At 34.8% G+C, this 144,179-nt stretch overlaps 1 protein-coding gene and 1 long non-coding RNA gene across 3 annotated transcripts; both read right to left on the bottom strand.

Moving 5' to 3' along the window:
- Window positions 1-23,430: 23,430 nt before the first annotated feature.
- LOC126549453 (uncharacterized) lies at window positions 23,431-42,488 on the bottom strand. The gene is made up of 3 exons (XR_007603553.1): window positions 42,250-42,488; window positions 40,531-40,739; window positions 23,431-23,534 (listed from the first exon to the last, which is right to left on the bottom strand). It is a non-coding gene; the product is annotated as an uncharacterized LOC126549453 (long non-coding RNA).
- A 438-nt stretch (window positions 42,489-42,926) lies between these two features.
- On the bottom strand, window positions 42,927-104,870 carry LOC114127073 (protein tiptop-like). Of its 2 annotated transcripts, XM_050198608.1 has the most exons (4): window positions 104,265-104,870; window positions 73,978-74,066; window positions 50,728-50,929; window positions 42,927-48,064 (listed from the first exon to the last, which is right to left on the bottom strand). In XM_050198608.1, exon 4 carries the CDS (start codon window positions 48,040-48,042, stop codon window positions 44,983-44,985), a length of 3,060 nt encoding a protein of 1,019 aa, XP_050054565.1. In that variant the 5' UTR covers window positions 48,043-48,064; window positions 50,728-50,929; window positions 73,978-74,066; window positions 104,265-104,870; the 3' UTR covers window positions 42,927-44,982. The 2 variants fall into 2 exon arrangements, with proteins under 2 accessions (XP_050054565.1, XP_027846994.2); XM_027991193.2 differs by lacking the exon at window positions 73,978-74,066.
- Window positions 104,871-144,179: the final 39,309 nt, after the last annotated feature.

Here is a 144,179-nt window from a genome sequence, read left to right as displayed (position 1 = left end):
GTTTCTAAAATGAAAATTGAAATTCTGAAAACAAATAAATATATAATATTATAAATAAAAATATACAAGTGTCTATATTATTATGGAGAAATGAAAGCGGCGCTGCAAGTCTGCAACTATATAACGATATGTAGTTAATGCGAATACACACGCGCATATAGTGTAATAAATAAATATATATATGTATATGAATGTATAATAGATGAGCGAACAGTGTTTAATTTGTCGGAAGAATAATTGTTTGACAGTGTTTATATCACTCTAAGCTTTTAAACTGGATTAATCAGTTTAACGTATAAAATGTTTCTATTCCGTACGCTATACGTAGCTAACACATACACAGAACAATACTATATACAATATAGGTGTAGGTATGTATATGTAAATCGGCAACATTCAAAGTATTCTGCGTCGCATTGTCAGTACGTGTACAATGTCACTGAGGCGCATACGATGCACATTTGTACATAATTTAGACCGCGCGCGGTCATAGTAGAATAAAATAATAATATAATCGAATAATAATATTATTAGCTATATAGTCGCCAGTTGCGGGCTGTATAATATGTATCAATATAATATGACTAACAAAAACGAAATACTTCACGAATAATGTATAATACATAGATATACTCGTCTAAGTGTGCGGTGTGACTTATGGTCGAAACGATGTTTAAGCACACACACAGGGGCCGGTATATATTGTGCTATTATTTTATGGTCTAAAAAATATACAACTCACTAAACCGGTATTTGCAATAGGATCTATACGCTAAATTCTGCCGATATTTCGTCCAAATGTAAAAAATTGATTTTCGATTTTTTTTTTTTTTTATTTGTTGATTTTTTAAGGACGTTTACAACTCTCGTTTTGACGTCGTGCGTACTATATTAATAAGTGTTGACAAAACAACCTATAATAAAACATGAACTCAAAAACACACATTCACGTGACACTACAATCTTGTGTGTGTATGTATGTGTTTGTGTCATTACTCATTTGTTACGAGGCCAACGGTATTTGCATATTTTATTAATAATTTATTAATTGCACATTACTATATTATTTCCCGACTACTACCAACGTACAGCTCGTACATTTACATTCGAGTCGTCACACGTCTTTATCGACGTCGTGGGTTTTGTTTAGTTTTAAATTTTATTCTTAACATTATTATTAAATAAACATCGGTTTAGAAAATCACTAGAACATTATATTATTATTTACATTTTATTTTAAATTTTAAAATCGTAAAACCATTATTGTTCTTAATTTTTTTTTATCAGTTATACGATAAAACTTTATAACGTTTTTTTTTTTCATTATCTGAAATGTCCTCAAACATTGGCTGACTAGTTTGATAAATATTTCAATATTATTAAAATTAATTTTAGACTATACCGGTATTAAATATATTATGTCATTGAAATAGTATAAATTAAAAAAACATTTAAGAGGAAGAACTTAACGTACAAAACCTTAAGCATATGCAAGATGATCAAACGTTTTTTTTAACGTAGAATAAGTTATATAACAACAATCATTAGATATACTATCCTAGTAAATCCTAGTACGTATTATCTAAAAGGAAAAATGTCTAAGCAATATTGAAGAATTTTTCTACCAACCGATCTAAAATGGCGGAAGGAATAATTTCATTAATACTATTGAGGATAAGTAGTAACTAGGGCTGGGATTGTAATGTCATATTTTTTTTTTGTTTTTTTGAAACGTTGATCCGTAAGTATAAAATGTGTTTTACAAGATACTGATTATTTAAAGAATTGTTTTTTGCATTTTTTGATGATTTTAGTGCGTTTTCTTAGTTTAAAAGCATTTTTCACAATTTGTTCTTAAAATGAACGAAAATTGTTGCGATTAACAAGATACTTTTGGCAAATGAATAATAAATTGTACAGCACGATAAGTTACCGTTTATAACAATTTTATCGTAGCTAGGCCTCAATAAGTATTACTGAATTAATAACCAATTAATAATAAATTAATATGTCCAGAACTAAACAAGTAACAAATACCATAATAACAATACTATAAAAATAAAGTATAAAATATAAATTTTTTTTCAAATTTTTAAGCTATAATAAATATAATTTAAATGCATTTTTTTAGATTTTTTAGGACGTTCAAATCCCAACCCTAGTGGTAACGTAAACTATAAGAATTATTCCTGAGTGTGGAGTGAGGAGGTTTGGGATCATTTTTGTTACGCAACGTAAACAACATATCCAAAGGACAATTATACAACACCCATAACATGACAACAACAAAGCACGTTAAAATCGTCGACTCCTCTCAAAAGTTTTCCGTCATTCTTACTATACGTGATATAGTTGCTATGATGTAGCTAGTGTAAATACCTACACGCTGCTGCAGTGACTAAAGAAAATAATGTGATACACATGTCAACTTTCATCATCCATCATATTGTTACACATTATATACACATCCACACATCAATATATATCGTAAATTGTATATATATACATCAAACATACGTATCACGATTGTGACATATGATGTTGTACAGATCTCAAAAGTTAACAAAAATAATGTACTGGCCACCGTTTTCTCTTATACAAATATTTTATATACTCCAGTAGCATGTATTTTACAAAACTAATTACTTGCACTTTTTGGTAGAAAATAAGAAAAACCTGTATAAAACCCGAGAATGTGTACGCACGTCGAATTTTTAATTTTTTTATTTTAAAGACGGACTCACACAGGGATTTGAAATATTTGAAATATTGAAACGTATATTTTTTTGTTTAAGTAAGCTCTATAGGGTTCCCATCAAGTTAATAGTTATGCTAGTTAATAGTAGTTAATATTATTATATATTATTTTATATTTAGTCAAAACTATTATAATGATTGTGTTAAAAATCTGTGTTGTTCACATTTATTGGAGTTTAAGAAATGATTAATCCGCTAGCATTATTACGAGTAACGTTGTGCAGAATCAGTTAATATAAATTATAAAATAATATCGAGAGTTCGTTGTAATATTAAATTTTAAGAAAACCGTCATTTTGATAATATTAAGTTTGGATTCGACAAACAATGAAAATATATTATAATAACTCTTGGAATTAAACATATACATATTTAATTTTTAAAATAAATTCTTGTCAGTACTGATTAAAGATAATGCGTCTAAAAAATATGGTCTCATTTAAAATATATTTTAAGAAGGAAAATAATGAGTTCCGGACATTTATTTCATGATAAAAATAGAGCAACATATCATCACAAACCTTGAAAAGAATAATAAAAAAACACCAATATTAATTTTTGCTACATATTACGTGTAGGTAATTACTAATTGCACTTGTCAACGTTCGTCTATTCGTTCCTCTACAGTGTACACATGCATATTTATGAGTATGTAAATTATTACAATTTCAAAATTCTCATAATTAGCCTAAAAATAAAACATCATGAGAAAACATACGAGAAATTCTAAATAATGTTCTTAATTTTGAATTTGGTCAACAATAATACGTATGAAGGTTAATTCAAAATAATATTGAAGCACACCATAGAAAAATGTAACAGTTTAAAATATAAACTTTCAAAGTCGGACGTTTCTAAGACATAGACAATTAATACATGTGTGGCGTCATCTTGATAAATCTGTATGCTACTTTATTTTATAAATTGTATTAACATACACAAGTAGTACACACTACACACTTACGAAATCGTACCACTATAATAATAAGTATCGCAGAGGACGTTGATTCGGTCATTTTTTTTTCCTTCTCGGGATCGCACAATAAATCTCATAAATCTCGATCAGTGTGGCAGGCGGTGTACAGTGTGCGTATAATAGCTCTGGGTTGCGGATAATCCGCAAGAGCCAGCCGGTGGACAAAACCACCGTATATTATTATTTATTAGAAAAAAAAAAATTAAAAAATTGTTCAAAACACATAAAATACGAAGAACCGTCGAGCTTCAAGTATTCATCGTCGTCGTCGTCGTTGTACGTATATAATATATATTACTTAATAAATTATGACGTTTGGACGCGATTCACTGGTCCTCGTACAGACGTTAAATAAAAATCAACGGACGCTTCGTCGCGCGCGCGCACTTTCAAGGATACCGCACCGTACTCCTCGCGCCTTAACAGAATATATAAATATACGATATTATAATAATGCCCATAAAACTTCTTTACCGCGTCGTAGGTAGGCACTCGTCTATATATCATTAAATTTGGCAGTAGATAAGTATTTTAATTTTACGATTTTTGACTGAATTTCGGAACGATGAATCATTTGCACGAACTCGTGCGCGTGCGTACCTATACATTGCATTATAATATACGTGGTTCATAGTGGATGACCATATTATTATAATAATAAGCTACGTAGATATAGTTATATTAACACACACATACACGTACACCCATATTGCAGTAGGTAAGTGTGTTTAATTAATGACTTATAGCTCTGTGGCCCGCTATAATGTTATATGTTTATGTAAAATAGAACTACTTTAAATTGTAAATTATGGTCTAAAACGTAAAATATAAGATAATATTGTGTTGTTTATCTTTGGTACACCGTACACGAATATGTACTCTTGGCGCATCCATCTGCCTGTGGTCCAATTTCTCTTGAATAAAAAATCTGATTTCGAAATCTTTTGATTTTTGTTTTAAAATTCATCCTACGTAGTTCCAATAAAATAATAACTTACTGATACTTTTGGTTTTCAAACACCAATTCCTCGCAACGTTTTTATATCGTTTGTGTACAACGTAATGTACGAAACTGTCTAGCAATATCATGATGTTTAGTCGTCGTTGTTTGTTGTCGTGAAAACTGAGACGATGCCTTGAGACGCGTGTTAAACGGCGTTAATGGTACATATTGTGTATTGTTGCACCATCGAAATCTGAAAATGATAATAATATTTTGTCAACGGATACGGTACGATGAACTTGACGTTTTTCGAAAATGACAGTGTTTTCGTTTATACGCGCTAGACAGTGCGCAATCCACTTAGTGTCAGTGGCGGCAGCAGTGGTCGTTTAACGAAGAAAGGAAGAGAGAAATTTGCTCGTCGAGTATGTGTCGTCGTCGTCATCCGGTCGTGTAAAGGTTTGTATCTGTGTGCGCGCGTAAGTGTGTAGTGTGTCCGTCACTGAATGAACACGTTATAACTTATATTATTACACAAGACGTGGCACGGGACTTGACACCGCCACCACCGCCGCCACCGCCGCCACCGCCGTTGACAATGTGCGCGGTAGATGAAACAGATAGGCAAAACAATGAGACAGGTCACTTCAAACCGAGCGCGTTCGGACCGAAAGTATTCGCACACGCACACTACTTAATACACACGAGCGCGCGTGCGCACATTCCACGGGACACTTTTGTCTCTAAGAGTGCGGTCGCGACGTGAACGTAAAACGGAGAGACAAAGGTTGTGTGCTTGCGCATATAAAGTGTAAAAGAGATGGACGCTACGGAGAGGGACAGTGTGACTGCGACAGATTTGGCCTTAACGTCAAGACCCTCTCGATCGCCTCAACCGTGGTGGGTGACCTTTTAGCAGCGGCAGACACTCGAAAGGCTCGAGAGTAGGTACACCGTATTATATATGTATGCGCACGCCCCTTATACCTGCACTACGTATACCTATTTATTATGTGTGTGTGTTTATATATATGATATGGGTATTTGCGTGTATAATATAATCCCAAGATGGGACGAGGTCACAAGAGTCGCCTCACCCTTTCATGCGACAGCGGCGGCGGCGGCGCTCGTACTACACAAATATTTGTACTAACTAGCTATATGTGTGTACGGTCACGGTACAATTATTCGTCTGCAGATAAATAGTTCAAGAGACAGAGAGAAAGAGAGATAGACGAGAGGAAGAGAGAAGCGAAAACAACACTGCAAAATCGGATTGAAGTAGATTTTTATTGCCTAACAAAAACTATATATACTCAAACGCGTGTACAGGTTATATACACCGTTAAAGACTATTTTTATTACCCACGTATATGGCTAGCGAAATTGCGTAGCCACCCATACGTTACGGCCAACGACAACGAACCGGACTTACAGTTGATTTCCTGACGACGGTGTTTAAGCTTTACCAAAATCAGATCGCTTCCCGCTCCGTACACCCCCAACAGACAGCTTTTGACCGGTAATGTAATGAGTTTTATATATTGTACACAGTTTTACTACGTACACCTACTTGTTTACATTTAAAAAGTATTTATTTGTTGTTTATATTCACTAAATTATTATGTGTAAGCCAATACACAGATAAATAGAATATATTAATAGGTTTATTTTTATTTTCTCCATAAACGCATAACTTAAATAATAATAATGATTCATAAAGCGAGACTATTTCATACCAATAGTTTAACAGGTAAGTAATTTTACCAAGAATTGATAAGGACGAAAACAAACTCCAATTTTACGTTTTCAGAATTAACAATAATTAATAATAAACCGAAATCAACTATGATAGTTAGTATAATAATTTCTAATATTCATAATGTATTTACTTTACAGGTATATAGTGTTATATTCATAAAAAAACAATAATTATATCCCTTAAAAATTGTGTAGTATAATATTATGAAACTTATTTTTAAAACAACTGTCTATCTTAAATGTATTTAATAATAGTAGTAGATATGAAAAAAGTGATGAATATTATACGGTTTAAACCTTCAAACATTGTTATTTAGCAATTCACTACATATATTATATCATATATAATAATTAATTTGTAATAATTTGTTTTCGAACCTTAAAACAACCTTATAGGTGGTTTAGTATTTGTAATCCATCAAAAAGTATTTTTAAAGATTTTTTTTAAATAATTATCACTCGTTCTCACTGCAATATTGTACTCGTATTACGGAATCTCTTTTTGTGAAATATAACATCAACAGTTCAGTAAGTTATGCATACTTTTACACCACACCATATAATATACCCCTTCAATAAATCGCACATTCACATAATTAACAAGTCTATACTATCATATGGGAGTGACATTTTTCGTTTAACATTAATTTAATGCTATTTTGTTTTTTAGATATCTATATTTATAAGATTAACTATATACGTTAATCAGAATAGACAAAAATAATTTGACAAAATCAAATTACTCACGTCCCGTAAAACGAAGCTAATGTGTTTTTTCAGTATCTGAAATGTTATTATAGCTTGAGTACGTATTCGTTGCTGAACTCGACCCTTCACCAAAACGTAAGGGTTGCGTCAGAAGGGTGTAAGTCCCTAACTGTGTAATATTAAGCTTATTGTAGTCACTGTTTTGATTTAATGGATTTTTACTAGGATATATTATATATTTTATTATGTTTATAAGTAATTACTAATTATTATGAACGGCCAATTTATTCAAGTTTAATCTCGTTATTTATGATTATTAATATTATTTATTATTCTGATCCTATAAAACACGTATGAATATAAACATGTTACAAATGAAAGACAAACAAATGTCTTATGAACAAATATAATATAGTGTAATAATTAAGAAATTTATTATCATAATAACTTAAATGTAACTATTAACTTATAAAGTTTTAACTATTGCAAAATAATTTTAAAAATATTGGCATTGATGATTGTGTAAAGAAGATTTGTTTGTATATTTTATTATATTTTTTTCATATAAAGTGATTTAGCTATTAAATTTTTTCCACAGTAAAAATCAAAAAAAACTTAATACCATTATAAATTGTAGTCTGAAAATAACTCAAAGAAAAAATTATAAGTAGTAATATACTTATATACTTTCACGTTAGACTGGACAATTAATAATTATATACTTTTTTCAACTACTACTATGTGTTTAAAAAATGTTTGCATAGTGTAATAATAAAGTAAACAAACTTGATTATGTATTAATTTTCACAGTTTATATCTTGTTAACATTTATAACATTCTATATGAAAATATTAAACATGCCTATCATTGAAAACTACAAAAATACACATCAGTCAATTCGATATTAACCGTCAACACGAGAGAACTAATAGGTTTACAATTATTATTAACAAAGATCTGCATACAATAGGTAATGTACTATATTTTAAATTCATTAATAATTATTTTTGATACAAATTGTATAAAAACAAAACGTATCTGTGTCATTTTTATTTAAAAAAAAATCTCCTGCACAAGTGTTCAAACACTTTAAACGAAATTTATCCATAAGAAATAGAAGTCCCTGGATAACTAATATCGTAATAGAGTTCCAACAATTTCGTTACATGTTTGGCGAAAACGCTGAAACGTTGAATACTTATATGTGCAGAGTTATTAATAATATAATATTCTGTTTGATTTATATTTTTCGGTTTTAAATATTTTTAAATAATAATTAGTATATCTTATAAATATAAATACGGTTTATTGGTCATTGAAAACAATGTATTTTATTTATAAAAATGCCATTGCATATTATTTAATTTTACTCTTTTAAGTAATTAAATGTATTTATTAATTCGTTCATTAATATTTTATAGCATGTAATTAGTTCTTAATTTAAAAATGAAGGTCAAAGTGTTAAGTTGTCCATGTTAAATATAAATTTAATACGTACATATAAGTTTTTTTTACATTTATAAAAAATAACTTTTGTATAAAATACATTGTTTATTCGCAAACATTCAAATCTCAATCCTATTTGATTTTTTCGGCTCATACTCTATTGTTATTTCATCTCATACATAATATACTGGCTGAACAAGAAAACTCGTGCTCCCGAAGATTAAAATATGCACTTCCGAAAAAAATTAAGCTTTTTTTCAATTATATTTTGAAGCTAAATACAAAAATGTTGTAATGTACCCAATGTATATTAAATATTATAAATAGATGTACCTATTATATGTTCAGCTATAATAGTTAATAACATAATATGAAATAATTCTAAACTTATTTAATATTGTATAGAACATGTTACCTGATACTATTACTAATTTGAGGTACAATAATCATAATAATATTAAAATATAATTGACTAAATAACTTTGAACACAAGGTAACAACGTTTAATCGTTATGCATAATTTAAGATTTGTATGTTTTATATTTTATGTTTATTATTTTTAATGAGTTAAGTAATAAAATCAGGAACCTATTAATTTCATTTTAACCAATATTTAACATGTATAATATATGTTAAAAACGTACATGCATGATACAAGTTTAAAATAAATAAATGAAATAAATAAATGTAGATGATAACACTTTATATTTTTATAATTGCTTCAAAAAATTGATCATTCCATCACACATTTGGTTATATTACGACCAGGTAACCATGGTAATGGTATAATTTTAACATGATTCTGACTGTTGCATATATAATATTATTGTCATAATAATTACATTATTGAAATAAACCATCGTATACGAAATTGAAATAAATGTATAATGCTTAGTGAAATACGGAAACTGGTATCATGAATGTACACGATAAACTATATTATTTAGCCTGATATGGTGAATTAGATATAGTAGACGTTCACTCTGACGGCCGTATTTGAAGTAGCACATCGTTTAAAATCAAAGTTTGGCGCCGTAGACGTATAAAGATATGGGCTACGAGACGAAATTCTAGAGACAACGTTGTTAGAAAAATATAGTATACAACTTGATGCGTCTATATTCAATGATAGTTAAAGAGAGATAACTTCAACAACAAAGATAACAACATTTTTAGAAAATATAGCGAAAGATGTTAAGTCCACATATTGATGCAATTTCTATTTCGCGTTTCTACGTTCTGCAGCGCAGAATCAAATATTTTTTACCTTTATAAATTTTATCGTGATATATAATGCATGTATGCATCAATACCGTACTAACGACTAGGTAGATGCATCGTTTGAAATTTTCAATTTTTATGCAGAGACTACGAGCTATAATAATGAGTATATCTGCAAGTATCTGATTAAAATATAGGTACTAAATAAAATCGTATCAACTATGTTTTCAGGAACTATCTAGGCACGGTATCTGGTGTGAAGGACGGGTTTCCTATTTTAAATTTGTGTTTAACATAATATATTATATCATACACTGTGTTAATTAATCGGAAAGTTAGTACTCGAGTTCAGGATGTATTGCCATTTACCAGAATTTTATTATCGTGATATGCAAGCCACATATATTAAATTAAAAAAAAAAAAAAAAAACTTCACTAAAGTATTCATATTACATCATAGCCATTGACTCTCCAATTAAATTAGATAATCTATATGATATGAAGGAGGTATACTCTTACAATATTTAATAGTTATGTTATAGGTTAATTTACAGGTTTTGTTTGGGAACCGTTTTATTTTTGATACGAGCTAATGTTCAAAGACGCGACGATTAATATTAATATTCTTATGTTTTATACCGTGTATTTTTTTTTCTCTAAAGTATACGACAAAACCCGTGACCGCGTCAGTATACGTCCATCAACGAGTCCGACAATCATACATATAAGAACGACCATGTATTTGATTCGTATATTCTGCTTCACGCCACCGCGCTGCACTGATACACGCCGTGATTATTAATATATTATGCGATGCGGCTATTGCCGATTTATGATTCTCATTAGTTTGCGTCAAAATGATTAAAATATCGTGTTTTGGCACACGATAACCGTCGACATCAATCTCAACACGGTAGAAGGTACACAGCACGTAGGTTTATGAACAGCAAGCCGTAAAAGCGATGCGAGTAAATCGGAAAAAAAAACACCCAAAATTCGAACAGTGTACGTCTCACATAATCATGACGTAGGTATCACACGCACTCGTGTTATATAGGTATAACGTTATATAAGAGTGTGCAGGCGGCGGTGAAAAGAATACGACGCCGGCCGCCCGAACAATAATCCGGTCGGTATTTTTAATACGTTTTTGTATACTGTACGATTTACACAGTACACACGCGTTATGTGTGTGTATAATAAACGTACGAAAAAAAAAACCGATCGTAAAACTTCCGTTTGTCACGTGAAAAGACGACCGGGCCTCGTCGCTCTCCGGTAAATTATTAGACTCCCGTGTCGGCCCGTGTGACAAAAAAAAATTTACATTAGAAAATCGTTAGGTTCGGTATTTCGTCCTTCTTTCTTACACAGTCCTTCTCTCTCTCTCCTACACACACACACACACACACTCCCCCCTAATTCTCTATCCCACTCACTCTATGGTCTTTGATTTTTGACGTTATTATAATATGGTCACCGTCCGTTTAATGAACTTTTCAGTGTGTGAGTGTGTGCGTGTGTATAAAATAGACGGCCGGTCGAGCACAAATACATATACACAAACATATATATTATATACACATACCGTACGCGCAGTCTTTTTATCTGTCCGTAATTTATTGTGTATTTTATCTGTCTCCTTTTCTGTTTTTCTGTTTTTTTTTTTTTATTTTATATTTATTTTTTGCCCCCCCGGCCGATGATTTAATGACGTGGCTGACAAGGTCCGTCTCCCGCAGCCATCACAAACACACGCACGCGCACTCACACGCACTCGTTTTACCTATATATAAATGCATACATACATATATATTCAGCTTTGACCGCGCACATATTATAGTATTGTAACTCTACATGTGCGCGCGTGTAATATCCGCGTCCATCACCGATAACTCATAATTTTTATTTCCTTTTTTTTCATTATTATTATTATTATTATTATTATTATTATCGCCAGCCGGTCCGGAGTAGGTATCTATGTATGTATATACATGATATATAATATAATAATAATGTGATATATCGTATACGACTCGAATACGTCTCGAATAAGGAAAATAAAACCGTTTGCGTTAATAATCGTAAAATATTATCATTACACACACACACACACACACACGCACACACACACGAGCTCACATGTAGAGATACCTGTATAATAATAACATATATATACTCGCGCCCATCAAAATAATATTATAATAAACGTTATCCTACACACAGATGGACGTGGTCATCGTCCGTATATCAATGACTCGTCGGACTCGTACTGCACATACGCGATTACGATTCCGCCGAACGACTGTTCGATGCATATTATTACGTATAATACTATAATATTATATAGTTATCCCACGGCGACGCTGTTCTTATTCCTATCCGAGTTCACGATCCGGCCCGGCTCCAGTCATCGTGTCCGATACGTACTCCGAAACTATACGTCATCGTCTACCCGGAGCGCCCGCGTTAATGTGTGGTAGACGTATAGTTAGTTTAGCGAGTGGGTGGATGGCGCGTGTATAATAATAAAATAATATACGTTAATGCCTAATAATTCGACCTACTCACGACTGCGGAATAGACGACGACGATAAATTCACTATCAATACACGAATCTGGTCGATCGTTCTGTAATAGTCGACGACGACAACAACGACTCCGTAGGTTAGTCCAATTACTGCAGTCCGTCCAGCCGCGAGTAGACTATATTATTATTCTACGTTATGATAACAGGTCTAGAGATTCGACACGTTATAGCAAACGAGGCGTATGAGAACGGTAAAAAATAGATGATAATAATAATAATAATCGTACAGATAAACTCTAGAAAGCCTGTACGGTACAATCTAAAACAATTAAAACAATTAATGTATAAATCAAAGACATACTTCACTTTTTGCCGTTCAGACAAAATTACATCAAAAGAGTGAGAATCGGGCACACCAGCCTCACCCATCGTATTATGTGCGTATTCAAATGCGAAGAACGACCCTGTTTCTAGAGTCAATGTGACAAACCCCTCACGATGAGATTCATGGTCCTACATTCTTAGAAATACGTCACTAGGAGAAACATTTTAAAACGACCCTCCAAATGAAAGTAAAATCATTCGAAGAACAATACACCCAAATAATTCAAGACTCTTTCAAAGTCATATATGTATTGATACCAAAATAAGATAATTATATGTGTTGAGTAAATAACTAAAAAAATGTATAAGTACTTGTATCATACCCGGTTAGGTCATCTATTTGTTTATTTGTATTTAAAATCATTATAATATATGCGGTGTGATTAATCAAAAAAAAAAAATAATAATAATAATAATTAATTAAACTTGTTTATACATACAGTTATGCGCGTATAATGTATTTATAATAATATGTATATAACGTTAAGGTTTCAACTTTACGTATTATTTTTCAAATTATCTGGAAAAAGCTAAATCATTACAATGGATGGATACCTATATAAGTAAATGGGCAAGTTAAAAATCATTTTAAGAAATAATTTTTTAATTCAGCTTTGACTACACTATACTTAGTTAATACGGTCTTGTCAACGGTCCACCGTGTGACGACATAGCAATAATCGTTTTAACGATAAATTAACGTGTGCGCACGATGCAACTAGAATTATTATTAATATTGTGTAACATAATTGTTACGATATACGCGCGAATCGTCGTATATTTACGATAATATTTATTATTATTACACCGTCGTTATAATATCCGCCCCGACCGACGTAAACATAATGTTATAATATAGGTACCGTAACCGCGTTCGGGTTCGTTTGACGTTCGTATAATCGTGCGCTTGCCGACGTCATAATAACAACAATATTAATAACAATAATATCATAATCACCGTCGACATTGCGAGTTTTAACGCTAAACCGCGGTTTGAGTCGTTCGATCGAAATTCGAATTTTTGAATTATCAAAACAATGAATGCGACAAGTCCTTCGCCCGTTCACGTATCATCGTGTCCGCATACGTCATACCACACGAGAGACTACGAGAACGACGGGTTTTGTCGTCCGACTTAATATAATAATAATATTAGAACGTTTGTAATACACGAGCGGACCGTCGCGGGCAGACACGTAGTCGTTGTCTTCTTTTTAAAAATTATCGTTTTTAATTTGAAACTTCGTTACGTTATTATAATAATATACAAAACGAAATGGACATCGGTGCCGAAAAACCGATGGGCACGACGGCAATAAATATTATGGGGTATTGTAAATTTATAAACGTTTTAATGGTACGATTATTCAAGCCGGAGAATGTGAACGGTCCGGTAAAAAAAAAAAAATCAAAACCGATCTACGCCGCTGCCGTCGTCGTGTGATGATGTTATAATATAGTACGTATACTACAATATATTAATAATACAAAAGATAAGTAAAAAATGTGTTTTCATTCCTCCGGTCGATTGACCTACATGTATAATGTCAAACGACAACAACAATATTATTCACTCCGAGTGTGTCACTCGTCGTCATTTGTCTCCGCTACGTCGACGACAACATCCAAGTTTTAATTATTTCACAGCGGCCAAATTAAATAAAGTTATTTAATACAGTACAATATGACGTGATGCGCGAATGGTTACGAAAAACACGATCGCTCGAAATAGCTAGTATGTTTATATTATTATTATTCGGACCGTTCTCATACGTTTTAAGAAAATATTATCTAATAATATTTATTGGGTACCAGAAATGTATTGACGAGTGTTTCTAAAAAATAAAAGATAAGTTGATGGACGGTGAGTAGTTATGAGTCATTATAATAGCAGTAATGATTTTTTTCACTTTTTTTCAGCACTATGATGATAATCTCCTACCTACTATTGATTATTATGCGTGTCCTACAGCTTTATTGCGATTGTTGTAGATGAACTAAAATTTTTTATTTTTAACGTTTTCGCTACACAACCACTCGACTTCCGAAGTTCTCAGACGAGTATTAACATAATATAAAGTATATAGAATGAATAGTATCGGTGTAAAATATATAATATTACTATGCATTGTCGCTTTCGAGATCGAACCAATCGAATTTGTTTAATCGTTTGAGAAATATACGATAATAAATAAAACGTAATTCTGAAAAATAATAATTATGACCGTTGATTGATCGAAAAATTAAAGATACTTGAACATCGTGTAAACCAATAAACTATAACTCTTAAATGTTCATGAAAATCATAACCATATAACACTGAACAAATATTTCTGTACAGGAGGATCGTTATATGCCGTGAGTAAATGTTTCAATTAAAAACGAAACATTTCAATAATATGCATTTGACGAAATTGAAATTTTTTGTCAAATATCTAAAAATTAATGTTATTATTGATGTTAAAATATATATGACATTCCACCACGGAAAAACTAGTCGGTGAAGTATTAATCATATTCAGTAATTATTAAAAAATACAATCACTGTCTGTATAGTGCATTTTGTTTAGCTTTAACAATTATTTTAAATTATACAAATATTTAGATGTATTATAAGCTTTGATCATAGACATTTTTTACCCATCGTCGAACGAGCTTTACTTTCCGTGCTCATATATATCACGTGAATATAATATATATAACTCGGTTACGTATACGCGTATTTTATATTATATTTATATACGCCTATGTGCCTATGTGTAAACTACGAACGTCAGATTTCAAGCACTTGAAATATTTCCGCTTCGGGTTGGTCGATCTTATTATTCATACGCGTACTACCTATGTATAATATAGTGATTATTATGATATTATTTCATGATATCAAATTATTCGTCTGTGCTGGGAAATACGACAGATTATTCGCTCAAACCGAATATATACGCTCCGGGCGAGATCATCTAGTTAATATTATAATATATATATATATATAAACTATATCACGTATATAAATAAATAAATATATGTATATTATATACGCGTTTGTCAGCAATAGCCCACGATTGTAATCTCCGAGCTCGAGTTTAAACTTCCTATATACGTTTTTCAGTTATAAAACACGAGAGACATTGAAATTTAGTACTCATTAATTTTTTTTCCCTATCGGATTTTTTCCTCCGTTTCGTTCGTATATATACCTACTACTGCAGTACATTTATATATTGTATATATTTTATGTGTCTAAACTTTTACTTTAATTAAGGACATGACTCGTAAAGCAGATGCAGAAGAGATGTTAATCAGTGGCCGTGTCAGACGCGAGCAAGTTTTAAATCACTCAACGTCCACTCATTAAACCAGTTCTTGATAAAAAAAAAAAAAAATAATAATAATAATAATAGTAAATAAATAAAGACTGGAAACGACGGCACACGGTTGATGCAGCGGGTGAAATAAAACGAACGGCTTGCTGGTAGGGAGGGGGAAATGCGTATATTTCGGCAAGACTTTGGTAGAAACCGAGAAAGACAGACGTAGAATGAAGGTGAGAGGGAGTAAGAGAGAGACGAAAAATGCTGCGTGTATATTATATATATATATTATTTGGAAAACAAAACACTTAATTTAATAAACGAAAACGCATTACTGCCCGTAAAACCCGTCATTACACAGTAAATTATGTTTTAATCTTGTAAGTGACGTACACACAACGCAAAACGTTTATACGCGCGCGCGCTCGCGCACTCGCGTATTCTGTATATACATACAGCGCGTAAACGAAGTGCACGCAGCGGCTATAATGAATAAGTTTGCGCTTTGTATTCCGGAAATTGTGTGTGTTTGCCGTCCGGAAAACGGAATGAGTTTGTTTTTCGCCGCGCACACTTAATTTTATTTTATTTTTACTATTATTTTTCCCCATCCCCCTGCCAGCCCTCGTGGCATTTATCCCCACCCCTCACTCGAGCCTCGACTGTTGGTTTTTTTCTTTCCCCCCACCGTTATAGGTCTCGTAAGAATTAGGCGCGCATCAGCCGGCAGCAGTTTTTGACAGGTCGCAAAAACAACGTCAACAACGTCGTCGTCGTCGTCGTCGTCTTCGTCTCCTCGACCGCTCCTTCGGCGTAACAAACATATTATATTCTTCATCCCTTTCGCAGTCCTCGCACACTTTATACAACCGTCCGCTCCTCAACCTTATCCCTCCTCCATCCCAAGAACAGAAAAAGGAATTAAACGTTTTTCCTTTGACGTGAACACAATCCGTTTGTGCTCTCTTTTGTGTGAATAATGCGCGCCGCCTACCCTCGTATGATGTGTACTATGACTTATCCGGCGAAACCGTGACAAAAAAGACGCGACTTTTTAGTTTTCAATTCTCAGTATACTTTTCTCTGTTTTCGATCACCCAAACTGTTCGTACTCTGGAACCCTGAAAAAATAAGTACGATAGTCTTCGAAGTAAATTAAAGTAATATTTCCAGTTTAATGATTATTTTGGTAAATTCGATATAACTACGCAAATTTTTTAGATGTACAACTTGCAGGTTACGACCAATTAGCCTATGGATTAAGTATCCATAGTCAAGATATATCACCTGATTTGATCTAACTCACTATGAAACGTTATCGTCATGTACGAGTAAAATAGAAATTTGAAACTGAAAATGTTGCTTAATATTATTACAATAACGTGAATTATGTATATTTTAAACAAATATAATAATAAAAAAAAAAAAAATCGTTGAAATAAAAATAAAATAATTATTATTATTGTATTACAAATATTTAAGTTTAAAGAGGAGTCTTTTTCGTGTACAAATGTAGTCATAATTACAATATTATAAAATTCATAACATTTACTTACGTATAAATGTTACTTTTAATGGTGCTTTAAAATATATATGTATAGGTATCGTAATAATGGTGTACCATTGTATCTATGATGCAATCATTGATTACACAAACGAATTACATCTACTTAATAAAAATTATGATTATTGTAACAAGATTAAAAAAAAAAAAAACTTTTCAATTTTTATGCTATACTAAGAGCAAATATAATGCATGATTACATTACAATATAGATTACTATAATATTATTACAGTGCACGATTATCAGTATTTAATGCAAAGCTGAACGCGTGTTACTAAAACAAAGAAAAATATATTGTAGGTAATATTTAAAATAATATGAAACAGACATTGTGCGATTTATAATTGGTTAAATATGATTTCAGTAGCTGAGACATTTTTTAAAATATATTATAATCTCCTTTACCAACACTACCACAATATTATTTTGATTAGTTTTCGGGAAAAGCAGCGTAACGAATCGGATAATCGCAATCGTAACAATAATAATCATACATATAGTTGGGCGTGATTTATGTTTTTCGCGTTTCCGTCATGTGTTTGTTATTATCGTCGTACACGGGTGCGTTTAATTTGCCAATGCGCGCGCGGACACGTCATGACGCGCCGAACGAAATAATAATATTATTACTATATTATTTCCGGTAAATCATTCGCCGAATAGCTTCTGAACATTATCCTATAACTTCACGTTTAATATTCAAATTTTATAACGTTCGTTACTGACAAAGTTTCGACCCCATATCGGTCCCGCTTATTCACACGCGTACGTAATTCATAATACCTACTGCTATAATAATTTAATAATAATATATTATATTGTGCACACGGCAGGCGTGTAAAATTTTGAAGAACCACGACTGGGTCGAACGTATCGACGAACCGTGTATAATGTTGGATGTTTTAAAAACAATCAATTTAACAAAAAAAAAATTATATAGATACGTGTAATACCGACAAAAAAAATAGTTTTATACTTATTTCAGATTTTGAATGGTGTATTGATATAGTATAACATGTACATAAAATATGTTATGTGTAATTATCGTCCGTTTATACTGTAATGGAAACAAAATGTGGACCTATTAATTTCAATAACAGATGATATTTTTGACGATTTCCGGTGAATTGACAAAACATCACAATATGATATTTAAATGCAATAAAATCAAATTCAACTGAATAATTAACGAATTCAAACGAATAGAACCTTGTGTTTGACATGTTGTGTGCCACGTGGGATCTACTGCAGTTTACACAGAAAATCTAGGGATGGGCATAAACAGAGCGTATGTAGAAGACATGTAACGTTTAAATGTGATTTCAGTTAAACATTGTTCGAAACGTTCCAAATACACGCCATACCATGTTGTGATGTCAGCGTACAGATATAGGTATTCAATAATATCGTCGATATCGGAAAAACTGGACGGTTATCGACGGTAGTTTTGAAAAATATAAATATATCAACTGTGGATATTCATGGGAAAAACATGTAATTATTGTAATACATATTTTAAAATATTATTTTATAGTTTACCTACCTACGACCTACCTACATAATTTTACATAACTGTACATATTTTGAGACATAATATACAGTAACTTCGAAGGCTTAACGAAAATGAAATAATATCTTTGCTGAAAGTTTTAAACCGAGAAGTGTAACTGATGATCATAATATCATTAAGTACTGTGAAGCATAATACATATTTATAAATACGTTATGTAGGTACTGTAGTTTTTGATTCATTTCATATTACAGAATGAATACTTTTTTACTAATATCAATGTTTAATTATAAACTTGAATGGACATCGCCAAAATAAACAACACGCAAAAAATATTCCAATCAACCCCTTTTTTCCCGCACTTATAACTAATAATGATTCATCGTTTGTCTTAAATAACAGTCTTCACTTATATCTCCATAAATCTACGGTCAATGAAACGATCAAGAAATACCATTTAAAGTTAGTCGTCGAAATTATCATACTTATCATAATTTAATATCAGTTATTATAACCCCATGAACTAAATTTACTATTTATCTCCATTCCTGTAAACTCACGATAATATAAATATTAATTATATAATTTTAATTAAAATAAACCCAAATAACCTATACTAAACTCACCCATCAGTGGATGGTTTTTTCCATGTCTACAAGTTGCTGTGTATAAACTGCTATTCCCTTATACCTTATTGTAATATTATACACAAGATTTGTTATGTGTATAATTATTTAAATGAAAAATAAAAAAAAATATTTATATACTTATATTTACTATCTATGCGTGAGATGTTTTTCTGTGTGCATAATATTTAAATTTGTTCATTAATTTTTTTTTTAAATAGTATTCATAATGAAAAATATACGAATTCAATTATAACTATATTATATTTCCTGTGTTTATTATTCTTAAACATTCAACGTACCTCTTCCGTAAGAACGGTAATCTAATTGTGATAACTTATACTTTTTAACTTCAATGTTCATCCGATGCTTAATTCAACTTGTTCGCGATGATGTTAAAGTGATGTTTTCCATAGGCATAAAAATAAAAGCCAAATTGAATTTAAATTTATCATGAATTCATTCAATATTTTTATAATATATACTATATATAATATATACTATGTAGTATTTATTTTATATTATATATTCTCAGGAATTTTTTACCTTATTTAAACATTTTAAACTTAAGTAAAGTGGCGTAAATTTTATATATAGGTAGTATGAACACTTGACATTTCAATTGCATGATTTTCTATACGTACATTACATAACATTTTTAATATCATGCCTTAAAGCTTAAAAAAATATAGTTACTGTACATACATATTTATATTTATTTACATTCCTAAATTTAAAATCGCAACCATAATGTATTTTATTTAAATACTGAAGAATAGAATAAATGAAGACTTTTGTGCATCGATATGCACGCGTTTATTTATAATAAATTTTTCTAATAATATGTTTTTATTATTTTATGTTGATATTAAATTTTAAAGAACAAAATCGCGTCAAAATTATTATACTTGTCGTCTTTTGTGCTCATATAAATTACATATGGCCAATATATGTAAATTGTAAGTATATTTATGTACAGTATCTATATGTATTGAATAAATTTAAAAAATTAATATTAAAATGTTATTTTATTCCATCTATCAGTTTGCACTAGACATTTGATATAAGTATTGATTCTAATCCAGCAAAAAACTTCACTTGTACATTGTATACTTCTAAATGGATCATTAAAAATAACTACTGTAAGATAGTTAATAGTTATATAATGTATAAACTTCCATATTTTATCATAAAAGATTTACAATAAGTGTTTTGCAGTGAGTTCATTTTGTTTTTAAATTATCATCGTTAATAATGTTTTACTTGTTTACTATTATATATTTGAAATGCATTCACGAACGAAAACGTGCACACACGTTTATTACAACTTATTATATAATGCATATATATAGGTACCTATACGTTCGGGAGATGCAATAAGTTAAATATCGTACAGTGCGTATTATATGAATTGTACCCGGGAAAATAAAGAAATAACACAACAACTCGCATACATACGATACAAAAGGCCCCAGCATATGTATATAAGTGTACGAAAATAAAATACGCGCGAGCGAAAGAACTTTAAGCTCCCCATAAAAAAGAACGTTTTTCGCCGCGCTTTTTTTCTAGGAATAATTTTAAAATATAGAAAGGATAATAAAAACCAACAACAATGACCCACGTAGATATTGTTGTTCACACACAAACATACACGTACACACATACACCCTCACATTGAGCATAATATATTTTATAATATATTTGCGCAGCTCACCGTGCACTGCACGGTTTCCACGGTCCTGTGTATACAGAGTGAATTTGTGCATTCCGATAGGGTAGACTTGAGTATAAGACATATTGCTAGACTTCACCCCACCGCCAACGATCAATAATTTACAAAATTACAAATTATGACTTGTATTTTATAACGATGATCTGGCGTTAAATCTGAATAAAAATCGTAATACATAATACGCGCGATGATCGGTAATCGTTTTTGGTTCTGAGGCATGTATAATAACACATAGACGGCAAGAGTGGAAGACGAACTTATGAAAAAAAATAATGGACTTTATTAAGCTTGGTAAACGTTGGTGTGAACCAAATTATTAAATTGAAAAATACATATTATATATATTTGTTTATTACTACCTATTCAATTTCATTGTTTACATCAAGAATAAGGATAAATATAATTGAATTTTTAAGTTTAACAACAGTTGTGAATTTATATAGATTTCTATGATTTTGACTTAACGTACCTATTGTAGTTTTTATTAATTAAAAAGTTCATTACAATATTCATATGAAAAAAACTATTTAAAAAAAATTCTAAACGACTATATTAAGTGAGAAAAATGAAAACTTAATTTACCATTCTCTCCTACTATACATATAAATATATCTATACGTATTGTTGGCAAACAATTTTATTTTTTTACAAGAAATTTAAGAGCTTTGTCATAAGTGAAATATTATATCTCGACAACCCGATGTTACTGCGTGCAGTTCCCTTATAATAAAAAGCTTTTCAAGGATATAAAATTCCGGACTCCAACCGTGGTAATAATAATAAAGTACATAATATTATACCGTTGACAGTCGAAATCTACGAAATGGTTGACATTAATGAAAATGATATACCGTCCAAATCTAAGCACGACACTGAAATTCGGGGCGAATCGGATGCAATCGCGAATATATTTTGAATGATTCGGTATAAGCATACTCGCCCCTATTGTTTTTCAATTAATAATGAAATTATTCATATTATTCTGATTTATAGAATTTTTAATTATATTTTCGAAGACTGTATTATAAGACTCTTTCATTGTTTATGCCATTCGATGAAAACAAATTTTTTTTTTTTTTGTTTTAATACAGCAAAATCTTACAGACATTTTTAAAGTTTCTGTGTGGAAATCTTCAAGCAGAATATTATAATTTTTTTTTTTAATTTTAATATAAATACATCGAAATATAGAGATATTAGTTTCAAATAATCAAGACGTTGATTATAATCAGACTTTTTTTGTAACCGTGAAGATGAAGCATATTATCTTCCAAGACTATAATATATTATGTTTTCTAACAGAGTCTTTTCACCAACTGCCGTCTGCCGGTTCACTGTTATACTGTATAAAGCGGTTTACCAAACACCAGAACACCGACCAGCAAAGATGTTTAGTAAGAACTTACCCGTAATAATGCCTTTTATTTCACTTATCAAATTATGTTATATTATATTTCATAAAACATGTAATATAATAAATCTATTGAATACTCTGTATATAATCTTTCACAGTCGTCTGTTCGTTTTTTTTTTTTTTTTTTTTAGTGCCAGTCTAGATAATCCCCACACAGTTGTCTCAAAATAATAATTCATCGTCAAGATACATGTATATAATCAACTTATCGAAAATTAAAATAAAATAAATTACCTAATATACCTATGTATAGTATAGTATAATATAATTATGTATTTGTGTAGAATATATCTATTGATCATAGATCATAGATGTATAATTGATTTTTATAGCTGAATGTAAAGTCTTATATCGTACAATATTTTTTTCTACAGTACCTTACACTATATTATATAATATACATATTATTACACATTATTCATTCTTAAAATATAATAGTTTATAAATATTTTTAATTATTTATTAATAAATATAATAAAAACCTATAATATAGTAAATATAAATAAAAAAAGTAAATATAAATATATTTGTAACCACATTACCAAATTTAAAAAAATATTAGAAGCAAGTAAAATACTGGTATTTTCGTCAATCGATGAATTTCTAGTTCGTCAAAATTAAAGCTTGCGCATACGATTCGTTATAATCTAAAAATAAATCAGTATAAATTGTTAGAAAGAATAATTTTGAAATAAAATTATTTACGTTTTATATACATTATACTATGATAATAAAATGCATTTACATTCAGATCATTAGCATTAATATTGTTTAACTTGTTCAAAAAATGTATTATATTAAATATTATTAAATGTCCTGAACATTATTAATATCTATTGTAATTATACAATAATGTAATAGCAAATATTACTTATTTTGTATAGAAACATAATTGATTCAAAACCACTGTTATGTTCATACGTATAATATATATTTGCCATAAGTATGTCAAGTTAATAAAAATAAAAAATGATAAATATTATGTTCATTGGTCACTTTTACTTATAGGTATGCCATAATATAAATATTAAAATAGTAAGTTATTATAGCAATTTGAATATAGTAGTGAGGTATGGGGATTGAGTGTAGACGTAACTTCACTGGAAAGCGGTTTATTTGTATTATTCAAATACAACACGATACATATTTTATTACATTTATATTTATAACTTTTATAAATTATTTATTAAAGCACTTTATAATACAATTTGTGTATTATTATCAATTACTTATCGGTATGTTAATTTTATTAATAACAATAAATTTCAAGCTCATAAAAAGGTGCCTAAAAGTCGTTTGGAGTTGATGTTTTTTTGTTTTTATTTTAAATTTTATAACAGATTTTTTTTTGTAGGTTTAAACTTTTGTAAATTTTGTTTTTATAAAAAAAGATTAGATTCGCAAAAAAAATTATTAAACAATACTTGGAACAATATAATTCGTAATACAAGAACCGTTAAATTCAGGCGTCATTGTAGGTAACGCGTAAAAGATGTAGTATAGAGCACAAAAACTACCTTCCGATATCAAGCAATTCTAAAAGTTAGAAACAATCAAGACTTGAGTATGTATACACAATAAGAATATTATTCACAGTTGAGAAAGCACTACCATGTTACACGGCGTAATTTTCCGGGTAAAAATCAGCATTAAATTTTGAAAAAGCAGACAAGTAGATGATCATTGTGGTGTATAGATTTCAAGTTTACCTTACCAAACCAGGTATGTGATTGTAACTAAGTAAATACTATATAGCACGTGTGAGGTTAATACCAGGGATATATTTGTAACCTGGTATGTGGTTTTAACCAGATAAATGATTTATATGTACCAGGTATCAGGTTAGGATACCAGAAAAATGTTTATAACCTGGTATGTGGTTTTAACCTGGTCAATAATTTATACCACGTATGAGGTTAATACCAGGTATATATTTGTAACCTGGTATGTGGTTAAAACCAGGTATGTGATTGTAACTAGGTAAATACTATATACCACGTGTGAGGTTAATACCAGGAATATGTTTGTAACCTGGTATGTGGTTTTAACCGAGTAAATGGTTTATAGAACGTATGAGGTTAATACCAGGTATATGTTTGAAACCTGGTATGTGGTTTTAACCACGTAAATGATTTATACCAAATATGAGGTTAATACCAGGAAAATGTTTATAACCTGGTATGCGGTTTTAACCACGTAAATGATTTATACCAAATATGAGGTTAATACCAGGAATATGTTTTAACCTGGTATGTGGTTTTAACCGGGTAAATGGTTTATACCACGTATGAGGTTAATACCAGGTATATATCTGTAACCTGGCATGTGGTTGAAGCCTGGTATATGGCTTAAACCAGAAAAATGCTTTATATGTAACAGGTATCAGGTTAGGATACCAGGAAAATGTTTATAACCTGGTATGTGGTTTTAACCTGGTCAATAATTTATACCACGTATGAGGTTAATACCAGGAATATGTTTATAACCTGGTATGCGGTTTTAACCACGTAAATGATTTATACCAAATATGAGGTTAATACCAGGAATATGTTTATAACCTGGTATGTGGTTTTAACCGGGTAAATGGTTTATACCACGTATGAGGTTAATACCAGGTATATATCTGTAACCTGGCATGTGGTTGAAGCCTGGTATATGGCTTAAACCAGAAAAATGCTTTATATGTAACAGGTATCAGGTTAGGATACCAGGAAAATGTTTATAACCTGGTATGTGGTTTTAACCTGGTCAATAATTTATACCACGTATGAGGTTAATACCAGGAATATGTTTATAACCTGGTATGCGGTTTTAACCACGTAAATGATTTATACCAAATATGAGGTTAATACCAGGAATATGTTTATAACCTGGTATGTGGTTTTAACCGGGTAAATGGTTTATACCACGTATGAGGTTAATACCAGGTATATATTTGTAACCTGGTATGAGGTTGTAACTAGGTAGATACTATATACCACGGGTGAGGTTAATACCTGGAATATGTTTGTAACCTGGTATGTGGTTTTAACCAGGTAAATGGTTTATACCACGTATGAGGTTAATACCTGCAGGTATATATTTGTAACCTGGTATATGGTTTTAACCACGTAAATGATTTATACCAAATATGAGGTTAAAACCAGGGAAATGTTTATAATCTGGTATGTGGTTTTAACCGGGTCAATGATTTATACCTAGTATGAGGTTAATACCAGGTATATGTTTGTAAACTGGTATGTGGTTGAAGCCTTGTATGTAGTTTTATCCAGGTAAAGGTGGGTTTTCACTGCACCGTTTCCGTGTACGTGCACGTCTATCAACACGCACGTACATACATATACGTCCTGTATGAAAAATACTTTGGTAAGCCGTACACTTTACGTGCATAAAAATACTTTTTTGTAATTGGTTGGAACGTATAAACTTTCTAGTATACCAAAAGCTTACCATGTATACCAACCAATCACAGAAAAGAATTTTCTATGCACGTATACGTACACGTATGTAATAGAAACCCGCCTTTAGTAATTATTATATACTTACTATATTTATATACTAATAATATATCCAATGGTGCAACCAGGAGAGGGTTATGGGGTACACCGCTCTTAATTTCCCCAAGGCCACAGTACTCCCTCATGTCAGTAACACCTGACGAATTGTATTGTAATAATATAACCCCACCGAGTTTTTTTTTCTATTTGCACCACGAATTATATCTATAATATCGAAAAATATGTATAATTAATTTTCATGGTGGTTAAAAATATTGGCTACGTTCGTTGTATGAATTCATTTTATAAGCCACCTCTATGTTTACTGATTACTGATTAGTGATTAGTAAGCGATGCATTCGTATACAAATTTAAACTATGTCTACCATTAATAACCATCGGTTTTATTTGCGTTTTTTAATAATTGAAAATTGAAGCAGCTGATGTCGAGTAAGAAGATATCAAATATGGTGCGGATAAACTGCAATCTCAGCAATGCCCTGTCAACTGCTGAATATAACAAAAATAGGTAGATCATAAATTTAATTAACTAATTTTGTATTATCTCAATTAAAATTGAATATTTTTAAATAAATTATTAACTATCGTCTACTACCGCATAATATTCAAATTAAAAAAAAAAAATGTTTCATAAAAACTGATAAAAATAAAAGTTTTTACATAATTATAGTTATGCTCGTAGATACATCCGTCAGCTTTTTTTGCAATTATCTTTTTTATACTCGCCACCACAGGCGTTTATATTTAATATCGACAGTAGAAAACCAGCTCTTCGGCGTCTACCTCACTCACTCTCACTGTTTCCCGGTCGTTCAGTGGAGGGCAGAACGGGGGCGAGCGTCCCATAAAGAGCAGCCGGCGGTGACGTCATTTACGTAACTTTTGCAAAAGTGGGCACCGGGTGACGGCGGTAAAACTGTTCACGCGAGTATACGGTTTACGCGATCCTGACGTCTTATTGTTGTTCGCTCTCCGTCGAATGCTACCAATCGACTGTCCCACCACATACCTCAACCACCCCTAATATACAAACCTCTACAAACTCCCTCTCTATCACCGCCAAAGGAATGTCGACGTTATTAGCAACCAACGCGTGTTATATTTCTGTACATAACCACCCTTTTGCAGCCCCTGCCCTAGCCTTTAGTGTTCTCTCGATACACGAGGAGTATCATTATATTATAACACTATGTAGCGGAGCCCGACGGAGGATATTGTCGAGTGGGTTCCAGTTTTAAACTATGATATCATGTGCCACGTGTTCGTGGACAAATGACGCAATAATAAGTTTGAATTGGTCGTATGCACACGATATCACTGCAACAATTTTACAATACGTATATGGGACGCACACCGCGAACTATTAACGTCACAATGGAAAATAAAATGCATTCTGATGTCATAAGCATAACGATTATATACATATCATCGAATCCAATGTATATTATGTATATTTTAGAACGGGATGATAAGTCCGATTGCCTCCCTTCCGGAACTAAATGTCCGATAATATTATAATAATATCATAGTAACAAGACGATAGCCAAGAAAAGTATAATTTATTTGTTCATCATATTTAGGAAAATTAAATAAATCAACCAGTTTAAAAACTATAAAAATATGCGTTTCTATTCTGGTTAAAATATTTTTCAACTATCTCTGACCAAGTTTTAGTGCGAAAGATCTAATAGTATATCCATCTTACCCTAGCAAAAATACTAGAAATACGCTTTCAGTGTACAATACAACTATACAGTATAATATCGACTTATCAAACATACTTTTCGTGCGCAAAAGCTGAAATAGACTCTATTACGGTATTATTCTATGGAGCTCAGCCGAAAAAGCCAACATCAAACAATTCATGATTTTTCGATTGATTCATATACACGTGTCATAAATCACTTGGAGATGAGACAAATTAACTACTTCAGAATAGACTTAAAATTTAAACCATAAATTTATTGCAAACTTCAAATAAATACCCAATTAGCATCCAAACCACTTCCGGAGAATTTTAATATAAATGTCTTAAATGCATCTAGTGCTTCGCGTAAGACACATAGATCAAGAATGAAACCCCATGTAAATTTGATTCCTACAAATCTTCCTATAATAGGAATATAATATAGTATAATACTATAATTTACTTATTGTACACAGGTTAAGTTTATAATTATTATTGTAAGATGTTTTATTTTTATTTTCTCTTCTCAATCTATACATTTTTATATTTTCACAGAGGTTTTGATGTTCAAAATTCCAACGTAAAAAACAATGTCTTAAAATATAAACATATTAATACTAAAAGCGTTGGTATTTCCAACAAATTGTATAGATTATTAATTTTCATTTTGAAAATCATAATAATAACCATATAGGTGTAATCCGGTTAATCGCGTCAAAAAAGATTTGACAGCTCTACGAATTATAAAATAAAAAAACTGTTGACCAGCAGCAACGACTGCACACGTAGACGTGTGCGAATAGGAAATTCAGACATGCCTATGAGACCGTTGCAAATTTAAGAATCGCGTACCGAAACGTATAAATATATATATAGTATAATAAAGTTTTCCACAGCTACAGCAGCAATTGTCTCGGATATCGTACGACGTATCTTCGTAGCGAATTTCGAAGACTTTTCGGGGGACGGGGCGGGTTCCGATGCCACCGCAGTGAGAAAATCAAATAAATTAACCACAGTCGGACCGATGCGAATGAGACACGTTTTACGGAGTATAGATAGACAAATATATGTATATATCGATGGCACACACACACACTAACCCTATGTATATATATATGTAAAAGGGAGGGCGGAAATTTTGGCACGTCCGGTATAAACTCAACCCCCTCCTCAAAGCCCAAATATATATACGATTCGCATAATCCGCATCCTATCGACGGCAGCGATCGTCTTATACAAAGACCGAAGTATACCCATGGTGGGGGCGAAACGACGGCAATGACAACGCATATGTGTGTACGTGTGCGTGTAAGTACAAGCAGAAGATTTGTCGAAGAAGAAACAGCGAACGACGACGATGAACTTATATTATATATACGTCGAGTGAGTAGGACGGCCGAGAAAGTGGTTTTTAGTATACATACATGGTATATATATTTTTTCCGGCGGTTTTCCAATGTCGGTCTGTCTTCTTCTCCTCGTTTAAACATAGATATATTATACGGTTGGACGCCCACCGACGGACTATAGGAGAATGTGACACTATATATATATATAAGTACATATAAGCCGCCAGATCTGCAGTATAGAGGAGGGACGTCGGGAATTTGGCTGATATGCGATTTGGCGTGGACTTTGGCTGGTTGCTTTGATTCGAGCGCGGTAACAATTCGGTCTCGAAGAAAACGGTCTTGCCGGTGTCCGAGAGGCAGGGAGGTGCGGAACGGGTTTTCTCTATATACATTATACGTATACGCACTCTTCCTTTATTGCTGCTGCAAAGACGGCGGCGGTACAAAACCCTATCTGGTCGTCCGTCGTTAAACCTCCTTAACGACGTCCATCGAGATTCTAAATCGTCAGAGTATACAGTTTTAGTCGTGTTTGCGGACATACGTGTGCGTGTGATCAAAAACGATTGTATTTCGTACACGTTGCACGACCACCCGAAGAGGGTGGGACAGAGATTGGGCGAGGAGCAGAGTTATTGGCGACGGCCCATAGGAGGTAAAAACGCTCAGACGTACCCGACAAACGTAATTCTTTCGCGGCCAGCCGCCATCGCCTGATACGAATATAAATAATCACCTACGAGTACACATCCCGAGCTTAGAAACGAAAATTACTACCACGTTGTAGTACGCGGAAATCCGTAATCGCGTATTTGAATAAGCTATTGAGAATTTTTACAAATTGAATAATTTAATTATAATACTAAATACTTTAAGTCTAAAGTTTGGATTCATAGTTCTTCTTTGATTTAAGTAAGAATTAAACAACAAAATAAATTTCAAAAGTCAAATTTAATATGTAGCAGGGTATGTTGAAATGTATATAACTAGTTTAGCAATAAAAAGATTAAATTTAACCGAATCGAGTCGATTATGATTATTTTATATACATTATATATACATAAGTAGATAATATTTTATTGTGTGAAAACATTATACATTTGATCGAACTAGAAATGTACTTACGTAATGCATGCTTGTTCGTTACATTAATTTTTTCTAAAAATTGAAATCCATTATTTTTTCTTAACCCTTTTTAATACCTACATATTTTATACACGCGCAATCCGTTCAACGTCGTTTAGTGAATTATATATCAAACAATAGTAGACATATTATGCGATGTGGAATAATTAGTTATGTAAAGTGACGACTGTGTATGCCGACCAGTGCACAAACCGTTTGTAACTATATTATCACAGAATATGGTGTTTTCAAACACACAATACCGTGTTAAGCCGTGTTTAAGAAGCCTCATCCTGTAATATTTGAGAGGCGTTGTTTACGACGCGTTAGCGCACAGTAGATTGTATATGGTCCGGTCGTAGGGTGCACGCTGAAAACCACACTATATAATAATATACTCATAATAATACGTTCCAAACGAGACCAAACCTTCCGCGCCCCAAAATAATTCCCTTATCGACGGCAAATCGATGGGAAAAAAAAAATTACGCTCAGTTTTTACGACCGAAAATTAATAGCTTTAATTTCGTATACGATTTTTATTATTCGTCCGATCGTATATAGTGTTATCCGTATACTTCGACGTCGGTGGCGGCGGCCGAGCGATTAGATTATACCGTAGAACCGGGCGTGTACCTGTCCGTCGTAATATACGAAATATAATATTGTAATTAGCGATAGCCTATAATGTATTTACTATAACAGTTCGAATTTAATAAACAAACTCGCACTGCACGTGGACGACAGCGACGGACGTATTTGGGTAGAGTCGTATTTTTCCTTTCAAATGTATTGATGATGTACGTGTAAAAAATAATACGTAACGATTCAATTACGGTTCTATTTTACCGCTGCAGCCAGACACACTTTTTAATCTTTCAATAATATCTTCCTTCTTTATTTTTTTCAACTTAATAATAAATAAAACAATTTTATGAGAATTCTCCAAAACACGTTTCATTAAAACCTGATCACTTTAATCGGTCAATCATTTTTGTCAGAAAACATATAAACCGTGTATTCGTTTTCTACGTCAATCCGACAGACTTACTGTCACATTATTTATAATATAAAGGTATATTATATAGACCTTATACCGCCGACTGGTATATTTATTAACATTGCGATTGTGCAGTGAAATCGAAAAAAAAATATGAATCCAATGTCCTCGTGCAGCGTAAAAAGAATACAATTTTTTTTTATTACTCTCTTAAACCATAAGTATACATTATTTTAATTTTTCGTATTTTACATGCGCAGAAAAAAACATGCCAGAAATATGTAAAACAAATTTATTTGTAATAAACAATTTTTTTTAATTTTTGATAATACCTAAATGTAAAAAAATATACCCAAATTAAATCCAATAAACGTGTGTTTTTTCGAAGAGTAAAATAACCTGTTTATTGAATCACCTGTTTCACTTACCAACACAATAAGCGAAAGATGAATGTTTATGAGTATTTAAGTCTAATGTTAAAAATTGTGTTTTACAAAATTATTGTTCGCAGCTGCAGGCAATGTTTATTTTATACTGCACGTCCGTATAAAGTTCATACCTATGTATGTTATATTCTGATCACGATAATAAATCAATATAATAATTTTATAAGTCATATTATAACGCTTAGGTACCATACAGAAAAAAACAACTGAAAATAAATTTATCTGATATTATTTTACTCAAAATTTAGATTCATTTAATAGGTTTATTTTCTTGCATTCTAATTTGACAACCAGTTACAAGTCTCCAACGCAGCTGATGCAGATTACAACAGACATTTTTAGCGTGCTAGTCTCAAATGCAATTATATTACAGCACTGGTCTAAAGATCATTTAGCTGAGAGTCTTTTTATCAATGTAGATATTTTGTATAGTGTTTGAATCGAGAATAGACTAGAAAGGGAATACAAAAGTGTAGAAAAAACGTGCACATGAATATTTAAATTTCTTATTTATTAAGATATCGTATAACTAGAAGATGTATACATTTGTTTATTTATATTTATTTTTTAAAGAAAAAAAAAGAATTGTGTTCTATCGGCGTCTCCCCTCAATTCAAGCAGTGTAAAAGTATAGATTAAAAATATAATATTCAGTAAACTCTAAAAAAAAATCAAAGATTCTAAGTTTTAGAAGCTCAAACTTGGTCTACGATCTTTTGGATCTCCATTATAACAAAAAAAAAAAATAACTCTACAGCTAGGAATAATATAATATTTATCTACAATATGTCAATTATTGCCTTCAAATATTAATTTATATCATCAAGTATTCATCTGACACTAGTCTATAACCAATAAATTATATAAGTACGAGAAGGATGTTTGGATTTTAATAATAATTATATACAAATTATTTCCTACGTGGTTTTATAGTGATACGATGAATATATTAAAAATGCACATATTGTATGCTTCGTACACCTACGACCGTACTTTTGTACGGGACGACTGTGATGAGATAACGTATAGTTTGAAGGTTAATAATATCAGTAGACACCTATTTACACCATACAGGACTCTGGAGTCTGCATCCTTATAAGGTTAGGACAGCCTACCCGTAACAAATAAAAATTATAGATTATAGATATCATGTCTGTATATTGAATATCAAATATAATTCAGAGTTCTCCCCTCTTAATACCAGACATACAATTACCCATGTCTCGTCTAGAGAAATTTTCTTTCCTCCAATTATATAATACTAAAAAAAAATTAAATTAAATTATTGTGTTTATTAATTTTCATTATAATTTATAATTTAATCAATGAAGTGAAAAAAAACACTAACACAATACTAGCTTAGAGATAATCAAATTAATAATAATATAGTATAATGGTATACACTTATATTATTATTTCTATAAAGTACTTATAAAGGTAAATCTACAAGAAAATAACAATCAACGTATACGTTTTTAAGTATATTATTAATTATTAAAAGTCAAACTATTAATGAGAGTTGTCTGCATACGAAAATATATAAAACAACCTTATATGTAAATAAAATTAATATGATAGTAAAAATTTTGTCGGCATTCATCGTGAATACATTGAAATCAATGAAAAGAAAAGTTCAACCGAAGGTCGATAAAAAAATAACCATCATTCACTTCCATCTTCTTTACGACCGTCTATAGTAAAGTTTTTCCTCACAAGTCTATAGAAAAACAACGGAAGAAAATTAAAAGAGGCTTCTTCGAAACGCCTACCAACTATAAGTGCCTACCTTTGAACTATTCAAAAGTGTTTTGCAAGCTCTTCTCCACCAGATAAATTGTTTTAAAAGAAAAATATATAAAAAATGCCTTGCTAAGAACCTAGAAACTGATTCTGGGAACGAAGACAAACATTTTTAGGCATTCTTCTCTTGAGTCATATATATAACAATAATATTATGGGTATAGAAAAAATAAAACGCTACAACCGCAGAAATCGATGGATATCGATGGTGCAAAAATGATACGGTCGTAGCGAAATTTCAAAAAATAAATTCTAAGTACGACTGAAAGAAAATATTTCACGTACGATTTCCGTGTTACTTTATAATGTTCATTGTAAGATAACGGTACGGTGTTATTACATCGAAAAATAATAGCGACGACTGCAAGCGATCACATAACACGGAAATTTCATCGAAAAATGTCTGTTTATTTTTTTAAAATATTATAAAATTTATAAACATATACATATTAACATATATTAGTATTTAATATGCACACGTTCGTTACGCGCGCGCTGATTAAAATGTATCGTTCGATGATAAAATACGTATAAATACCTACATCGAGAACAGAAGCGCTTTTCGCATCATGGCGGATATCGTAGTCATATCTATCTCGAACACCGTGAAACTTAAACGCATAAATTAGGCGTAGGTGCTGTGCTCACATATTAGAATATACATACGTGTATATACATATATAATATGTATCGATGATAACCCGCCGTTAAGTTTTCTTCGATAGCTTTCCTTTTCGCACTTACCGCGGTGTCCCTTATCTATAATAATATTATGTGCGTACGCAATAAGAACTTCGTCTATGAAAAATTAAGTTTCGATCGCGCACGAGGTCTGAAACCGAAACTTTTCCATCCACTTATGAAACTAATATATGTATACACTGTATACTATACAGTACCTATATGTTAGTGTATACGCTTATGAGTGTGTATCATGGGTGTGTGAGTTTGTACTGTTACTGCTCAAGAATAGCGACACTGTCGTCGTTGCATATAAATTAACAATTGAAGAACGATCGATATTATAATAATAGCGATGATAATAGTTGCAAAACCGATATTTCATTGAGATTAGGAGTAACGCTGATGCATTTCAAAAATATTAAAAAAATTTCAAATTTTTATTTCTACACAATTTGCAGGTTACATCACAAAAGAACGTTCACTGATTTACTGTTAATAAATAAAAAAGTATTTGAACATTTTTAAACAATAGACATGTTATTGTAATTGTTGTATAGACGTACTAAGTATTGTGCTCAAAATTGTTTTTAACATAATGAGTTTAAAAAAAAAATTCGCTTTATATTGTACATTTGGGAATAATACTTCGACGTACCTATACTAAAATTAATTATAAATATTTACTGTTTGAAATTAGCTGAAATTTTGTTTTACACAAAATATATAAAGCCTGATTAAATACGATAATAATTAACTGAAGTTTAATGGTCAACAATAATATACGTATACGTTATAAGCTGTACAAATTGTCATTACATTCATAACTGCTATAACAAAAATCATTTAAAATTGTTGTTGTATCGAGTAATGTAGTCGAGAATAACGAACCACATATAAAGTTCAAATTACAAACCCAGGGATTCGGATTTTATTATACCTACACATTTTTTTTAAGAAAAACATTTAACTAATGATGCTTCAGAAATATTGTGTAAATAAAAAAACGGTTTCTAATGATTGTAGTAACGTTGAAATACGATTTTTTTTGTATTGGTACCTAGTAAAATATAATTGTAGATGTACGCAGTAATCGGATAAAAACAATATAGTCTATCTAATTTAATTGTGATGTATACAAAAATAAAATTCTGATCACGGACTACACGGTGTACCTGTGGACTTCAAAAGTTCAACTTGATTGGATTCGCGATCGATTTTAGTTATGTTATTTTTTATTTTACGATGTGTATATTTCTTTTTTTTTCAAAAAAAAAAAAAAGTTGATTGGTGTGAAAATGTAAAACTGGAAACATTTTAACCTAATTAATTTAGTATCATCGTTATCATGGTCATCATTATTATTATTACTAGCTGAACCTGCATGATGTTGCCAGTTACAAATTAAATTTCAGTAAATTTAACATTTTCTTTAACTTCATTAAGTGTAAACTACACAGTTACTTGGGTGATTTTGATCAATTCTAAAATGATATTAAATTAAAATTACTATTTAATTTTCTGTAATTCTGTAACTAATGGAAACAATAAAAAAAATGAAAAATGATAGTGTTTTGTAAGTCAACTATATATTAACCATTTAAACATTGAAATGTTAAACTAAGTAATAAAAAGTAACCTAATACTAGGATCTCCCAGAATCTATTGACGAAAATATTGTGAAAATCAATAGAGAAAACTAAGAATTTGCATAAAACTCATTTAAGCCTACGATTTTATACAATCGATATTTATTAGAAATGATTCTGAACAGTGTTAACCATGAGCTATTAAACAATGCCAGTATAGATTTACCATATTTTAAAATGTTATCTACACAATATATTTTTAACACAGTTTTTTAAATAGTTTTGATTAAACACAAAATTGAAAATACAGATCAAAAATTAAATTAAAAATTATAATAACTATTTCAAATTTTTGAAACGGATGGCCACCCTATAAAAAAAACATAATCGGTTTTTGCAGGCTAACTAATGTCAGTGTAGACCTCTCTTTACAATGCAAAATTTTAAAAATTGGTATCGAAATGCACATTCTTAGTTATAGGATTACTTAGATGTACCATATTTCAGAACTTTGAGTGCGATAGACTTAGTTGTGGATCGTTAAACACACACACACACACACACACACGGAAATTTTATTTTATTAATAAATTATTGTATGATCACTATTAACCCACTGGTTAAAGACGACTAATTTAGACTTATCAACTATAATCACGGTTATTTGACCGCTTATAAACCATTTTATGGATAGCGGAGATCGCCTCGACCGCAATATAAATTCAGTGACCACGATCCGTGGTATTACATGTATTACATCGGTATAATATATAATACTAGAGAGTAGGTAACCACTATGATTTCCGTCGTCTGTTCGGCTTACCACGTTCAGGTTAACAAATACATACACGTCGCGTGACGTGACATAAAATACATAACTCGATAACGAGTGGTTGTATCTGTAAGACGTGGGATTAACCATGATGCCGATGTCAGTTAAGTATGACTTACGCAATATTTAGTGACAAAAGTCGCCAATGATGCATCGACAGTATGGCGAGCGCCGCCAGTATGTAATATTACAATATATTATTTATAAAAAAAAATAATACAATTCGGAACGGCATACAAAACACTCGTGATTTTGACACTAGATGTCGTCAATTCGGTACCTACCGTTGTCTGTTTTCACGACCCTTCCTAGTATATTATTATGACATACATCACATATTGCAGCGACAATGCATCACTGTATAATTTACAATTTTTAAGAAGGTACCTTGATACCAATTTTAAAGGCATGTTTTTAGATAAACTTGCATTTTGTTTTAAGATTGTTTAAGTCAATAAGTAAATTTATTCAGTTTTCTGATACAAACATGTTTTTTTTCAAACAGCAATTGTCCTTGTCACTATAAATTGTTTTGCAAATTATTTGATTTTGGTGAATTTTAAAAATCTTTATTGATATTATATTTTTTGAAATAATCGTTTTTTTTTATCTTATTGGTAGGTATGACTATCATTGCAATAAAATGATAATTTTTTCCAACACTTTCAGATGCAGTATCTTAGAACATTTTGAAAAAAATTAAAAATTAGCATGGCACTTACTAATTTGCATTTGTTTGGAAATAAAGGTTGATATAATAGTCTCTAAGGAAACTTTATCAAAATAACCCTAGCTCTTCATATTAAAAAGTTAAAAAAAATGTATAATATAATAATATACAAATATATTAGAAGTAATTAAAATATCCATTACTTGTTTTTATTTGTTAATAAAATATTCAAGATTTTTAAAAATCTGTATTTATATAATTATAAATGAATTATTTTTATTAAAGTATAATAAGAATTTGCAGTAGAATACATTTTCCATGAAACTATTATATAGGTGGTATGGGACCACTTTTCCCCTTCCCAAGGGTCTGTGCGAATAAAATATTTAGTTTGTGGCAATTCATGTCTCACAGGCAAAAAGTTCATTCCACCAATGATTGCAGCCAAACGCCGATGGTTAAAATTTATAAATAGGTATACACTACTGACGACTCGAGATAATTATTGGTTCATTTTTATTTTCATTTAAAACTGAATATACACCGAGATGATTAAACATAAAAAAGAATTTTAATTTTAACTTACCATTACTTTTGAAATTAAATGTAAAAAAACCAAGTTGTAACAATGGTAAATTAAACAATAATTATTAAGTTAATTAGAAACTAAACGCATAGTTGAAGTATAATCTTAAACAAATTTTATTTTCTACAAATGCATCGATCGGTTATTACACTGAAACACGTCATTTTATCTCTCCGTTCGTAAGACGTTCAGTGTGCATACACATACGTACGGGCAAGGTAGGTACATTTTATGTTTGTAGAAAAAATTGAAAAAAAAATTTGTGACGAAACAAACGCGTATACGATCATTGATTATAAATACGATAAAATAATATAAGATTTATAATCAATGATATGACGTATAATATATGTACGGTGTACAGTGTACACGTCATAATTACACGACGTGCCCGGAGGATTGTGCCCACCACCACGCAAGAGCCGTAAATATTTTTTATCCGTTGACTATGTGTACAATAAATATTATACACTTTTTATGTAATAATAATAATGTGTACGTATCGATGCTATAAACGTATAATATAATAGCGGGTTAGGTCAGGTAAACCTAGCTATATATATATTATATATACGTACATTTACCATCTCTAAATGCTCGCCTCGTATCGCGGAATTCGCCGCATTAGTCGGCGGCGGATTGCGATTTTTTTTTTCTTCTTCTTTTCGGAATCGTTTAATAATATCATTACGCGAAAAACGACGAGCGCTGTTCCCTTATACGAACACTCGCACTACACGACAATATAATACAATACGATATGCAGTCAGTCGACGCGTTATTATTATCACTATTATTATGTGTATATATACGCGCACGACCATCAGTCACCGTCAATTTAATGGATTTATACACCATTATTATTATTATTACATTTTATTTTTTTTTTTTCAATACTCTCGTTTCGCTCGCACATATTTTGTACGGCCGTCGCCGCCACAGTGTCGGTTTTTAATGATCGCAATAAACACACGCCGTCCGGTACTTTGATGATGGCCACAACACGCACCGTACGCGTCGTCATTGTGTCGTACCGGATCGGGATCAAAGACGAGCGATAATCAATAACGACAATGCGAGTATTATATTATACACGAGTGGACGAAAAGACGTATCGTTATTGTGTCATTCGTATCCGGAAATCGTTGTAAAAATAGAGTGTCTACACGATATATAGACGTTTTGCAGTCGTGTCGTCGTAATGTGGGGCAGAGAGGACGACATTTAATAAGAGGTATTTTATACCGGCTAATATATTATATTATTATCATCGTGCCGAGCCGGCGTGACGGAAAAAATATCGTCCAACCGACCGAAAATCATTAGTCGTTAATTAGTCAATTTTCCGTTATTCGTACTTACTACTATAACAAAATCTCTATTGAACGATATAAGGCGAAATTTGTTGAGCGAAACGATGTCTTATACTACGAGATAACCGGTAGTATAAGCTTTCAAGCGCACGAGCGCTAGTGTTCTTCAAAACATTTAACGAGTTGTTTAATTTTTAATTACGGAACAAGTGACGTTTATTAATAGAACTACCAAAAATTAAGGACCAAGCACCGATTTTATTGGTAAATATTTGTCACTTCTAATATATTATTAAAAATTATTCTCAGTAAAACATTCCATTTGGAGTTTTTAAAACGGTAATATAGTTACCTAGTAATAATAATAACATAAAAAACAGTTTGTAATCGAGTGTTCGAGTGCTCAAGCTATTATAGTGTAACAAAATATAATAACCTAACTCATAATGCCAAAGTTAAGAACGTAATGTGAACATTTTGATTTTGCTCTCCCGGAAAGCAGTAAAACTGTCACTAGCCTCTTTAGACTTTACCAGTCAAACGTTATTTTACGTGTACATAACGAGTTGAACTATAAATTATTACTTAAATATTGTGTCATACATTACGATCTGCAGCGGATAACATGCTATAACGACGTGCGTGTTAGTACTTGGACATGTTTATTTTAGTTTACTTTTGACTAAGATTACATCAATTGTATATAGTATATACATTTAACTTGGTAAAAAAAATAATAGTAATATCAAACATACTAATAAAAGAACCTATACCTATGAAAAAGTGGTATGAGCCCATTTAACTTTTGTTTGGTTTTATTTTTGACATTGAGTAATTATTTACTTGTTCACAAAATAATACAATATTTTGTATATTATAATATAGAATAATGTATAGTAGTGTATAATACGTATAAATTAGTATAATATTAATCCGACGAAACAATATTACAACAGAGTACAGACGGTGATAAAATGTGCATTCGATATCTATAGGCATAATGCGTATAGAATTTTAAAAAAAAAATGAATAAATAAATACCTTTTCCACCCTTTTCATAATATTGATATGCAGACAGAGCATTGTACGTTGTTCGAGTACATCGTTTGCCGAGTAGAATTCGTTTGGTCACTGAACAGTCCATAATGATTTAATATCTAATTTAATGTGGTCCGCGGGTAATGGAATTCGCACTACGCCAACTACTTTAAATTAGCAAATCCTAGTGGGATTTCCGGTATATGAATAAACTGTCAAGGAATAAAAAATTATACTACCACTAAACTAATATTTATATAGGTACTAGAAAACTATAATAATAATAACAACATGAGCGCGTGTGAAAACAACTTTTCGCTAAAATAATCCGATTCATAGGAACATGGAAACACCAAATTGTAGAAGTACTAACAAAAAGGAAAAAATTGGAAACCGTCGACCCGGAACGAAACGTCGAAATTGACGTATAAAACTTCGAACTCAATTATTCACAACAGAAATAACCACTACTCACATTAAACATAATATATCAAAACGTTATCGTAAAAAAAAAATTCGAATTCCCTAGTGAAATAATGACAAACAAACAAAGTCGTATTTCGATGATTTTTCGGTAGGACATGCAATTTTAGTAACAACAAAATTATCGAATCAAAATAGATATTTTTTAAGTTATCATAGTTTACCATCACAAAAGGAAAAACATTATAAATTCTTAACTACAATATATTTTTACATGGATATATCATAAAAGTATGTATAGTGTGTACCTCTATATGATTAGTATGTTGTAGTCCCGTCGATATTTTGTGTATTGGATATTTTAAATGAAAGTGTGTTCTTATGTATTTGATTAAAATAATAATAATAATAATATTTAAACAATTTAAAACAAATATAGAACATGTATTTGGTTATATAGAATAATGGAAAAAACTAAGTATTTTTATATGAATTCACTCAATAAAAATTCATTATTCTGCAAAATAGAATACATTTAATTTTGATGTACGAGTTATTAAATATTTTTACATGAAGGTAGAACAAACAAATCAATATCAACTTTAGAGAAAAACTAAGAAAACAAATGAGATTAAATTTAAGATTTAAATTTTAAATGTAACAATATTACTTTTATACATTTTTCAATTTATATTTTACAACAATAATTTAAAAAAAAACTGTGTAAAAAACATGTTCTTGTTGGTATATTATCATTTATCAAGCTAACTATTTACTAATTCATACTTGTAAATTATGTTTGACAATTTATTTTTAGAACCACTATTATAATAAAGACCTGATATCTTATATTAAAAAAAATACTTTTCTTTTTATCCTTTTAGTTTTTTCTTCTTTTTAATTTGAAGAACATACGTAAGGTTAGGTTATATAATAAATGGAACTATTGAGTTATTTTAACGGTTAAATATAGTGAAGACAATCCTTAGAAATTGTGACACGTATGTAACATGGACAATAAGGCAAAAAACAAATTCGTGGTTTTAGAGTGTTTTTTTTTAAACGTAACGGGTGACAACTCACACGTCCCCTTATCCGATTTCTTAAGTATCGATCGATGACTACCAAAAACTGTTTACAAGTTGTAGATCTCGTTTGCCGGGCGATTTCTATGCGAAGGAGCGTGTTTTTTTAACAAGATATATATATATATGTATATAAGAATAGTTCTAAATGAATTGACGAAAACTCTTGGCCTCTAGTTGGTGGTGAATATAATCCCTATACGAATATACTTACAAACGTCCACTCACTCGGGCTGAGAAAAACTAGTTGCGCGTTCACGTCCCATAGCTAACGAAATTCTTATTTTATTATCATCCGCTTGTTGCTGGTATTTTGCGTGTAGTCGTTACGGGCAACGCCAGTGATTATTACAACAGTCTGTAGATATAACGGTGCTGACTTTGTTATATGCGTCTCAATACTCTCAATCGACTACTACCACTTGACTCTATTTTTTTTTAAGACTATTTTCAAAATTATAATTGAAATAAGTTTTTGGTCCAAAATCAAAATATTTTATTAATAAACAATAATTATTTTGAAAGTACAATATATTTCAAGTTTTTCTAGGCGAATTTGAGTTTTATTTTATTTACATTTTTATAAAATTAATTTAAACAATTTTTATTCGTGGGGGTAACCACTATTTTTACTGCTGTTTGTATAATATATACCTTGTATCAAGTAGATTATTACAATATAATATAATGTAAACATTTCTTGTTATACCTTTTGAACGCAATACTCACCAGCAGTAACGATAAAACGACAATTCGGGGCAGTCAGATTTTGTCGTCATCACTGCATTATATGCTTTATAATATAATATAACAATATTTGAAAGGACATATATTGATGTCACCAGAGAAATGGAAAATTTGAAAAGGATATAAAAAGGCAAATCACTCACGTCAAATTGAAATGTCTTTTATTATTTGTTAAAAATTAAAACAAATATTGCCTACTTCTTTATATAAATAAATAAATAAGTACAATTTATATTACAATCGTATTTGATGTCTAATACTATATATTTAAATTATGTACAAAAGGTTTTTCATAGTCTGATAAAAACTTAAAATAAAAACAAAATAATAATAATAATAATAATAATAATAATTTATCGTAATAGTAACCTTGTAAACAAAATAGTAAATTCTACAATATAATAATAATATGATAGAATTAAAACACGAACTTAAAACATGGCAAAATTAGTATTTTTTCCGATTTAATATTGTTTTATAATCGTATACATGTATATATTATTTATATAGGACAAATTGTTATCGATAATAATTTACTTAACATGATTAATAATATTATTCATATGGAAAATTTAAAATATTTTTATCATTAAAAAAAGCATCATCCACTATTAATATAATGAATACCTACTGCAGATTATGTAATAATAACATAATTGCATTTTAATACGATGGATAACGCAACTAAAAGAACGAATTTAATGGAAATAAAAATGTATAAAACGGCAAGACCTACGGAAATTTGTCGTAAACTATTCGCACGGCTCCCAATCAGTTGTGATATCTGAAGTTATATAATATTATTTTGTAGCTGTCATTAACAACTGATAATACTATTAAATTAATATCATTGTGTTCCCCTAAACAAGTTGTTATGATAATTAAAAAATTAAGTACCTACGACATAAATACTTTACACGAAAAAAAAACATTCCCCTTAAATTAAATAATAACCAACAAAACTAATAAAATTATTTAAATGGTAACTATTTTGCTTACTGGCTGATTAATAATTAGGTAATAACTATAATAAAAAAAAAAAAGTTCTTCAGGGAACTGATGAAAAAAATATTAAAATTTGAGAGTGCAAAACCGATCAAGGGTACCGTTATTTAGAATTACTATTTTTTATAATATGTCTGTAGCCAAACATAAACAAAACGAGTCGGATTAGGAACGCGTCGTAATATTTTCGAAGAACAATATTTTTAGTATACATATATGTTTTTTTTTTTTGTGGGGTTTTTAATGTTATATAATATAAATATTGTTTAGTTCAAAGTGGAATGGTTTCCGCGAGACTGGACGTCTAACCGGAAAATGAATATCCTTAACCTATCGTCGATTAAAATAATTAACTCTACACTTAAGCATTAATCGTGATACATAGTTGACGTGACAGCCTTTTAAAATGTTTTATCCTTAAAGTTACATCCATTTTAACACAGGACACATATAGCGTATGAGCAGAAACGTATCGTAAACGTAATCGTTTTACAAATATCGTACTAAATAATTTAACATTTTTTTTTTATATAATATAATATTTAATAAAATGTCGCTAACCTAACGACGCGGATAATAATAATATTATCGAATAATCACGTATAGATATAAAGGACATACGCGTATCGTGTTTTAATAATATGTAATATATACTTATAATATATCAATATATATTACATATTATTTTCCGCGAATCAGTTTCTCTTAAAAATTGTTTAACAAAATAAAAATTAAAAAACAATTAATTGTTTCGTTAAAGTTCTAACACGTATACATTTGTATTTTAGTTAATGGGTTTGACGCCACGATTCGCATACATCATACATGGAAGATTAAGTACATAATATTTAAAAATATGATTTTTTTTTCATCATTACGCTAGGCGTCTATAATTTGTATTAATAGTAGTAGTAGTAACAATAGTAAGTCGTAATAAAAGTTTTAGACGTATAATGAAATAGTATATTATGTACGACGTGTGCATACATAAACGTTCGGAATCTATGTCATATGTACAAGGAGGGGTTGTCGCACATGAACGATTTAAAACCAACGGACAAACATCGGTTATATATTATAGTGAAATCAACAATATGTGTATAATACAAAATATTATAATATAGGTACTACGATGATAACGTTATCATCGTAAACACCGTGCTTGTAATATAACAGACGCGCGTTGTCGCGTTGACTAGACGTATTTGCTGGACAGTTGTTTGGCCAACTCTGTATACTTAAGGAATTTCGAATGCGGACTCTCGTCGTAACCGCCACCATTTTTGGATTCTGGACTTTTTACGCTGGCACCGGCAGAAGTGGACGGCGACCCGTTGTTGTTGTTGTTGTTGTTGTTGTTGCTACTGCTGTTGTTGTTATTATGATTTGGAGATGATTTGTGTTGCGAAGATGACGAGGGTGAAGGCGAAGGCGAATGGGCCGTGGACGACGAAGAAGATTGTTGGTGGCATGATGCTGCGGCAGCAGCCGACGACGACGAGGCTGGTTTCAACATGATAGGTTCGGGCGTGATGCCTTCCTTGACGAAATGCACTTTGGAAAGGTGGTGCCGGTACGCTCCCTTAGATATGAACGGCGTATCGCAAAAAGCACACTTCATTATTGAGTCGGCCGTGACGACAGCGTCATTACACGCCCAGCTGAACGCCAAGATCGCTCCAGGAGCAGTGCCACCCGTGATGGATGTAGGCGGCGACATAGACTGCGCGGGTCCGCCATTAGTGGCGGATGCATTAGACGACGAACGGCTGCTGGGCCGGTGGTGGTGATGGTGATTGTGCGGATGGTGGTGGTTCTCCGTTTTATCACAGAGCTTCTGGAGAGCAGCCAGGGGGTGGCTGCTAGCGCCTCCGCCGCTCTTTCCACCACCACCATCGCCGTTGGCGGAAGACGACAATCCTCCGCTTCCGCTGTTGGCCGCCGAAGTCAAACTCTCAAACATCGAAGAAAGGGCACCCAGGCTACTGGACGTGACAGGCGTCTTCTTGCCATTGTCCGAGGATTTGTCACTGCCAGTTGGACTCAGCGGGCTCTTGACATTGGTGGGCGTCGGACCTCTGCTCGATCCATTTGTCTCATCCACCACAGATCCCTCAGCCGACTCTCGGCTCCTAGCCCGCCTCTCTGCTGGGCTCTTGGCTACCACGTCGTCTTCGTCTACATACTCCTTCTTTACTTCAAATTCTCCTGCAATGCTACCTTCTTCCGGTCCGCCGGACGGCTCGGTCTTGACTTCTACGCCACCGGAGATCTCTTGGCCACCATGACCTCCTTTACCGGACGAGGATGACGAAGACTTGGGTGAACTATGTCGTTCAGGAGTTGATTTGGGTGTCACTGAACGCATGCGCTGATAGTCAGACGTTTCATACTTACGGTCTGGAGTGGTCGAATCGCTTCGCATGGCCGCTAACTCGGGCGACATGGAGCTTGATTCGCTGCCGCTCCGCTCGTGCCGGCCTAGTGACTGATAGCTTCGTAACAAACTCATTGCTTGCACGTCCATTATGGGTTTAGTGGCATCCACGCTTTCGTCAATGCCCAAACGCTTAAGAATGCTCTCGCCGATTGAAGCGCCTGTAGCCGACGTACCGTAACGGAGCCGCGAGTCAAAACTCTTTTCGATCAGCTTTTCGATGGCATTGAGCACGGACGGCGACGATGAACCGGTGGTAGCTGCAGCCACTGTCGGTTTATTCATCGATAGGTCTGCCGCCGCTTGAGATCTGTCTTGCTCTTTTTTGGGTCTCTTCTCCCGACTAGGTTCCGTCACTGCTGCTGACATCGAATTCTGTGACATTAATGCGGTCTTCAGCAGGTTTTTCTGATCGGCAGTCATCGTAACACACACCCGCAAGTGTTCCATAAAGCTGGCCACATCCACTTTTTCACCACACTTTTCACAAATTATCCTACCCAAACGGTGGTTGGTGTCGTTGACCGCCTTGAACCCAGCACCGGCCGTCGGATATCCTCCGTCGCCGTTCTTCACGTCATGCTGAGCTCGTTCCAGCTCCAATAGTTTACGCACTGGCAACGATTTCTTCCGCTTTTCCCGTGTCTGCCGGCGCCTGTTACTACCTTCAGTAATCGACCGCATCATGTGTTCTTTATAATGTGCATTCTTCACCATGTGCACGCTCAGCTCTTTGAGCGAGTTAAACGCTTGATCGCACACCTTACACGTGAGCACAGCGCTCACATGATTTGCAGACGTGTTTACCGAACTAGCCGGTGAACTGGTGGACGCAGCGCTCACGTTACTACCACCACTCGACGACTTGTTCTCATCTGCCGACTTCCACGATATGATCTGCTCCTGCGAAATAATGTTGGTGTAGTGTTGTGTCTGCTGCATATGCGTAGTCATCTCTTGCAGTGACCTGAAGCTCTGGCCGCACCACATGCACTTGAGTATCTGTCGAGTCTGTTCTGCGCCTTTTCCTAGCCAGACGTCTTGACCGCGAACCAACTTTCTGGGCAACGGCATTGTCTCCTTGATCAACATGTTGAGATCGTTTTTGTGACTAGAAGACGTAGAAACAGGTGGTGGTGGTGGCGGTGGGGGCGGTTGGAGACTTTGAGCGGCAGCTGTTCCGTGTTTGGTCTCGGCCATGTGCGTTGACATAGCCTGCAGTGTGGGGAAACTCATCTTGCACCAGACGCACTTGAGCACGTCTTTAGTCTGGTCGGCTCCTTTGTTCAGCCAGTGTGACTGCCATGCACTATGACGTCCTGAGCTAGGTGCCAAAACCGATCTTGGTTCGTCTTGAAGCTTACTCAGTTCGCACATCTTTTCCAACGCCTTAGTTGCGTCACTCGCCGGTGACGGGAACGATCCGTAAGTCAGTTTGCCGTGCTTACCGTTCCACATGTGCACCGGGTCGTTCGGTGGCGTCATAATCTCGCCTCTGGATATGGGTCTAATCACCGGCGTAGTGTATTGTGCCCAAGGCCTACTCATCCGGTTGTATGCGTCGGTGGACGGTGACACTGGCGAAGGGTCGAGTTTCATTTTTTTGCTTCTTATAGTCAGATCAATCGGCGAGTCGTCGTTGCTGTTACTAAGGTTCATTGCTGCAGGCTGAGAAGAAGCCGGTGGGCTGGCTGGCCTTTTCGTACTGAAATCTAGCACGTCCAAAGTTGGAGGTGAACGTCCCGGAGACACGGTTGCTAACAACGGTACTTCGTAGGGCGGGAGACTCGATTCACTCCTTGGCGAATCTCTACTCATTTTTGATGGACTGTTTGTTTCTCTGTGAACATAAAAAATGAACACATTCACGTTTAAAAAAATTACTCATCGTTGTATACAAATCCAAAATGTAAAAATATAAAATGCATTTAATGAAAAAAATAATTCGAGGTCGACATTAAATTAAATTTGACGTGAATAATATTAAAGTGTAAAACGCGCTTGATATTGTGAGACATTGGATCATTTTACAATACTCAAAAAAAATTATGAAAACCTGAAATAACGTGCATGAGACTAATGACCGGGTTGACATTTAATGTCGTCTGAAATCGAGACGCACTATAAAAATTGACATGAATAGATTGACCAAGTCCTTGATTTAATGAAGGCGTTTATCAAAATTACTTGATATTTTTTTCTCCTCTCCATTAATTACGACGTGTTTTTTATTATTACCATCTGCCAACTACACATTTCAGTCAACCGACTGCATTATTATTATTTATTTATTATTATTATTATTTTTTTTTTGTCGGTTTAATTAATGGAAACAATTAGCATAACCCGACATTGAGTTGGCGACAAGATTTCAATCCGAATGATTAGCACGCGGCCATTTTGGCTCGGTGCCTGGTGAGTTCAGAACATACTATATACACACACATATACTTACGCTCTCTCACACGCGCGTATATATTATTCAGAATTTGATATAAGGGCCCTTTTTTCTGATGTAGATCGGGTCGTTGAGGCGGTGTGTAAAGCCGGGTATAGAGAGAGAGAAAGAGAGAGTGAGAAGGAAAGAGAGAAATAGATTTGCACGCCCGGAACTCGATCCTCCGTCGGCAATAATTTCCGGCTAACAAGACAGATTAATGAACAATATTTCATATTGGCAAGACTTTTCTCGCAAAAACAAACTCAGTCGAGTGCCGCATTAAAACCAATTTATGGAGTTTGCAGTGTCGTCTCCGGCGCAACCGGAATAATTGTAATATAATGCCATCACGAATTCAAGTTGACAAGGTGTATCTTTCGGCCGCGCCGGCGGGAGAGTGGAACGACGACGTTATCATGGTGCCCCGGTGGCGGCGGTATATATAGTCGACGTGAGCAGCAACGGGCGATATATTTTAAAAATTATCGAATCCAAAGTACAAAGTTGACGTTCCCAGCGGGGAGGTCATAACAGTTTTTTCCCGCTCTCGTCACCACCGCCCCTATATTATACAGCACCGCTCTACACACTGTCGGTTTCCACTCCGTGCCCGGAACTTCCTTTCGCGGAGCGTAGGCGAAAAAAAAGAAATTATCCGCCGCTGCAGGAGAGGCGGCACCCGAGCCATTATCGTAAATCAGTCGAAGAGTCCCGCCATCTCTCCACCACGAACCAAGACTAAATGAAAATTCAAATGAACGGGCAAAACCAACACACCCTGAGCACATTACGAGGCGCTCAATGACGATGACACTGTTCACCGTTTGCCGTCGTCGACATTCGGAACGTTTTTTTTTTTTTTAATGGCACGAGGGGGGCCGCCGATGGCGTTTGTTATATATATATACACATTTTGAAGAGTTTTTCGGACGAATTATTATTATTATATATATTGTCGCCCTAGGTCGAAATTGCATTCCCGAATTTCACGTTTTTTTTTTTTTTACCTAATTTTGATTTCTTTTCTTTTAAATAATTTCTGAACACACAGTGACAGCATAATATAATATTATTTTATGTGTGCGACGTGGTGGACTGAGAATTATATTAATTTTATGCGATTATATTTTTTATACAAAACCGTTAAGCAATCGAAAACACATCAGAATATTAAAAATATTGATATTTTAATATGATATATTTAGGAATAAATAGTATGATGAAGAAAATAATATGCGCATTAATTGACATTCAAACACAATATTCAAAGACGTTGAAGTACCATAGACACGTTCACATATTCATCAAACCAGATTTATGGCCGAGGCGTTTTTGTTTAATCGACGAGACGTGTGTGACATTGCGTAAAATCGGCCATTTTACCAGAATAAATTTAATGGCATTCCTACCGAGAGTATAATGTCAAGGCCCAATTAAACGAACCGTATCGATGGTAATAATTATTATTATCACAGTCTTTATATTATATTATATTTATAGAACACAGCGATATTATTCGTGCGTGATTAAATTATACGTTTTAATTAAGATTGTGTTATAACTTATAAACGACGACCGGGATCAGAAAACGATCGTCAGTATTATAATTATAATAATAATAACAATAATAATTCACGACTATTCGAAAATTAATAATCTGTTGGTCGTTTTATAAATTATATAGACCTCGTCGACGCCGAACGACTGTAAATAATATTGTAATACTATTTTAATAATATTTTTATAACACAATCATTAATTATTACGAATCGGATAACGTGGAACGCTTACACGATTCAAGAGACATAAATACTAAATACAAAAATTAATGCCGACTGATCGAAACGCGTTTTCGTGTCTATTTAATAGGGGGAGGGGGATTCGTACCTATATAGTATATAACGTCTCAATTTAAATATACAATATTAATATAATATATACATATATACGTATACCTATATATATATATATTATACACATATCGTGCTAAAACGATAAATCGTAAATGTATAATATTACTATGTTATTGGGTAAGTTATATGATGGTAAGGATAGGTACTGACCTAAGAGGCAAACGCTCGTTAGCCGCTGCGACGTCTTGTTCGACGTCCGTGCTCGACGGTATCGGAGACCTCGGCGGTGAGCCGGATGATCCGCCGGACACGCCTTCCTCTTCTTCTTCCTCTTCGTCCTCGTCGTCTTCCGGACAGCCACCGTCGTCTTCTTGGTAGCCCGCTGGTGGCTCTTCGCCTTCACCACCTTCCCCTAGAAAAATCAAAACAAATGTAGTGTTAAAGGTTCGACGGTAATAAATAATATATAGAGAACTAGAGAGGGGGTAAAGATTAAGTGAGAAAAAAGTCGACATGGTAAATGGTAATAAACTTATATAGATCTATAAGAATGTGTAATTACAGGGATTGAGTCAGTCGGCAGCGGTCTCGTTATACATTATAATTGTAAGTGTGTATTTATTTTGTATATATGTGTGTTAGTTACTACTGTGTGCGAGTACGATGCACGCAATAGGATCGTTCATCCTATCGGCCCGCACGCTTCGAGATGAGAGTCTAATTTGAAATAATGGGCTGCTGTCGAACCGACGTTTAGATTAACTGTACGCGCTGGCGACGTCGTCGTCAAACACCCGCCTGACGACGGGTCGTTTGTACTTATTTGTACGGCGTTGGCTGTCAATGATTTTTTTTTTTTTTTTTTAGAAAAAACGATACGCGCCGATTTCATTCCGCGTGTAGTGCAGACTGTACTTGAGAGTTGCGATCGTTTTCCTCCCTTAACGAGCTGACTGCCGCCGCGGCATCGCTAATATATATATTTATATTATTATTATATTATACACCGTCCTGTGAATCGACCGTAACAGAGCGTTGTCGCGAAATGAACGCAGAACAAAACAGACATGCAAGCAGTGCAAAAACTAAAAATTTACCAAAATAAAAAAAAAACTCGACCAAGAAAAGAGTTTATTATCTCTGCAGACGTTCGTCTTTTTGATCAACGCATTTTATTCTTAGACGTTCCCGGAAAAAAGAATAAAGCGAGAGGGAGATAGAGCAAATAATAATAATAATATAATGGTATGGTATATAAGGAAAAAAACTTTTGCGTGCACAGACGAGACGAGGTCTTGGTGCAATGGAATTCATTATTTTTGTGCGTGGACTATGCAGTGTAGTTAAAGAGAGGACAATGGGGGTCGCGAATTTTCCGGGCCGACAAACCCTCAAGATCGAACGCGCTAGATAACCATATAAAAACAATAAAACCTGGGGCGGATCTCTCGAACCTGTCCAAAGTCGTCACGACCCAAAGCCTATTGTCTTAACGCCTTGCAGATGGCCCGATAAAAACGAATGGGTTGTTTAAGAAAACTTAAAACCGTCGACATCGTCGTCGTATACCCTTCGGCCCGCGCACCGACGCCACACCAGAATGATGCCTTCGCCATTATGCAGCGCCGCGAAAAGTTCTCGTACACGGCCGCCGCGAAGAGAAGCCGAAGAGAAATATGTATGTTTAGCATTATAATGGTGTACAAGTATTAATAATATAATGCAATGAAATGAACATTCAGAGACGAGGCGTCCAATAAACCACACCACGCTTTCCTCGATCATTAGGCTCGCGTGCGCGGCATGTTTTTTTCTCTTCTTATACTATTATTATATTCTTACGGCACCGTCTATGGGTTATTTTATTTATTATTTGTTTTTAAATCCATCGGAGCGGCGACGGTGGCTAATATATATTAATATAGTGTGTGCGCGCGGAATGCGGAGAAAAAGAAAATATCGTTTAATTGGTCTGATTTATCGTCTATTGTTCACGTGCTGGTCGTGATGGTTCGATTTTTTATTCTTTTTTATTTTTATTATTATATTTATGTTTCAGCGCCACCGGTCAGCGCCACTCCTCACAAGCCGCAGTGGTCGTTACCCGCCGTTGCCACCGCATCTTATTATCGCCAAACCTATCCAAAGGCACATACTCACGATCGACTTGTCGGTTGTATGTATTATTATTATTGTATGGGTGCGCGGTTGTTATCCTAAGTCCGATCGTCAGTCGTTTCTATACCTAGTGGCGCACGCGCGGGCGGTAATCTACGAGAAAATCGGCGCAATTACTATATACATATATATATATATTGTACGAATACGGTGAGTCATATATTACCCAGGTCGCGGTGATATCCGACATTATATGTATTAGATACCAATACTAAACGAAAACGGCAAAAAACGTCTGCTGACGAGAGTAAATAACGTGCGTAATAACTTATAATATTACTATTATATAGGACATAAAACGCAATCAGCCGGTGTACCAGCAATCCGTTTACGAAAGGTCTAAATTAGGCGGTGACGGCGACGACGACAGGACTGCCAAAACAAACAGACTCGTAAATTAATTGTCAACTCTGGTAACCGCACCAATTAACGTGATGTCGTTAAACATTAAGTTGCCGGCGGCGGTGCCTGTATAACGTCGTTGCGTTTTCTACCCTCCGCGAACCCATACCAGGACTCCCGCGCCCTTCTACTCGGGGTGAAGCGCTCGCGCGAGCCGTCTGTCTGTTTAATTCTTATTTGTCACCTCAAACCCCTTTTTCAGCTGTCCCGCGCACGTTCCTCACCGCATGCCGTGTACATACACACGATTGTACAACACAATAATAATCATAATAATATAATAATAACGATAATATATTCTTCTGTCTCGTGGATACAGTGGCAGTCATTCGACGTCAGTCCATCAGTCAACCCAGCACGCGCACGCGACTATATAATATGATATAATACGTAAAATGCAGGGATACCTTTACTATACCTACCGATTGTTATTATGACGAATATCGAGTGATCGTACAAACTTAAGCATCACATACCGAGTACAACGTACGTGTTATTCCCTCGCGACAACGACCTTAGGCCACACGAAGTGCCTATATACCATAATAATAATAATAATAATATATAAGCGGATCGGCGGCGGCAGCGAGTTGTCCTCGAGTATCCGACTCGAGCATACAATAAAACAATTTTTTATTCCGCACGCCGCTGTAGCTATATAGATTATAGGCATATAATAACATATCGACCGCCCCCTTTTTTTTACCTCTCGATAGCCATACCGTACACCGAAAGCGGCGTTTGTATGCAAATTCCGTAGCACATTAGCATATGTACACGCGCGTGTAGCGGTATTGTCTCATCGTCGTCGCCGTCGTTAAACGCTTTTCAATTTTTGCGACGGACTATCCGAAACAATGGCCGTACTCTTATGCTACAGGCAGCATTATACGTAATATACATCGTAGGTACGCGTATATTATTATTAAGTGTGTGTGTGTGTGTGTGTGTGTATGTATGTGTACAGAATGGCAGATAGGTTAGTGTCCGACAACTGCAACGAACGCGCGAGGTCGAGTACAGTGCATTTCATACTGTTTACAATAAGAAGACGATCTTCACGAATAAAGGACGCTTTATTGTACACACGCATATTATTTATTACATGATACGTATTCATTTGAAAAAATTCAGAAAACCATTTCGTTCAGTTGATTTAAAATAAAGTAGAGTTGATTAACTGATGAATCAAATTTAAATACGTCGTGTTGTTTGGACGACGTTTATTGTTTTAAACATTAAGATAAACAGAAGCAGTCGGGAATTAGTTAGTAGGTTTTTTAGTAGGTTTAGGATAACTACAGTTATCAATTTTAGGTTTTATATTTTCAATTTTAATATAATATCAAATATTGAATAGAACCGTGCATAGGACGTAATTAGAAAAAACACCGATAATAACAGTTCATTTTGCAGGGACGTCCTCCTATACATCAACGTATAGTAAAATAGAACTTGCTTTATTCCCTAGAAGAAGCGAAAAACAGATTAAGGAAACGCGATCGACACCGGTCCGATGACCGGACCATTAGCATTCCTCAGAGTATCTCGGCCGCGTCAAATTATTGCCTGGTGACTGGCGTCGCTGTCGATTGATTAATACTACGACGACGATCCGCACACTACATGTACATGAGTACAGTTCGCATACCCCGGGCAGCAGAGTATAAAAAATAATAATAATAATAATATAAAACGGCCAGGTAGGTGAGTTATGGGTATATATTATACACGACACGCGTGTTGGCGAAAATAATAAGAAAAACGTCCAGCAAAGGTATTATAAATGATGCGGCGGAAAATCAACAGGGGCACACACACGTACGCGTATATAATACCATACATTATATTATATTATTGCCTTCGGTACGATAATAATACGAGCGCACATATTGTGCAATCCCGAGACGCGGCGGCGGCCATTGTGCGCGAGCGTTGTTCGAGAGCGGCGGCGACCCGTGATTTATGGCGGGGGACGACGTGCCCCGGTCAAACTGGTTGACGACAAAAGAATAAAAACGAATAAACGCGATATTTGACGTCTTATGCGGCGGCGACACGGTGTTGGTCGGAAATTCCTGCACCTTTTGTCAATCAGCAGCTCCTCAGTTCTCCCCGTCAATGGATTTTTTTTATTTAATATTAATAATCGCCTCCGATCACCACCGGCAAGCTGCGAGTTTTTTTTTCTGACCACTGTCGATCGTCCTCATACGCTCATTACTCGCTGCCGCCCAACCTCGCAGCCATCTCCAGCGAAAACCGACACCTTGACCAAACCAAAACGACGCATCCACCCGTTATAAAAAAAAACAAAAATAAAAACAGCTCGAACACTCGACAGACTTGCAAGCAGATATAATATACCTCTGTACGTACGTATATTATATCGACGACCGTCACAGCTATAAATCTCCTGCACGCGCGCGATGGTTCGAAATTTATAACCTATAGCCGGCGTACACGTTACATATATATATATAGACGCGAGTTTATTACCGACTCGCGTTTTTGGTCCCATTGAATTGTCAAAATGAGCGATGACCGTGTCGTCGCCTGGCAGCGAGGTTTGCGCGAAAACAAGAAAAAAAAACCGCGACCGGGTCGGGAGAAGAGAAATCGGACGGTCAGAAATTTCGGGTGGCGGTGGCGGAGAGGTAAACGCCGCCGGAGACGCGATTCCCAGGCGCGCAACAAACCGGTCCGCGCGGGGAGCAAAAAAAAACCGTATGGATACGAAAACCATTCGCCGTGGCCACGAGAAGACGTGTACATAGGTAGATATAGAACCTACAGTATACCTTCCATACGGTGTCGTCTTGTCGGATGACCCACGGGCGGAGGGGGAGGACCTATCGGGTGGTGATAAATCGATTAAACAAAAGCGACGCGCCGATGCACCAACAAACACAATAGCGTAAGTCTGCGCACGACACGCTGCCAGTATACACATAATATATATATATGTGATTTAACGTATATATTGATATGTATATAATGCCTGGTACTGCAGGTATATAATAATAATAATATTATTGTACCTGCGTAAACGACGCGTAACTCTCTCGGTGCAGCACCTCATTACCGATGCAAACGCCGCCGCCGCCGCCACCGGATCGGCAGGACGCGGCGGCGAGTGAATGTGCGTCTTGTCCGTCCGTCCGTCGTCGGGTATACGAGCAACGCACGGCCGGCCCCCCGCCCCAAATGGACGGGCCCCGGTCGGCCAATCGGCACAGGCCGCACGTAAATACGTATAACGTAAGTGTGTTTTTGTCCTGTGCCTGCGTGTGTGTGGACAATCGCGTCGTGTGATACGCACCGATGGTGCAGCCGCAACGTATACAGATGCACATTGCACATATATTGTTATTACATATATATGTATGACATACGTTATACTCGTTATAGTGCACATATAATACGATATATATATATAAATACGTTATTACGGAGAGGTGGAATTTTATATATATATATATGAGATCATGATACCTATAATGTACGCGCCGCATACCTAATGTGCCGTCGCCGATCGTCTGCGAGTAATCGAATTTTTATCCACGTACAGCTGCAGGCGGCATCATAATAAAGACGTCGTCGGGACTTAACTCGATCCCGCCGAAATCGTTGTCGATGCGGGAAATTACGGACAATTATTAAACGTGCAGTGCGGTTTGGTCCTGTTCGGCCAATACGAATTTTTCGCCGGTTCAGCGAAGTATCACTCTGCAGACCGTACACAAATACGATTATCTACTGGAAAACGTAACCCTTATACGTATATTATATATATATAATAATTATATACAAGACGACTATACGTATTATATACGTGCGCGGTAATCAATGTTCTTAAATCAACGGTTAGGTAGTTATCTCCCAGACGGCGAACGAGTGGAGGCAGGTCAGACGACGACATAACTCGGCTAATGAACACGAGCCGGTACACATATACGTGTACACAATATGCAGTATTTTATATTATACGTACATATGTATGCGCGTGCGCGGTAGGTAGGTCGTGCTTTCTTTCGTGTCGCGGTCATATTATTAAACGTTATATATTATATTATACGACACAGGAATTTATAACGATACCGCGAATCGTTGGCCTGAGTATCCCAGCCGCCTGGCTTTGGATATCGTTAATCGTTCCAAATATAATATATCATGAGCGTGTCCAAAACTGTTTGTATCATATCTATAGTAAATTGAGAATATTATTATTAGTATTTTGATTTTGAAGTTTCGCAACTGACTCGACAGCTTTTGCCGTCGTGGCATAAATCTTCGCGCGTGAAACGAGTCATATTATTATATTTGTGTTCGTCGGCAGGTTGATTTATTTTGATTTCCCGCCACCGCCGACCCGGCCTGTCGCACACGTGCGCGCCAGTTAATTTTACCGACCCAATTCACCTAGTCTAAAAACTTCTTGGTACGTTCTCAAAAAATACGAAAAATAAACACTCGCACACGAGCCGCACATTCGCAAACGTGTAGATGTACCTATGCATATTGTGCTCCATTCGATAAGACGCCTAACCGCCACTCGTAACTCGAGGTAAAGCAAAAAATAAATAAACCGTACGTAAATTATTAACATTGTTCGGCGTGACATGTTTTTCGTGTTATTTTTTTTAAGATTTTATTGGCCACCACCGAAAACATGGTAGGTAAAATGGTATACATATATATTTATTATATAACACGTCAGGTGAGTGCGTGTACATCAGGAGGTCTCCGAAATCGTTTTCCTCTTACTCTCTCTCCTCTTTTATCTCTTTTACGCTCACTCACTCATCATATTATATCTTTCCTTTATCGTCTTCACAACGCATTATTAAATATTATAACGTCCGGCCGACGGGAGCACCTGCGACGCCACCGAAAACACACAAGTGATGTGATAAAACGAAACATAACATAATATAAACACATGGTTTTCTATAGTATCCTCAGTGGTGGAGGCAGCAAAAACGATTATTTTTACGATGAACACGTAGTTTTAGTATGTATGTATACACTTCTACTGTATAGCTATAGCTCCCATCTCAAAACGATTTGTGAACACTGAGTGCATTAAACTTGATATTCTAATGCAAGATTTACGAAATTTATATAATTGCGTTTGACTAAAACTTTATTTATTTATCCTAAAAATTAATAAGTATTTATACCTTCTAAAGTGCAACATCTATTCGTTATTTCCCGAAACGGTTTTTTTTTAATATACATGCAAAATATATAATTGACGCCGAATATGCGTAAGCTTGGTAGTGATAAATAATACATATATGTATCATATATACGGGCCGACGTAACAAACGCGGGTAGGTATTATCGACCGTTATCGGGGATTTGAATGGGTCGTCTAATTATGATCTATATAAAAATATGATATTATATATTATTATATGATTGTGTTTTATGCGTTCGAGGATTTCGGAAGGAAAAAATTACTTTTTTCATAGAAATTCAATAGAATCACACGGCACCCCGATAAAACGGTGACGTCGACTAAACACATATATATATATATTATATTTGCTTGATAATATATATTACGTGGGCACACGCGGTCGAGACAAAAGCGGCAGGCGCGCGCATTATAACATACAGTAGTGTATTTGAAAATATCGTTACGAGGGGGGTGTTGTGGGACGAGGGGGACAGAAAAAAATTGTGTAATTTATGTCCTATCGGTTTGACATCAAAAGATTGTGTGTGTGTGTGATACAGTTGGGGTGAGAGCGCGCGTTATTTATGTAATTAATAATTTTAATGGCCATCCGTCCGTCGGGGTACTGACGAACTGCTGCTGCTCGCACGTCGCTGATCGGCCGTGGCGGCGGCGGCGGCCCTGTCGAAAATATCCTCTGACTGATTTATGTCTTTTGCCGCAACAACGGGGCGAGAAAAAATATATATATTACACACGTATATGATATCATAAATAAACGGCTTCCCCGTCCTCCCGCCGCAGAAAGCTGCTGCAATAAAAGATCAGCTGTCAACCCCCCGACCACCCCCTCAGTATCGGGGCCCGTGCAAAATCCGCGTGTACACGCACGTTTGTTATATTACATTATATATCATACATAGGGTTCGACATCGTAGTCGTCGTCGTCGTCGTCGTCGTCGTCAGTGCACATGGCGGAAAAAAAATCGTTAGATCTCTGGACTTCACACACACAGAGGCTGCACGACAATAAATCTATACGTCCTTTTCCATGTCTAATCCGGGCCTACAGTCGGAAATTGCATCCTGGCCGATACAAACAGATTGTCAATACGCACGCACACATACATTAAATTATATAATTTAATTTTTGTATTACATAATACAATATGGAGCTTATATTGAACCCGATCTACGTACTCAAATATCCATGACACTCGTTACGACGGATTGACATAAAATAACTTTTATAAAATGTATACTACACGCAAGTTCGGGTGTTTATGAAAAATAGTAATCTTCTTTTCTTATATTTGTAAGTGCAAAAAAATAAAACTGTTAATTTATAAAACATCAACCGAAATCGATATGAAAATATTGTAAAATACAAAAAAAGTCTGAACGTCACGGACAGAAATGTCATATTCCACTAGTATCAACTTTTGAATTGGATTTTTGTTTTCAGTCTAGAGGATATCCCAAAATGTCTTAGATTTCCAAGAAAAGTTCTCATAAAATAACTGGTGTAAACATAAGTCGGTAGGACCACCTGTACAGACCATTTCTTAGTTCGTCTATATGCTACATGGTAGGGAGACGATACTAATACTTATATCGGCTATACCTAAACCTTTTTTAAATATTATATTTCGATACTTTCGATACTTTGGTCACACGACGTTAGCTGTTTGATCGACACGACATATACTGCAGTAAAGTCAGTATAGAGTACTTTGGCGTGTAATATAATATAAAAAGTGCTTAAACATCATCGCCGCAGCACAGTGTATACACTACACACACACCAGTATAATGTGACGATGACGATGATGATACACACGACCTCCGCTATCGCCGCACACGAGGGACATCTGCCCCTCTTTTTTCCACTTTAATTACCATCGACATCGTCGTGTCTATAAATCAAGAGGTGACGTGTGCGCGCTTACATACACACACACACACAAACGTATACGAACGTAATGCACTCTCCCGGTCTCTCGCCTATACACGCGAGTCGAAACGGGGAATGACGACAATATACTGCAATATATAAAATGTGACGACTGCGACTCCTCCTCGTGCATATTATAATATACATACCCGCAGCTCCACACATGCACATAATATTATGCATTTATTATTATTTTTATTGCACGCGGTGAATTACGTTTTTAGTTATTAAATTCATGATGCGTATGTAGACACACAATATACATTTCCATCAAGAACGACGTACTCGCGTGTGTGCGAATATATATATGTTTACACGATTAATAAAAGTGTTTGTGTGTCTGTTGACGAAGTGCAACGATCCGCCGAAGACACGAGAACGGCGTTAAGGCGTATATATATTATTATATTATATGTATACGTCTAACGGGTTGAGAAGAGCGACAAAAGTGTGTAGAAACGTATAATATTATATAATAATAGTCACTTTTCGGTCGGCGATGGCGGCGACGCGGAGGAATCAAAAAATGTCACACACACGCGCAATTAATAACCGCCACCGCCGCCGCAGTGTGTGTGCACAGCGCGCGATGGACATGTGTTTGTCGAATTACACATATATTATACGGAGGCGCACAATAATGGCTGTCAACATTTATCACCGAGCGCCGCCGCTCGGCAGATGTTCGACGCGAAAAAATATCGAATAAAAACGTGTATAATACGCTCGCGCGCGCTTACGTATAATATAATGATATTATATAATGTATACAACCACGTACAACGGAAATCTATAAAGACGATGAGGAATGATGTGCATCAAAATTCGATTTTCAAATATATCGGAATCGGCCATTTTCGATGTGACGAGAGGAAAAAAATCCGTGTATACTAGTGCGTTTATACACTCGCGCGAATACATATCAGTCACGAAAACAACCCCGCGAGGTGCAGACTTCACATGCCTCCCCCATCCCTTCGCTACCGACTCTGTGTCATCCTTCGGAAGCGTAATGCACTATTATAATACACTACACGGACCGCGCACACATGCTCGCGATGTATAAACGAAGTGTTTGTGTGTGTGTGTGTTGTGTATATACGAATATAATAATATACCTCTCGGCGCGTTTAACCCGACCCCGCCGCGACCCCGACGCCACGACGCAGTCGGTTGTCGGCGGCTAATTTGTCAAGAAACCCCTAAACGCCACCGCCGCCGGAAAACAAACTACCACCGAGGTCCCGAAATCGTGTGCGGTTATACGATATTATACGACGAGAATGGTGGTCGTGTTTATGTACTCGGTATATTATGATGTGTATATATAATATTATAAATCGCGAGATTTACGTCGCAGCATCGCATTGTTTTTGTTTTCTGCCGTCACCCCGTCGATTATTCTCCCGTTGTTGTTGTTATATTATTTTTTATTCCTTTCGTCATTTCCCTCTTTATTTTAGATTACGCGCACTTTACTCACGGACCACCCGCGGCGAAGGACACGACGCCCGCGAATCGTTTCATTTTTCGTAAAAAAATACGAAAGCTGTCACCGCCGCGGGACGTGCGCGTCCAGCGTCGCGTTTTTTTGATGTTCTTCCACTCTCCGAGTTTCCATCTCCGTTTTCTTTTCCAGCCTTTGCTTTTTAGTTTTGATGGACGCTGTCGATCAACGACCGCCACGGGGACGCAGTTCGACAAGAGAAGAAAATTGTATGTTTAATATTAAACAAAAAAACACAAGACTACGTGAACCCCTACCGTGGACGGTCATAGAATATAATTAAACGCGCTCTAAATACTTTTTTCTCTTATACTTTTTGGTACACAAATCAAAATCGTTGTTTTGTCAGCAAAAAACTATAAGGATGATTCACCAAGCGTCTTCAACCTTACAATATAGCATTATGTGATTTTTAGAATTTTTAAGGATAATATTATCAAATAATTAGATTTTTATATTTATATTTTAATTATATAATACATGTAAGTACCTAACTTTTTTTTTAAATGGAAGTTCACCTTATTTTAACATTTTTTACTGTTAAGTGATTTAATGCAAAAAGATTGAAAATTTGGTAAATTTGGTATAATCCATCTTTTACTAAATTCGTACAAATAATTTTTGAGTTAAATAACTTTGTATACTAAGAACAATGGGAGCATAATGATAGTTTTAGTTTATAAGGTATATGATGATTTCAAAAATATAGGAATAAGTATTATTTAATAAACGATTTATAATTTTAAAACTGTACATATTAGATGAATCACTGTATTATATTGTTAAATGTCTTGTTTGACGATCAAAGCGGCACTATGGTAAAAATCAAAATTATATCGAACTGTACGTCAATAATAAATTATAAGTTTGACCACTGTCGTGTGTTTTCACGTCTAGTCATTTCGAGCACGCATATTTTTTTGTCTTCGTCCCGTTAATATTTTTTACACTTTCTGCGTTCATTCGCTCGCTTATACTTAACAATTAAATATATTGTAATAACAATAATAACGAAGTCTCGTATACTGCGGACTAAAATTATTGTATACACAAGGTGTAGTATATTAATAATATTTTGTAGTACATTACGTTATATATAGATATGAGCGCCGCTGCTGGACCTACCGCATTCGTGCTAATATAGAATGCGAATTATTATTACCTCGGGATGCGTTTACGAGCCAACCAATCATTATTATTATTACTATTCGTTTGGCCATTATCCGGCGTTTCTTTTTTGGCACATGTCATATAATACGCATGATTAGTGAGTGTGTGCGCGCGCGCAAGAGAGAGAGACATAGATCCTGGGACGTATTTCAAGGTTTTTCGCGAGTTAGTGTACTCGTATTATATAGTAATATCCATGTTTAAAATCATATTTATTTCCTCTGGGTGACCACCAAGAACAACGTTATATACACCCGAGTCAATATATTAAATATGCTTTTGAGCACAGAGTTTACTAATATCGAACGCGATAAATCTTCCGTCGGCCCGTCACGCCGAATTTTAGTATTTTTTTTTTTATATTTTTTAATAACGTGGCTTAGAGAAAGAGAGAGAGAGAGTAACCTATTGCAGAACACACGCTCCAGCTGACCGCGGGGACGACTAAAGGCGTGGAACGAATAACTGACGCGCACAAATTCTATATATATATATATATGTATAATACTATAATATATTACTATTATCATCATCATCGTTATTATTATTATTATTATTGCCACGAGATATACACACGCGGATAGCAATAAATCAAGGTTTTGTCCGTCAGCCCAGGATCATCATAAACCTACTCTTTCCATCTTTCATTATTGTTGTTATTATTGCCATACAGCGGTCATAAAATATATACATATATATTATAAAAATATATTATTTCGACATCGCGCACATCATTGTTAACACCACGCACGGCTCTAATCCTCGGGCCCGATGTGCGATCATTAACGATGAAAAAAGCATACGCACACACACCCGATGTCACATAATTTACGTCGGTTTTGATGTGTTTTTGTCGTAAATTAAGTACGCGATTCGAAAAAAAAATCTATATTGCGCGGTTAATCGAGTAATTTTTTTCCCTACCAAAGACGATTCTGATTACGGGCGATCGCAAAACACGAAATTCAGTACAAACTCGAGACGGACGAGAAAACGTCCCGACCGTCTTCAGTGACGGGGTAAGAGACTGCAGCTGCAGTAGAAGCCACTCGAGTGAATTTCGTTTGGGGGAAATGATTTTACGTCTTTCTCTTTGCAACGGCGCGCGGTGCGTATAATAATATTATATATACGTCTGAATATAAACATTTTCATCTCACAAAAAAGGTTCGGTGACTGGCGGCGATCCGTGCGCGTGTGCGTGCGTGCGTGTGTGTCCGGTCGTCTTCGCCGTCGACGTTACACAACGGTTGACAGGGTTGTTTTTTTTCTCCGTTGCAAGTGACGTTGAAGCCCGGCGCGACCTGTTCACGTCACCCACAGATCACCGGCGGCAGACGTATATATATATATATATATAAATATATATACGCGGCGTGGTGGTGTAGTCGAGGAAATTGCTTGTGGACGTCGTCCCCCGGAAAATTGGAAAACGCGGATTGCCCGGCCGACGGCAATGAGTGACAGTCTTGTCATGCGGCTTTCTTTCTTTCTATACCTCTTTCTCCTCGTCATCCCGCTCACCACCGCCTGGGTATATATTCTTTTCCTTTTCCCCGCTTTTTTCGTCGCGTTCCAACCCTTGCAACCCGCTACTGCTATATAATACTACTATACTGCACACTACACCATCACTAGCTCGTCCTCTCCGTTTTTCTTTTTACCCCCTCCTTCATCGTGTGAGACGATAGTGGCGGTTCTATATTCCTATATACGAGCAGTGCACACATTTAAGTATATGTTATATACGGGCAGAGAGACAGCTGTCCGCCGTTTTCCAACAGCGACGGCAAAGAAACAACAAAAGAATATCCGGCGTGCAGAGGAGGAAATTCGTTACGACTACGAGTGAAAAAAAAATAGAAAGAAAACAACGCAGTGCGTGTACACGTTGAGGACATGTGGAAATCGATCGAAATGGGTCGTGGAGTCTGTCTTGTTGATCGATGATGAAAAATAATAATAATGATAACAACACACTTATGTATGGACTATATATATTTGTGTGTGTATGTGTGTGTAAGACGCAAAGCAGCGCAGGCGACAAAACGAACGTAATAATTCGAGTAAAGCGATATGATTGAAATGGCGGGAGTGGCTGTGGTAGCGGGTGAAAACTTAGGGGTAGCGGACTTGTATATATATATTATATATAAAGTAGCAGGGTCGGCCGTCTGGTTGATGTACGACAGGCAATGAGCGTTACGGATGGACTACCGACGACGTCCGCCGCGCGTTTATTTACCGCGATGCGCGGCCTTCGATCAACGTCCGCAGTCATAATATCTTTGCACACCGTCCGGCCGGGAGACTTATGGCACCCCATCAAATCGTGACGTGCTCGACGGCGGCTTTTTTCGACGCCCGCCTGCGTATGTATGTGTATACCCCATCACAAATATAGATATATAGACATAGATGTGCTGCAGTATATAATAAAATAACGGCGAGAGAGGTAGAACATAATATTATATTATTTATACATATATATTATGTGTAGTAGCTGCCGAGAGTGTATATATACGCGCGAATACGAGAGAGAAAATAAAAAGGATATTTTTTCCTATTTGTTTTAACGAGCTCGTTGCTACCGAATGTTTCTCCTCTTTCCATTTATACATATATATATATGTACATAATCTCGAACCGCTGTCACCTCGGTGGTTAGACGCGGATACTATTGTTTTTCCCCTATCCAGCAGAGGGGTGGCGGTGACTCGTCCGATCCGCTCGCAAGAGTCCTTGGGCAGACGTCAGTCCACTGCTCGCGTTATTGGGTTTTGGCGGAGGCGTTTTTGAAAATCGACGGGCACGATAGACGTGCGCGCTCATTGAATATGCAACGGACGGCGGCGGGAAAAACCCTTTGGAATGACACGACCGTCGGACGACTGACAGCGCCGAGCTGCATACACCCTCCATCGCAGACATATATATAGCTGCACAGCCAGCTCTCTCACTCTATCTCTACCTCTATCCTGCACGTGTCTCTTTCACCCGATCTCACTATGGCGCGGTTGACTTATCCGATCGTGTCCGTGACGTTTTGCCCGGTGGACCGACTCAAATTGACAAGGATTTTCTGCCGCGGTCGACCACACCACCACCCATCCCAGTGACTAGGAGAGCAATGGAAATTCCGACTACCACCCCACACGCTATCATCCCTCAAGATCGCCGCACAACTACCCGTCGGCCGTTAGCCAGAAGACGACGACACGAAAATTTCAGCTAGAAATCGACCGGACACGATTTATACACACACACATATATATAAAAAATAAATATATACAATACACATACATATATTTTGTAAAAAATATATATTGTAGTCGTAGTCGAATCTCTTTTCGCCGACACTTTATCGTTATTGCGGTGTGCATTTCTACATATATGTATATCGTATTATCTATATACGGACCTAACGAAATGTCACACCACGCGCTTTACCGGCCACCACGCCCCACGACCACCATAGCTGCGGTAGTGGTTTTCTGGCGTTTTATTACCATCGTCCGTAAAAACAGGGGGTTAATATTTACTAGCAAACGTCGCTATATAATACGCTCACTACTTGTTATGCATGAGCACTGCGCCAGGCGTATATATATATTGCTGCAGCATCAGCAAAAGGTCTCCTCCCCCGTTCTACCACTGGAACAAGTATTGCATTTAAACACCTCATTGTGAGCACCGCACCACACCAGGGACTAAGCAAGTTATGACCCCGGACGGTTTGCAATGATATTTTTGCCCTTAACGTTTACGACGGTCGTCGTCGCCGCCGTCGTCTTCAAATGGCATCCCTCCAGCTAACCGTCTACCACCCGCCCACTCGTCGAATCGTTGGAAAATAATAAGAAAACTTCTTTGGCGGCGGCCGCTTCCCAAACGTCCAATCCGCAGTCGTTTTGCATAACCGGACGCCGTCTCGAAAATTGGTTTTTTCCTTCTCTATATACCCAAAATTTACTGCTCCCTTCTTATCGCACCACGAAGACGATAGTATTGTTATTATTATTGTGTACATATAATATTACACCAGTGGTGGGTTTCGATCGAGCATAAGTATTATATACAATATTATACTATATTATATCCACGCAGAAGTGGTGGTAAAGGGCTCCTACGAGTTATGGCGGTGTCGGGACTTCGTTTCAGTACAATCTCACTCTCTCCTTCTCTCACTCACTCACACACACATACTCACACTTACTCGTCGAGGAAAGTAAGTTTTTTTTTTGAACATTCAGCTTGACCACACCACTGAGAGTTGGTCGTGGAAACTTAATTGGACCAACGGGGCGATTCATCAAAAGTTTCCGCTGGGTTGACGGATTTGGGTTTTCTTGGGGATACCGCGTCCGATGGATGCAAGTGACATGGCGGCCGTCGAGCGCGTTTTGACGTTTGAGAGCCACGTCCGCACCAGATTAATTAAGATTCGGCTTTGTTTGTGGTCGCCGGCGCACGCCGCGCTCTCCTATTGCCGATGCGGTGGTCGGAACAGAAACTACGACTAAACATATCCTACATTATATATATATATACAAGGCGGCAGGGCCGACGATGACTGCGCGACGACGTAAGCGAAATGATTGACGGACGGCGACGTGTGGTCTTGAGACTGGGTATGAAGAGGTGATCTCGGTTGATTGATATTCCAATTTGGCTATCACGGCGGTAGCGGTGGTAATAGAGGATTGCGTATAGGGTGGAAACAGTTGACGTACACGGCGTAAAGGGTTGACGACGGCCGTGGTACGGCGCGGCAGAGGCGTTTGCCGGAAGGGCGGCCGCCTTTGTTGTCAAACCCAGCGAACTTCCTTCACTCGCTCCTCCACTACTGCTTGCAGCAGAAGTAGAGCAGGTACCAAAAGCGCGCCTTTTACGTCCCGTTTCAACTATTGCCGCCGTCGTACGCATTTATATATAGATATAAATATGTGTACAACACATATTATGTTATTATTATAACGTTACAAACAAAAATGGTGCTCTAGGCGTAAAAGGTGCGAGGCTTCGCCTTTGCTCTTCACAGTCTACGCGCAAACACACGCATAAAACAATATAACATATATAGTATAATATATATCGTACTTCGCGGCAACGCTGTAGTGTAGAATATAATATATATTATATCTATAATTTATATATATATCTTTCATGTGTAAGCCTACGCGACGTTTTATATTTGGAGAGCTAATCAGATTTATCTCGCCAACAACCGCCCGAGGAAATAACAATACATCCACTGCAGACGGGGTACGGCGTTTACCGTCGATTTTACGAATTATTGCGTTTCGAGTGCAGCGATTTTCTTCGTACAAAAATAACCGCGTCGATCGCGGCTCCATATAGGTGGTAGGTACCTATTATTTTCTCGTGTCGATAGATTTACGACCTGCAACGTCCAAGTCCATCACGCACCGTAACATAAGCACATATATAGACTATTTCTGCCCACGTTTTCGCATACATTCTGCCTCGTTTATCATCGAAATCGATCTCGCGCGTATATATCAAACTGCAGCAGCAGCCGTCGCGGCGTATTCTCTCGCTGATACGAACTATTATATTCACACTCTCGCTCGATGACTACAATAATAAATTGTAAGTTGTATATATAAAAAAAAAAAATATCGGTTACACCGTTAAAGTTATATTACTATTATTTTGCCACCGACGCCGTAATTTCGTGTGTGCCGATCGTCATCCGACGTAGTTATTTTATTTCCATCCCATCAACATTGCATCGACTTTCCCTAGTCCAAAGGGCGTAAAGTCAGTTCGATCTACTATATAATATACTATATATACACTTACACACACATGAACACACCAAATCGCATCCGTCAGAGTGCGTGGGTAGAACAAATCGGAAACGCACGTGATATTGTACTACGGGGAAATCTCGGCGGAAACTGATCATCTAGATTCTAGACTGTGTATATACTATATAGTATATATATATAAATGTATAAATGTTCGGTCAAATCCCCACAAGCCCATAAGACTAAACGCGTATACTTGTTAATTTTGGCGTGCTGACCGAAGGCATTCTTACTTTTGGCTGTAATGGTTTCTGCCGTATTATAACCATATATATTATATTATACTTTACTGCAGGGAAAATTAATTTACAATCAAACAATACGTGCGAGTGATGACACGCGCCGTATACCTACACGTAAGGAACACTAAATAATTCCCATAGGTGCCCGCTCGTTATAATAATATATTATAATTACGACGAGGTGTGCGAGGTGTTCCGCGTCGAATCGGTTTATAATGAGTAAACACGTTGAGTTATCGATGTTATTACCGTGACCAGTGGGTATGCGTAGGTTACTAAAAGGCCTTAACATGTACCGACACGTATTGTTTATAATAAATTATTATAAATATATTTTATTTTTATTTTTTATTTTTCCGGTGCCCCCGACGTGCCGGCGCTAACGAGAAGAACCGCATTGGCTTATTGTTTCCGGCGGCGGCGGTGGTGTCGGCATCGACTGACCCGACTAATCGCGGTGCGACCATCGCCGCTGACGCCGCCACCGTTCGAACTCTTTGGTATTCACGACAGGCGCCCCGGAGACCACACGCACACACATACACACGCGTGAGATCTTGCGTCGTCTGTTATCGCATCGTCCGTCTGAGGAGAGTAAGTTATTGACGCCGTACGTGACCGAAGAAAAAATCTAGTCCCTCGGCGTTAGCAAAAACGTCGCGAGGCGGTTCAAAACACCAGAGGTTTACACGGATATCGTATATATATATATATTCATGGAATCGACGAGCAATATTACATGTGCCAAAAACGGAATTTGTTTCCGCTATTCGCGCTTTCGCGGGGCGCTTCGAACGTGAAAAAATAAATAAGAAAAAACACACTGCACATAATCGGTTTCCATAGCTGTCGGGCAACACAGAGAGTTCGTCTGTATATATGTATATCTGTCTGTCTGTCTGTTCGTCCGTCCGTTTATCGGCCGTCCGCCACCGCAACGGCGTTATAATAACACGCGTAGCGGATCAGTGTCAGTCACGAGTGTCATGAATGACGGAATGGGGCCCCGGAGCAAGGTGCTATTTGTCAGTCGTGGAGAAAAAATAAAGCCACGTAGACTAAAAGAAAAAAATAATAAATAAAAGAACTCTAGATAAAAAATAAACCCCGTCCGTCCGACTGACGTGCATTATAACACGAATGACGTTTGGAACGCGTCGATGTCCGGTTTTTTCATATACCTACACCTATATATAATATACACAAATATATATATTTTTTTTTATTTCATGAAAATTCATGAGTTAGATAGGTATATGTGGTGTATACGTAGTGTATACGTAGTGTATACCACGGGGAGATAAAAAAGATAAATTACACTGTTATTTCGTACTACGCGTCCTGTATCAGAATGCTTATTGAGTAATGTAACCGACGACAAGTGTTCGTCACGCATACAATATTATAATAATGTCCGTTGCTGCAACGCATCTATTGACAATCGTGCGTATTGTACAATACAGATTTGGTTTGGACTCTAAAGCAACGATATTTTCTAACTGGTGCATGGAATTTATATTATAGGTAAAACGCAAATAAAACACTTGTTTAAAAACAAATTTAAATCAATAATAATAACACTGTATAATATTTTGATAAGTATAAGTATTAGACGAAATAAATATGGGTACAAAGATTTGAGACTGAAGGTTATAAGTATGAAACCTAATATTGACATCTTAATGTTATAATAATTAAAAACAAAATACAAATTCTCATAAAAGTATCATTAAAGAATAATAAAGATAAAAATTTTATGTAAAAAAATAATTGAATATTAGATTTTAGTTTTTGTGTAATTATTTTGAAACTATTTAATTCCTGATTAAAAATATTTCAAACTAAAAATTTCAAATACAATGAAGTATTTCAATATTTTATGATACAAGTAAAAGAAAGGTATATAAATACAGGTCCAAAACAGTATTATTAATTATACTTGAACATTTTCAAAATGTGTACGCTAATACCTATTTATTGTAGGTAGGTATACAAAAATATTGAGAATAACCGTAGATCTAGAGTTTCGAAAACATTAAAATATATGTATGTCTAAGCGAAATATAAAGCCACTACGAAACATCAATTTTTTAAACGAGAAAACGATCGTAAAAATCAAAAAATAAAAAATCGTTATAATATACAAACGATACAAACGTCCGTCAGTTCTCAAGGGAGTTTTATATTTTCCTCGCTGTTTAACGATAATAAAGTCGCAAAAAAACAACTTGGTCAGTTGACGTAACACACACACACACACACGAGCACAGATGAACACTATATTATATAATATTGTTGTCTTCATGAGTGGTGTGTGTGCACGTACATAAAAACAATACGTGGAGTACGACAGCAGTTGATTATTATAATATTCGTAGGCGCCTCTCGTCGTTTTGCATTTTATGTAGCTGTACCACTGTTAGCGCGCGCTCACACACAAACACTAGCACATAGTTTTAATGCCAACACAGTGTTTCGTCATGCAATGTGCATATTATACATGCATAATAAAAAATATAAAAAAAAACTGGCCGGCGACCGTACGGCGGCGGCCGAGAGCCGTTAAGTGATTTATGTGCGACAACCGGTATTGTCAGTCAGAGAATTATTGCGCTTGAATTCAAATGTCAACGAGCTCTTTGTGTGTGTGTGTGTATGTGCGTGCTCGTACGCATATGCGCATGTTTTATATTTTAACATGTATGCGTGAGTGTGCACGACGCTTGTGTGCCTGATCGCGGGTTTTTTAATTCGTAAAACAAACGCGTATGCGGATAGTATACAGTTGTATTGTAGATGACGTCCGTGCCGGGACGACACCCGCGTATATCGGAAGAAAAAATGAAAGCTAATTTTCCATACCGTCAGACAGCGCTGTTTTCGGACATGTTAAGTTCGAATCGATTTTATTTCTTTGTCATTAAGCAATATTATACAACTATATTATACATATAATAAAGTATCTATTCTCTAGCTTTAAAATGTACACAAACATTCCGTTATTAATATATTTTGTTTCCTGGTAAACATCTAAGATCTACTTATAAACTTTTTGCGAAAAAAAATTACATGGTGTGATGTGACACTTACGGCCGGCGACGTTAAAACGTATAAACGATAAGTGGTTAGATCAGGCGCAAAAACGGGTGATCTAGCAAAATATAAAATAAACGCCCGACAGAGCCAATAACGGTTAAGAGTTTTCGGATCGTAATTTACTCGCGCGCGAGCATTGTAATTTCTTCCCCTCCCCTCTTCTCACTTCCACCGCGCCAATACCGCCAACGACGGGATACCGAACGAACGCCGCGGCCGATCGTAAAAATTCCCGCCACCCCACACTCTCTTATCTCAGCCGGCTGATTTATGCCGGACGAGCCCGTACGTACGTCGTCGTAACACGAACGACTAAAAGAAGTAAAAGTAGGAGAAGAAGTATAGAAGCAAAAGTATAGTCGTGGTATAGTAGATGTAGGACCCCTGCGATCAACCCGGGACGGCCTGATTCACGGCGGACACGCGGGGAGCAGGATATTTATTTAATACATCTGTTCGTCTTGACATAATGTCCCTCTATATATCGTTCACATTGTGAGCCTCCCCCCACCCCGTGCTCTTAAGTATATACCTCTCCGCCGCCGCTGCTACCGTTTTATGTGCACGATGTACACAGGGACGAGGGCGACTGACGGACCGACGACGGGGAGAGAGAGTGGGTGGACGGAGGTCCAAAAGTTTTCGCCCGTCGAAGGTATATAGAAGCTCTAATGGTACCCGAGGCCATTCCGGCCGAGATATACGACCGTTGCCCGCCGTCGCCGTTGCGCAGTTTGGCCAGCCGTGAATGACAAACTCCGCCATAACTCTTCGCCGGGGCCCTCACCCCGCTCTCGCTCGAACCACTCGCTTCAATTAAGCGCGACTCTTATCGACGGACGCAGAGTCGAAAATTTATTATTATTATTGCCCCCTTCTCCGCACTCGGCCCGCAAACTAGCCATTTATTTATATATATATATATACGCGGTAAGTATACAGCACCGTGTATACGAGAAGAAGAAATCTTGGTCGTTTTCGTCGCCGACCGAACGCCGGTGACGGTCGCACAGCACATAATATAATAACGACAACTACGACGCACACAGAATATAATCGATTTCATGGTCGGAAGTAGTTAATTCTAGAAAGTTTGACGGGTCGCGTGACAACAACATTTCAGTGTAGGGACCACACACTATATACGTATATAATATATATACCGCTCACACACACGCCAAACAGTACTACACGTCGAGACGAAGGGGTATAACATAATTAGGGGCACCCGGCCTTTTGTCAACGTCGTTCAACCCGGTCCGGCGGACGACGGTTTTGAATTAATTGCGTTTTATAATGTGACGTGTAAAGGACGACGGCGGAATGTGACTAAATGCCGGCTACAAAGCTGCCCGACGGGTAGGCGGCGGCGGGTTTCAGATCCGTAGTGGTAGTAGAAGCAGTCGTATAGTGGTAGCGGCGGGGGCAGCGCCGAATAACAAACGAGACCCCATCAATTAGCGAACCGAAAGTTCGTCATTATATATAGAGAGAGAAGAAGGGGTTAGTCGTATAGAAACAGGTCAAAAAGATATATATATATATGCGTGTAGAGAGAGAGAGAGAGAGAGAGAGAGAGAAAGAGAAGGCGAATGATGAGAGGATAGAGAGGAAGCGAGGTGCCAGGGTGAGAGAAAGGTATAAGAGAGACGAAAGCAACTGATGAATTGTCCTAATGACCGCGTGCCCCCGCAAAGTCCGACCGGCGGCGACGATTTGTTTGCAACGGGGCTAATATGCACGCACGCGATTCTCTGTCTCTCTCGGTCACTCTCTCACTCGCCCTCTCGACGGACGACGCGACTTTTGACATATACGAGCGCGCTGTGCCGCCTGTACAGTCCGGTCAGTCCGGCACCGGACTTGTAATGAACGACCCGCTTGGGGATTACCGTATAATATTGTCGGCCCTTCGTCGTTTTTCGACCGCCACCAATTCGTCTTTCTGCTCAAAAATAATATCGTCACACAACCAACTTACCTGCAACAAAAAGAAAAAAAAACATTAGCACACGTGCAATTATTGATTGCCAGCCAGCCAGCCAGCTAGCTAGTAGTGTATTAATAAAGGTTTACTCGGGTGTCACGTCACACGGCAAAGACACGCTCACCAGTTTTATCTTTTAACAACAAAAGCTCGTTACGGGGTCGCGGGACAGAGAAGACATGGTTACTGGCGTGTGTGAGGATGTGATAGGGACGTCGGAAGGGAGGGAGGTAGTTGACGGAAGCCCCGCCGCTGTCTATCAAGATGTCACTTACGGGGTGATACAAAAGCGATGTGCGTCAAACGTCAACCCGACAACGGACGTGCATGCTGTCACCTAGGTAGGTAGTACCTAACACCGAACTCTGCCCGACTCGGCAGCGCAATAATACTATAATATTACGATACATAATAATATTATGCGTTTCTAGTTAATAATATTTCAAGTTATTTTTATGATGCTTATTATTAGAATATATGTGTTTTATTTTTTCATTTGTCAGTGCAGGTGTGGACTGACTGAGTTATGATAGCAATATGTATACATAATATTATTATGTCCTACCACAACAGTGCATATACAATCGTAGAGTGCTGCATAATGGTCGCCACGGCAGAGAGAAATAAAGTAACAGAACGCGGTGGATTGGACGCCGACAATGGGCCATCACGAAGACGGGGGACTTAGAACCGTCGGCGTAGCGTGGGTGCGGGGTAACCGTTGCGAGAGATCGGGTGGAGGAGGGGGGATGCGTGACAAAGAGAGAACCGGGTGAATTATATGGCAGCGGCCCACCCTCAGGGACCATATCTCACCCGTTATAGCCGTCACAGGACAATCCCGGCCGCCGCCTACTCAAGGTCTTTTCGTGCCGGCGCGTTATTATATATATATACATATAAACCCGCCCCGGCCAAGACTTTTGACTGATTTATGTCAAACCGGGCTCGGGCGAGGCGGACGCGACAAGGGGACGTGGATCAGATTTATGGGCCGCGCGCGGATCTACTCCGCTGCCGTTGCCTGTAGCTTTTCGATTATTGCCTCTCCCGCCACTCTGGCACACACACACACGCACACCAACTATATACGTGTATATATATACCAAATGGTCGATTTGCCGGGAAACGGGAGTTATTTTGTCGACATCGAGGACGTGGAGGGGAGGAGTAGGGGAAACCTATAAAAACACAAACAGCACGCGGCTTCGGCGGTGGTGGGGAAAATGTTAATCTGTTACAACTACTACTACTACTACCACCACCACTACTAATGCTAGTACCGATGCAACTGCCGGTGCTGCTACTGTCGTTGTCAAAGTTGCCGGAGGGTTGAGCAGGAAAATCGGGATTTGGCGTTTTACGTATCTCAGAGTCTTATCGCACACGGGCCAAAAAAAAAAAAACAAAACAAAAACGAGAAAAAAAAACTGATTTCGATACATACATATACCATGTATTATCATGTATAATAATACGAATGTGCGGTGTAAAACGTCTCGGTGATTATACGCAAGACGATTTGGATCGACACAACGACGACGATGCTTCGCGCGTACAATCGTCATCGTTTCGAGCGGCGACGGCGGCGCGACGAAAGGCGAATGAAAAATAACGTAAAATATCGAGCATATTCGTCAAGAGGCGAGAAATATAGAAAAGAAATAAAGGGGAAGGTTAGGTTAGACAGAAAGGAGCGAAAAAAATGAGTAAAAGTTTTTTTTTTATTATTATTATTATTACTATTATTATTATTTCTTGCCGTCTTAAAAGCTTCACTGCGAGTTCATATCAAAAGCAATTGCCATCTTTTCTGGCGCGCTCACCCACACACACACACAAAGCGTCGGGTTTCCCATCGATTTCTTTCTTTCCAGTTTCACGTACGCACCACACGGCTCCCCCGATCGTGTGTGAGCGCGTGTAAATTATATTTATATACACACACGCGAGTACACCATCATACAACACGTCCACACACACACACGTATATAATATATATATATGAGAGAGGCGCCGCGGCGTGTTTCACACATGTACAATGACAGACGGAAACTTCAAGTGCGCGTTTTCTGTTACGTTTATAGCCCCGTGAGTGACGTCATTTGTCAGTTGTCAGTCAACTCCAGGGGTAAACGTGAGCGCGATATAATCAATATCGGCGACAAGCTACCCCCGCATATACACGACGCGCATATATATAAACGCAGAGTGTCTTTTAAACTCTCCGCCGCCCGGCCGCGTCCGAATGAACTCTGTCCCGCTTGTGTTCGTGTGTGCGCGTACCGTGATATTGACACCTATCTATAGTGTATATATATATATGTGCGATGATATCGCAGTACCTTCTGTATGACATTTTATGCGTGACAACGATGACGGGCAGAAAAACTGACTCGGCTTTTTCGAAAACCTGACCTGCACTGACGCCGCCGCGGTGACAGTCAAGAAAAATATAAATTTGTATTTACTCCAATTCTCTATTGTATATAGAACAGTAATACTATAAATAGCGTATTATTATAATGTGTTCCAGATTCGGTCTGTTTTCTTTTTTTTCTTTTTTATACAAATTGATTAGACGTCGGTTGGTATTATAATTCCTGACAGTTATGCGATTAGACGACCGATGAATAAATAATTATCAATACACTAAACCATAATAATCTGACATATGAAATAAAAAATATCGATGAAAAGAATCTAACCCCCCTTCTGATTAGAAAAACAAAGGTTCCGACAATTTAAATAGCTACCGGACCATAAATATATTGGCTCTCCGAATAAGAAGCCCAGTCACGCCTATGAGTAACTTTAATACCCGATCACGTCGTCATATCGTCGTTGAATTTTGTTTTTCATATCCTCCTTCTCATCAATATTTTATTTCATTAAGTGCGCGTGTGTGCCTTGGCGGCTGTTGCTACTGCCGCTGCAGTGCGATGGCGTTAAAATCGACGACGACGAGGAGAAACTACGAAATAATGGCAATAGCAATAATAATGACAATAATAATAATAATAAAGAACAAAAAAAAAAGAAAAAAAAAAGAAAAACCCTTCGTCTCCAGCCGGGGGTTAAGGTGTGCGTGTAATTGGACCATTTGGATTCCGTATCGGACGCGGCCGTTGTTTTCATAGGGCAATTACCGAAAGACCGTTTTCGAGTCGACGGGACATATCCTGGTGCCGCCGCTGCCACTATACATTGTATACATATTATACGGCGGTCGGGAGCGGACTACCGTCACCCTCTCGCCCTACAGCCTACATCGGGCGCTGAATTAGTTTAATGCGCCGCCGGGACCCCTTGGTAGAATTAACGCTCGTCCGTGTTCCATTACGTTTTATTGATATTGCATTTTGCTGACGCTCGTTTTTACGACTACGGCGACGACGACCAGAACTGGCGGTGGACAACGATACTCTTCTGCCACGGTAAAAGCATCGATGCACATATACATAAGACGAGAGCGCGGAGAAGCGTGACAGGCGGAGAAGAGGCCGCAAACGCGTCTAATCCAGAGTTATTGAATACGCAGTAAAACGCCTGCGTACGGTCGTTTAGATTGTCAACCAACCCTTATTTAAACTATGTGGATGCAACCTCACAGACTTATTTATTCGACCGTTGCTGCAAAATTTTGAATAATCACTATAGTCGCTGCGGCTACATTTTGATTATCAAGAAGACGCACTCCAGACACAATAACCGCAACATATGCCTGTCTAACACTTTAAAACACTTACAAGTTGCCATAGATATATAGATCTCATCTGATCGATACGACGAGTTGGAGGCGCCAAGTGGTGAACGTCTTGGCCGGGTTTCATCGTAATATAATAAAATCATATTTGTATGTTAAATCTTAGTAGAAGCGTCTAAGCGAAAGTAATATTTTTAACCGTGCAATTTACGTCCATAATAACTGACTACCACGTTTGCTGTGTATATAAACTTTAAAATCTAAAGATATTAAAAAATGTAAACGGAAATAATTTTTACACGATTCTACTTCCCAATCAATCATAATATTATGTGAAACGCCCAAACTTAGATATAAAATAAAAACGCAATTCAATCGGATAATGGTAACAGGTACTAAAACACACCTGTAGGTAATACATCGTTTTAAACAATATTTTTGAAAATAAATAAATATTATATGTGCTATGGATTGTTAACAGTCTGTAGAGTATACAGTGTTGGACAAGATAAGAAGTTTCTATTTTTTTTTTTCAAATAAATATAACCTTTATAGAATATAATTTTAACACGTGCAACGTACGAGAGAGTAGTAAACAAGTCAATTCTCAATGGCCCGCAGATAAATAAGCAATTAAATACATTTTGTCCGTTTTCGATATTATATATTATATTATACTTAATATGTATAAACATATATTATATATGTCATATGGTTAGGTTAACCTACCATCACGACCGGTATTCAAATTAAAAACAAATACACAATTTATTGCATTAATGTTGTTTTAATGAGGCCGTTATTTCATATCAATCGAGATTAAAATATTGTAATATATAAAAGTTCTCTATCTGAAATAATCAGATTATTAATGTGCTCGTTGTCGAGCGCCCGTATATTAATAATAAAATACTACTAAAAACTGATCCGTCTCGTTTTACAAAACATTATACAACGAGTATAAGTCGCGCGCCGTACAGAGTAGATTAAACCGCGGGGAGTTGGATTATTATTTCTTAATAATTTCTCGTCTTAACATTATTTTTAGTTTTAAACCGCGGCGACGGTGGTCTATCATTTCGGCGCATCGGTAAAGTTTACCAAAAGTTTTCGCTGACGATTTATTTTCCAATGACGATTTCCACATCGCGTAGAAATATTTGTTTTCACGTATGGCAAACGGCTGTCGATCGACGGCGGGCACTGAAAACGACCGTTTCTCGTCGTGACCGAGAACCGCGCACAAAACGGAATATTCTTGTTTAATCGACGTCGATAATATTATTATCGTCATCGTTCGAGAATCTCGCCGTCGTCGTACATTCAAAATCGATACCGGCTGTTGGCACCGCCGTCCAAACACGACGTCATGACGATATGTGTACCTCGCGAGGTACTTACCTTATACGTCTCGTCCGCCGCGGAGTTACCTACGCGCCGGAGAAATCCGGTACGCGGAGACGCACGACACGAAATACACGTAAAACGTCAAATAATTATCGGGGCCCCGTCCGCACGGCGCGGCGTACGTCGTCGGGCGCGAGCGTGCGGGGACGCGCATTAGTGGTGGCCGGAGAGGAGAGACACGCGATGGAAATATATAAAAGCAAAATCCACTTAACACGCACGTGGGCGCGTCAACGACGACGATAGGTGACAATATTTCCCGTCGAAAACACACTGCAGACGAAAACGAGTTTGGAGATTGATGGATGGCGACAACGCGGAGAACTGGTTTTCGTCGCCTGCGCGTGCGCGAGTGAATTTAGGTGCCCGGCGCGGCGTGCGTCTGTGTGCGCGCGTTTAAATTATTATTGTTGTGAAATCGTTAATGAGTCCGTGCGACCCAGGCGCCGTCTGGACACGCAGTGCGCGAGTTTACGGAAAATAATAATTATATATAATATTATTACGTCGGTCGCCGCGACGGGTTAGTCATCGTTTTATTAGCGGCGTGTGTGTGTGTGTGTGTGATTGTTCAATATTGTGACGCAACTCGTCCGTATTAGTATGTATTGTTACGGCCGCAACAGCGAACACGGTCGTCGTCGTCGTTGTGTACGCACGACACACGGCCGGCATTGTCTCTGATCGATGGATATCCAGCCCGGCGTCGTCGGGTACAAATTAAATTTAATTGACACATTGATGGAGTAGTGGCCGCCGCGTGATGGCCAATTGATTGATCTCGGAATATATCCCGTGCCACCGCGCCCGCCCGCCCGCGACGGAGGGCACACGAGTGTGTCACGACCGCGGCTGCCCCGATACGCGCAATGCCCCGCGCGGACGGCCGACGGCGCTACGGCAGCATCTGCCTCGGAGAGAATTATTTTACCGTTACCGAAAAAGTTTTTTTAAACGACACACGTAATACGTTATGTGCACCGCGTGACGTTTGCGCGCGTTTGACAGATCGACGACGGTGTGTTGTTTTAACCACGAACGGCGTTTAAAAACCAACGCGAGAGTAATATAATAATAATATATAATATTGTTATCCGTCTATATACGAATAATAAACGGCGGATTGATTCGTAAATGAAGCGGTAATAAAAAAAAAAAAATGTGACCAATCGATATCCCAAATATTTTTACTCGAAACAACACGTGGCATACGAATACTACGAGGCATCAGTCGACTGAAAATAAAATTAATATCGTACCTCGCGATTAGAGATTTTAAAACGACGACATTGAAAAAAATCGACCTATATATAGTATATAAAACGCTACATCCTTGTATACAATTTAATCTCTTCCAAACAGCATTCAATACTTTCAAAAGAGTCGGTTGGACGTCTAGTTTTCAATCGACTTTCCTACAAAAAGTATATTTTACAAGATTATATCGAGTTTAAATATGAATTTCCAAGTCGTACCTACTGCTACAATATAAGTCGAGGTCACTATAACACAGGTTTATTTGACTGATTTAAATTTAATTTGAAGTTAAATACCAAGTCCTTTAGTTTTAATACATTGATATTTCATATTTAGTTACAAAATAGATTGGATAATGTGTTAATGTTTACAATTCATACAGTTGGTTTACTAACACGTGCTTAATTATAAAATTATAATATTTAATTTGTGAATAGATTACAAAACAACATTCGAATAATATCAAGAGTGAGTTGTTTAAAAATATTAACAAGTTTAAAAAATAAAAATAAATATCAACGGATTATGCATAAATTCATATCTTATCATTTGCTCCACTGTTTATTTTTTTATAACTAGAAGAAAAAAGCATTTTTTTAAAAATATATTACTATAACTATGTGCTGGGTTGGATGGATTTAAAAACATACTAAATATACTACAGGTATCCGGTCGAAAGAGAAGAACAATTTTTAAAAATAAGAAGACTTACGATATTCACTGTAAATTCTCCATGATAAGTTTTAATCGAACCCAAGTTTTCAATCGACATATTTTGATAATGGAAAATATTACACGCGCAACATATACCTATTACCTACCTATCTGCATATCATATATCATACATAGATATATATATACACACCTATATGGTTGTAGACCCACCGACCCGTAGGCCTGTACCGACATTTACCTATACACGTATATATATATATATGGTCGTTTACATACACATAATAGTATAATACATATATTATATATCATATATGTTTATATATAACAAACGAACTGATGTTTTTTCGTATTGTTTCGCGATGCACGGTCGATAAAGTGCGAACTTTATGAAACATGTGGGAATGAAAACTGAGCCAATATCACGGAACGATAGTAATAGCGGCGGTGGTAGTAGTAGTATTATAGTAGTAGTAGTATTGTAGAGTATCGGTGGAGGCGGTATAGTAGTATTTCCCAGGGAACGCACGTTTTACGGCCATAAGTCAAAGGGCTCCCTTCTCTGCCCCGCACCGACCGGACGGTTGGGTGGTGCGAGGCAACGGGCGAACGGGACGGCATCAGTCAATCGTCTCTTGCTCTACTCTCCCTTCGCTCATCCACCTCATATCACCTCGGGCTGTCGATTGTATGTGTACATAAAATATATATACGAAAGTGTGTGTATGTTCGCGCACGCGCACCCTTGTAAATGTGATGGCAGTGTATGTGGGTATGTGTGTGTACACTATATGTATAGGTACCCCAAACCCAGAAATAATAATATCTCTGGACGCGAACGGACGGGCGGGCGGCGAGTGACGGTAAGAGTTTTTCATCCCCGTCAGAACGCCACAGCATCATATCTCACTCGCTCCGTATACCGTGAAATATATATATACGCTCTATATCTCTCACCGTGTCTCACCAACTCTGTATCTCTCTGTCCGTCTCTCACGTCTAGATTTATGGCGTTAATATTTATTTTGGACGCGTTGTTTACCGCGTTCTCTCACTCGACTGGCGTGACGATGGGTTGGCGGGAGGGTACACGATGTGCGAGCAAATTTGGCGTTTTGGCAACGAAACAAGTTATCAAAGACTCCACCGCTCCCCCCACCCTACCACTGCATATTATGTACGCGCGACCCTGGCCAGGCGTTATCTATCAAAAGTTCACCGGAGGCGACCGGCGAACGGATTTGATTTGTGAATATATAATATAGGTATATATATGTACCTATATAATATCATACGACCCACCGTACTCACGACTTCCCACCCTTTCTCGCGTTACCACCAGCTTACCGTGGCGTGTATGCTGCACTCACGCACTCGAAATCGGTCGACTATTACAATAATATCTTTGGTATTCTTCAAGTAAATCTGCCTATCAAATTTCAATATCGTATGTATATTATAATATACGTATATACTGTATACAATATACATGATGTACCGCCGCTGAGTAACGAGACACCGAGCATCCGTGTCCGTTGGCGACGGTGATTTACACGACAATTCCGGCGGCATCAGTAGTCTCATGGGAAATCGTCACATGTATACATTATATAATTGATTCAAGTGCGCATATAGGTATGGTAGGATATATTGTATATATATATATGGTTCATCGACGTAAATTAAAAATCGAAAATATTTTGACCGTCGGTCGACAGCGATTTATCGGTGAACACCGCGCAAAAGTCCATATATATTTACATAAAACGAGGGCGTATTATATTATAAATATATATTTATACCCGTATACGGGGTCGTTCGTCATTTATTATGACGCAAAATTTGGACGACCCTGTACGTATACATGACATATTATTATTATTATATATATTATATACAGTCGCGAGCGCGTTGCGTGGCCGCGGCTAATTTTTACCGTTAGAGCTCGGAAGTCATAAATCTGGCAACGAGGCGGTGGTCCGTCGACTGCCACGCCGCCGGACTTGTGTAGTAGGCAGGGGCGCGGCAAAGTTCTTCGGTGTATGTGTACGGCCGAGGTTACATGCAAATGGGAATCGAGAGAGTGGCGGATAAGTGGTGACGGCGGGGGCGGAGACGACGGTTTGTACGGTCGGTCGAGTGATATATTGTTGACGTGTGTCAACCGGTGATGTATTGGGCCCGTCACACACGAACTGCACAACGTCGGAGAGGGAACCCGTCAAGTGGGCGAGAGGGAGAAGACGGACGACGGACGGACTCACCTCGCCTGACCGTGTATATATATATATGTGTGTGTGTGTGTGTGTGTGTGTGTGGGTATGTATATAAAACTTTGGTCCTTTGCGCAAATCCCCGTAGGCCACCACCGCCACCACCACCGTCACTTCCAACCCGGCGACCGGACGAGCGAAAAAAAAATCCGTAAAGAAAAAAACGAGCGCGGGGGTGAAAAACAAAGCATTCACAGCGCACACGAGAACCCAGTGCCGCGGGACGTGCCTAGGCAGACCAAATGATTTATACGCGTTGGCCGCACGTCAACGTTATCGCCGCCGCGCGAAAAGCTTCTCCTAAGCGTCCTGCCGCAGGATGAATATTATCTCGGGGCCGTGCACACAGGCCGTCACGTATATATAAGCCGGACGTGCGTTAAAAACCGCAAAAAATCTTTGTCTGTTTAACCCGTATTATAGAGGTATAGTAATAAGGTACGTGTTTTCGCGGGTTCATACAACCGGTTTCCATGTTTTATTTTTATTATCATTATTATTATTATGAGAAAAAAAGTTGACAGTTTCCGTCTCGAGTTAAAACGTAAAACGACAAACGACTGCAACGAGTGGAAAGATTTGAAAAAAAATCCGTATACGACGGATCAATCACTATCGTATTTCCAAACCGGACCGCGAAGGTGTAACCGGTTACGGCCGGCAAGGTGGTAAGGAAACAGCAGGAAGAAGGAGGGAATGGCGTCGTGACAGACGAGACGTTTTATTTATTAAATATTTACGACCCGCGCACGCTTGTGAATCGCGTAAGTATGTCGCGCACGTTAAAAAGCTACAATCGAACATTATAATAATATCGCGGTCGAGCACATATCAATTATTCGTCATCAATCGTGAGGAAAAATACGATGATAAAACATAAAACGTGAACGCACGACACGATGACCGCCTGGTGTCAAAACTTTTCTAAATATATATATAAATATCCATGTAAGAACCGTCAAAAGTTATTCGTAACTTTTTTGAGTAGCCGCAAACGCCCTGATGGTGCGAGCCATCCTAACAAATATTGTTAACCTAACACGAGAGAGGGTGAAACAAATTGTGTTTTCGTGTTCGCATATAATACATACTACTTTAATAGGTAGAGGTAATAGTATAATACATATATGTATGTATAAAATTAACACAAATTTTCCTATTTTGTCCGCCTCGTGTTCGAGTAGATCGCGACGCGCGGGGTGTCAGACAGGAAGAGTGGACGAAGGGGTTTATCGGTTACCGGCGTGTGTGTTAACGTCCGTTTACGGACATTAATTACGTGTAAGATATATATACATAAAACTAGAGCAATGATAAATAATCGTGGGCGTCAGTGTATAACCTGAGCGCTTGTGAGTCCGCACAACAAAGGGACCAGGCTCGGGATTAGTTGTCCGACACGATGATGTCTGGAACGTGTCAGCTGATAATGGCACCCATCAATCACTCCCCCTCAACACCCACCCCTCGCCGAGCACGGTTACATGCATACCGTGACCGTATTTCAATCACCCGGTGACTCAGGCTCATCAATGTCTCCCCCCACCACCGACCCATCACACCGATCCACCGTCGCATCGTGCAGTGTATGTACACGGCTACCACGCGGTAATCGATTCCCAGTGTAGACCGCCACCACCGCCGCCACCACTATCGCTCGGTAAATACGCGCCGTCCGAGCGCGCGCTTGTATCGTACGCCATTAATAACTTTTCGGGTTACACCTTCGCATCGTGATCCTTTTTACCCGGCTGAACATGCGATCGCTATTTATTTCTTCTGCTGCAGTCTTTCGCATTAATTTGGACCTTAACGATTATTAAACCGTTTCACTACGCCCGTCAAAAAAGCTCGTCTCACGGTGCCGAACACCGGATAGTTTAAACAACCATAACGGACACGTACGCCCAGAGACGTTTCGTTTAAACATCCGTAGACCTATTACCCGACGATAGACACGTTATAACAATAATAAACGTTAAACGATATATTATTATTATGTGAATAAGCCCGAGACGGAGATATCGAATCCGATTTCCGCGCACTGAACGATACCGGCTGATACCTCATCCTATACAATATAGTACATTCAAACACGCGCGTTTTCGTAAATAAGATTAGGTATATATATTATACTTGTACGTGTATGCGCGCACGTCGCACACGAGACGTCATTTTGCTTTGCGAAGGAGATACTTTCTGTTTATATATATATATACATATACCAGGACGTTATCGTGTTGCGCCGCCGGAATTATTAAACTTTTGTTTCGTTTACCGAAAATAATAACAGCGACATAAAAGAGGTCGACGGCGGTAGAAAAGCGGTGGCGGCGAATCCTCGGCCGCGGGCTGCACTCTCCCTTCGGCCCGTCCGCCACCGTGATTCCACAAAGACTTCAAATCAATTACCCAGACCCATAACGAGATCCAGTAACGATGTTTTCGCCCCCACAGCCGCGGAGAACTCGGGGGTTGTTGATCAAAGAATACGCTCGGAGGCCTATCGAGAGAATACCCGTGCCCGACCGCATTCTGTACAAGTACACAAATACGACAAAGAGGTACACTCGACTAGTGCACACATTATATGTAAGTATACATGGACTAGCGTGTGTGTGTGTGAGTGCACGGTAAAATGTCCGGGGGGTAATTTATTTGCAAACACGTTTCGCGCCGAGCACGTCAGAAACCGTTGGTATCATTCCTCGCCGGTTTTGGATTTGTCTTCCTGCCAAATTATAATGACGTTTAATGCGCTGCGGCGACGGTTTTTTTTTCACTTCCCTACCAGTCACCCGGAGGCTGCGCATCGACGACGAATTATTATATTATTATTAAAAACGTACATATAGTTGGTCGGTTGTCGTGCTGCAGACGCGCAGTCGTTCTCAAAAGAAACGCGATTTAAACCACTCGTCTCGGCACGACGTATATATACAACCAACATAATATTCTGTATGATAAACATAAATATAATATAGTGGGGCCAACATAGTATTATACTGATTATCAAGTTTCCATATCTACAATGCTCGTTATTGGATTTTTTCTTTTATATAAACACAATATATCGTTATGCGTAGGTATATTTATAATATATTTTATCGGGCTCGCAGCCGTTCACTAATATTATCGACGTACGCGTTAAGTTGCTGTAGACGGTAGTCACATTTTCATCATTTGATTGTCGATGGAATAATAATATACGTAAAAAAAATTCGTACGTTATCGTCGTATTATATTATTTTAATAGTATAGTTGTCGATCGAGCACTCTGGGTGCTGCCAATCGTGATCCGACGCACTCGTGCGAGCAGCAGGTCGTGCAGTATCTGACGATGTTGTGTATACATGGGACGCAAGTCGCTGGACCATAAAATCCGACGAAACAACTTTGAAACGTGATGTGCAAAGTTTTTTGTTTTTTATTTGATTTGATTTTTTTTTGTTTTTGTTTCTTTACACTATGATTGATTAACACTGCCAATAATGCTGATGCTGTTGTAGCTGTCGCGCGTTTTATTGTTTGAGCGTTCGAATAGTTCGCGTGCGTACAACGTGTGTAACGAATATTTATGCAAATCAAAAAAAAACGGCGACGCGACGGCTTTGACGTACGGCCAAAAATATTATTTTAATTTCGCCATCGGCTGACGGTTTATCGGTGTGGTTTAGCGGTTTTCGGATGACTATGTAGTACCACGTTATCGGTACGGTGGCGGCAGCAAGGAAAAGCAACAACATAATATTATCTCTCGTCGCGGGTAATAAAAACTCCAAAAATAAAATCCAAAGCGCATCCAGCGCTTGTTATAATATTAAATTTAAATCCAGGGACCACCGCCATCATCGCCACCTGCAGGCAAAGACCGAGCGATAGACGGACAGCGGGAGAAAGACGAACGGAGGAGCGGTGATGATTTATTGCGTTATTAAAGAAATGGGACCGGGATTAATGCCTCACACGCAATGTGCGGTGACTCTTCACCGATGATTCCTCTCTCGAACGTATGTGACCGATGTCGTCGAATTAAGTATAATACACACACCTATATAATATAACGTAGGTATATATATAATTGTAAGCTTGCAGTTGCGAAACGTTTTGGCGAGAAAACGACGGTCCGACGAGAGCGGGACAAAATAATTTCGCACCGACGTTTGTTCGTAGAAGACAAACAACCAAGTAGACCTAAATAATAAAAAGGGCTGATTACGATTGCGCACGAGAAGGAAGTTCCCGCGTTCAGACTCATTCAAATTACACCAGGCAGAAAATTAGACTCAGCGCATATACATTATTATTGTTATTATTAATATCGTCATCGTCGTACATTATATTATTATTATAAACATATTGTGCAGCGTGTGTACAGCGCAGAGAATAAAAAACTCGAGCACAATGGTCGACAATCTGTCAACCGGTGCCCGCCGTCACGATGGTGACGACTACGACTACTAGTAGCCCTGCGCACTACATACGTGTGTATAATATATATAGGTAATACTACCGCCGCCGCCGCCGCCGTAATAATGTGTACATATTATAATATTATAATACCTGTTCTGCGCTCGTCAAGCTCACGTCAAAAAGCAGTTTAGAAGTATTTAACAACTGGTTCTTTCATGCAGCACTCGCACAATTAGACTACGACAACTCGTTCTCGCAGACAGCCCTCGGCCTAATAGAGATTTATGAACCGTGAAAACGATCGGAACCGTTTCGAAAACGCCCTCCACGAACGCGCGCGGCTGTTGCGGCGGCGAATAGCGAAGGGGACGCGCTCTCCTCCTTCACACATAGGTAAGTATCCATAGAGAATAGTAGTTTCGATGATGAAACAGTTTTTTGGGGCAATAGGAACATCAGTATTATGCAAATCGAAGCGGCCCCGTATCGGAAGACACCCAAACAAAAATAAAAAACTATCGTTCGAAAACTGCGATGTCGATGACTTCGTCAAACGCAGTACATACGGCTATATATGGGCGAAAAACTATCAATACTCACGTATATTACATCACTGTCGAGACACTTGACGACAGCGACGACGTGTAACATAATATAACACAAATGTGTATAGGAAACGCGCGAGATATTATATTTTGCAGACGGCGATATCGTATCAAATATAATAATATTATTAGGAGGTATTATATACACGCACGCGACCGTTATAGTATCGTTGTGCATTCGAAACACGTCCGGTGTAGATGCGCCTCCGTTCGCTTTTAGCATGAGTGTGTGTGTGTGTCGTATAAAAAGACGCGCCAGAGGCCGGACCAATAAATCCATCAGTCGCTCGTACTACAGATAAACTCTTCAGCGTCGTCGTCGTTGTCGTCCTTTCCTTCGAGAGCGGCGGCAGCGCCATGCATCAATGTGTCAAGTCTCGAGCTGCACATGTCCCTCCACGCTCTCACCCCACCTCCAACACCCGCCGACAAATCCCCAACCCATGGTATTACACCACTCCTTCATAGTTTCACCGCCACGTCAATCGAGTGGTATTCAAATTCGTCACCGCCGCTCGAGCGCAGTTGTAAATTATAATATATACACACAACGTCAGTTTCACGATATTATACAATATTATTATACTATACTTAATTATTATTATAATATCATTATTTAATGCGATTTACACTCGTCCCACGAAGACATTTTTTAATAATGTCATAATCACGCTGATCCTTTTTTGGCCACCAGTCTAAAGACGACGACGAGCGCCAATCTCTTTTCGAACGCTTTAACGACCACAACCACAGCGCCAGTCGTCTCTTACCGGACCAATGGATCGCGTCCGTCAACACGTCTGCTACAGACCTCAAATCTCGTCGCGCAATAATTATAAATTATAATATCGCGTACGTACGCTCGAGATAAAGTCGTTTTGGCCGATCGACGCGGTGCGGCGGTCCGGAGTGTCTAAATTTAAAACAGTTTCGTGAAAGAGAGGAATACGATTTCAGTCTCCTATAAATTATATAATATATATAAACGTAATATATATGCACTGTACGACGTGCGCGATATATTATGCCGTACGGCGTCGGTCACAGACAACAACAGAATGAAGAAAATTCGTCACGATGAATAATTGCGTAATCCGTGACGACCATTCCGGACACACGAACGTGTAACAAGAATTCCCGCAGAGTTCACTGGAATCCGAAGGTCCTCCTCGCGGGGTTTTCGACATTTTGGCCTGCTACTGTCCCCGCGCCGTAAATCATTATTTACGTTTTACATTATAGTATTATACATTTATACTATTGTATGCACAGGATGAACGGTGTATCGAAATAATATTATTTTATGTTATAATCGTTTTGGGGATATGACGCAACGACCCACCCGTCATACACTGCACACATACAGACGACACCCTGCAGGCGCGTCAACGCTGTAGGTAAATCGAAGCGCGTCGATGGGATCCAAAAATCGTTCGGATTAGATGCGGTCAAAAAATGCGCAACAATCAAAGATCTAGTCTTTTCACATTTTTCTTATTTTTTTTTTGCATCGGATGTCCTTACGTAACAGCTAAGAAGTACAATTTGTGATACATTATTTTGTCTGCTATATACCTGTAACAGTTGCGGTATGCGCGTATAACGAAAACGCCCAAACAAACAAACACGACATACGTATATGAAATCATTCGGCCGACACTAAAATCGTAAGCGACAAGCAAACTGTGGTGCAGCAGCAATAATATAGTAACCCAATCCCGAATTAAAATTTCGTAGGTCTCGTATATATGTATAAGTTTAACGCACATAGGCGGACGTGACAAGGAGTGACAGGCGACGTCAGGCTTTCCACATGAAACGTTCATAACGGATTTAATTTCAAAACCGAAAAAAAAATTATTATTCATATTATTATTACGCATAAATAAAAAAGTAGGTAGGTGTATATACTATAATATAATATTAAATTAGCTTTGCCTTGTCGAGCACTGTCTCGTCACTCGGTTGGGGAAGCACGTCACTCCGGACAACAACGATACACACAAACACGTAAAAACAGGTTTTCGCTCTCTTGACCGCAACAGGTATTGTATAAATATTATGTGTAATCGACAAAAACCCATAAGAATTACTCAACACACACACGCACACAGACTTACGATACGATCCATCACTTTCGGGATAGAGGAAACCACCATGATAAAATCATACATCCGTCACCAGAGAAGGTAACTCTGTGACCAAAAAAAAAAAACAAAACCAACGAAACCCGGTACTGAAGCCGGAAAAAAACTTTCCAGGGGTAGCAGGGCGACGTTCACAGCGCACTAGTACCTATATATAGGTGTGTATAAAATTTTTTAGCTTCTGCTGCAGGTGATTTCGTTATGTAGGTACGGCAATCGGTCAAGGGTCGATCGGACGCCGCGGGAAAAAGGTCAGAGGGACGAAAGTGAACGGAGGTAGTAGAGTGCCGGGGGATATCGGACGGACGAGGACCGAGCGGTGTGCCCCCGCCACGGAGTGCGATCGAACGGAATTAGATTGAAAATCGCGAGCGTGAGTGTGAGTGTCGGCTCCGTTGTTATTTATTTCTCTTGAGGGGCATCCATCCATGTCTATCACTTGGCAGTAGCCGTGCGAAATGTCTGTTTATGTGGCCCCGCGCGTCAGGTCCTCTGGGCATTCTCCCCATTCCCCTCCCCAACCTCTAGTCAAAAACGACGGTCGGAGGCTGCGAATATATATCCTTTACCCCCGCAAAGGCCGAGAGAACTATAAAAACGCGTTACGTTCGTTTTTATTACTATATACATATTATATATAGGTATGTATGTATATAGTCGTGTATAAGATATATATACATTTCCAGTACGTGCAACGGCGGTGGCGACTGACGCGTTCTTCGACCTTCTTTCCCCCATATTATTTCTAACAAATTTCCGCATCGGCTTTTTAAGACGATTCGTATTTTTATTTATTTTTACAACTCTTTCCGCAGTATATATATAAGGATTCTTTTTTCGTTTACCGATTGTTCAACCATATACTATATGGTGCGTAATAATGTTATATAACATATAATATACTATAGACGCATGTGTTCAAATCAGTATGGTGGTAATAAAACACGTTACTAACTGCGCACACGCTGACGATCTCATTCACCACGGATGATTCGTGTATACACAATACTTTATTAGTTAATAAAAAACAGAGAAAAAAATAAATTTCTAAACCGTCTTGTTTCCACCACCCACGCATCGTAACACTATACCTATAAGAGACCTTTTACAGTATACCTTTTTACCACGTTTTGGGGGACCAACAAAATATTTTAGAAAAACTTAAATTATTATTGATCTCCGAATATCTGACAGTCGATTTCCAGATTGTTCGGCGGTGCAAGTACTCGAATGTTAGTGAAATACAAAACGTTAAGCATGTCCGATGACGATGCGGAAGGGTAAAATATTATAAGGTTATACAGTTATTCGTATTACTATAATATTTTATTATTATCATTTATTCAATTTATTGTATTAAATACCTATGTGAGTATATCTAACTGTACGATGTGGCCATCGCTTGACAGAAATGGACCCCTAATAAAACCTTTTCATAATCATTAGTTTCAGACTCCACGGACGAAAATATTTTGATATTATTGTAGAGTGTATGCAAGGAATAAGGATATAGAAAAGGCAAACACATACGTTGCCACCGTGGCGAAGGACGTACTTCCCGAAAAAATTAACATATTCGTCAGGGAACGTTGGACAGAGGATAAAAACGAAACCAGTTTTGATGCTTCGGTCGAGATTTTTTTGACAGATTCTCGAAATCTCTGTCGGAGAACAACTACGTCGACGTAAATACTCAAACACGTATATACGTAAACGTTGCGCTTGTGTCTTATCGGTTTCCATTGTTCTGTACGTCAATCCCCTTCTAGGCGGAGGCGGTGGCGGAGGATATCGTGTTCCACCAGTGCGCGCGACTCTCTTCGGACACCAAACAATAATATTATTTATTTAAATGATGAAACGGACGAAAACAAACCTGCATAGAGACGACGTGACGGTCTGCGCATACGAAAAAAACCTACAGTAGGTCCAATTCCATAGAAATAATAATAACGCGCGTGCGTGTGTAAAACAAACATCGACCTCAGGAACCCAGGAGTCGTTGAAAGCGCACATAAATTAAACCATAGCACGACATCACATTATTATTATTATTATTACCTACATATTGTTTTCAAGTCTACGTACAAACACAATAATATAATAATGATAATAAAAACCACTCCGACGGCTTACCGAATAATAATAATAATATTATAAACGCGGTGACAAGAGAAGCAAGAGACAAGAGAGGCACCGTACGACTATGACAGGTGTAAGCGTTTATACCATGTAACCTACACGCGGGTAGTATAAAAATAATTGTACAAACGATTGAGCTGATAAATAAAATTATGTAGGTCCGAGTAGTGTACCTGTATTCCTATTCCACACGTAACATCACGGATAATATTAAAATATTCGACGGGCACTGAAATCGCGTTTTATTGGAAATGTCTGCGACGTCAAACCACTATTTACACAATATATTAAAATGATTTATAATATTTCATATTACCAGAGCAGCTATAATAATATAATGTACGGTATTATAATTCTATACGTATATACAGCGCGTATGCATTACACAACGCACTAAGCGACAACTAAAAAAAACGTAAAGCACCTGTAACACGTTTATACAGAGTGTACACACATGACATACACCTATATTGAAATGGGATTTCAACGTAAAATTTCCAAACATTATTGGCGACACGCCCTGTGTATTACTTACCATTTACTACTCGACATATACGTGTAAATAATGTTTAAAAAAAATCACAAATCGAAACCAGATTTGTGTATGTGTGTGTGTGTGAGTCGTGTAGGCGCCCTCTTTAAATATTATGCTTTGACGACGTCGTGGTCCATTGCCATCGAAAATAATAAATTACACAATAATCGAGTAAATTATTCGAAAAATAACCAACCCGCAATCCTTTCACAGTGGTAGAGAAAACTAGACGGTTAACCCATCTTTAATTATTATTAACGCGTTATCATATCGGGCAAATAATCTCGTGACGAAAAGGTTCATATTATCGTCGCCGATATCATCATCATATTATTATATAGGTAGAATGGTAGATAAATATAATATCTACCAACAAGACGTAGTATAACTACCATAAATAGTATTATGTAGGTATTAGGTAGGTACTCTCGTATAGACGAAATTACAATTACGGCGGTGCCGGTCTCGCGCGGGCGCCATGGTCTATTATTTAAAGCAATAAAAATCAGGCCAGTAAACATCGGGTTGAAATTCGTTTTTTTTTCTGTTTTCTTCTGGCGGCAAAAACTGGCCGGAGACAATAAACTATAGCACACACCTCCAAAATAATAACGACGTCCCCGACTACACGTATTATACATTATATTATGTTTGGGTGTAAGTATACCTATTATATTATAACGAAATAATGTATTATCAACGTCGATTTCGGAAAACGATCGGAAAATATTTATTATATACGTGTACACTCATTCTGCGCGGATACACGTCTAATCTATATATATGCAGTGTGCCTATAATACACTAAAGTATATTATTATTATCTTTATATTATATATTATTATTATATAGGTTACGGTGGCAACGGTGCAGTCAGGAAATAATAATAGTAATGCCGTGCGTACGTACGCCGAGGTCTCGTAAAAATATTAATGAAAATCCCATTCTTGTTGCCGCCGCACGCCCTAGGTCTCCGATAAATAGAGCGTCCCCACGCCGAGGGGTCGCCATTTAATTATACAGTAATAATATTTTATTATTGTTATTTCCTTAAAATCCCATTATATTTAGCGTTATTACTTATTACTATTACATAGTACTGTCGTTATATTATCGTTCGATCACGGTACAAACCATCTTCAGTAGACTATATTACGTTCATAACACAATTCATTCTCTGCATATTCGAGTTGGAACCTAAAAGCACTGGTGATTCAAAAATCTCATGCATGGCTCTTACGTGAATACCATATTATAAATATGTGCGTGTGCGTGTGCGTTTATGTATGTCTATGTGTGTGTTTTATAGGGCTAGATAACAAGTAACAAGCGTGTAGTCAATATACATAGAATGCATGATTTATAGCACCGTTGTTATATTAACATAACTAAAATAATTTATTAAAATTTTAAAAATGAATTTATTACGCATCGGCAACGTCTTCAAAAAAAAAAACTGGAGAGGAACGCCAAAAATATTATAATAAATATTTAGAAAAATTAAGTCTTATATCACATGTATTATGTTCGTTATTAAATATAATACGTTATAAAGTACAATGGGTATTGCAGGTATTTAGTAAACAAGTACCTATACATGAAATTGCGACGAACATTTTTTTTAAAAAAACTGTTATTTCGAAGGGGCATCGATATAATTGAACGTCGATGAATACATATGTGACACAACTTCGACCGCACATAGAGACCTGAAGAAACATACACAAAAATAAAAATCACACACAAATACATACTCATATAGTGTGTAAAACCTATGGAAAAAAACGGTCCTCGGGACGTCTGACGAGTAGGACCCATTGTCTAATGACAACGAAAATAGAGATCTGGTGCGATCTACTATGATATCATAAATGATAAATATATATATAATAGCCATGTTAATAATATGTGTGCCCACCCGTCCGGATAACATCTGTCTCCCATCGGAGACACTGTGTTCAATGCGGCGCTCACAACACGTATTTTAAAAGCCTAAACCAACCCCTGCACCCCGCGACACGACTTTTTCATTACTGGTATGACTATCATATATTATATACATAATATATTGTATTAGTTTCGGATTGACAGCGGTTTTTTCTTACAAAGTACCGTTTCTCGGTAGGTAGGTATATTATATCATATGTATACAATATAAGATATGTATTATTATGTTACAGTGAGGAGTAAACGTGAAACGTTTTTTTTTTTATGATTACTATTTCGTTGAGCAAACAAGACTAATGACGGCTGCGATAGGGACAAATGTAATAATTATTAATGTACAATAGTAATTGCGCGACGAGACACCTGCGCGTAAAGGGAAGTATTATAGACTATAGACAAAATGTAGGCTAATAACATTATCTATGATCCGTGAGTATAATGTGCATAAATGTACAATAGTAAAACCAATATCAATAATAATAACTTAGACAATTTAACAATAAATTGTTTTTCGATTAGCTAACTACCAATGACGATGATAATGAATACTCTGAAAGTTTTCAGAATAATGGATTAAAGAATTGTAAAAAATCTCAGCTTTTTTATCGTGTGTCTGAAACTCAATTAAAACGTTTGCCCACTGGTCATTAAGTTACGGTATTGAACTTATATGTTGCTTGTGAATTGTGATAATACTACTAACAATAATATTAATACGAAACGAAAAGAGAAAACTAGTTTCTCTAATTAATTCAATCGACTGTTAATTTGAACGGATTATTTACATTTACTACGACAACTGACCCTCTCCCCACACACGCAGCAACACCACTAACAGATAGGAACCGTGGCCACCAGTACACCAGTACACGCGTATATTATAATATATATTATATCTATATAAATATCTATGTACAAGTAGCATGTGTGTATACATTATAATATTATACGACGGTAGTCAATACAAATTTATACATATCAACTACTTATACTTCATATACTTATGAACAAAAATAGTCCTTCAAAAACGATACCTAGGTAGGTATAGCGACGTTATTAGGTAGGTACCAAAATAATTGTTATAGGTTATAATATTAATCGTTTACGAGTGATTATTTCGGGTGCGTAAAAAACGACGATGACACTATGCGCTACCTATCAACAAACTATAGTCAGTTTGACTATACATGGTGGGTGGCGAAGAGGGGACAGCGTGCACGCACGTTCAGCTGAAAAAATAACTGTCGTGCGTGAGTGCGGCGCGCGTGACATTGTACACCTAAGTTATATATTATTTCCTTTTTCTTCCCATTCTACTTCTTATTTTGACACCTGTATAAATGATGGAGGTCGGAGAGACGTACGGAGGACGTATTCGCAATATTTGTGTTGATGATAAAATAAACAAAGCGACGGCTGCGATGTGGGCGCGCGGTGCAGGAAGAACAGGCGAAAAAAACGCACCGCGAAAGGCCCATATTTTTTGTCGTCCTTTACAGCGACGCGTGAGTCTCTTTTTATGTGTGCAACGAATGATTTATAGAAGTCGCCCGAGAATTGATGCGAGCAAACACTAGGAGGAGGCGACGACGAAATGAAGAAAAGAAAAAAAAGTACTCCCGAACGGTTTCCGAAAGCCAGTGATAATAGTTTCCATTCAGTCGACTGTATATAGGTATACGCGTACCATAATAATAATAAATAATATTACATACAAGTAAAGATATGTAACAAATCGGCTCACTGAAATAACATATATATATATATTCGGTGTATTAAAAAATGTATAATACATAAAAACTTGAATCTCGGGACTGTTATTTAATTTTTAAGAAACTAAATAACAAACAAAGAGAAAACGTGATTGACTCGAAGTGACTGCAGTGCGGCCACCCAAAAATTCGTAAAAAAAAAAAAGTACATAATCGATAAAACGTACGCGTACCTATATGATATTATAAGCGCGTCTTCCTGTACCGATACTTTTATATTTGTGTATTTCTCCCGTCGTAGCGATGTTATGAGTTAATTATTATTTTTTTTTCTTTCAAAACCGGTCTCCGAGAAATTAGGCCAACGGTTATGCATATATTATATTATGACTATGATATCGTTTTTACGTTTACGAAAAGTTATCCATATAAATGCGTTAATAAGTAGGAAATATGATTTTATATTACTATATCACACTATGTTAATGACTAATAAGTATACGTGAATTAAACGGAGGGACCAAACAGAGAACGTTAAAAAAAAACACGGTAATAATCATAACAAAATTCTATCTTCGGGATGATGTTAGGTATCTATAAATATGCTTATTTATTATTGTTTGTTTTCATACCACTAGAGTAATATGATTATCAATATTATAATAACATTGTTGTTAATATATTTTTATCCAAACATCTCTTGGCCGAATTTTGCGCGCTTGTTGCACGACCGCAGGGAGCAGAAAATTTTGAATGGAACACACGGTCACGTGAATATAAATGCGCCACCGCGTGTAGGGTGGTTGTGATACCGTTGGAGGATTGTGTTACGCAAACCGGTGTGTGTGTGTGTGTGTAAAATACGTACGCTGTGTATATTATACAGTATAGAATATAGGTGTACGCAGTCCGTAATTGTGTGAAGAGAACGCTGACGGAGAGCCGGAGGAGACCTACCAAAAATCCCAAAGGAATCTACCGCACCATCCCCTATAACATACCATCCTCACCGTTAAAATTAAATACACCATCTTAAGTATACTGTCATCGTACTATGTATAGATATAATAATATTACATCAGAATTAGATCGTAAGCACTTGTCAGACACGAAACGGAACAATTTTCGCGCACCTACGTTGTAATTATTATAAATGTTATTGTAATTAATTAACGTTACGATTTTCGATTACGTGACAAAAAAATATGTGTGTCAAAAGAGTAAATATTCAACAGATGTAGTCATAATATGTAGCCACGGCGGCATTGCAATAATAATATATTGCGTTATTTAGTTAACGCGCACATATACGTTTTACTACTGCAAGCGCGCGCCGGATACTCAAGTCCGAAATGATTGATGTGTAAAATGCGAAAAGATATGATTACAATAATGTAGCATTAAATGTCTACATTAACTAACTGACGCGCGACGACCCGTGTGTCGCTTCACGATTTGTGTCCGGCACAATAATATTATACTATATAGTTCATGACGTCGTCTGTCCTGAGACATATATAACCACCTACATTATACTTATAATATACAAAACACATAATATTGTTGTATCATAATATAATTATTATAACAAAGTTCAATATTCCTTTTACGTGATGTATATTTATCGTTATCGCATGACTATTGTATGGAAGTTGAGATCTATTTCCCTTCCGTTTTCACAATAGTGTAGCAATAAATATGTATAGTTCATACACGCTTCGCCCGGTATATGATACACCTCATCAGACACCGTTTCGTGCGGGAAAAGGAAGGTCAGGGCAAAAAACTCGTGTGGATCGTCGTAAAAAAAGAACCCAACTTCGCTTACACGGGTAATTAGTTTGTAATCATTTGCATCGAGTGTAACAAAAAATAAAACAATTTTAATTAACATCATAATCCCTCAATTTTCAATAAACAACATTTTTTTTTATTTCATAAAAATTATTGTTGTAGTGATGGCGCAAAACTAATAAGCATGTGCGTGAGGTGCAACCTATGAATGGCACATGATATAATACTATAGTAATTTATAATAATATATTACATAAACAAACTGACAACGGCAGTATAGTGCACGTCTATTGCGCACGCCTGACGACGGTAAACTTATATATTATTTTCTAATACTTTTTCTGATCATTGCTGCCCGATGTGAAATGGAATTCTAGTGCAAAAGCAATTTCTTCGAAAAACAAAAAACAAACCGTACTGGAAGAATAAAAACGAAAAAATAAAACGGTTTAATTCCCAGTTCTCCCCGTGCAATGTATACATATATATATAGGTACACTAGTATTTAAGTTATACGCGCTGTCGCGAGTGTAATCGAGTTTTGATCGACCGCCTGCCCGTACAATATGAAGTGCAGTAGATATAGGTAGGCTGGCATAACATTATGCGTGTGTGTGCAGTAAACGTGTCCCCTCAGTCGTCGGTAGACATGTCAAAATCATTACGTCTAAAAGAGACGTCTGTGTGACACACACAATAATAATAATATAATAATAATAATGCTCGGCGGCGGTCTCTCCTATCTAATCTGTGTGCGTGTGTATATATATGTATGCGTACAATGTAAGGTAACGCATCAATCAAACGCAGTGAGACCAGCGCACGCGCACTCGCACGCACAATATAGGTGAGAGACGAAACGATACCGCGGGTTAGGACGTGTATTTGAGAGAGACAAACATGAAGGTATGAGTGTGTGTCTCTGACGGCGCTTTCGTATTATATATAAATCGCTGTCAATCAACGTCGCGTTCCTTTTTTGTCTAAACTGTCGTACGGGAAAACATCGTCTCCAGGCATGACATACGTATTACACACACACACACATATATCTATATATTATACACACTAGCGCAGTTACAACCCTTGGCCGCGACAGCAGCGAGCATTACACAGACGACAAACAATATAATACACAGTATAAACGTATGTCCTTATCACCGAGTCCCCGTTATAAATATCTACAACGCCGCGGTCTATTATTTTATTATAACGTTTAATCCATATACCCATTATATTATTATGTACAATAATACTATAATAATACGCAGGTAAGTGCATTTACTCTCCCCGTCACTACGCCATCTCATAATAATATAGTCGTTAAAAATATATGATATTATACACTATATTAATATATATATATACATGAATGTGCCAAAGCGTTCGTTAATTTACACTACCGTTTTATTATATAGGCATCTATAAATTATACAATACCATTTTTAATAAATAAAATGATACGATGATAATAGGTGCTTATTACTTAATATTCGTGTTTTTCAATAATGTTTTATGTTTTTGATACACTTCGACGAACATAACCATAAAATATCGCCGTGACTACTAGTCGGTAATCAATTATCAAAAAGTCGTCTGCAGACGGAAAAAAACGAATTCAAACACTGATTTTTGTACTGAATATAGGTATTTACACTATTTATATTCATCGGCGATTTCACATACGTTTCAGTCGGCCCTGTATTATGTGTGTAATAATATTGTTATTTATTACGACGTACATCCACTGTTATTAAAATGTACACGCTCTATATATATATATAAATGACGTGATTAATAAATAAATCACATTTTATTACGAGTTATTATTATTCACATACATATATCTACAGTAACGTCTTTTAAACATATTTAACCGACGTCCGAAAATGTCGTGCAATGATAACGCTTTTAGCGAATGTCGTATTCTATATTCACCTTGTCACACACAAACATGATTTTTTTATCAGTTAAATTTAATTTTTGAAAAATACATTTTTTTTAAATATTAATATAATTTATTATAAAAAATATAAACTACTTAGGTATGAATAGAGAAAGAACAAATTCAACTATATAATAATTAATTTAATTATCATATTTGAGTATGTATTTGAAATTGAACTGCAAAAATATTATAATTAGATGTAAGTACCTACTACAGTGATTGAGAGAATTGAAATAGAATATAAGAGTGTGTGTGTGTGTGTGTGTATGTGAAGTTTGCTTTATCATGATATTTCATATTATGAACGGTAACTAATAATTATTAATATAATATGTTTATATAAAATATTTTCAGTTTATGAAGGCTCAATTAAATAATTTATAATGATTATTAATCGTGGATATAATAATGAAACCAAATTAAATTTCCAATTTAACACAATATATATATATATGTTAATATAATATAATATGTACTATAAGTGTATAATTACAGCCCCGACAATGTAAACTGTTAACATAGAATTGATAATAAGCGACAGACAGGTGCAGCAAACCATTCCAAGGGTGGGCAGGTAATAATAAAAGAGAAATTGTAGGCCATAAACAATTTGAATACAGAAACGCGCCATCTACATTAAGTCAATCTATACAGGCACAATTGCGTTCAAACCACGATTGTTTACGTTTATTTACGGATTTTACTTATTTACGACTAATACTTGTACATTGAAACGTACCAACTAACATAAATTAAAAATTGAATACTAATCAAATAACTTCTACGTTGAAAGATATTCACCATTTATATAGTTGTATAGCTACACTATTAACTATATTATTGCTATTTTATTATTTTAATATTACCTATATAACGACATTTTAAAACTACGCATAATATATTATGGTTGAAAGGAAATATTCACGATTTACGAAACGATTTCTGAGCCCATATCATGCACTAACCAACTAACCTATAAATTGTTCTATTAGAGTAACTACAATTTTGGTCTATGCGCAGACCATATATTTTTATGCATTTCTGTATGTAACGTTTTCTTTATTTCGAACGATTAAAACAATTTTGGGATACGTCCAATAACCTATCTACACGCTCGAGATTAAATATAAATGTAACGTGAAATGATGTAATTTCCGTGGCAAGTCGTCACAACGACGGACACTAATATTTTATTGGGATGTATAATAGAACAAAAAAAAAAAAAATCGCACTCGAAACGACGAAAAATTAAAAATGACCAGATTATAACACACACGGACCGCCGACATCGGACTGTGACATTTCATAACAGATTTTCTAATTTTATACGCACTAACGATTAATTATATTATTTCAAAAACCAATAATTTCCGGAAAAACATCCACGAGGTGACCTACATCATTTATATATACAAGCATACTCAATATCATATTATGTACTTAAAATTTCATAAAATAGATTAATAGATAGGAAAAACCACATGCAGGGTGTGCTTTAGTAATGTTTACGAATTGTATACACGCGAAGATCGCGTCATGCGTGAACGTGAGCGCGACAACATTCAAATAAACTTTCATGGTTTCGAACATATTCGCAGAGCCAATGTTTGATGCTCAGTTTTTTGGCATACAATATTACACCTATTGTATAGCCACATACGTATGCTCAGATATAGCTAAGAGAAGTGTGACATCGAGGATGACAATAACGTCAAATGACTGATAAATGGTACACGTGTTTCATGTCCACTTCTCCGCCTAACACTGTACACACCCACACACAAACTTTTTTCGAGTACATTTTTTTGAACGTGCTATTACCTACTTACTCTTCTATTTCCCTTTTCGACTTTGGCCTTCAGCAAAATTTCGTGTTACATTCTCGCCGCACCCGATCTTATTCTCCAGCGTCAAAAAGTGTAAAAAAAAAAACCCTCTTTCCCGCGTACACGTATGTAAATATGAATCGAACCAAAAAATAAGCGAAACATCTATATATATTATATATACAAGTTACACGCGCACTTGTTGATTTAGGCACCCGGAAAGGAGCAATAATCAAGCTTCATCGTGTTTATATACGTGCATTATATATATAATATATATATACATGTACGAGAGTGTTGTATACGTATTCTGTATATATATATATGTACGGTGGCGTGCCCGTTTCATTTATCAGTGACAAGGAGAGAGATGCGCTTTACCCCCGGCTAGCCGCACACGCAGCGTCGAAAGCGGCAGCGGTGGCGGCGTTTCGCCCCTCGCGCGCCCCCTGCTCTATCCGCGACGCCGCTCTGTTGCTGCCGCCTGCACGGCAGTCTTCCCCCGCGGTATAGCTGACGGCCGACCCGCCGAAACACGCTGCCGGCTGCAAAACACCGGCTCACCCATCAACAGGTCCCACAACGAAATCGCATACATGAAAATATATAATACATACACCATAATATACTACCCGTATTATACGTACGAACACTGAAATATATATATGTAATAAAATATGGATATATCGGCAAATGTGTGTTGTTGTATAACGATTATTGTACGGTTGAAGTCACGAAGAAGAACGCATTTTATATTTGTCACCCTGGGGAGGGGACAAAAATAAGAGATCAAAAGAAGGCGCCGAAAAACGTGCGTGTTTACGGGGAAAAAGTGTTAAACGTGGTCGCGGTCATCATTAATAACATGACGATGCCGCCGCCGCCACGATCCCTGCAAGTCATTGCGTGTATCTATACCTATATTAATATGTACAATATTTATTTGTATGAGTGTGTGTACAGCAACCTGTGCCCGAAATTTACGATGCCTTTTTATACTATTATATAGTTTTCCTGTAATATATATTACACTATACATCATATAGTATCACCCTTAAAACCCCAACGAAGCCGCGAGAATATCTATATAAATAGTGCACCGGGTGGTATGGTATTGGAATAAGAACCGATTCGCGTTATCGTCCGAAAAATAAAGCGCCTAGATGTTTTAGCGTCCAGAGATCATAAACAACGAGAAACAGCTACATAACATTATTCAAATACTACGGATCACACGAAAAAAAAATCGCGGCTTTATCTAAATACACCTACATTTAGACAAACAGTGGGTGTCCTTATATTGTAGCGGAGCGGCGGCCTTTGACGAATAATCCCCTATCTCGTAATCATAAATTATGTGCGGGTATAATAAACGAACAATATTGCGAACAATGGCTGCAAGGATCTTACCTATATATACATTTTACGATCACACACGTGATATGAAAGACTTAAGTTTTTTCTGAGAAGGACGTTACAAAAATTGTGATTTTATAACAAAAATCATATGCACCCTATCGTAAATTGATTATTTATTTCAATACAAAAGTTATATTTTATACTCCCTACGAAGGTAAGTTCTTTGCTATTTTTTACATAGGGCATTTTTTTTAATATTTAAACAATAACTTTAAAATAATATACTCAATTACGTGACATACTATTTAAGCTGTTTTTGGCTCAGGTTTAACTACCTATACTACCTATATAATTTACGAGCTTTTGCATAAAATCACGAGGAGACAACGACAACTTTAATATAAAAATAAATCACCCACGTAAAAAATAATAATTATGAAAGTACTCACATTTCATTCTTTTGGGGCAGTGTTGCTTCCTTCTGGTCATGATCTTGATGGTGCGGTTACTCTGGAGCGTTGGCTTCTGCAACGTGCGAGGTACTTCCTCCTGACAAGACACGATGGAACGTGGAGTACGCGTGGACGACGGAAATTCGCGTGTAATAATTACGAACAGCACTGATCGTCGTCAGACATGACTCGTTTCGCGAAAAACTTACAAAATATAATTAATTCGTGACGACGTACCGGTAACAATATTATAACATAGACAGACGCGTTAACAGTCTCGAAAAATAAACACTTTAATAATATTATGATATTATATACGAAACGATACGAATAATGATAAACAATAAATTACAACAAAAAACAGTAATAGCTGCGGGTACGTTATTATAAAAATTGCGATCGCGTTCGCGAAACGTGTATAATATATTACACAGACGAGTAGACTGACAAAACAATAAAAATCGTCAACCGACAACAACAGCGACGCAGTGTGTATCGGAGGCGGCGTCGGCGGCGGCGGCGGCGTTAGTGGCGACGGAACCCTTGAAAAGCACAAAGACCACGGACGCGGACACGGCCATCACTGACTGACGGGTGTCAACAACGCGGACCGACGACGACGGCGGTAACGCCGGTCGGCGCGCGCGGCCCCGATAGTTGCCGATCAGACCCGACGGTGACGTCACGGGCGGCTCGGGCGTGGTCTGGGCGGCATTCGGTGACGCCTACTCCGGGGTACGGGCACATAACTCATCCCCGCCCGCCACCGACCGGAGCCAGTACCGCTCCGGATCACTTTTTCGGACGGCAGCCGCCGGTTTTCCTCCGCGTCAGCGTCAAACGACGCTGCTGTACCGCGCGGAAATCTTTCGTACGCGCGTCGTTGCTGCTGCACGCTGCTCGAGACATGCCAATAAATTATACGATAAAAATATAGTTAAAATTGTTAATATTCGATTTATACGATTTTTAATTTTTAGCGGTTTCGACCACGATGTCTATAACCGTTATGATCGCGGCACCCCTTTGGTCGCGAATAAGACTGCAGCAGTTTGATATTAATGTCCTAATGTTATTATTTAGGCTTTTGAATTTTTGTAATTCAGCGCGGAAAAACAGTGTTTTCTCGAGTTATCTATGGGCCGTCTATACGTACGAGACGTTCACAAACGTAAACACGCCGACGGGTTCGAACACTGCCTATGAGCTGCAGCAGAAGCGGCAGTATATATCAATCCGTTTTCTTTATATATATATGTATTATATACACACAGAAATGCGCCAAAACGATTTATAGCTCGCGCCGTGCGGCATGTGTGTGAGTGTGTGTGTGAATTAAAGGGCTTCGAGAAAACTCAAACTCGTAAATTTTGTCCAGTTCTCTGTCTCTCTCACGAGCGCGCGCGCGCGCGCTTCCGACGGCGGCAATAAATAGAATAACGCGCGCGCGGACTGTTAGCTGCTGCAGCAGTGTATATAATGCGTATACGGTTTATATATATCTATATATATTATAATAAACGCGTGTGCGTGCGTGCGTATAAACGCGCGGACGACATTGTTTGGGGGCCAATTGAAATATATACATTGCAAACGTTGACAAAACAACTGCGAAAATGTGTGTCGATAAAAAAAAATCTGTTTTTAAATCGATTGTAATCGCAAATATTCTCGTCGCACACGAGATATACGCCAGAGATATTATTTTTATGTGACTAGTCTTGCAGGGCGTGTAATTTTATTTTTAAAATGGTCTTTTTTTTATATGTACACGAAAATGTAAAGGTCATCATATCATAGTATTCTACAAATAGTTTATTGCGAATCGTTAAATCTTACCAAACTTCTTATAAAATATTTTATTAAAAAACTATTATAAAACTGTACCTATATACCTATATAGTATAGGTATCTTTCACAATAACAATATTAAACGCCTTCCTAAAAAAATATTTACAACTGTTTACATAAACAATAATATATAATAATAATTTTATATAAGATTTTATATAGATATATTATATATACTAAAAAGATTATATATAGTACATAAATATAAATAAAACTCTAAAAAAAATGTCCTTATAAATATACTAAGCATGTACCTAGTTACTATAATATAATATATATATATTATATGTCCATTAATATATTATAATATTAGAAACAATGCGTAAAAAATACATATTTATTTATAAAAATGTAGATACGAACTTATTTAATATACATAGGTATTACATCATATGCTTAATTTTATAGACCAATTTTTCGAGGTTAAATTTTTAATATATATATATAGGTATAATGCAGTTTACTTGAATAATGTTTAAAAGCTGTATAATCCAATGATAACAATAATTGTGAAAGATTAAACGAATTAATTATTATGACTACAATTTATTAATTTCATATCATCATTATACGTATTAAGATTTATATATACATAAATTAATCTAATATAAATCAGTAATCACTATACTATAGTGTTATAGGTAGGTAGGTCGTAGATATATACAATAATAAATATAGAACGTATAGGTTATGTATATTAACCTAACTTTATGTATATTAAAAGATTTATTTTTAAATATTTTTGAGCATTTTAATAATTTTAAGCACAATATTATACACTATAGTACTATACAGACATTAAAAATACAATTTTTATAATGTTTTTATTGAAACTATATTATAATTATCCCAAAAACGTTGTATTATATCACATTATAAATAATGAAAACCAAAAGATATATTTTGAATTGATAATAAATGACATAATAATATGATTATAATTTATAATATTTAATTAGTACCTATCTATTTATATAGCAGTCAAAGTGGCTTTAAAAATTTTCAATATTTACATGCATGTAAATCTATGTTATATTATCTACTTGATGTACAGGTAATATCACTGTATAATATAATGTCTGCTTATAAAATGTCTATAAAGTTTGTTTAAAACTTCAATTAGCTAAGCTGCTCATTTAGCTCATAATATTTTTCTTTAAGTCAGAATAAGGTGACTATGGGATATGTGGATGACGAAGAATACGCATGTGTAAAATAAGACAATTATTAATAGTTCTGATTTACGTAACACTTATGAAAGTTTATTCATAATTAATTGTTTAATTAAACAAAAACGGTTCGGCCCATTTCGGTCCGACGTCCAAACAACATTCTGGCACACAGTCATTGACTGACAATACAAAATAAGATTAAAGTATAAAATACTTAGAGTTAAATTTGAAGAAATGTGACATTTATATTATTTACTGTTATAATAGATCATTATAATATATATATATACATAGGTAAATTTTCAGTTAGAAATTATTGAAGTTATTTTACTGTTAGGTTCAACACCCAGACATAATACATTAGTAATAAAATATTGCTGAGATAAATACTGTATGCCATTTACACAGTATACTCACACAAAATACTTATCATATCCTCATATTAATTCTCATTTCTCATATTTATTATATATTATAGTGATTCTTATAATAAGATAATTTATAGGAACAAATGTATATGACAATATAGTCCTGTAGGACTGTTATTAGCTTTTAAAAAAATAATCGACAGTTTCCATGCAGGAAAAAATAATATTATATACTCATGTTCTATAAATGTATATTTATTCAATTAAGAAGTAGAGTTTTTTCTAGTTATTAAATACGTTTACGGTTTGACCATAGAATGTACCTATATATATAATGTGTATACAAACATCAGGAATAAATAGCTATATGCATAAAATATTTATAAATGTGCATCGTATGTGTGAAAAAATAATTGACTGAATTCATAACGTCTTGTGTGGAAAAATGTATAAATAATACGTACATGTAATAATAGGTAATATTATGTTCACCTAAAATGTGTATACCCAAAGAGTATAATATATTTATATTATAATGAACCTACTAAATAAATAATTATCAATAGGACTTATTTGTGCAGATTTCCCAGAAATCGAATTCACAGTAAAAACTACCGCGTTTCAAATTGGACAGACATTGATGCACTGTAAGTGTGAGAGTGTACGTGTGCATGTGTAATGTGTACGTATGTGACATACGGTTGTCGAGGAATCTAAAAAATAAAACGGTCATTGATGTCAATAAATTCGAAAGCATTGACTGCAGCACGACGCTTGACGAGTGTGACGCCCCGTCGAACGACCTTCATATCGTAGTCTCTTTTCACTTTGTTCTTCGTACCCATATACCCCATAATCCTTAAAACTACAGTTGTAAATCGTATAAAACGTGAAAAACGCAGGTAAATTACGACGGACCCGCACAACCTAAACGTAACCGAAAACAATCCAAATAAACTCCTATACGTACCCCACACAGTACAAAAACCTCGTGTGTCGTAACACTATTTTCGAATACCATTTTGGGTTTATTATTATATATTATTGTTAGGTCCATGTGTTCAAATTGCGTTGTTGTATTATTATATAACAATAGTACTTGCTGTTGAGCAACTCGACTGTACACAATATCATGTCGTATTATCCGTGTAGGTATAATAATAATATTATCATCGCGTTGAGTGTATAAAATAAGTCTATTCACGTTTGAAATAGATAGGTATTTTCACGCGTATCTTATCGCATCGATTTACAGGTAGAGGTTCTATATAATATTATTGTTATTTTATGTACCGATGATATGACGTATGTACGTGATAAAAATAACCACTAAAATAGTAAATAAATCGGTGCACCACATAACATACATAATTCTTGAGGGACTTGGCACGCGTGACGCGTGTGACACATCAACGATATGATTGCGGTGCATTGCATTGCGATCTGTTGGCGTGGCATAGGGTTAATATGTACATATTGTTATATAGTACTAAGCATACTTAATTGTTTATGTACTATTTTTTTATATATAATAAAGCCTATAATAACGTCGATTTGTGTTCTCAAGACTCAAAGTGTACACATTTATTAGCTATAAGTACCTATGAATATACCTATAATGGCGTGCATTCATTTTTCAAATTTTTTTTTTAGCCTATACCTTATACTCTGTCTAACGAGAAAATATGCTAATACTATGCATCTCTAAGCGACACATCCTGCCATCGTGACCATGGCATGGTGCGTGAACCGCTGCTTATTCTCGATAAATTTTGTATAAATAGATAAGATAATTATTATAATAAGATTATGTGAGGTTCATCATATATTCATATCCCAATAAAAATATCAAAATGACAAAAGCAAAATATTATATAATTATTATGATATCGATTGATAGCAGGTGATAAACACAAAATTATTTTGAAAACCAGACCTTTTATCTATCTATTATTATACCGATAATGGGTATATTCAATTTGATGTGCCTTTTCTGAATTCAAGCTTCCAAAAATAGAAATTGTCATCAATGACTACTTGTGACTTCTTTTTTTACGTTGTTAATGATGTTTATTAAATAAAGTATGTACTAGGTTCAATTAATAATCCACAAAAGTATTATGTAACACCTGCAGTTTAATGCAGTTTCTGTATCCAATATTTGATACTCAGTTGTCATGATAAAAACTGCAAGAAAATAATTATTTCGAGCAAAACGAAAAAAATTTTTGTTTGACTTTGGGAGTGATCCATCTAACCTTGTATATATAATTTATATATAAATCTAATTTGTAAATGGAAAAATAAACATTATAATATTATTATTATTATTATTACTTATGATAAGAAAATAAGATTTAAATTATTGTCCCATAGGTAACTGCGTGAATATTTTTAGTAACACATCAATGATTGTATATGTAGTGTATAGGATAGTATAATATGCGTACCTTTATAGTATTTTATAAATAACGTGTTGACGTACGCGTACTGGGCGATCCATAACATGTGCTTAATTCGTCTTATGAATACACAATACACATAGGTACAATCATTTATTAAATTAATTTTTAATGTTTAACATAATATTATAGTATAATACATTATTTTTTAAAAAATTTTTTTTTTTTTTTGAATTTTCATTATAAAATTGTATTTCATCGCTTTTTTGTATGAATTCAATTATCAATAGATCAATAATTGTCAACTTTGAAAACGTACCTATTTACATAATATTTAAACGTGCATATTGTGTAAAATTGTAAAATATGTTGATATACCTATGCTACAATAAACTATAGTCTATGAATAATGTATACAATACGGAAATTTAAAAAAAAAAGTACAAACGTATAATTTATATAATATTATTATATTGGTTGAATATTGACTGTATATAGCACGTGATTCGTAGCCGTTGCACGTTTTACATATTTCAGAGGTATACTTCATAGGAGATTCAAACACTCTCAACCCCAACATGTTTTGGATATTTATCAAATTTTAATTTTTAATATTTAAATTGTGAAAAGTTGGAATTTCTTTAAAATATTATCAGATAATGATAATTTTATTTAGTAATTTGTATCAGTGCCAAATACCTAGCAATAATCTATAATCGCACACATTTATAGTATATTTAATTTGTAAACCAGAGTATGTATTGTCTGTCGTCAAAATGTTGTTTTACTTACACTTAATATTCGTCTTACAATTAGGTACAATTATTATTTAGCTATAAATAATAAATCCACAATGTAATATTATTATTAATGTATAATATTTATGTAAATTATAATAACATATAATGTATTAATATTCAATACATTAAAATATAAAAATAAATAAATCATTGCAATTTCATTTTATTTTCTATTAGTAAATTAAAATTATTATTGGTTAGTGTGTTGTGCTTTCATTATTAGGTTTGATATATTGACTTTAAAATAATAATATATAATTTTTGAAATTAAATTTTTATTATAGATGTTTAATTAACATGTATATAATTTGTTTTTATAATAAGTTGTTTGGTTGTTATATGTTATTTTAATTTCTCTATCGATTTTAATTTCCCACTACTCGATTTTTTCTCGGTACACCTTGGAACACTATGCAATAAATTTTGTTTACAACAATTAAAAAAAAAAAAATAATAGCTATAAATATTAAAATGTATAAAATTGTAAAACAATTTTCTCAGAAAAATTAATAAGAACGAAATCATAACATAATTCATTATATTTGTCAGATCTTTCTATTACACTCTGTAAAACAGTAGAAGTACTATACTAGCACAATAGTACATAAACATTATATTATTAAAAGTTGAATGGAAAGAATTATATAACAATTATAATATATGATTATATTAATATAGCTTAGGTATATATAAAAGATTTTGGTATGAAGTAAGGTATTTATAGTCCTATACATTATCTGCACATGAACAACCCATCTAGTACGTCAATATATCACTCATACGTTTAATTTAAATATCTTATTTTAATCACATTACTGACATCTGATTTGACAAGCAACCACATAGATGAATTATAATATAAATTGCAATAAAATATAAACGGCTTATTTTTTACCGTTGTATTCTAATACATCGGAAATTTAACCATATCAAAATATAAAATTATTTATAATAATAACATTAGATTATTGAAGATGAAGAATAGATATTATCTTATTAGCCATTATCAAAAATTATTTGTATTGTCGTTTAAGTTTTTATTTTTAAATTAAAGTTTGCATAAAAATGATATGCCCTACTTACAAAAACAGTTATATATTATAATTGTAAGTACCTATTTATGCGAGTATTTATATAGAAAACGTGTAGAAATTAACACACACGGTGACCTGCAGAACTTACACAGGTGGTTTTCTTTTTTTTGGGCATGTGCAGTGTATTATATAATATTATTACAGCTACACGCTTAACTTCAATATATTATAAATATTCTTAATACGGTTTTATATTGCTGTTGTATAACGTTAAATTGTTATGATCGTTCAACGTGTTATATTAGTTACTTATATCGAACGACATAGGTATTATATTATAACTCTAACACCCGAATAGGCAGTAGGTATAGATAGGTACACACATAGCTCTGTTTTCTAACCAACCAGCCTAAAACGATTCGATTTAGTGTAATAATGTATAATATTGTATAATGATATACATCTACTGCTAATCGCGTCGCGGTTCAAACCACTTACGTGGTATTATATTATAAGTGCATCGCATATCAAAATTTCGAATTGAAATCTTCCCAAACAGTATAAATGACCACCTGGTTTTCCAAGAACGTGATTTCAAATCAGATATTAATCTAATAGGCATAATATGTACGTACAGTGGAAAAAATGTAAATATCGGTACATTAGATATTATACATGTATATGTGCAATATACTATATTATAATATAGACGCGTAAACACATTATTTTAATGGTGATATATCCTTTAAAATGCATATCAAAATTCAACCTGTATCCTATTATAGCTAACTATTCGTTCCGTACGCTGTATTATACACCTATTACAACGATATTAAAGTTTTTATGATGATTTTATGGATTCCACAAAAAAAAAATTTAAAAAATAAACTCTAGGTTGTTGTATTCCACGCATAGATACATATTCAACTATCTACTATACTTTATAATAAGCATGCTTTGAAAATATAACAATTATATTATTATGCAGTGAGGCGTAATCAAGCACATAAATTAGTTATTATAGATACCTGTGTACATAATATATAAAATATTGATAAATGAATAAACCTCAATTGTCACAAATGATGGTGAAACTTCTTTAATATCAAGCAAATGTTTTATGATGGCTCAAAAAATAGAACTAAGAAATCATTAAATAAAGTGGCAAGACATATTTTAAAATAAACAAAGTATACTTAAGTACTGAAATTGATGACATTTTAAGAGAAACAATGTAGGGATGGCAAAAACTTAATTCTCAAACGAAAGGAATAAACTGTACTAAACAGACAACGTATAGGACACGCAAAAATCGCTCACGAATTTCTGATAGCTAGATAGAGCTCTCCCTAATCTGTGGAATTGATATTCCCATTAAGCACATCACACAGATTACATAAATTCACTGAGGGCGAGATCTTATACGGGATACCCGCAAACTTGACGTCAACCTTGGACCTAATTACTAACAAAACCTATAGACTTAAATAATTTTCAACTAAATTATATAACCTTATTTTTTAATGAAATGGTTTATTTTAAACTTAAAAACAAAATTATAATTTAACAAAAATATAAAACATAAAGTAAAAAAACATACTTACATACAAGTACAAAATGATACTATATGTAAGTTTCGAAAATGTATATTGTATATATTATAATATAACTAATGAGCTGTGCTGTCAAAGGTGTAATTTAGATTTTAGATCAATAATAATAACAAAAATATATATATAAATTATTATAATATAATGTATATATTAGATATTATATTAATATCCTTATGTTCTTTATTCATGAAAATCAAGATTAATATTCGTCTTGCTATTATGTTTATAAACATAAATACGTAATATGTGTTAAAATTTTTTTTGTTAAGCTCACGTAATTAATGATTAATACTATATAGGATAGGTAATGAAGGTAAATAATTATCAATATAATACTTGAAAAGTGTTTTTTTGAATTATTTCGGTTTGCTTAGTATAAGACATTATCGTATTCATTATTATTTAAAAAGCGATAACGACTTACAGGGAATGGTATTTGATGAAAAAAATATTTTATGTTTTTGAATACATCATAATTTGTTAAATCAAAAAAGTTATATTTAACACACACATTTCATTACAACGTCAACGTTATTAGTATTACCAAATTTAACAAATTTAATCTAAATTCACTAGTTTACCATGTTATGATCATATTTAATTATTACATAATTTTAAAACATTGCCCACTTATTTTTTTAAATAATATACTCGTATTATTGATAAGTGATATAATATTTATCACGTACGTATCATATAAACACAATGAGGGTTTTAGGGGCTTAAATAGTTTCTAACTTTATAGTTTTTACTTATGTGTTATAACTTTAAATTCACGTGATTTATATCTACTAATATTTTAACTTAAATTTACTGATAAGTATTTTCTTTCTATAATTTAATGTACTCTTATAACTTAAGTCTCAAGAGTTGAGATTCTATAATATTTTGAATGTTATGTTTTTTTTAAAAAACAATATACACATTTTATAACTTGACGTTTAAACGAAAATTGTTTGCTATTCTTCTTGGCTAATATTTCCACGGAAATAAAAAAAATTACACGTATTAGGGTGACTTGTTGGAACGGACACGCATCACAAGTACGTAATATAATATATTTATTATTTATATTATATATAGGTACTTACATAAATCGCGAAATATAATCTATAATTCATATAATTTTCCGCGTAAATAATAAATAATGTTACTGATAGGTAGCGTAAATAATGAATTTGACAAATAAAAAAACGTGCATCTAGTTCAAATTCGGCTGAGCGTTTATACTTACTTTATTATAGAATTTTCGAAAATGCACATCTATGAATGTATACGGTAGATATAATTATTATTGTAGTATTGTGTCTCATTGTTGTACCTGCGCGACCGCCACTGTATTTGTTACACGCAGGATTTTAACCAACCCACGACAACACACCCGTAAAGGTATTATACGCGTAAGTACAATTTCGACTCTCAGGCACCCGTCCGAGTATCTGTATTTAAACGAACCGTGAAAAGTATATAATATACACGAATATATCATGTATTATATTATACACCTCACACAATTATCGCGTATGTGTAGGTGCAAGTATACCTTTACCTGTATAATATGTACGGATTATGGTGCGGAGGTAACGGGGTAGCTGCTACCGAGCTAAATATATATATATATATAGATTACATGTGTAACGTATATACGATATCGAAATCGGAGTGTACACAGTACACGATAATATTTGGGGTGGGTGACCGTATACAACGAAGAGAAGAGAATAGAATAGGAATAAGGAGCGCTCACGTGTATATTATATTATTAGTTTATTACATTTTTATACAAAAATGGGAAAAAAGGAAAGAGTCTACTAAGTTACAGAGAATGTTCATTCCCGTTTTTTTAATAATGAATTTACTCAAATTCTGATTTTTTGGAAGTTTAAAATGTACCTACTACCTAGCAGCTAAAGAATACGTTATTTTCAATTTAGATTTTTGTACCATTTAATACTATTTTTTTTTGAATGAAAATCATCATTTTTTCATTAAATTGTATACAACTTTTTTTAAATGTTGATCTAGGTATATGAATCAAACTTTGAATAAATAATTTTAACTTGTGTACTAAGGATAAGTCTATGATAATATATTTGGTAGATATTCAAGCTGTATATAATATATGGTTATTTTAAAATTAGAGTAGCTAATTAATATTAATCTATCAATATTTTACAATTTTTAAATATGATAAAAATTAAATACTAAATGTTTAGATTCAATATTTAATTCACTTCATATTTTAGTGGAACCATCATTAAAGACTTTTTATTATTAGTTAACTAATTGTTATTATTATAATAAACGTTTTCTAACACAAGAACTATTCATTCGAATTTTGATAATTTAGAAACTTAAAAAATATTATCTGTTAAACAATTTGTAGTAATAAAGATTAGTTCACATACCTATTAAAAAGAAGTTTGTATCATGACATAACACTTTTTAAATTTCGTAAAAATTGAAATAATTGAAATCTAGTAAATACCAAATGTCAGGATTAGAATAAATTCATTATTAAATGGAGAAATGGTGGGTGAACATGCTTGGTGAATTGTACACGAGACAGAGTCAAAAAAATAGAAGAAAAAAAAATAACAAAAACACACGCATACACGTAAACATGTACATTGTGATATCGAACAGTAACATCTCGTCCTGAAATCCTTATTACCCCGTCGCTGCCCTTTCTCTTACCGTATGCACAACCCGGTCCAAGCTGATTTCACAATCAATTCCGTATCACCCTCATTCGTGCGGCGGCGGCATTTGCTCAGTCCTTCTCCCCATACACAAATATATATACGGACACGTATATTATTATTATACGTATATAGAGGAGGCGGCGGCGGTGGCGATGACTTTCTTCTCCACTGCACCCCTCCGCCGACCACGCCGCCGGTTTAACAGCGTCCCGCGATGCGCGCATTTATGGGCTCCCCGGGTCCGGTTATAAATCTGTCAAAAACTGACTGAGTTACGCGGGCCTTGGGTCTCTTTCAAAATATCTACACGGGTCGTTGTTATGCGCGCGCGAGGGATCTACCGCCGCCTCTTTCTCCACCACACCAGCCGACCGTCGAGAATCGTCAAAAACTCGCCGAATATTATAAATCAAACGGGGGCCCAACATAACACCGTATCGCCTCCATAGTAGGAATATAACACGACGAATCCCCGTTTTTGCTGCTGGTGCTGCTACGACGATACGGCGACGACTTGCCACTCACTCTCTCTTGCTCTCTCTCACTCACTGTCTTTCTCTCATTTTCTCTCACCCGTTCTCTATCTCTCCTCCCGTTGTAATTTATACTCCCACGCGATCTTCGTCGACGTCGTCGTCGTTGTTGTTATATAATAATAATAATAATATACGTATAGACTTATTATTTTTCATAAATAACAAAGATTTATCGGTCGCACGCGGACAAGGTTCGGCTATAATTAAAAAAAAAATATATTAAATCTGCGAAACGTTGGAATTGCGGAGAGTGCCGGGTTTTTATGTACGACCCGACTAGACAACACAATCGATTGTCGATGAAAAAATCTCAAAATCGTTGATAGTTCAGATTCCTAACAATACTATATTGTTGTCGGACGACAGTCGGCGGAATGGAAAAATGTGTGTATAATAATGTGAAAAAACTTTATTATTATTGTAACGTCCCTACAGCCACTACTGCAGCAGTCGCAGACGATGGTGCTGCAGTCGGTGCAATATTACAATATTATATATAATACAGTCCCAAGGACGGGACTTATTATTGTGTGCATGTGTACGAAATGCAGTTAGTGCACTAACCGCAATAGTAATGGCCGTCCATTCCTCCCCGCAGGACAGTGGCCGTGGCGCCAACCCAACAATATATAATAATATTATATATAATATGCGCGCACCGTAATACGCGTGCATGTGAACTATAATCGTAAACATATATATATATAACATTATTGAATACTGTGAGTGAAGACGTTCACAAAATATTCGAACGTTTCTGTCGTATAATACCATTTATAATATTACATATTATTATTAAGTACTGTCCTGCAATGTCCGGGTCTATTACAAACATTTATATCTTCTTTTTTTCATAGACTCGTCGCGGTCGACTGAGATCACTTGAGTTTGGAATTTCTGCAGAATAAATTCTAACAGACCAATCACCAACGTCTAATGCAATTATATGCTATCTGAATTGTCAGTTGAACTTTATGGTTGGTTCATTTTTATGTTACTACGTATATAAACATATTATAATAAGTGTGAAGTTTTCGAAAACAAGTCTCTTCGACATATCGTACACATTGATGTGTTAATGGGTTATGTTTGAAGCTAACAGTTTAGTGTATAGTGTTAGTAGTATAAATAGTCTTAATGCCAATGATATATTATAATTTATAATATAGTTATATTTGAATATTTTAAGTTTCGTGTTCATTGTATGTTCTACCTTTAAAAAGTCTCTTGAACTAATCAATATGCGCCATGTGGAATGTCTTCGTTCACATCCCACGCGCAATATGCGCACAGTATAATAATTATATTTTATAATATATATATTATAAGTATCGCTATACTAATATATTATACCATAAGATCAATAAATTTTCAATTCTTCGGATTTCATCGTTCCTCGGTTCTCCATCACTAATTTAACATGTATACTGAATAACGTAATAGTATATTAGAATAGACATTTATTATGTTTGTATTATCGTGCGATTTGAAAATAAAATTACTGTACAACGATTTAAAAACACCAATTATAGTATAGTTTACATAATAGAGCTATAACTTATAATATAATACATTATATATATATATATATATAAATTAGTTTTAGTATTTAATTACAATTTTTGAGTGTGTTTATGTACACTAAAATATTATTTAATGTACCTACATTCTATTTTTCTCTGTACAAATATTATCTTTAATTATTATATTGTATTATAATTTATATTATCGAGATAAAAATATTATTGTTAATACATTTTCTTAATGCATATAATAATATACCTACTATATTTATATACATTAACATATAGCAGTTACTTTGATAATCCTTAAAACAAGGATTTTCAATTATACGCAATCAATTATTGTGGTTGTACATTATTTGTGTGTGTGTGCAGATTCGAGAGATGGTATCTGTATAACATTGATTAAAACGTTATATCTATACTCCTCTGTTATGGTACAAATATATAATAAAACATGTATTCGACATAAATATAAACCGACATTATAAAAAATGTGTTTGATTTCATACATATTATATGTGTGTGTGTGTGTGTGTGTAAGCCATCGATGAGGTTTCGTCTTTAGGAAATAAATAACTCGTTGTCTCGAGTCCATTAAATTCAGTTTTGCATGTCGGCATAAGTAATGATCCAATAAAAAACGCAGTATACATACTGCACAACTGATATATTTATTCGTAATTATAATAATAATTTAGCTTAAGACGTTTTGCGCACGTTGCCTTATGCGGACAGATTATAATATTATATGTGCTCGACGTGTCCGCGTTTTATAATAATAATAAAGTATAATGAGCGAACCTGTCAACAGAATCACATCCATTCGCATTTGAACGTCTAATCCTTTACCGACTACGCAGATTATTCGTCGTTATGCACACCACTAGACGTTAGTGTTTTCTTTTTTACACTATATATGCGTCATTTATAGTATCATATACATGTAGTCATATAGGTACATTATTATATACACGAGTGTTTATAATATTATTATTATAATTCACACCCGAAACGCATTCGAGACCATGACAAATCGTATTCTGATATATTGTATATATATTGGTATAAGTGTCGAGTCCTCCAAAAACAAAATAAAAATAATTCAAGAGAAATCACTTGAGTGATGATCGAGAATTTTTGTAACATACTTCTATATACACTATACAGCATTATGATTACGTAATTTTGTCTATGATAAACTGAGATCGTTTTGTATAATATATTAAAAAATTACTCATTCCTAAATAAATTCGATTGAAACCGTGTACGGTGCGCACTTTTGACGTTTTCGATCATTTTGATACCTATATTAAAATTAAATACTATTTTAATTATTAAAATACCTCTCATACATCAACACTTTGTATGCGATAAGATTATAAATAGGAATTATTATGATTTTCAAAGGATTCGATATAGTATGAAAAAATACAATTATATAAATTTACTAATTATTGAAATTAGTAAAAATCACAATAATAATAAAACACACTACGCGCAATAGCACGCTAATTTAGATAAAATTATACGTTAAGTTAAAATTGTTGAGGTCAATTAAACATTTTAAGTTAGATGTTTTGGTAGATCTCCAAAGTTGAATGTCAGTCAGGTGATTTAATAACGAAAATTTTACTCGTAGAATGCAGAAGTTACCTACTAATAGTTTATGAAATCTGACGTTTAAAAATATTATACTGTTTTAGATTTTTGTATGTGTAGGCCACTAGTCCAAGTTAATCTTTTATCAATATAGACTTATAATAGGTAAATCAAGTATAGTTTTGATCGTTTTAGAGATTGTATACAATTAGGTTTATGTCAATACTAGTGTATTAGATATTTAGATTGAGTTAAATCAACACAAAAAAAAAATATTGTGTATGTATACGCTACTGTAAAACAATATGAGTGTATAAGTATATGAGTTCTTAACGTGTTCTGGGACTATTAATAAACTATATTAGTGAAGACCACCTGATTGTAAAAATGGACCAATTTTGAAAAAATTATAGTTATTAGAATAATTATTACATTAATTTTATTTACTTTGTAAGATTGAATACGATTTATATTTTAACTAAATTTATTTATTTTTAATTATTAAAAGTATATCGTAACTCAGTTTTAAAGATCACGTGATTTAAAACTAGGTCACGACCTAATGATTGAAAACCACTGGATGAATATGTATAAATTATGCGTACCGTATGGGACCAACTCAAACACGTGCGCACAGATTTTGATTTTTTTCCATCAGAAGAGTGCATTCCTAAGCTCATTTTAAGTTTTAACGTTTATATATACAACGCATGTATATAAATTACACGACATTGTGGCAACCTATGATCTTGGACTAAAACTCGAGAAACACAATTGTTCGTTGTTGTTGATTTTAAATAGCTAATAGAAGAAAAAGAAATACACACATATATGAGATGCTCGTGCCAACATATTTAACATAAATACTTCGGACAGAATTTAAACGCCGTTTATTATACGGACGGCATACAATGCCTCTTCTCTGACACAATGGCAGTCATGTGCGTATAATGTCAAGAGAAATCCGAGAGACTGAATCACACGTATCGTAAACTAAACGTTCCCGTGAATTTGATTTGTTCACTATTATACAATACCGGTCGGCCCGTAAACAGTATTAATCATGGGCTTGATATAACGCTATATGTATAACCGACAGCGTTTAGATTGCATTACCAAATCGTCCGGCGTGTATTACTACGAATATTCTAAAAAAAATTTATTATATTTTATTATTGTCGTCGGTGATTATTTTAAGTCACGTAATACACAAATCATTGCTTTACAAAAACTCCATTATCCAGGAAGAATGAAATGTTACGTATTATAATACCTAAACTTCATGAAATATTCCCTTTGATCTGTCAAATATACAACAAATATAATAAATATATACGTATATGCGCGCGCGTATAATATGTAATAGTTAATAAATAAACTGCAGTGACGTTACATTTAATAAAGAGCAAAGACGAAACGAATGGTTTAAAAATATGGACGGAAGCCAATGTATTACTAACGACTAACGAGTATGTACGAGAAAGGAAAATAATTTTGTACAGTGTATTATATATATATATAATTTTTACTTGTTTTTCAAATTTAAATCGACGGTATACTGACATAAACATTCGTTTAGATTTCACGGCGTAATTGGAGCAAACTTGATTATATTTTTATTTAAAAAAAAAAAAAAACTAAATTAAATTAAAATCTGCGTTCAATACAGTATTAAAAAATACGTGTTGCCGCTACCAACGTATAATACTGTATATGTACATATACCACTCTTTGTCTTTAAGGTTATAAGAGCCAATAAAAATACAATACCAGATGGCAGAATTCGAATCACATAAACACACGTGATAAATTTGTCGTTATGTTGTATTGTGTGTCGAATGATGTGTTAAGTAGGCCGTAGGTGTTAAGAATTTCCGTCACCCGAAAATTCAAACCTCAATTATAACAATCTGGAATTTGAAATGTAGTTTTGAAGTCGGTTGTATTAACTATATAATAAAGTGAGAGCATTTAAAATTCTTAAATTGTAATTTTTAATTTGGTTATAGGGAAATACTTTTTGTATTCTTGTAGAGCATTTTGTTGAGTTAGAAATAGTGCCACAGTAAATTTAATTAGGGCCAAATTCATATAGGTTTAAATCCAAAGGGTTAGATATTATACTGTGCTGTATTATCAAAATAATAGATTTTTCAATAGTTTATGCTGACTTTGTATAATATCTTGGTAAATGTGTCTTCATTTTTTAATAATCCCATTATCGTATAGATTTATAACTGAGCATATAATGCCTGTATAAAAACAATGTTAATAATATAAAATAAAGTATATATAGTATGCACAGTGCATGCAGTTTGCAGTTTGTTGCAGTTTGATATTACATATAGGTACTTAGCTATAGATAGGTTATATATTTTGGAGGATTCGACTGCAATTAAAAACGAACAATACATATTATATAATAAAAACAATAATAATGTAATATTCTTTTATGAACTACATCACGGCATCGTCATTTTGTCTCAGTTCATATCGAAATCGTATACATATACTGCAACAGCCGCTGCTGGTCGCGGGCGCGTATAACGGAAGTTCCTAGGCGGAATCGCGTGTGCACGTTTTGGCCGATCGTGTACACTGTATAGGTACGCACGTAGACATGGACCGGAAACTGGGTGCGATCCGCAGAGAATAATATAGAGATTGCACCGTTTCCGGGCACCCGTCGCGGTAGTGGATCGTTGTTAAACCGCCGCGACGGGCCCTATTACGCGAGCCTGTCCGTCTATCCGCCAGTGGCGGCGGCGTGTATACAGAAACGAACTCGTCTTCCGATTGCCGTTTTGGCATCGGTGCTCGGCACACGGTTCACCGGTTCCGATACATAGTCGCCCGGAACGATGCAATATATATGTATATTATTTTCAGTGCACCTTTTAACTTTGAATGGTCGTCTACTTCGCATCGTTTGCCTCCCGCGAGTTTATCTGCGTAGCGTGCGCCCACTGTAACAGACTTCGCGGACATATTATATCCGTTTTACAAAAGTGCTCTCGTGCACCTACCTACCTTCCGACGACGACAAAATATATTATTGCGCATATTGTATGGCGGGCTCGCGCGCGAATGTGCAGTAGATGCGTGATGATGCCGGCGCGGTACATCGAATTGGGGGGTTTTTATTTTATTTTTTTTCGTCGGCCGATCGAAAGACGACTATACGACGAGTGGCGGATCTCTATATAAAAGGGTCTCTGTGGGGTGAGAGGACGAGGAAAAGAGCTAAAGAGACTGCGGCGGCAACCCAGCAGAACGGGAACAGCGGCGGTGGCGGCGGTATAATAACACGAGGTCCGCCGCCGCCGCTGCCGGTGAATCAATGTGTTTGCGCCACACGGATCGCAGTCGAGAGCCCATTACGCACCTTAATAGCCGACAGCCCGCCGCCGCCGCCACCGCCACTGCGCGAGTAAAAAGGGATCGAAATCCGCCGCCGCGAATGCGAGCGTGTGTTTGTTCGTAACGCATATACGCGACCAAAGCGTTTCGTTTCGTTTTCACCATCGGAACAATGTGATATGCGTACAGCGTATATAATATCCGGCACACTCGAGTTTATTGTACTCTTCTCGATAATTATTTAATAAATATAATTTAAACGATTATGAATAAATCCCTTAAAGTTGCTATATAGTGTACACGATATTAATTGTAAATCTCACCTCGTCGACCCGACGTTAAGTATAAATCGACTATATATAGCAAACAGCATAATACAGTAATAAGTATATATTTATTTTGTCTCCGCGCAGATACCGTAGTTATAAAACGTCTGCGTGAACACTATCATTTGTAGTCGACATTTTGGCGTTAAATACACGTTGTCGGTAATACAAATAACACCACGACATGCCTTTATCGTGAGCTTTACGTTACCGTTACGTAGGTATAACCCAAATGTTTAAATGCGAATAACACGACAATAATATACAACGAAACTTTTATGTTATAAAAATTGATTGATTACGTTATTTTTTTTCTTTGTACATGACATTTTATCAAGTTTTTATTTGAATTTTACAAACGTATTTGTAATATGTACTTCAAAATACACACAACATAATATGACGTGTAATTATATGCCTAAACAGTAAATATTTCAATAGGTATAGAATCTATATCTATATGTAGGCTCCCCACGAGTCTGTGTTCATTGCATAATTTTATTAGCACCCTCTGTGTTTGACCTCTAGTTGCGTCTATGAATTATAGATTATAAATATCAGCTACGGAGGCGTTTAATGATCCTGCAATTGAAAACACCAAGTAACGAATGATGCTGTTTTACCTTTGCGACTGTGACATCGCCTAATCGTATATGCTCTTTGAGAAACCGTTGAAGCGTTCCGTTAAATCTAAACGTCAATCTACAGATATATTGTTAGTTGTCAAAAATATGCTCGTCTGAAATTTCATCACATTATTGAAAAATAGTATTTATGCACTATTGCACTCGTGAATCGGAAAGAACGACTAGCGACAATGTTTTTTCTAAGACCGACCGACAGATAATAACATGGCTAACAACTTGAAGATAATTAGTATACCACATACGACAATATGGACGTGGTGATACTATGCACTTTCGTAGATTAAGGCGATGAATAACGCATTGAAGTAAAACAGATATTAGAGCTTATTTTTGGAGTTGATTTTTTGGAATTACTGTATTTTTGACTACGATAAAATTAAAACATAGTTTTATGTATTATAAATTCATTATACAATTAATTAGGTATATAACAATGTAAGATGTATATTACAATATAATATACAAATATATAATAACAATAAATTCGTCCATTTTTCTACACTATAGACTATATAGTAGTTGAGTCTAAATATTATAGTCTATCACTATTAGATTTTAAACCTCGATAATATGTTACGTTCATATCATCGTAACCTACATAATATTATTCATAACTATCTACTAATTAGTATAAACCAAAACTATGTAACCACATTAGAAATTCTTCCAAGATGCCATATGAAAATAATACTAGACATTTCTATACTTATAGTTAATTAATTACTTATTAACAAAATGTAAATAATTATTAAAAGAATACAAATATAAACGTCAAGACGTTATCAAAAAAGTAATTCAAAGGCCACCAATATACCTATGTGTGTGTGGACGTGTAGAGGAACGGGGCATGCGATTGCCATGTAGTTATTCATAAGATTGAACGCAGCAATATTTTTTGATTCTATGTTTTTTTCCCTAACAGTCGTATACCATACACAGTTTGGTAGCAAAATGAGTAACGTATAGGTGTGATATCGTTCGACGTTCAGTGAATATAAAACCAATTATTATGATTTTATGTTAAATTTGATGCCGAGTTTGTAGGTTTGGTGGAAGGGAGTGGTCGTCAATGCACGCACAGGGTAAACATAATATTTTCTAATGGTTATTCCCGTGAATTTATAAACGTCGTATCATCGAACATAAATATGATGTATAGATGTATACATATTATTATAATATAGTATCTCATTAAGATGTTCGGTATACGTATATGTGATATATATATGTAATATTATAAGTTAACTCGTATATTATTCGATCGATATAAGCTCTTGCAGCAGCGCGTAGGATATAAACTGTCGGTAAGTCGACATTTTTTTATTTTTTTTTTTTTTATTCCGTCTCGCACACAGACGACATTATACACATAACATTATAATAATATTATACCCCGCATATATTATTGTGCATAATATCATAACGCGTGCAGATATTATATATATTTTTTTAATCTGATGGTACTTGAATTTTGAAACGCCGTTGATTTTTATGCGGTTTATAATGTATATATACCCGTATAATACCTACGTTTATCGCAGACACGTTTTATTTCATTCTTATTTAAATATTGTGTACCTACACGCTATCCGTTTTGACACATCTATCGATTAAATCAGGTGTTTTCATCGAACGTGCCAACAGTCGATAACGCACTTACATTATTATTGCTGTAATATTATCGATTTTCCTAATTTTCTCGAACACCTGGTGTACCATGTATACGTATGTGTGCATATATGGTGCGTATCGTAATAATTTGAAATTGATCGGTTATGCGTTTTTTTTTAACTATACGTGCGTATAGTGTGTACATTATGTATATAAATTTACGATGTATTGTATATTTGTTATACACTTTTACAGCTACTACAAAGTTCGGTTAACAGTGCACCTATATAATATTTTATAAAACTTATGGAAAACACACAATTTTTATCGAACAAGCACCTTTATGGATTTCATAAGTTTTCACTATAAACAGTATTCACTGTAAAGTCAAATATCACATTATCAATACATTTTAACTTAAAAAATTAGATTAAATATAGAAAGTTAATAAACTATAAGACGTTAAATTGAACTTAGTTTATATTTAAGCTAAAATTATATTCTGAAACATTTTATTTCTCTATTGACTGTTGTAATTATTGTAAATGTTCCTACGTTAGTGTTGTATTTAAAATTTATTTGTAAGTTACTGCTTTTATTATTTGGTTTTTTAATTTAATTAAATGTGTTATTCAAATACTAATAATACTATTAATATGTCCGTACGGTGAATATTTCAAAAACTTTATTGAATTACTACTCTAAGAGTATACTTGTAAAAAACTGATTTTTACCAAATATTATCATCTTTGTATGGATAAGGTTAATTATTTTTAAATTAGAATATCAAAATAAAAAAAATATATTTTTTTGAATATATAAATTATATACCTAATAAAATTTCTAACAATATTTTTTAAACTTTTATATAAAGAAATTGTAATCATAAAAATATTTCTTGTTATATATTTTACAACATAAATTGCAATGCTGTTGGTAAATTATACATTTTAATGAACCAATTTGTTTGTATCTACCAAAACTAAATTATAGGTACCTACATAATAAAATTTGTATTACTGTTGCCAAGTCGTAGTATTAAAATGTATAAATCTCACTTCAATAATTGTATAGAATATAATGAATTATGTATTAATTTGTAGTGACGTGAATAAAAAAACAATTCATTTTTATTTCCCAAGTTTAGAATCGATATAATGTATAAAAAATGCTTAAAAAATAAAACAAAATACCATTATATATAATAACGAAATTATTTATGTGCAATAATAAAATAAATAATAAATTAACCGAAAAATAATTATAAGTTTATTATTTTGATACGGAGATTTTATTTAAAATGATTTCCAGATATTTTAGATTGATATACCTATGTAACATAATAACAAGTAAATTATACATTATATTCACTCTCTATGAATACGTTTAATGGCTCTTGTGAAACGATCGAACGACGAAGTGTTGTCTGGAGGACGATGATTAACGATCGTATGGATTTCAATTCTTTTACGACGTGTATACTTCACACCGTATGTAGTACCGTACCTAAATTCCAAAGACATGACTACTGTGTAACATAATATACCACGGGTGTAGGGCTTATTGCGATTGGCGAATATATAAGACCCTTTGGACAGACAAAAGAGAAGAACTCTGACCTATTGTGGGCAGCTGACTTACATGATATACGACTGTGGCGAGTTTGGGGATCACTCTCATTCAATCACCACTTTCCCAAATGTATATTTTTATACGGTCACCATTACGAGTTATAATTTAATAATAATAATAATATAACGTACTTTTATTTTGGGTGCGACAGGATCACTTGATACTTTTGAGTTTAAGCTGTTAAAAATATTGAAATGTAATCTATAACTCTGCTGTATATAACATTACAACTGCGACTTGTGTTTGGGCATACTATATAGGAAAAAAGGTTTAAAGATAAGTTAGAGTAATTATAGAATAATTATTATATATTTTTTTTAATTCATTGACATGTTGGGTATATTATGTTAATCAATTTAGAAAATATACTAGCATCGCATACGTACAAACCAATCGAGAGGTGGGAAAAAATAAAATTATTATATTCGAGACGAATACACATATTTTTTTCCAGTATTAATCACACTACTTAGATTCTAGAGAGTATTTAAGAAAACCAATATTCATTTTTCCAACGAAATGTTAACATAATACTAAAAAAAAGCTAGACCTGTAAGAACCTACATTCAAAGCTGATCACAATTTTATAATTATTTAACTAAAGAACATAAACATAATTAAAAAAATTAATTAAACTGTATATAATAATAATATATCGAAATATAGTTTTATTTTTTATTACAATTTTAATTATTAGTTTTCATAAATTATTGGTATTTAAAGTTATTAACTTATGTTCTTAAAAAATATTATTTAAATAACGAAGTGTTAAAGAAATTGCATTTTGTAAATCAAATTTAATACTAATTTTTATTTTCATAATTTATAATGTACTGCAACCGATTAGAGGTAGTCAAGAGAACAAGAGAAAATATTATCAAAGTAATGTACGCCCTGCTTATTCATTAAAATCGGGACCACCGTAACGTGTTTCGTCCGTGCATGGGCCGCCTGCACGCGTTCCAATAAAACCAACAATGTTTAGATCCTTCCGCGCGAAGACGAGTCAAACGAGTAACGCGCAAATTTTAGTGAATAATATAATATATATAATATTTAAAATAATATTAATAGGTTCACGTACGAGTAAATTTTATGTACACGTATATGAAACTCTTCACTCTCGAACGTTTATGATTGAGAAACGACTATAAGGACTATATTATACGCGGTATATAGGTATAGATACATAATATTTTGTTTACTTATAAGAGAGACGCGCGTATACAATAACAATGAAAATGAATTATTTATATACTCGTTATATGTATATTATAATGTATACATACGTATAGGTGCTCGTTTTTCGCATAAAGGTTAATGTGCCCTACAGCGTCTTAAACTCTTAAGCGTCAGTTTTATATATATTTTTTTTTTTTTGAACTCAAATACGCGCGTGTATAACGCGTACGCCGTGCATGCCGTATTGAATAGCCGCGGGAGGAACTTTATGGCAGTAATGACGATAAAATAATAAAATATAAATTAATTACGATGAACAATTCGACGAAGACCTCGTATAAAACACATCGGTCCGCAGCCGCCACCGCGCCGTAACCGCTGCATGTATATACTGCATAAACGCGGGCCCCGCGGGACGGCCGCAGTGTGTATATTATATAAAGTGTATACATATATTATATAATACCAACTAGCAATGGCACACATAATATTGTACATATACACAGTGTACACACAAGCGCTCGCGTGTTATAGTGAGCGCATTATAGGTCGTATATGTGTGTATGGGAAGGCGGCTGTGGAGGACGGAAGATGCGTTGATATAAAAATGTCAAGTTTGAGTTATTCAATAAACTAATAGAAAATCGGGATGGCCTCTCTCTGTCTATATCTTTCTCTCAACGCGCGCGTGGGACCCATAAAGATTCTCTCTTCATGATGGCATATATATATATATCTAATGGATTAAGTTGAGAGATGAATGACATTTGTTTCGTCCCCTTGTAATAAAAACCGGAGGAAAAGAATGATTAGCTATAATTCCAAAGGCCGATCAATCGTTGCGGCAAGAAAAATAATATTTCATCGAAATAGCCCTCTCCCAGCCACCACCCACTTACCGCCAGCCCAAAGCGCCGCCGTCCATCTATACACATCTACGTGCGCGCTCGGACCCGTTATATGTATATATACATATATACGTATATACATGGCTGCTGAAGTCGCCGTTTATAAATATATATATATAATACGTGTGTATGTAATATGTTATACACAGTAGTCCGCGTAAATAGTTGTGTTATTGTATATTATAGTTGCAGTGCCGCCGCCGATCGATGTATTTAATCCCGCGCGGTGGAGAGTTTCGGAAACAATTTGACAGACGGCCCCGAACAAATCTATTACCGTCTATCTGTCATATATATTATATAACGTGAGGGCAGTCGCTGCAGTTTTGTCAGTTCGGTGTACGTTAATTACCGAAAATCCGGAACACTTGTGCTCAATCACGCAACCGATAATCCAATAATTCTTCGGTAAAACTAATCTTTACATCCGCGAGCCCGCTCGTTTTCGACGCGAATCGGAAGGAAAAAGGACCGTCCGTCCATCCGTTCGCCCGTCCGCCCGTTTACCCGACAGTAGCAACCAACTACTCTTCCACTACTATTACCGTGTATCGCACTACTACTACTACTACTAATAATAATAATAATATTATTATTATAACGACGACCATAATATGGCCGCTGTTATTATTGTTTCAATTCATCCGGATGGCCGTTGACCGCTAGTGTATAAATGTCATACCGACGTTGAACGTAAATACTATGTAGTGTTTACGGAATATGGGATATACTCGTGAATGGCGGATGTATAATATTAAACTTTAAGCTAACGACATCCTCTCCGATTTTAAAACACAATATTTCGACCACCCTGTGATTCAGTATAGTGTATACTGTAAGTTATACGAATATGTTCCTTTAAAAACGACTACACGAGTATCGCAATATAAGTATTAAACTGTATAATGTACATAGTTACGTTAATATTAGTAGGTATACACCGAATGGAATACAGAAATAAATGAATCGCGAACATCGAAAACCCACCCTCGAAAACGATTGACTATAAGAGATAAACGTTTTAAATATATATATTTTTAAATAAATCTTGTTTGTCGTTATTTGCCCGCCATACTATTTCCCACTCAACAGTGAAGGTCGGCGTGTATCGTTTTCGATTGTACAGTTCATTACTGCAAACAACCTATGATTCAATAAAAATACATAAATCGGTTTATTTTAAACATTGCAATAATATAGGTTATATTATTTACTTAAACACAATGTGTAAATATTAAATACAATTTATGTTTACCAATTGATAAACTATTGTTTCACACTGGAATTGGGTATGCTTAAATCAACTCGAAAGGATTAGACTGAACCATAATTATGGTTCTTTGTAGAATTGGTTATCTACCTTATTTTTATATAAATGAAGCACTATGATTTTTACAATTAAAAATTTAAATATTCTTAGATTTTTATAGATTTAAACATTTTTTTACTTACATTTTTAAGGATTGTTTATTTAAATTTAGATATTTGAGTCAGTTATCCGGTATATTAACTGTAACTTTAACCCTTAATAGGATGTCGTACCCGTCTTACTAACGTATTATAACATACCAAAATATATGTATAGCAGTTCCAATTGTGTGTATTTAACTTAAGTATTAAAGTGAAATTTCCTATTTTCAAACTTAAAGGTAAAAACATTACCTGTGTTCTCACGTTGGTTGTTATACAGTATTTTAATTTTTAAGCGAATTGTGAGTATGTAAAAAATTAATACTTAAAAATATTTATAATTATATAGATATATTTAATATGTATAACTGATTATAAGAAACAGAAGGATTAAAGTTAATTTTCATAACTTTTCGGGAGGTTTAAAAAGCTAAAATTTTTATACAAAATTTTTTTATGTTAATTATATTATCTCTCTGAATTTTTAATGTATTTCAAAAACTTTTATATTAACTATTTGCCTAACTAGATAATATACTATTTTGTATTTTCTTTTTACTAAAGCATTAAATTAGCTACACATATATCTTACATAAATAAACATTATTATGATAATCAAAAATTATTGATGCTTTAACTTGGACCCAATATTCTTTGTATTCTTTTACAGGATTAATAAGTTTAAAACATAGTTTAAATCCAGCTCATATAAGTTTTCCGTATCACTAATAAAAGATTTAAGTTCTAACATCAAACCATTTGGTTTTGGATCCTTTATTCTATTGCTACAGTGAAGACCACTTTAGACTTGCATCGTTGTATCAAAAAATATCAATTTTAGCACGTTAAAGTTAAACCCTTAAACCCGTGAGGTAATAATACGTGAAAAAAATATCACATAGGAAAATATCAATGTTGGTATTTTTATTTTGTGAGAGTGGGAGGGAGAGGGATAAAAACTTTTAATAGCCAGAATAGCCTCTAAAATAGCTGTTAAATACTAAATGTACTATAGTACTGGAATATGTGGTAATTATCTAATGTCAAACGGCGGACGAAATGTCGAACAGTGATGTTCCGTTTTGATAGGTTATAACTACAGTAATTAACTATGACGTGTAATAGAAATTTACAGCGGGGGAAAAAAACCTTAGTACAAATAGACAAAAGCTCATGCGCAATTACAGCCAACTTCTACCCGTGATATTATATAAATATTAATTAATATAATAAGACAACAACAGCAAAAACAACAATAATAATAATGTAATACTTGAAAGTTCTCTGGTTTACGATTTGACGTCATCATTGTCATACCCTGTTTTAATAATATTATTTTAACGTTCACTCGTTTGCGTAATCCGTACGTCTATCCTTTTCGTCGCGGTAGTCACCGTATTCCACACCGCCACCCAACCACTCATTCAACTGACAGTACGATGACGTGTTTAATAAACTTGCTATGCGTCCAAGTTTTAATCTGAGTGTTTTCGTTGTATACAGTCACGCATAATATGATTTATTGCCCTCAAATTACAATATTATATTTTTATATAGTACCTACACATATTTTATATGAATGTATAGACTTTAGAGTAATAGGTACCAATCCAATTAGTAGAATCTCGTTTTGTTTCGTCAGTATAAAAATTTAAGGTTTCTCGATTCTTTAAATCAAGGTTTCGCTTAATACCACGGTTACCATATATTGACTACAATTTTAAACATTTATACATTATAAAACTAAATTCATGACATGGACGATAAGTTTCTATAATATTATTATAATAAGTACCTTTCTAAGTTTCTAAAATCTAATTTATACATTAATACATTATATTATAACTTTATTACGGTCGTAAAAGTTAAATAATTATGTCTGCATTTTATCAAAATTAATCGTATTTTTTATGAAGTATTATATAATAAAAAAGCAACTACATTAAGTATATCAATTTAATATATATATATATGGTTTCATTAATAGGTCCTGTAATTAAGCTAAAAAAACATTGTTATTTTGTGGTGACTGCAGAAGATCCATCACGTCGCAGTCACGGACTTATGTTAATCTCCTCAAAAACACGGTGGGAAATTCGCTTGAAAAATCCGTTAGGTATCTTATATAGTGTAATAATGTACGCGATTCACAACAGACCTCAAAGGGCCTGAACCGTTTTTGGCGTTAGTACGCACTCGCGTTACAATAAATTACACATATTATTGTACTTATCCCATCCGATCAGACGCATTTGTCAATTGTTATCGATACATGTTGTTTGTTTAAACGCGTATTAATCGGCTTAAGGAGAAGGAGGACGAGGAAAACAATCGGTTATTTTAACCCGGCGCATACACACTGATGTTGTACAGTGTGTTCGATAAAACGTAAATAACAAGATCGCTCCCGCGTTTGTTAATGTACAGTATGTCACCACACTCGCGCACATTTTTTTCTTTAATAATGAATTAATTCATAAATGCGAATTTTTGGAATTTTAAAGTACAGGTATGTGTACTTATAAAATTTATAAGCACCACATTTTTAATAATTTAATTTTTTTCATAATTTAAGATGATGATATTTTCCCCCTTAAATAGAGCGAAGCGATGAATGTATTGATTTTGCAATGATGTATTTTTTCTGTTTTCCATCACCTTTTAAAAGATAAAAAATGGTTTGATTTTCAATAACGAGAATTATTTATGATCTAAAATTGGACGTATAGTGGTCAAAAATAAAACAAACAAAAATTTTATGAAATTGTAATTTTTACACAATTCTAATTTTATATTTTGGATTTTGTTTTTATAAAGTAATTCATAAATGAATAATCGTAGATATTTAAAAGTTACACTTAATTTACAATTCATACGTTTTTTTATATCTATGTAATAGTATTAAAAATTCAAACTATTTTGTAGTTGGAAATCAATAAATATTTTTATTTTTATACCTACATTTTGAAAAATGTAATGCAAAATTCCTCATAAGTAGTTCACAGTGAAACCATAAAATCTAAAAACTATCTAAAAGCAATTATTTTTTATAGACATTTGAAGTTAAAATTTAGGAGAAATTTCTTATCTAAACGATAAAAAACGATTTTCATAATTTTGTTAAAATTTTAAAACATTATTCGTGGGAACTTAACTTTTACGCATATTATACCTATTATCATGAATAAAGTGAACTATATATTCGATGGTATTTTTGATTTATTTAAGATATTATCTATTCATGCTATGAATCTATTTAACTGTTATATGATATTTACAGAAAGATATTATTACATTTTGAAAAATATAAGTAAGTTGATATAATGTAGTATAAATATAAATAACTATAATAATGAAATACTAATTATATAATAAATGCGATATTTTCGAGAAAAAAATATATCGACCTTGCACCTGCTATAATATTATCTAAAATAAAATAAATAACTTTAATATAGCTATAGCAAAAAACTATATCAAGAAATACTTGGTAATATAAGCTCAGAATGATTTTTTGTGTACAATTATACAGTTACCTATATTATTAAATTCAAATTTAAATACTCATTGTAGTGACTCACTCGACACATATAATATACAAGAGATCGGTAACCACTTGCCTATTTATGGTTCAAAAGGTTTTGGTGGAAAACCAATTTTTTTCACTTTAATATTCTTAAAAATATTGATATTGTATTTAAATAAAAATTCATAAAAATGCAGGCTTACAGTAGCTTTTACAAATAAAAATAATGGATCTAGTATTAATTATATAATTTATAATAGAAACTTTTTTTAAATTTTAAAAAGTCGATAGAATAATTTTAAAAATAAAAATTATAATTTCCATATCTTTCAAGCACATTATAAGAACCTTTTATTTCCAAAATACAGAATTAAAAAACTCAATAATAAAGCGTTCGAATTTAAATTAGTTTAAATACATAAATATATTTAAAAAGATCGTATATTTGAATTATAATTTACTGAAAAAATGGTAATTCTCATCTGAAAATAAAATGTTCACATTTCCACATGAAATTCTTATGGTATAAAAATATCTTAATACAAATATTGAAAATATTATGATCTTTAACTATACTAGTTAAAAGTTTAAAAAATCAGTATTTGAATAAATTCATCACTATAGGTATTAAAGAAAAATTAGGGGTTAGAGTACTTATTTGTAAATAACTGTTTAATGTTTATACAACCTATAGAACGTAATAGAAATAACTGACAAATGTAATTAACTCTTACTATGTAATAAATGTTGATTATTAGTTTATTACTAAGGTACATAGGTATTAGATTTATTTAAAAAAAAATAATAATTAGCGATTATTTAAAAGTATAGTTTTTAAATTATATAACAAATTTTAAATAATCGATGAAAATATAAGTTAATACATAAAAATAATAATAAAGTCGATTAATTACATCTGGCAGTTATTGCAGTTGCACTCTGCGTATCGGTACCGTCATATCGCACTCGCATTACACACACGGTTAGGGTATACGGCGTATGCTCGAACTTAAAAGAATAATAGCTACTCTATGGCGGAAGAGAAAAGGGTCCCGAGGTCGTGTTTGATTGAAACTGCGACACGCTGAAAAAAAAACAGTAGTATACCTACGCAAGTACACACGCGTATCGAAGGTATACAATGTATGATATATGTATACTTTATTATATATCGGTATGTGTACACGACGACGACGACGACGACGAAAAACATTGATTAATTGGCCGCCGTTTTGCAGAGCGTATAATATTATATTACGTACACGCACGCACTATTATACAGTATATACACATGTATACACGACGTTTTCGCCGTATTTTACACGGGCGTTTTGATACCGCGAGAGGAGGCCAAGAGTATAAACAGCAGCAGCAGCAGCAGCCGCTACATATTGTACAATAAGCGAATATTATTATAAATCGCCATAGGCGTGTTGAGTTAATGCTCTCTCTATACACCGTTCGAAAAACCCGACACGCTCTGGCTGCAAAGGCACCCGTCGCCGCCGCTTGCCACCGACGACGTGTGTGTACCTACGTATTATAATAATTTTATTACCAAATCTGCAGTTTTGTTGTATCGCTATACACGCGCGTTTATACCTATATACGTCGATGTATGGGTATGGCACGTTTGTGAGCGTGATTTCGAGGAGAGGATTATATTTTTTATTACTGTCGCGGTCGTCGTCGTCATTATATCACATTATACCTAAGCGGTTACAATCGTATCACTGTAATAATAATAATAATAATTTAACGTCACACTACAGTGTTTCCACCGCACCGGAGAACTCGCGTAACGCAAACAAAATATTTATCACGAAAACCGACAATAAAATAATATTCCATCGCTGTTGCCGATCGACGTCGCGCACCGGATATCGATCTCGCGCGTCGACACGAATTATTATTATTATATATCGTTTCCCACGACGCATTCGCAACGTGTGACGTAATACACGTGTGATGTATGTACGGTATATAATATGTAGTAGGTACATGGAGTCGCGGCGTTTTTCGCGCCGGCAGTCGTATATAGCGAGTATAATATATAATAAATAATAATACGTTTTCGACTCGGATATTTCGTTTTGAAAAATGATATACTCTTGTCTCTTATAATAATGATAATAGTAATAATAATCGTACACGCCGTATATATATGTATACAGTATACACACATGTTACGGCCGTCATCTTCGTCGTCGTTGTCGTCGTTGTTATTGGAAAAATGTCTTGCGGGGGTGGGGGGGGGGCGTTGGCGGTGACGGTGTCATCATCCCTTTGTTTATTAGATACCGCGGCTGATGGACAGTGACGAATGGTGGCACGCGCGTGGGATACCCGAACACGTGTGGTGCGACGTAGGTCCAACGTACATAGTCACTGTCGCCTCTATATATTCGGTTTGTTATTTTCAGAGGACCAGAGAGTCTGTGGTCGTTTATTATTTATACGGAGCCTTTATAGTGTATTCCTATCGTAAAACACGTTATTATATTATTATCGTGTACCGCGCACAGTTGACAAGACGTAGCGAGTTTTTAAATTCTATTTATTACGCGCGCACGTAGGTATACCGTCTTTATAGTAAAGTGGACTATAGAGGACCGGAACGATACAGATTTTTGATGACGTGCGCACTATTCGAACGTGAACTTACTTATGAATTACAATTATTTATGTGATATGTGAACGTTGAACATGATAATATGTTATATCTTAATCATTGTTAACTAAAGTATATATTATAAGACGCATCGTATTAGCTATATACAATCTACCAATATATTCTCTCTTTGTGGCTCGGCGGTCGTATGAGGTAAAAATCATCGTTTGTCTTGTAATATACATAATATTATAGAATATTCGATAGATGTTTTTCCATTACATCGCGAAACTATTGTAATTATTACGTTTAATGTGCTTTTATGTATAAACTGAACTCCGTGGTTGAAAGTTATTCGCTTTGGTCCCTTTGATTTTCAAACAAGTGCTTCTAAATAAGTATCGAACACGGCGTAATTTTGTATGATTATAAATTATAATATTATGAGTTTACATTACACACATAATATTGAACGTGCAGTGTAGTTGTTATGTGGCGCTCTTTTCAGTACTCCATCCCTGGTTTATCGTTAGATATTATTTCGACATTTTAAACTTAGCACCAGAGTATGTACATATATTATGGGACTTTATCGATAAATCGCGTTCCGTTTTCATTAAAATCGTGCGTTTGATATATTGTATATTATGTTAAAGGCACTAGAAGTTTTCGTAATTGGTAATTTGTGTTTTGCTTACACGTGGATAAATCCTGCGCACATGACGAATTACGAACACAAAATTATATTTGAGAAAGAATTATAACTGCAATGACCTACAAAAATGTACGATAAACTACAATGCTTGACCTTTTTCTTATAAATATCAGATTGATAAAATACTATGATTTTAAAAATCAATAATTGTATATTACGTATATATATATATATATATAGAGAGAGAGAGAGAAACAAACACTTGTGTGGATAATACATACGAATATTGTCATATACATATGATAATATATATACACACCAATTTATACAAATCCATGGATAAATTACGAATCTAACATATCTATGTGATTTTTTTTTAATAGTGATGTCACAAACAGGCTTTTTATTATATTTTATAGGTTCTTTTAAAATAATAAAAATAGAATCAATATACTTATAAATATTTCTATAATCCTAATCAAAAAGATAGCTCTTTAAAAATATAATGCATTTAAAAAGATTTAAAAATAATGAACGATTAATATAGTTCATTTTAAGATTAGCAATAATATAATATAATATTTGTGTGTGCGTATAATTAAAACATTTAATGAATACTTTAAACTAAAGAACCTATGTAATATATTATTATCTAGCCATCTACTTTAAACCATAGTATTTAATATTTATGATTGTAAATAAAAAAACAACCTAATATTTTTATACTATACAATAGTATAGAGTCTATAGTCTATACTAAATTATAAGAATGAGTCTATAAATAAGATAAATTTTTAATACATATTATATGTATATATTAAAATTTATATATCATGTACTATTAAACTATGATATTTAAAATTGTTTACCTCGTTTTTGTAGTACAAGCGTTGATGAACTTCTCCGTGCAAGAAGGTAGTGTAAAATGATAGCAGTATATACTCGTGTAGTTCAACTGTTGTGAATGAAGTATAAATGCACTAAAACGTCTAATCCCTGAGAAAACGTACTAAACAACGGCTTCCGGTCTGGGATGAGTTTCATCATTCGATCGATGCGTGTTCGACTATAAAAAAGGAAAAAAGTCATAAGTATTGTAACATCAACCTTCTGAAGAAACAAAAAAAAATACTGTATAAATTACTACTATAGTAAATATAGTAAGGTTAGAGTACCTACCTTACGTGTTAGAAAAATAAAATATTAATTCGTAGTTACATAGACAATAGTTTGTTATACACTATATAAAGCAAAACAAAGTAATAATATTATAATATGTGTACTGCTTGAAATTCCTATGGTTATACTTAATGGAATTTTTTTTAAAAAAAATTAGAAAATTACAGAGATTCAATAAGTGTGATAAAAATTAACTAATATTTTTGTATGATAAAAATAATCAATTCATATTTTAAAACTGTATAGAAACTGTAAAGAAAATAATTGCATACCCCTGTTTTGTGCATATGAACTTAAATTAAAATGTAAAAACCACAACAGTTTAATTTCACGTATTTGTATGTATATTGAAATACAGATTTTTAAATAATTACCAAAATATATTTCTCAAGACGTTATAATACTAGTGTTAAGTTCCGAGTATTAAATAATATTATATCTATACACTATATCTACTTACTTAAATAATAATATACGTACAATGTACATACATATTAATATTTTATACTGATCTAATTTTGAATTCGAAGAATAAACGACAATCGGGAGTAATAATTAGTGATAACTGTTTAATATTTTCGAAATTGCAGTGCTACAATTTCCACGACAAATTCTGCCATAATTTCAATACATATATATACGTACATATTATATCGTTTGTTGCGCGTATAAACTTTTAGGTCAGGGCGTGTGTCATGATACAAAGTCAGTGTTCTAATACCGTTAAATAATACGGATTTATGTTATACTGCTGCACTATATACAGTTGTTATTATCTCTGAGGATAGATAATAATAATAATAATAATAATAGTTTCAAAGTTTCTATAGATGTTGTTTGCGTAATTGAATTCCATACTCCGATCGTCGCAGTTAAAATTCCGGCGATAAAAACGCGGGTGGGCTCGACAAAACGTCGTTACACGCCGTATAATATAATAGACAGTTCTATAACTTGTATATAGCTGCTGCAGTGGTACGATATTTATTGCGAAAAAAAAACCAAAACGAAATTCGCTCGAGTGCTCGAAAGTCGATTCATCGCAAAAACGTCTTCGTCGCCAAATCTCCTATCTCAAAGTATCCCATATATACCGTTATTATAATGTTCGTTAACATCAAATCGCTGTGTATATACCTACACACACACATATATATATATATATTATCCGTGGAATCGCCAACGGGTCGGAATTTTACTTTGGCTTTATCGCCGCCGCCGCGAAACGTTTGTTGTATTCGAAATTGTCTGACTTGAAACACTGCGCTAATTGCGTTACGTACTATGTGCTATACACAATATATACGAAATAAAGGTCGACCTGACGTTCGTCTGAAGAAACACCGAGTGAACTTAACAATTTTGCCGTTGACTGTCACGGACAAACAACGCATACATATATATATTATATATATGAAATATTCCGCGTGCTATTATTGTTATTATTATTATTACCGAACACCGACTATATACATATTCACCATATACGACTTTAATACAACAACACACCGGAGGCGAATTTACTTTCTATCCGTATTTATGCGCTATATCCAAAGTTTTAACAAATAAAATAGTGTGTATAGGTATGTATAGAGTGAGACATAGAGTGCACATCTAAAATAAATTATGCATTTTACAACGTTCTACGAGTTTTATGTTTCGACGTTATTTTTTATTTTCCCGCTGCACTATTTATACATATTATATTGTACACGGTGACTGTGTGCGTGCGGGCGATTACGCACACACGCACAGGAGTCTGTAACTATTGTTTGTGATTATTGTCCATTAAATAATAATAATAAACTTAAACTGTTAACTTGGTAAATTAAGCTATAATATTATAATATGTGTAACGAATACATGGAAAAAATAATTTGGCAATAGGCAAAAGTTAATTATTGAATCATATTATACTGTATGAATTGTATGATATAATATTAATGTATTATTTTATCTAAATTTACACAATTATAACAGTCAATACGAGTTTTATTTTTGTTATTTAAATCGGTCGATCGAATGTATCGAATTCTATTTAATGGTTTATAAAGCAGATGATAGGTAATGCGGCTCAACGACAAATTTAAGTAGCGGTTCGAAAACTTTCCGACCGTGTTTGGCGGGTCGTCACTGCGGATTATTACCATTACTTCATGGTTGCACAGCAGCTAATTTTCCGGTTAGTTGTCTATCATCCTCGTACTCAATAAAGTCCCAGCTCATTATTAAGCTAAAATCATCAATGGGACCAGTATATTTGTTCAATAAACCGCATATTGTTTCCCCTCCGTCCATCTGTCTGTTCGCTATATAAGTAATACTTAGAATTTTAGGTTAGGTTATTATAAAATAATCTTCTATAGACTATAGTCTAAACAATTTAAAAATATCATGTTTTATGTGTTTCTATACGACCTGTATATACACTATAATTTATATACCTATATAAAGGCTAAAATACATTTCTGTAGTATAACGGCCAACGGGTACAGAGTATTCGAATTTCAAAGTGTACTGCTTGAGAGTTTAACTTACTATAAACACGTTTCTATAATAATTCGGTTTTTATACTTATCAGGGATCCGTCAATATTTTTAATACTTTGCTTCAATTATTCGCATACTTAAAATTATCAATTATCTTACCAAAGAGAAAATAATCAGCTTAATAAAACAAAACTAAAAAAATATTTTACATTCTGATAATACATAAAAAAAAGTAAACCTACTTGTTAACAAACAATTGGATAAAATAAAAATTAAACGGATTTTTACAATACGATTATTAATATATTATATAAGCTCAATATTCAACCATATAAACGTATTTTAATTATTATAATAAATCCTTTTATTCAGTATATTGTGTTACAATTCGTTAACTTTGTTAATTCAATTTAATCGAGTTTTTTAATTTGTTATGTTTACATGGACTATTTTTTAAGAATGTTTACCAAAGTGGTGTTTTATTTGTATGCGTGACCAAACGGTTTTCTATAAAATCTATACCATACGGTCGAAAAAATTTACGGATTCTGGATTTTTTCAACGCACCCCGCATGCGCCCACCCCATCGCCCGAATGTCACGTGTAAACGATTTATAGAAGAAGTGAATCAAAGCAGAACTATAAAAGAATACCTGACGTGCCCCACAGGCCGAGGGGAGGTTCCGGTGAATCAGCGCACCACACTAAAGATATACATAAATCGTATTCATCGTTTCCCACAATAGTGTATAAGGGATCTCCAGCCGTAACTGTATTTATTTTTATACGAAAAAAAATAAGAGAGAATAGTTATGTATAATATCTATGAGCCTCATCATACGCGCATTGTTAATCGCAATTGACAGTGTATATATATATATAATAATATATATATCAATAGCGTTCAGTGTATTCATGCTACGATTTGGATGTATTGAATTTTGAACGGTATTTTATATGGAGACAATAAAATACATAGGAAGTTGGCAAAAAAAGGAAAGAAAAAAATCTTGTATAAAATAAAATATGTTCACATGTTGTACGTAGATATTATAGTGATAGTTTTAAAAATTGTTGACTTGTCAATTATCATATTATTTTATTCGTGTACTTATTATGTTGTGGGCGTTTTAAAGGCAATTTACTCAACACCGCAATATTAAAAAAATATATTATTGCAATTTTTGATAGTTAACTAAAATTTATTAAAATGTCATAGAAAATAAAATTTAACGACTTCACAAATTGTTTTGCATTTAAAATTGTCACACCGACTAAAAATTCAGTTATCATACGACATACACATTGCACTAGACAGTTGGCATGTTCACACATAAAAACTATTAATTATAAAATTACGAGGATTTAAAATTGATGAATTAGGTATGTACTCGTACTAAAATAATGTAGAACTGTTCTATATTGATATATTACATTAATGTTCTTGTTAAAAATGCAAATACCTGCAGATTTTTGTAAATAATATAATATTAATTTAAATTTTACATTATTACTGTAATAAGCTGTTAAACGTTACATACATTTATGAGTCATAAATTATGACATACGATTGAGTAAAAACTAAAAACATTTTATTTATTACCTTATATTTATTTATACTGATATTTCACTGAAAAATATTCATAAATTTAAGTTTAGCAAAAATAATAAATGTATTTGAACCCTTTTCCCTCATTAGTTTGAAAGTATATCTTTATATTTTAAATAAATACACAATATTATTTGATCAATGTTTTATACTAGTAGGTATGTTAAAACTTTGAAAATTAAATTCTATATTTTATTTTCTAAACACATAATAAGATGTCAAAGATTAAAAGTAATAACTTAATGTAACAAAATATTGTTTTTACCTATGTTTAACTACAAATCTAATATTTACATTATAACAATTGTAATTATAATTTAATAATGATTTAAATAATAAAAAAAATGCATATGGACAGGAAACAGGTAAGTTACAAGCAATTGTTATATAATTATATAATTTTAAAGGAAATCATAAATCATAGTGTTCGAAAAACGATTTCGAACGGAGATCTGTTTACCTACTATAATATATTTTAGTTTTAGTGTTTATAGGACGCATTTACAATTTTAAGTGCTCATAAAAATTATTTATGAGCAAACCCGGTAAAGGCATTCAATATTTATTGAGTATTGTATAATGAGTATGATATATCCTATTGCATTTAAATTTCAAGTTTTAATAACCTTAATATACAAACTTTGTTTTGACACAATATTATCATTACTACTTATCAAATAAAAAAAAAAATTGCATTATTTGTTGAAATAAATAATTATAAAATTAATTATAGTATTATTAGTTATAACGTTTATAAAAAAAAAATATAATTGAATTTCCAAATCGTAAAGTTAAAACTTTTATTACATTAAAATTGTAATAAATAAAATCAACGAATTATTAGTTTTCCTAATATCACTATTATATATAATAAAATAAGTAAGCAAATCAATTTTTTTTTTTAGATTGTAAATGTCTAAAATGTAGTAAGCAAATGTCTTTTCTTAGTCTATTGAAAATTAGTAAGAAGTTTCCGTTTTCCGGAAAACGGGTGTATTGAATACCCAAACTTCAAGTAAAAGATTCTAGTAACTATTGGATTATTTTAATAAAATGAACTACTTATTACATAGTTAGTGCTCAATAGTCACTGATTTTCGGTGGGTAATTTCTTATTGACATTTCTCTGAAAAATTATTAGGAATTCCTAAAGTAAAAAAA

The sequence above is a fragment of the Aphis gossypii genome, chromosome 1 (genome assembly GCF_020184175.1).
Source record: "Aphis gossypii isolate Hap1 chromosome 1, ASM2018417v2, whole genome shotgun sequence".
In the NCBI taxonomy this organism is placed as follows: Eukaryota; Metazoa; Arthropoda; class Insecta; order Hemiptera; family Aphididae; genus Aphis; species Aphis gossypii.
The sequence above is the reverse complement of the archived record's forward strand: the minus strand, read 5'-3'. Positions and strand labels throughout refer to the sequence as shown.

Excerpts from the sequence above, each read along its gene's own strand:
- LOC114127073 (XM_027991193.2), bottom strand. The coding sequence starts at position 104,304 with ATGACCAGAAGGAAGCAACACTGCCCCAAAAGAATGAAAT. Across the intron at positions 50,930-104,264 it reads CTGCCCCAAAAGAATGAAAT|GGGAAGGTGGTGAAGGCGAA; the intron begins GTGAGTACTTTC and ends TGATTTTTCTAG. Across the intron at positions 48,065-50,727 it reads AACGAGCGTTTGCCTCTTAG|AGAAACAAACAGTCCATCAA; the intron begins GTCAGTACCTAT and ends TTATGTTCACAG.